The following is a 133,662-nucleotide window of genomic DNA, read 5'->3' as shown; positions in this document are numbered from 1 at the left end:
ATTTTTCCTCTTTCTCTATCACAAATTGGAATCGCAAGTGTTATCAGTTATCGAAGAATCATATTTTACTACCAAGTTTAGTTAATTCTGAATTGATTATATTACTCATGATGAACCTTACTGTGGGTTTTCTCCAGTATAGGTAAGTATTGCCAGGATTCCATTATAAACTTGCATTTAATCTGTTATTACATTTCATCTGCTCATCTCTTATCAGGAGTCTGAATTTATTCAGGCCTTAAGAGAATGCCTAAAAATATTCATAGGCTATACTCTTTTGACCTCTCTCATGAACAGGTTACTACAGATAATGTGAGATACAGTCCCTAGGGCAAGCACTGAATATCTTACAGAAGTTGTAAGACTGGTTCTCCTGGCAAGGATAAATATTTTTATAATTAGACTCAAGCTTGGTTTTATGCTGTGTAAAACTCCAAGTCTTATGATTTCTTTTCAGAGGAGAAATTTATTCAGAACACATATATTTGGAATGTGTTTCCTGACCTTAGAAGAGGTTAGCTTATATGAAGAGTCTGCCATCTTGTATAAACTAACCAAATGAGCCATGGGGAAACTTTAGGTGTTCTCTGAAGGCAGAGAGAAGGAAGTTAAGGGGTACAAAATCTATAAAGCAAGTCATCTAAGTATTTTAGAGAACAATAATGCTTCTGGGAGGAAAAATTGTTTCCGGCTGCTGGGGAATTTTGTAACACAAAAAAAGGCAATTTAAAGGGATTTCCCTGGCAGTCCGTGATGAGGACTCTATGCTTTCACTGCCAAGGGCCACGTTTCAATCCCTGGTTAGGGAACTAAGATCCCACAAGAAGCACAGCACAGTACAAAAAAAAAGGGGGGGGGGGCAATTTATTGATGTGTTTTACAAAGGAAGCTGAGAAGTGTTAAAGAAAAATTAGTCATCTAGTCCTTTCGTTTCATCCAAATAATTCTTAAAACTTTGGTTCTCAAATGACTTGAAAGGTAGATGATAATATGATAGCTTATCTGAGTTCTATAATCTAATGAGAATTGTGAAAGGTTTGAGATTTTCCCCTACTTACAAGCTAAGAGCTTCCTGGAATACCGGCAGAAGACACATGACTCTTAAGACTTTGTTACAGCAGTAGCAGTGGCCAGTGTATTAGCATTTTCTTGCACCTGTACATGCAGTGGGTTGCATTATAAGAGTAATCTCAAGTGTGGGGAGCCCAGATCTTTGAAATGTGCACTAAACTTGTAGCCCTCTGCTCTGGAGGGAGATACTATGTTTTCAAAAACCGCTATACAAATATCCTTGAAAAAAATAGCTTAGAACAAAGACATTGTATAAATTTCCTTTTGCAGCCGTAACAACCATACTTTAGTCACTTAAAGCAACACAGATTTTGCTTAAAGCAGCACAGTTTTCGCTTAAAGCAACACAGATTTTTCTTGGAACTCTGGAGGTCAGAAGTCCAAAATGGATCTTAAAGGGCTAAGCAGAAAGGCTATGTTCCTCTGGAGACTCTAGGGGAGAATTCATTTCTTTCTTTTCCCAGCTTTTAAAGACTGCCCCTGAGAGAGTGGAGGCGGAGCCTGGCATGCTATAGTGCATGGGATCCCAGAGATTTGGATACAACTTAGCAACTGAACAACAACAGACTGCCCACATTCGTTGGCTTGTGGCCAAATCACTCAACCATCTGCTTCCATTATCAATTTCCGGGACTTTCCTGCCTCCCTCTTTCCCTTATAAAGATTTTATGATGTTGCTCCCTCCCAGACAGTAGGATCCTTAATCACATCTACAGAGTCCCTGTGGCATGTAAGGTGACAGATAGGTTCTGGGAATTAAGATATGGACACCTTTGGGGAGCCATGATTCTGCACATCAGAGGTGGTCAGTGCCCGTTATTTATAAGATGTGCAGAATTATGAGAGGCCGTAAAAGAATTTTCTCCCAATAATATCCACTCCTTGTTTCTACAGTTGTTTGTCATTCTGATTAATCTGACCAGCAGAGGCTGGGACCAAATCCATAAAATTTGTTTCATATAACATTTAATAAACTACTATCAATAGACTCAAAGAAGCAGAATGAGGCCAACCTGCAGTATTACTAACCGTGCTCCCCAGGGGTTCAGACCCAATCAGCTGAACAAATCCCACAAACCATCAGAATCTACTTTGGCTGCTTCCTAGATATTGTTTCTGTATTGACTTTTCCCCTTAGCCCAAGGTATTAATCTAGTTAGTTACAGCAGGATGTCTTAGCAGTTGCACATATTTTGCCATGGACTTCAAGGAAGAAATCCAGGGCAATTATTACTGATCATAACAACCCTAAGCAGTGAGCTGAGGCTGGCTTGAATGCCTTCCAGGCTGATGTGATTGTCATCGATCTTCAGCTAAAGTCTGGACAGAATTTTGTCCTACCTCTTCTAATTCAGTGGTTCTCATTGTAAGAATTAACTGCCCACAGGTTGCATACAGATAACAAACAAGTAAGTAAGCCCACTGAGAAACCCCTGCAAATAATCAAGGGCAGCTGCAGTCTAGATAGTTCTCCCAGTAATCTGAGGGCTGTGTGATCTACAGACAGATTTTCTTAAAGGTCTCTTATGACCTCCTTTAAGGTGCAAGCTGCTGTGATTTCAAGAGAAGGCAAGCTAATGCCTAACTTCCACAAAAGAAGTACAGTCCTAGGAGTGCACATGGTGTACCTGGAAAGAAAATGTTGTTGATAATTATTGAAACCCCTTAAATATGATTGGCAGCTGGTTGGTAGGCCTCAGGGTTCCTGGTTCAGTTCGAATAATTGAGTCTAGTCCTTGTTAATGGAGGGACTGCCTATAGGTCAGCAGCCCAAACTGTCCTGTTTATCTATGCCACCTGCCAGTGATTAGTAAGGGCTACAAGAATGGGAGTGGGAAAGATATCTAGAGGTATTGACACATGTTTTACATGGGAGGTGCACAGACCCGGCCATTCCCTGTCATTTTCAGTTGGCTTCTTATTAAAGTTAAGGAGAATGGCAGTTGTGATCAGAGTTATCCTGTGAGGTATGGCGGACCCAGGAGTGAGTTAAATTTAGTGTTTGCTAGTCTAAGGAAAGTTATGACCAACCTAGATAGCATATTCAAAAGCAGAGACATTACTTTGCCAACAAAGATTCTTCTAGTCAAGACTATGGTTTTTCCTGTGGTCATGTATGGATGTGAGAGTTGGACTGTGAAGAAGGCTGAGCGCCGAAGAATTGATGCTTTTGAACTGTGGTGTTGGAGAAGACTCTTGAGAGTCCCTTGGACTGCAAGGAGATCCAACCAGCCCATTCTGAAGGAGATGAGCCCTGGGATTTCTTTGGAAGGAATGATGCTGAAGCTGAAACTCCAGTACTTTGGCCACCTCATGCGAAGAGTTGACTCATTGGAAAAGACTCTGATGCTGGGAGGGATTGGGGGCAGGAGGAGAAGGGGACGACAGAGGATGAGATGGCTGGATGGCATCACTGACTCGATGGACGTGAGTCTCAGTGAACTCCGGGAGTTGGTGATGGACAGGGAGGCCTGGCGTGCTGCGATTCATGGAGTCGCAAAGAGTTGGACACGACTGAGCGACTGATCTGATCTGATCTGAAAGACCCAGGGATCTCTCTAAAAGAAGATCATGAATGCCCCACCTTTTCCTGTGCTTCTCAAGGTCCAAGATGTTCCTTCTCCTAGGGCTAGGGTTGTTTTCCTCCCCCACCAAAAAAATCAGTGTATCCCATTCCAGAAATGGTAACTTCACCTTTTCCCCAGTCACCACCTACTCACACCAAGACTTCCCATCTGGAAGGGAAACAATTTATCTCAGATTGGGACTGGAACCTACGTGCTTGGACTCAAACCCATTCAAATCCCTGCTTGGGACTCAAACCCACATGGCCAGGACCTGAACCCAGCCAAAACCCTGCTTGGGACTCTAACCCACATGGCTGGGACATGAACCCAGCTAAAACCCTGCTTGGGACTTGAACTCATGTGGCTAGGACTCGAACCCAGCCAAAATCCCTGGTCTTTCAACTGAAATAACAGACCTGGTTTCAGGACCTAATGAAAGTTCTTGATGATATTGCAGGAAGAATTCAGTGAGAGACAAAATAACAGGTAAGAAGTGGTTTTATTCAGAGAGAAACATACTCCACAGACAGTGTGAGCCATTGCAGAGGGCAAGTGCAGCTTCAAAATGTGGCATGGTTAGTTTTTATGGGCTGGGTAATCTCATAGGCTAATGAGTGGGAGGATTATTCCATTTGTTTTGGAGAAGAGGTGGAGATTTACAAAAATTGACCCACCACTCACTTTTTGGTCTTTTGATGGTGCCTTGGAACTGTCATAGGGCCTCTGGGTGTGTCATTTAGCTTGCTGATTGAAGATCAAGGTCTAGTCAAAGTTGACCTGTCTGCCATCTTGGAGCCATTGGATTCCAATTGATTTATGTTGTGTCCTTGGGCTATGTCATTCTTTCAAAGGTTGTGCCCTGCCGCCTTCCCTCCTGTTTCAGAAGGATAGGTGCAAAAGACACAGGAACATTTTTCTAAAACATACAGGCACTCCTTATGTCTCCCATTTTGGCCCTTATGGAACATGTTAGGGGACTCAGGGAGCAAATATTCCACTATGTAATCATCATCCTTATAATCTAGGACTATATCCATCCAATAAGAGAATTCAAGGAGCTGAACCAGATTTGAATTCAAATCCCATAGGCTCCGTTTGGCTGGGTTGCCACCAAGAGAGTGTACCAACCCGGAACCAACCCAGCCAGCCAGTAGTTTTCAGTAGGGGAAAGAAAGACATGTCATGCCCACAGTAGACTTCTGAATTTTCAAAGTAGGTTTATAAACTCCTATCCCCTTTGTCCTTATCATTACCTAGGAAGTGGGCAAAAGGAGATGCTTCCTTTCTGGAGACCATTCAGTGACCACAATACTTAGTATTAAAGCATGTGAACTAGGAGGAGGTGAGGGATATAGAAGAAGAGGTCTTTTTGAGTTGATTTTTGAAGTGACCATTCCCACGCTCAACAATACCAGAGGTCTGTGGATAGCAGCATGGAAAGTGCTCTAAATACCTTAGCTAGTAGCCCATTATTGAGTGACCTTTGCAATAACAAGTGTACCTTTGTCAGACTGTAAATGGACCAGAAAGCCAAAAGCATGACACAGATTAGTGTTCAGGGGCCACAGTGGTGTGGTTAGAGTCAGTTGATTGGACTAGACCAATAACACCAAAGCTGAAAAAGGGTCAGGAGCAGCGAGCCATTACCAATAGCCCTGAGACGGGGTCAGAAGTCCAATGTAATCAAATTGCCAGGAGTGGGTGGGGACCACACTCACACAATGTATCCTTACTCCCTGTGAAATGAATGTGTCACTTTTTGTCAGCAGTCCAAGTCTGACATGCAGTGGTAGCCTTTGCATCAGAAACATAGACTCTTCTACTTTGCCCAGTTTATGATGATGGGTGTGGATCATGTCCAGACCATGACGAACACAGGCAGCAATAGTGGCAGTAAAGGCAGTGCAACGCTCTGTCAGCACTTGCCTCCCGTCAGGCTCATCAGGATGGCCCCTACCAGAGATACCTGCATGAGAGACCCAAGTGGTTGGGTCAGCAGCTGTGGTTTGTTTCCACAGTTCACATCCCCAAAGAAGAGTGTATTTAATCTGCCAATCTGTAGTTTTCAAAGTACAGACCAAAGAGCTGGGCTGTTGGCAACAGCCCAAGAGTCAGTACAAATAAAATAACAAGGTTCATCAGGAGGACTGTTGGTAAGAGATAGGAGAGTGGCCTTGAATTCTGCCCACTGAGTGAGGTGACCTTGTGCACTTTTGGTTGTACATATTAACACTGGGGTTGAACAGCTACAAGATCTCCTGTCAGGTCTCACTGTAGTCACACCATCAGCGAGTGAATCAGACCCAGGCATTTAGAGGAAACTGAACTGAGGGTCCCTTTGAACCAGTGGTTTTGTTTAGAGCAGAAAAGCCTGAGGGAGGAGAAGACAAAGAATAACTTTGCTTCTGGGAGATAGCGACTGCTTTCTCATATAAAGCCAAAATGCCATTGGGGCACAAACAGTGGTATGCTTGAACATACCGTTTCCATTGATGAGCAAGACTTACTGAGCCCTTCTTGGTGTCCTTCAGCCCAAGTCAATCCACCCAAGATGGGAGTATTAGTCTGAGTGGAAAGGCCTTTATCAGTCAGGCTTCTGGCTTCAACAAGAGCTCAGTAGCAAGATAATAGCTGCCCTTTCAAAGGAGAGTATGTGGCAGCCCTATTAGGAAGCTATGAGTCAAAACCCCAAGGGGCACCTATAGATGGAAGTTGCCTCGCCTTGTCAGGGTCTCCAGTGGGCAAAATCATCACTCCCATAGACTTGTAGCTGAAATTATGGAACCTCAAGAGTGCTAATGCTTCTCTACATGCAGCTGTTCCCAATCAGAAAAATCTCTTCTGGTACGTAGAGGATGACAAAACACAAGTATGTAACACATTGATTCCTACTGTACATTTAGAATAAAAGTAGCAGCAACTATATGTTGAATTGGCTTGGAGAGCCCAACCCACAAGGTCATGTCAGCTCTTCCCCAGGTGAGCCCTGCTTGAACATCATTAGCTGAATCCAGGAGCCAGTTCCCCTATGGGGCTGGTAGAATGGAGACTAGGACCCCTGTATCCAGCAGAGCCACACAAGTTTGACTTCCTCCCCTCCCCAAAGTTCCCCAGCATACCAGCATAGAGCTCTGGTGCCCCTTGTTGACATGGAAACCTTGGCCCCTCCCCCAACCATCATTCCCTTAGAGTGGCTGCGACTGTTGTGAAGAGGAGGGAGGGAGCACGAGGCAAGGAAGCAGAGAGTGACTGCGTGGAAAACAAGGGGCACTGACTTTGTTTCAAGCAGTGCAGAGGTCAGCAGTGCAGAGGCTGACCTCAGCTTTGGTTTGGTAACCAAACGAAATGTCAATGTTTCAGTCCCTCAAAGCCCTGCACTGGGCAGCAGTGTCAACATTTGCCCACACTTGCGGTCTTAGGCTCTCTGGCAGCCACAGTCATGTTTCTCAGCCTTGCCCGGAGTTTGTGTCCTTCAGTTGACAACCTTTCTGGAGGAGTCCACCTTAAACTGAGCCATCTGTTGCCCCATTATTGAAATAAGATCTCTTAAATATAAATGCTAGTGGGAGTTTCCATTATGTCAGGGATTATTGCAAGAAGTTATCTGTATTTCTTTGGCTCTGTTGCTCAATCTTCAGTGGGTTACTTCACCAGCATTGTAAACCCAATCTGCGGCAGTAAGAGCCTTAATCTAAAGGGTTTGTTTGTAGCTTCCCACAGGAATGAGTCTGCCTCAGGAAAATCTGAGGGGACCAAGTCTTCTTATAGCAGTGTGGATGTGTTTTAAAAAGAAAAACCTGTGAGACCTTTTACTGTCATCTCTGGTTGGATCTAAGATTAGCATGATAGTCTTGAAGGAAGGGCGGAGGTGAAGAATAGTGTAACTGTTGCTGTTCTTAACAAGCATTGTATGCCCACTCCCCAGCCAACCAGAGTTCTAAAACTTAGCCTGGATTCTGCCATAGCAGTTGCAAATTTCCCTCTCCTGTTCAAAGTAGTGCTGGTCTCTGTCACTGTTGTCTGAAAGAGGGTAAAACTGAGTACTAGTTGTTACAACGGGATAAGCCTGAGGCTGATCTAGTATCAACTTTTACTTGCCCTACTTGCAAGCTAACGAGTTAGGCTGCCACAGTTTTGTGGATGTGGACAGAAGACACAAGGCTCCAAGGTCATAGACAAAGGACTTTCTTACTTGCATCAATAGCAGTAGGCAGAGTATCAGCATTGTCATGTACCATTTCCCCAGAGCAGTTCCCACAGGGCAAGGCAAGGAGGACCAGTATCTTCTATACTTGCTATGGGTTGTGTTACACAAGAGGATTCTCTGAGCTTAGAGAACCCAAATCTCTTGTAATAGGCAGTAAACCACCTTTCTCTGGAGGGGAACACTATGTTCCAGGGCTGTAAGCACGCAAGTCCTTTGCTCCAGAAGGAGCCAGACACTATATCTTCCAAGGCTGTTGTTCACTATATAAGCATCACTGGAGAGATCAGATCAGATCAGATCAGTCGCTCAGTCGTGTCCGACTCTTTGCGACCCCATGAATCGCAGCACGCCAGGCCTCCCTGTCCATCACCAATTCCCGGAGTTCACTGAGACTCACGTCCATCGAGTCAGTGATGCCATCCAGCCATCTCATCCTCTGTCGTCCCCTTCTCCTCCTGCCCCCAATCCCTCCCAGCATCAGAGTCTTTTCCAATGAGTCAACTCTTTGCATGAAGTGGCCAAAGTACTGGAGTTTCAGCTTCAGCATCATTCCTTCCAAAGAAATCCCAGGGCTGATCTCCTTCAGAATGGACTGGTTGGATCTCCTTGCAGTCCAAGGGACTCTCAAGAGTCTTCTCCAACACCACAGTTCAAAAGCATCAATTCTTCAGCGCTCAGCCTTCTTCACAGTCCAACTCTCACATCCATACATGACCACAGGAAAAACCATAGCCTTGATTAGACAAACCTTTGTTGGCAAAGTAATGTCTCTGCTTTTGAATATGTTATCTAGGTTGGTCATAACTTTCCTTCCAAGGAGTAAGCGTCTTTTAATTTCATGGCTGCAGTCACCATCTGCAGTGATTTTGGAGCCCAGAAAAATAAAGTCTGACACTGTTTCCACTGTTTCCCCATCTATTTCCCATGAAGTGATGGGACCGGATGCCATGATCTTCGTTTTCTGAATGTTGAGCTTTAAGCCAACTTTTTCACTCTCCTCTTTCACTTTCATCAAGAGGCTTTTTAGTTCCTCTTCACTTTCTGCCATAAGGGTGGTGTCATCTGCATACATATCTGAGGTTATTGAGATTTCTCCCAGCAATCTTGATTCCAGCTTGTGCTTCTTCCAGCCCAGCGTTTCTCATGATGTACTCTGCATATAAGTTAAATAAACAGGGTGACAATATACAGCCTTGAATTGCACTCATCTCACTGGAGAAATGGTCTTCAGTAAAAGTGGTCAGTGCCTCTTCTCACCTAACATGCAGAAATTCGGGAGACCAATGGAGAATTGTCTTCCAACATAGTCTTATAACAATTTATATTTGCCTGAAACTCTGTAGCATTAGAAAGTTTTCGAGACTATTTTTATTCTAGTCCTATCCACCCTTAAAGACATATCTGAGAAGAGACTGTCACACAGAGGTCAAAAAACTTTTTCTATAAAAGACCAGGTGGTAAAGATTATAAAGTTTGCATGCCATGCAATCTCTATTGCAACTACACTGCTGTTAAAGCACTTAGCAGCCATAGACAATAATAAATCAAGTGTTAAAATACAACTTCATTTATAGATGTTGAAATTTAAATTTTATGTGATTTTATAGGTCATGAAATATATCCCCTTTTGATTTTTAACCTTTAAAAATGTAAAAACAGTTATTAATTCTTGGGCTATAGAAAAATAGGTAGAAAAATGAGCCGCAGGACAGAACTGGTCAGGATTCTTTAAAGAATAAGATTCTCATAAATCGGCATGAATTCAGTTAGGAGATGGCAACATTTTTCATTTCTTTCTTTCTGACTCTCTGTTCTCCAAGTCAGGAGAATTTACAGTTACAGAAAAATAAAACCACTTAAGTACCAAGGCTTATAAAACTGCTAATTGTAGGATGTGATGGTTAAATTTCTGTGTCAACTTGACTAGGATACATGGTGCCCGGATCAAACATCATTTCTGGGTGTATCTATGAGGATGTGCCTGGATGAGATTAGCGTTGGAATTAGTAGGCTCAATAAAGTAGACAGTTTTCCCCAATGTGAGTGGGCATCATCCAATCCTTTGAGGGTTTGATTAGAATGAAAGGGTAGAGGAGGGTTGAATTCTCTCTCCCTGCCTGACTGTTCAAACTGAGACATCAGCTCAAACAGTCAGATAGACTGCTCTCAACCAGGACTTACACCACTGGCCCTACAGTTCTCAGAACTCCACTGATGACTTTCCTGGATTCCCACCTGCAGATGATGGACTGTGGAACTTCTTAGCCTCTTTAGTTGCATGAGCTGATTCTCTAGATATATTATATATACATACACACACATACACACACACACTGATTGCTTCTGTGTATCTGATGAACCATGTATTGTATGACTATTTTAATTAGTTATATTAACTGATTAGTATATAAGACCTTATAATATATAGTACATAACATATATAGGTTGTATGAGTTATATTGACTAGTTATATAAGACCGTCCTAATATTCTTCAACAAAGTTAAGGGGAAATACTTTACAAGATAAAGTTTTAGCTTTTTTAGAAGATTAAAGACTCAGTTTCAATTGTGGATAACCAAGGTGTAACCCCTGAAGAGTATTAATATGCATGTCAGCAGATGGTATCATAGCTTGGGTTGGGTAGGGAGGGAGTTGTATGGAATTGGTGACTCAAATGTGGAAAGCAAAACTTCATAGCTTTTAACACCTAAGAAAGGATTTCTTAAAAAAAAAAAAAAAACACAAAAAAGCACAAATCATAAAACACTGACATAGGTTAATTATATTAAAATAAAAAATGTATGTGCATCAAAAACTTCAAAACAAAATGAAAAGACGAGTTGTCTGCTAAAAAATAAATATGGGAAAATTATAACCAATAAAGAAGTAGTATCCAGAAAATATAAAAAATGCCTGTATATGGACAAGAAACAGATACCTAAAAAGAATGGACATCTGACTCAAATGGAAATGCTACCTCATTAGTTTATATGGAAAATACAAATTGAATCTTAAAAACATTGAATTGATATATATATATATATATATATCTGGCTTTCTCATTTTACCTGCTGTGTAATAAAAAAAACATTGACCAAAAAACTGCAAGTTGCACATCATGATCTATAGTTTATCATTTATATCAAGTTTTAAACACGCAAAACAATGTTAAAGTGTAAAAGTGTGCATAGAAACAACAACAGAAGCATCAGGGTAGTAACTACCTCAGGGCTGTAGGGAAAGGAATGACATTGGGGAAGGATATGGGGGAGGTGCTTCCTTTTATCTGCATTGTTTTATTCTTTAAGCACATCGATACACAAATGTTTGTTGCATCTTTCTCTGATCTTTTGTACCTCTGAAATATCTCATTAACTTAGAGAGATGTTTTTAAACCCTTTAAAACAAAGTAGTCTCCTTTCTCTCTGTCTTCCTGAAAGAGTCCTAACCTCCCACCTAGCCTCTTCTCCCTACTCTCTACTCGCCTAATAACGTTAGGAGTCTTTCAGGAAGACAGAACACCAAGCACACAGGTCTTGGCTTTTCCCCTCCTTACAAAAGGTACTGAATCACCTTCCAGTTCCCTGGAAAATACCTGACTCAGAGGGCTGTAGTAGGAAAAGTACATTTTTTTGTCCCAGAGAGCAAACAAAAAATACTGCTAAGAATGTTGGGATGTGTCAAAAGTACACAAACAGATGCACACTCAAAGTACACAAAAGTCAGCTTGAAGAGGCTCCCTATAACTAAGTTGGAGATAATTGGAGAAGAAAATAATGATTACAACTCACTGAATAGAATGCATGCATGCTAAGTCGCTTCAGTTGTGCCTGACTCTCTTCGACCCGGTGGACTGTAGCCCACCAGGCTCTCTGTCCATGGGATTCTCCGGGCAAGAATAATGGAGTTGGTTGCCATTTCCTGCTCCAGGGAATTTGCCCGACCCAGGGATCAAAACTGTGTCTCTTATGTCTCTTGCATTGGCAGGGGGGCTCCTCACCACTAGTGCTACTTAGGAAACCACAAGTCCATAAGACGTAAGTGAATGAATAAATTGAAATTTTGATAAAGATTAGTACATTTACATAAAGTACCTCCCCCCAACAAACATAAATTATTAATTACAGAGGGGACAAGAGTAACTTTATTCTGGGTAAATCTAGAAGACCATCTCAATTCAGCAATCAAAAGAAATGTCTTCAGAAATGGGACAAACCTGTATCATGCATCACTTGATAGGATACACTGAGAGGAACACGGCCCCACTTCTGTGATTTTCCAGTCTAAAATGCATCATTTAAATCCAATCATGAGGAAATATGTAAACCCAAATTGAGAGATATTTTATTAAATAACTGGTCTGTAATACTCAAAGAGGGTCAAAGTTATCAAAATCAAGCAGAGCTATGGAACTGTTCCACACTGGAGACGAGGAAGAAGACAGGCCAACGAAATGCAACCTATGGTTCTGAGATGAGTGCTTTTGCTCTAGAGGATATTGTTTGGTCAGTTTCAGAAACTTAAACGGGGGCTAAGAATTGAATGGTAGTAATATAGCAGTGTTGATTTCGTTATTTTGATGGTTGTATTGTGGTTATATAAGAGACTGTTCTTGTTTTTACAAAACAGACAAAGTATTCTGGACTATCTCAAATGATCATGGGCAAAGAAATTTTTTTGTATGTATAGATTATGTATTAGGTTGTAACTTTTCCCTCCAAATTTTTTTAACCATTAAAATTAGACAAAATTAAATAGTGTGCAGGTGGCTCAGCGGTAAAGAATCCACCTGCAATGCAGGAGACACAGGAGACATAGGTTTGATCCCTGGGTTGGGAAGATCCCCTGGAGTAGGGGACGGCAACCCACTCCAGTATTCTTGCCTGGAGAATCCCATGGACAGAGAGCCTGGCGGGCTACACAGGGTCACAAAGAGTTGGACATGACTAAAACAACGGAGCATGCGTGCACTAGAAGGCAAAATGAGTTTGGTGAGAAGATTGTGCCACAGTAACTTTATTGATAGGTTTTGATAGCATTACTGGGATGATAATCAGGCATAATAACCCTAACTTCAGCAAGATATTTTGACAAAAACCTTAAACAACATCTCTGTAAATAAAATGGGGAAATGTGTGCTGGAAAATAGAAAAGTTAAGTGGGTTCAAAGCTTGTCTAATATTTATACCCCAAAAATGCCTTAAAAAAAATGTCCACCTGAAAGAAAGTTTCTAGCAGCTTGCCACAGGACTGTGGCTCATATTCTCAGTCATGTCTGACTCTTTGCACTTCCATGGACTGTAGTCCACAGGCTCCTCTGTCCGTGGAATTTTGCAGGCAAGAATATTGGAGTGAGTTGCCATTTTCTACTCCGGGGGATCTTCCCGACCCAGGGATTGAATCTGTATCTCTTTTGTCTACTGCATTGGAGGTGGATTCTTTACCACTGAGCCACCTGGGAGTCCACAGGACTTTGTACTTGGTCCTATTCTGTTCAACATTTTTGTCATCATGGGAGACAAGAGTCATCTTTAGCGAATGTACAGAAGATAGTACTTAGGAGACTAGCAAAACAATGAATGACAGAATCATTAAAAATATCTGCAATGACAGGTGAGGAGAGTTTAAAAATATATAATAGATACATGTATAAAAACCTTGAAAACCCTGGAAAAGTTCTACCTGGGTGAGAAAAAAGTTTCAGTGTGAGCATGATAGCTGTTTTCAAATAGATGTTAAGCAGTCATGTGGTCCATGCACAAAATTAAGACCAGTAAGGAGAAATGAAAAGGAGGTGGATTCAGTACATCCTAAAGGAAGAGTCTTTAATAAGTAGAGGAGAAAAAAGTTTCAGTGTGAGCATGATAGCTGTTTCAAATAAATGTTAAGCAGTCATGTGGTCCGTGCATAAAATTAAGACCAGTAAGGAGAAATGAAAAGGAGGCAGATTCAGTACATCCTAAAGGAAGAGTCTTTAATAAGTAGAGGTGCTTAGAGTTCACCACTGAAGAAGGCAATGGCACCCTACTCCAGTACTCTTGCCTGGCAAATCCCATGGATGGAGGAGCCTGGTAGGCTGTAGTCCACGGGTCTCTAAGAGTCGGACACGACTGAGCGACTTCCCTTTCACTTTTCACTTTCATGCGTTGGAGAAGGAAATGGCAACCCACTCCAGTCTTCTTGCCTGGAGAATCCCAAGGACAGGGGAGCCTGGTGGGCTTCTGACTATGGGGTCGCACAGAGTCGGACACGACTGAAGCGACTTAGCAGCAGCAGCAGCAGCAGCAGCAGAGTTGACCAAAATTGACTTGTGAATGTTCGTGTAGAGGGCAAGAGAAAACCTGGTATCACAGATGTTACAGAAGGAGTCCTGCTTTGGCTGGGCTAGGTAACCAGCCAAAGTAATATACTTTTCACTTTAAAATTCAGTGGAGGAAAAAACAGCTAAGAATTTTCAGTACAAATACTGATTTTCAACTTCCAAAGAGGCTGAGTTGTGCCCTAGTGTCTGCGTAGTATCTATTCCTAGTATCTGGAAGTTTTTGTGAATTAAAAAAAAGAAAGACAGTGTAAAAATATATCTAAAGAAACAACGTAATTAGATTTTTATTGTACATACAAGCTGAATTTGATAATTAAATTTTACAGGATAGGTAGATTGAATCTAGACCTATTTTTGTAGGAGTTTAGAGTCTATAAAATATGTAATACCTGGCTGCTTTTGAGGATGCTATGTTTATTTTAAAATTTTATTTTATTGAAGTATAGCTGATTTACAATGTTGTGTTAATTTCTGCTATACACCAAAGTGGTTCAGTTATACATATATAATATATTCTTTTTCACATTCTTTTCCATTGTGGCTTATCGCAGGACACTGAATCCAGTTCCCTGTGCTATGCAGGAGGATCTTGCTGTTTGTCCATCACATATATAACAGTTTGCCTCTGTTCATCCCAAACTCCCAGTCCTTCTCTCCCACCCTTCCACTGGTAACCACAAGTCTGTTCTATTTCTGTTTTGTACCTAAGCTCATTTGTGTTATATTTTAGATTCCACATATATGTGATTCATGTGATATTTGTCTTTCTCTTTTGGACTTACTTCACTTGATATGATAATTTCTAGGTTCATCTATGTTGCTGCAAATGGCATTATTTCATCCTATTGTGTGTGTATATATATCACATTATATACAATGTATTCATATACAATTGTATACAATTAGACAATTCATATACAGTTGTATACAATGTACAGTGTATATGTATTCCATTGTATATATATACCACATCTTTTTTATCCATTCATTTATTGATGGACATTTAGTTTTTTTCCATGTCTTGGCTGTTGTGAATAGTGCTACTATGAATATAATTGTACATGTATCTTTTCAAATTATAGTTTTGTCCAGGTATATGCCCAGGAATGGGATTGCTGGATCATATGGCAACTCTTATTTTTATTTTTTTGAGGAGCCTCCATACTGTTTTCCATAGTGGCTGCACCAATTAACTTTCCCACCAACAGTGTAGGAGGGTTCCCTTTTCTCCACACACTGTCCAGCATTTGTTATCTGCAGATTTTTTTAAATGATGGCCTAGAATGCTATAACTTTAAAATCACCTATACAAACTAGTACAAGGAGGGAGGAAGCATTAGAGAGAGGGAGGGGAAAGGGAAGGAGAGGTAAAGGGAGAGAGGGAGAAAGGGAGGGAAGGAGGGACTGGAGGGAGAGAGGGTATGGAAGGAGAGAGAGAGATGGAGGAGGGGAAGCCTGCTTTGTAGGCTGCTGTGCTGTGCTGTGTGCTTAGTTGCTCAGTCGTGTCCCACTCTTTGCGATCCATGAACTGTAGCCCACCTGCCAGGCTCTTCTGTCCATGGGGATTCTCCAGGCAGGAATACTGTAGTGGGTTGCCATGCCCTCCTCCAGGGAATCTTCCCAACCCAGGGGTCGAACCCAGGTCTCCCGCATTGCAGGTGGATTCCTTACCGTCTGAGCCACCAGGGGAGCCCTTGTAGGCTGCTGGCTATGGGGGAAAAAACTAGTATTTCAAAAGGAGTAGCTTCTCTTCAAAGTAGAAACTGAATCTATTGGATCTAGTGTACTAACTGCACAAGAAAAGAAATGGGTTATAATTGCAGTAAAAAGGAAGAGAATATAGGCTTTGCTGAAAACTAAAAGGTATTCTTTTTGTTTACAGTTGGACTATTACATCTGTTTTACCACTTTATTTTTCAACATTGTCTTTATTCCAGAATACTCCAAAGGATAAATTCCAACCCTTATGAATTATATGACCAATATTTAAAATCTAAGACTTAGAAAGGAGAGACTAAGGCAATGAACAACTAAACAATTATCATCAGGTAAACGGTCAACGCAGACAAAGTGCACAGTCTGCTTTTCTTGGTTCTCATCACAGGTACCTTCTTATTAAACACTTGCTTACTGAAGGGTGCTGCATCTCACCAGTATCTACATCTCACCTTAGAAAAGTTACTGTTTTCCATCTAGTAGAAAGGCTGAATAAATTATACTTCTCACTCTCTGCTTAATATAAGAGCAATAAACTTTTAGGGGGCTTTATTAAACAGTTTGAGGGTACCAAGACAAAGCGAAATGTCCAAATGTCAAAGCTTTGCAAGATAATGCTAAAATGTTGTCCAAAATGGTTGTAACACTTTATACTCCATCAATTCTATAAGAGAATTTTGATTAACTCAAAATTTTACCAACTTTTGGTCTCATTGCTGCTGCTGCTGCTGCTAAGTCGCTAAATTTTTGCTATTTTGGTTACAGGGATATTTTCTCATTGTGGTTTGAATTTAAATGAGACAACCCATTTTCATATTTTTATTGGCCATTTTGGATTTCTCTTTTTGTAAAGAGCCTGATATGGGAGTTTCTGTATGATTTTAACAGTCTGCTGGGTGTGTAATGGTATTTTGTTTTGGTCTCAATGTTTATTTCCTTTATTAATAAAGCTGATCACCTTTATTTATGCTTACCAGCCATTTGGATTTCCTCCTTTGTAAAATGTCTGTTCAAGTTTTTTGCCCATTTTTCAGCTTTGTTCTTTTGTCAGCTATATATTCAAAAAGATTTCCCCCCTCTGTTGCTTGCCTTTTTATTCTTTCATAGAATATGTTCATGAAAAGAGGTTCTTTTAGTTTTAAGATAGTTAATCTTTTCCTTTATAGTTAGTGCTTTTTCAGGAAGATATTCTCTTATGTCATTAGTTCCTAGAGCTGCCACAAGTTACCACAGACCTCATGGCTTAAAACAACAGAAATGTATTCCGCTACCATTCTTGGGGCCAGCAGTCTGAAATTGAGGTATCAGGAATGTCACTTCCTTCTGGAGGCTCTGCCTCTCCTGCTGAGAGTTCTGCTGGCTGCCAGCAACTCTGGGCCTTCCTGGGCTGTAGTTGCATGACCCCAGTCTCGTCTCTAGTCACATGGCCTTCTCTCTTTGTTTCTCCTGTATGTCTTGTTTGTTTGTTTTCTGTTATGAAGATACTCATCATTGGATTTCAGACCCACCTAATCCAGGATAATCTCATCTCAAGAGCTTTATTTTAAAAACATCTACAAAGACTTTTTCAAAGTAAATTTACATTGTGGGGTTTCAGATGAATATATCTTTTGGAGGGCCACTATGCAACTCATGACTGTTATTTCCTAAAAGCTTTAGGGTTTGCTGTTCACAAGTAGCTCTTCAGTCTGTCTGTAATTAATTTTTTGCACGGTATGAGGTAAACATTTTTTGTACAATTGTACCAGGACAACATACTGAAAAGATAGTCCTTTCCCAACTGAGCCATAGTGCCACTCTTCCCCTAAACCAAATATTGATACAAGTGTCCTCTAAATAAACTTTTCATTCTATCAGTTTACCTGTCTGTCTACTTCTGAGGCAGTGTCATTGTTATAGTTATGTAATGTTGTAAGAGTTCTTGGTAGCTGCAAGAACAAATCTTCCAAAATAACTTTTCATCTTCAAGAGTGTCTTGGCTTTTCTTGGCCCTTTCCTTCAGCTGGTCAAGTACCACAGAACAAAGTAAATATTCTGTTGAGGATAACTGAGGTTGCTTTAAATCTATAAGTCCATTTGGAGAGGATTAAAATATTTAAAACATTAGACCTCCTACTCCAGGAACATTGCTTATCTGTCTATTTAGATCATTACTGTCTCTCAGTAAACTTTTATACTTTTCTCGTTAACAATAATATTGCACACCTGTTTTGGGATTAGTGCTATATTATCTTAAATGATATTTTTAAAGTTTTTATGTTATCTTATGCACTATCTTTTAAATTTTAATTATTTAATGGGATGTATAAGAATAAAATACAAATTGTTTTATGTTTGACTAAAGATGACTTTTAGTTGTTTTCTTTGCTTGACTCGATCTTTTTTTAACATGGAATATGTATGGAAGGGCAATGCCAAAGAATGTTCAAACTACCATACAATTGCACTTATTTCACATGCTAGCAGGATTATACTCAAAATCCTAGGCTTCAGCAGTACATGAACCAGATGCAAAATCTGTGTTTAGAAAAGGCAGAGAAACCAGAGATCAAACTGCCAACATTGATTAGATGATGGAGAAAGAAAGAGAGTTCCAGAAAAACATCTACTTCTACTTCATCGACTACACTAAAGCCTTTGACTGTGTGGATCGCAACAAACTGGAAAATTCTTAAAGAGAAAGAATACCAGACCACCCTACCTGTCTCCTGAGAAACTTGTATGTGGGTCAAGAAGCAACAATTAGAACTGGTCATGGAACAACTGATTGGTTCTAAATTGGGAAAGGAGTATGGCAAGGCTGTGATTGTCACCCTGCTTATTTTTCTTTGCAGAGTAAGTACATCATGCAAAATGCTGGGCTGGATGAATCACAAGCTGGAAGCAAGATTTCCAAGAGAAATATCAACAACCTCAGATATGCAGCTGATACCACTCTAATGGCAGAAAATGAAGGGAACTAAAGAATCTCCTGATGAGGGTCAAAAAGGAGAGTAAAAAAGATGTCTTGAAATTCAACATGAAAAAAACCCCTAAGATCATGGCATCCAGCCCATCACTTCATGGCAAATAAAAGGAGAAAAAGTGGAAGCAGTAACAGATTGTATTTTCTTGGGCTCCAAAATCACTGTGGATGGTGATTGTCGCCATGAAATTGAAAGATGCTTGTTCCTTGGAAGGAAAGCTATGACACACCTAGACAGCATGTCAAAAAAGCAGAGACATCAGTTTGCTCACAAAGGTCCATGTAGTCAAAGCTATCTATGGTTTTTCCAGTAGTCATGTACAGATGTGAGAGTTGGACCATAAAGAAGGCTGGGTGCTAAAGAACTGATACTTTCAAATTGTGATGCTGGAGAAGACTCTTGAGAGTCACTTGGAATCAACGAGGTCAAACCAGTCAATCCTAAAGGAAATCAACAATGAGTATTCATTGGAAGGATTGATGCTGAAGCTGAAGCTCCGGTAATTTGGCTACCTGATGCGAAGAGCCAACTCAATGGAAAAGACCCTGATGCTGGGAAAGATTGAAGGCAAAAGAAGGGGGCAGCAGAGGATGAGATAGTTAGATAGCATCATTGACTCAATGGACATGAATTTAAGCAAACTCCAGTAACGGAGGACGGAGAGCCTGGCATGCTGCAGTCTACGGCATCGCAAAGAGTTGGACATGACTTAGTGACTAAACAAAATGTGTGGCAAGAATTTTTAAAATCCATTTTTTGGAGATATAATTACACATTTATAAAGCACACTCTATTTTAAGTGCACAATTCCATGAACCATAATAATGTATTCATCTATGTTACCACTATCACAATCAAGATACAAAGCATTCTAGCGGTCTGAAAATTCCCTTTTATCATTTTCCAGTCAATCCATACCTCCAACCATGGCCCCAGGAAAATACTGATGTCTTGATTGTCATTATAAGATTAATCTTTTCTAGAATTTCGTATAAATTTAATCAGTGTGTATTCTTTTGTGTCTGGTTTGTTTTATTCAGGAAAATTATTTTATAGTTCTTCTGTATTGTACATATTAGTGGTTTCTTTCAGTATTCCATCGTATGGATATACTCCAATTTGTGTTTCCATTCAACTCTTGATAGACTTTTATGTATTGTAGCTTCCGGCCTGTGGCTATTCTGAATAAAGCTGCTATGAACTTATGTACATATCTTTGTGTTGCCAAGTTTTTCTACCTAGGAGTAGATAGAATGGATATGACTGCATCATATATGTTACTATTAGGTGTTTAAGCTTTATTAGGATGATTGTTTACATATTATATCTTACTCTGTTCTTTTAGTTTATCTGTGTCTTTAAAGTGAGAGTTCTTGTAGCTAGAGTGTTTTTTTAAACATGCTATTGCTATTGCTTTTTTCAGTCTAGTCTGACAATCTCTGCCTGTCATTTGGAGTATTTAATATTTGCATTTAATGCACTTATCAATGTTTAGAGTTTTGTGTTTTTTTTGGTTGGTTGGTTTAGGTTTTAAATCTTCCATTTTATATTGTTTTCTGTTTGTTTCATCTGTTCTTTGTTGCTTTTATCCTCTTTTCCTGCCTTCTTTTGGAGTATTTTTTAGTATCTATTTGATCTCCACCTTGGCTTCATATATGTATAATTTTCCCCTCTTTTTGTGGTTGCTATAAGGCATTGTTTTTTCAACCTCAGGGGTGATTTTTGCCCCTCAGGGGACATTTGGGCAATGTCCAAAGATGTTTTTGGTTATTACAATTGGGGTGTGGATGGGGGTAGGGCTGCTATTAGCAGCTAATAATTAGAGACCAAGGATGCTGCTGAAACTCCTACCATGCATGGGATAGTGCCCCTCTCCCCCAATAAGAAATGATTATCCAGTCTCCAAAGTAAGTAGTGCCAAGATTAAGAAACCCTGAATTTTAATTTATCATGGTCTAACTTCAAATATATGCCACTTCATACAGGATGTAGGAACCTTGGGAGTGTTTACTGCATTCTCCTCTCTTGTCCTTTGTGCCAGGCAATGCTGTTCTATGTTATATGTATAATAAGCCCTACAATGCTTTATCAGATTTATACTTAGTGAATTATCTTTTTTAAAAAACCAGAACATGAAGAAAAATATTTTTTTATTTACCCAATATTTCCATTTTGGTGCTGCTCATCATTCCTTTGTGTACCAGGTTTCTATCTGGTGGTATTTTCTTTCTGCAGAGGGGATTTTGTTCACATTACTTTGTAGTGCACACCTGTTGGTGATGAATTACCTGAGCTTTTGTTCCTGTATCTCAACTATCTTTGAATGATGTTTCATTGGTTGTAGAATTCTGGATTGACAGTTTCTTTTCTCCTTTCACATTTCAAAGACATCATGCTATTGTCTTCTGGCTTGTATATTTCTGACAAGAAGTCTGTGTAAATTCTTAACTTTACTCAGCTGTTAAGTAATTTCTTTTACCCTGCAACTACTATTAAGATGTTTCTCTTTTATCTTATTTATCATAGCTTTTTTAACATCCTTGTTGCCATTAACTGCAATTCTGAATCTGCTTCTGTTGACTGATTTTCCACTTAATTATGGGTAACATTTTGCTGCTTCCTAAGCATGACTAGTGATTTTTTATTGGATGTTGGATGTTGTTAATGCTGATTAGTTCACATGAGTTTTGAATTACAACTGTTACTTAGAAGTGAGAAGAAAAAATTTTCATGATCTAATATATATTTATCATTAAATAAACTGACAGGTTTGTAGGACATTTAAAAGAACTGACAGATTATATCCAGCTTTGTTCTCCTTGCTGTAGGTTAAATTTGCTTGAAAATTAGTACAAATACTCCTGCACTTGAATTTCATTTTGCTCTTTTGATCTAGATCAACCACACTTTTCTGTTTTGAGTTGCTGTGACTGCTGGAAATTCAGTACCCGATGTTCTCTCAGATAATCTTGGTGACATTAGTAAAGTGCTTTATTTTTATGTGATAAATATCACTTTTAAAAAGTCAGACTAGAGCTACTTGACAGTTTGTCCCACAAGGTACAATAGGTCAATTTCTGAAAGCAAAAAAAAAAAAAAAAAAGGCAGTTATTACAAGACAGTATTTGTGATAACTTATTTTTGAAATATTTCCTTTATATAATTTTAAATCTTTCTTCTCCTTTGTATATTAGGAATGTCGTTCTTCAGTCGGAGTTCATCTTATTCACAGTGCCCCATCCCACTGACAGCAATTCTAGCTCAAATGAGAGTCCTTTGAAATAGGTTCTACATGAAGTTCATTACTCCAGAGGTGTTACAACAAATGGTGCTATTTGTGACAGTAGTTTACTTCATCCAAGGAAGTGTTATGTGAAGCTGATACATCTGCAGACAGCTGACAGTTTTGTAAATAGTTTATTCTTTAAACTTTGACATGACTTTCAATCATGTGATGATGGTAATTCCAATCATTTAATATAAGTAAATCTCGATAGTCATTGTTTGAATACTAAATGTGCATTCTGTAGTTTCCAGAGTTCTGGGAAGAACAACATTTAACCTTAGAACTTAAAACATGATCTAATAAAACTTTTAATTTAAAGATAAAGAAATCAAGGTGAATTTTACAGGGGAAATTGAAGTTTTGTGAACTTAATGATACTTGAGAATACTTTGAAAACTGCCAATGGAAGTGATTATTTTAATGTAGGTATCATAAAAAACAGTAGTAGTGTAGTGATTATCACATTTTAACATGCATAAACATTTCTCAAGGAAGTTTTTAAAATGTTTAGATATCCAGACCCTAAAGTGTTGGTTCATCATGGTTGGAGTAAAGATCAAAATGACACATTTTACAAGTACCACCGATTAAGTCTAATGTAGCTGATCTGCAAACCAGTTTGAGAAAGATATAATGGAATGGAACTGCATTCAGAATTCTAGTACCTAGCTCCATTATTTGGTCACTGAAAGATCTTCTGTAAGTCACAGTTTATTCTAATTAAAAACTAATAATATTGTTGTTCCACAGATGATAGCAGATCCTTTTCATTCTTCTGGTGAGTCATTTCATAGAGAATATAAACTTATCCATAAGCAACAAACTTGTATTCTGTCTTCTCAGTGGGGAGTCAAGATGAAGGTCCCTAGCCCAGGGTAAAGGGAAGGAAAGCTCTCACCACTCTAGGCAGATATAGTACACTCTGATGGTGGGATATGCTGGAGGAAAGGTAATATTCCATCAACTTAGGGGTAAGGAAGGAGTATCTGAGGAAGTCAAGGAGGGACAGTTTAATCACTGAGTTAGAGCATATTTAATATGTACCAAACTATGTGACTTTATTCAAGTCGCCCAGAAGAGGGCCATAGACTCCTCTATTTCAGGCTAACTGGATGTACTGTATTAAGAACTCATAGTGAGAGCCACTGTATTTATGGGCTTGACCGTGTCTGTGTAGTTGGCCACTCAAACTTTTATGCACCTAAGACAGCATGTTTCCTGAATTCAAACCACTTTTAATTTAAGCATTTTCTTGCTTATTAAATTATTAAAGCATACAGCATTTTGGGGGCTAACATAGTGAGCAAAGCAACAAATTGTTGTTTTTTGGTCGCTAAGTCATGTCCAACTCTTCTGCAACCCCATAGACTGTAGCCTACCATGTTCCTCTGTCCATGGGATTTTTCCAGGCAAGCATACTGGAGTGGGTTGCCATTTCCTTCTCCAAGGGATCTTCCTGACCCAGGGATGGAACCCACATCTCCTGCATTGGCAGGCAGGTTCTTTGTCACTGAGTTACCAGGTAAGCCCAGAGGGAAAGATAGTCTTTGTTAAAAGTGGCATTTGTTTGCACAGAAAGAGGTCCTCCAAAGGGGGAATATTCCAGATATTTATATCAATACACATGATATAACTTTGGGTCTCAATTTCCTCAGCTGTAAATTGAGTAGATTGCATATATTCTTAAGATTTATTCACCCTTTAATATTCTCTGGTTCCACTGGATGCTAGACTATGAACACTTGGCTATGATGGTTTCTTTTTTAAATGACAAAGATTTTAAATTAGCCTCAAAGTTCACTCATTTCTCACTGTGAAAATCTAGAACGTTTCATGGCCTAAAGATTTGCTGGATTCATTCATCATTTATTAAGGTATTTCCATCAAGAATCCACAACATGCCACATGCAAAGTACTGTGCATACAGTATTACCAAAAGACATGATCTTAGCTCTCATAGAACTTACATTCTAGTAACACAATTAAGAACCTATAAATAATTTTAAATAAGTGCCAAAATTTCTTTAGTGAAGATGTAGTAGAGAGTAACTAATAAGTAACTTAGAACAGAATAGTGAAGAAAAGCCCCCTCGAAGGAGATGACATTTGAACTGAGACCTGAAGTATGAGAAGGAGTTATCTATTAAGAATTGAGGAAAGAGTATTGTAAGGAGAGAGAGCGTCAAGTGTGTCTTAGTCTATTTGGGCTGTTACAAGAAAAATATCATAGATTGGGTGACTTAACAACAGAGATTTATTTCTTATAGTACTAGAGACTAAGAAGTCCAAGATTAATGTGCTGGTAGATTCAGCATCTGGTGAAGACTTTCTGGGTCAAAGACGGCCTTCTCACTGTGTCCTACATGGCAGCACAGAGGGGAAGCAAACTCTCTTGTGACTCTTTAAAGGGCACTAATCCTATTCATGAGGGCTCCAACCTTATGACCTAATCACTACCCAAAGGTCCCACCCCCAAATACCATCACACTGGGGATTAGGTTTCAAAATATAAATCTGGCAGGATGGGAGAGACACAAACTTTCGGTCCACGGTAAAGTGCAAAGGCCTGCCTGAAGTACCGAAGAGCTTAGTGTGTTCAGGCATCAAAAAAAAAAAAGAAAAAGAAGCCAGTGTAGCTGAAGCATTATAGTCCAAGAAGATGGGAGTAGATGGAGGGCAGCCCATGCATACAGGATCTTATATGCCACAGAGGTAGGTTTGAATTTTATTTTCCAGGCAATGCACAGTCAATGAATGAATTTATGCAGAGTGACATGGCCTGATTTATATTTTTTTAAAAATTTGCCCTGGTTGTATGTAAATGAATAGTGTGGGTAATGAGCAAAAGCAAGAAGACCAATTAGAAGAATAACCCTAGCCCAACATAGAGATAACAATGACTTGGAACAGGATGTTGGCAATGGAGCTGGAGAGATACGAGCAAACCCGAGATACATTTGGAGGGAAACTTGAGAGGACTTCCTAAGGGATGGAATGACAGAGAGGGAAAGATCCAGTGATGATAGATTTTTGACTTAAGCAGCTGCATGGGGATATTAGTATCATTTATTGAGAGAGGAAAAGTTGGGAGGGGAGGGAATAAGATGAGTTTTGAGATGTCTCTTAAATATCCAAGTGAGGATAAAGCAGTTGGATATGTAATCTATATCAACCTGGGGGAAATCAGGTTTGGAAATATAAATTTGAGAGATTATCAACATATTGCTAGTATTTTAAGCATGGTAATGGGAGGCCTGGCGTGCTGCAATTCATGGGGTTGCAAAGAGTCAGACACGACTGAGCGACTGAACTGAAGTGAATGGATTAACTTGGGGCTTCCCAGGTGACTCAGTGGTAAAGAATCCCCCTGCCAATGCAGGATACACAGGTTCAATCCCTGGGTCAGGAAGATCCCCTGGAGAAGGAAATGGCAACCCGCTCCAGCATTCTTGCCTGGAATATCCCATGGACAGAGGAGCTTGGGGGGCTACAATCCATGTGCTCACAAAAGAGTTGGACACAATTTAATGACTAAACAACAGTGGATGAACTCACCTAGGGTGATAATGTAGAGTGAGAGAGGCAGACAGCCAGAACTAAGTCATGGAGCACTACAATATTTACAGGTCAGAAAGGAAGATCCTACAAAGGAGACCATAGGAGTAGCAAATAAAGTAGGAAGAAAATTAGGAGTTTGATGATGTAGAAGCTGATGTATTAATTTCCTAAGGCTGTCATAACAAGTTGCTACAAATTGGTGGCTTAAAGTAACATACATGTATTCTCTCACAGTTCTGGATGCTAGAAGTCTGAAATCAAAGTGTTGGTGGAGTCATGCTTCCATGGAGGCTCTTGGGAAGAATCCTTCTTTGCCTCTTCCAGCTTCTGGTGTTTTCCTGGCAATCCTTGGTGTTCCTTGGCTTATACCTGGCATCATCCCAATCTCTTGTCTCTATTGCCATGTGGCCTTCTTCCCTATATGTTCATTTCCCTCTGTTTTCTCTCATAAACGTATCAGTCATTGGATTTAGGGCCCACTCTAATCTAGTATGAGTCATCTTAATTTGATCACATCTGCAAAGATCCTTACTCCAAATAAGGCCACATTCACAAGTATTGGGGGTTACGACTTGAAAATATCTTTAGGAAGGACACAAGTCAACCTGCTACAGCATATTGTCAGTTTGTGATCAGCATCTATTCTCAAGCCCTTCTATGCTCAAATATGTTACTCAGAAGATGGAAACTAGAGATCATGTATTCAAGAGGCCCTTGCTTGGGCAGCAAGGTATACAAGGGTTCTGGGTATAATTTAGGTTCCTCCATTGTGAGACTCAGGCTTGCATGGAGGCTTGAAAAGCACAGACTATGTTTCCTACAATTGTGTTTGTTAGTGTATGATTCACATTTGGGCTATGAAACAGATGTAACTTTGGTAGGGATTTCCTGTAGCTTTGTGAGACCTGGGGTAGTAGCTTTCAGAACTGAAGGTATACCACTAGCTCCCTGAAGTCCACTCTTTAATCATTCCAATGATTTTCTAAGTACCCAATTCCTGTATTTCTTTCCATTTGAAATCCTAGAATGGTTTCTGTTTTCTCTGTTGATCTCTGATAAGTAGAAAGTGTTTCAATAAGAAAGGTTATCGGTACTAAAAACCCACTAAGCAGGTAATAAAAGGTAGTTAAAATCCCCATGGAGTTTGTATCCTTTAATTTCAATTTCCATTTGTTCACTGCTAGTACAAAGTACTAGCACTAGTACAAAATACTTTGTACTACAAAGTAGTACCATTTCTCTTTGTATCTTTTTAAGTACGTTTCTTATAGGAAGCATATAGCTGGATTTTGCCTTTTGAAAGAATTAAATATGATCCGTCTTTTCATTGTGGTATTTAGGTCATTTGCATGTGATTGCCTATATTGTTAGGTTTAAGTCTGCCATCTTTTTCTATTTTTTAAAAAACTTTGTCCCATCTGTCCTTTGTTTCCTTTTTTTGCTTTATTTTGGATAAACTGAATATTTTTAGGATTTTATCTCTTGTGTTGATTGTATTAGCCACATCTTTTTTTGTTATTTTATTAGTTGCTTTGGGGATATAGTATTTATCACAGTTTATCTTCAAATGATTTCATATGTTAATATAAAGTATAAGAAACTTATAAAAGTGTATTTCCATTTATCCATTGCTAACTTTTGTCATACTTTTTAATAAGTTCCACAAATTACTTACCAATGTCATTTATAGAGATTTATATAAAAAAGAAAAAAATCAGATATATTTACCCATGGAGTTTATTACTCTATGCTTTTAATTCCTTTATATATATCCATATTTCTATTGGCTATCATTTTCTTTCTGCATAAAAGAACTTCCTTCAGCATTTCTTGCAGTATGTCTTCTAGTGATGAATTGTTTCACCCTTTTTCTCTCTGAAATGTCGTTTTTTCTTCAGTTTTAAAAGTAATTTTTGCTAAGTATAGAATTCTAGATTGACAATTCATTTTGTTCTTTCAGTTAAGATGTAGCTCTACTGTCTTCTTACGTCTTTTGTTTATAATGAGACATCTGCTTTCAACCTCATCTTATTTTCTCTGTAAGCAATGAGTCTTTTTTTTTTTCTGGCTGCTTATAAAATTTTCTGGCACTAGATTAGACTAACTTGAGTATGATGTGCTTTGGTGTAATTTCCTTCATTTTCTTAGGCTTGAGCTTTGTTGAGCTCTTAGATAAGTGAGTTTTAATTTTTTTTAATTTTTGGAAAAATTATACTTATGGTATAAGCTTCAAAAGAGCTTTGGCTTACAAAGGTTAGGAAAAAATTGCTTGGGCAGCAAAGAATAAGAAAGTCACCTCCAAATTCTGAGATCCATGGGATGTGTAAGACGAAATATCTGCTATTCAACAAGATGTCAAGGGTTACCTGTGTTCTTGGGATATCCAAGCTTCAAGTAAGATGAGATTTGTGGTAGAGTGCGGCTTATGTATACTAAACTTATATCACAGTAAGTACTACAGCAGAAAAACAGGCTTGTACCAGCATTTGAAAGATAAAAATCATATTATGCCATAAATCTTCTTGCCCTATGTAGAAGTAGCCCTCTTTTTCAATGTTTCATTTATAAAACTGTCATGAATGTCATTCATGTAGAAATAAAGTGAAAGGTCAGCTAGTCCAAGAATCAACAATTCAAAAAATTCTAAACAACAAAAACCCAGATATTAACTATCTGAATTTAAGAACCTTGCAATTTAACATCATCCTAAATTAGGGAAATGTTTTTTCCATATAGCACAGGTCAAGAAAGTGGTTTAAAAAGTACTATAGCCATAGTGTTACTGCAATTTCAAGACATTCATTGATTGTTTGTAAGTCAGCAGTTGATGACAAAATGGAAATTAAGGCTAAAGCAGTTTTAAGTATTGGAATATTGTTTCTTTTTGAACTGTGATGCTGGAGAAGACTCAGGAGAGTCCCTTGGATAGCAAGATCAAACCAGTCAATCCTAAAGGAAATCAATGTTCATTGGAAGGACTGATGCTGAAGCTGAAACTCCAATATTTTGGCCACCTGATGCAAAGGGCTGATCCACTGGAAAAGACCCTGATGCTGGGAAAGATTGAGGGCATGAGGAGAAGAGGGCAACAGAGGATGAGATGGTTGGATAGCATCACTGACTCTAAGAATTTGAGTAAACTCCAGGAGATAGTGAAGGACAGGGAAGCCTGATGTACTGTAGTCTACAGGGCCACAAAGAGTAAGACTTGACTGAGAGACTGAACAATAACAGGTCCATCCATGTTGCTATAAATAGCATTACTTCATTTTTTATGGAAGAATAATAGTTCATATTGTATATATGTGTGTGTGTGTGTGTACACATCTTTATCCATTCATGTGAATGACACTTAAAAGTTGCTTCCATGTCTTGACTATTATGAATATCAGGGTGCATGTTCCTTTTCACATTAGAGTTTTCACCTTTTCTAAGTATGTCTCTAAGATTGAGATTGTTGGTCTATATAATAGCTCTATTTTTAGTTTTCTTGAGAAATCTCCATATTGTTCTCCATAATGGCCACACCAATTTACATTCCCACCAACAGTATAAGAGGGTTCCCTTTTCTCCATACCTTCTCCAGTATTTATTATTTGTTGACTTTTTTATGGTGGCCCTTTGTCACTGGTGTGAGGTGATACCTCATTGCAGTTTTGATTTTCAATTCTCTAATAATTAGTGATGTTGAACATCTGTTCATGTGCCTGGTGGCCATCTGTATGTCTTCTTTGGGAAAATGTATTTAGGTCTTCTGACCATTTTTGTTTGAGGTAGATGTCCTTTTCATTATAGGGGACTGGAATGCAAAAAAAAAAAAAAGAAGTCAAGAGATACCTGGAGTTACAGGCAAATTTCACCTTGTAATACAAAACAAAGTAGGTCAAAGGCTAAGAGTTTTGCCCAAGAAATGCACTGGTCATAGCAAACACCCTCTTCCATCAACACAATAGAAGACTCTACACATGGACATCACCAGATGGTCAATACCAAAATCAGAGTGATTATATTCTTTGCAGCCAAAGATGGAGAAGCTCTATACAGTCAGCAAAAACAAGACTGGGAGCTGACTGTGGCTCAGATCATGAACTCCTTATTGCCAAATTCAGACTTAAATTGAAGAAAGTAGGGAAAACCACTAGACCATTCAGATGTGACCTAAATCAAATCCCTTACGATTATACAGCAGAAGTGACAAATAGATTCAAAGGATTAGATCTGATAGTGTGCCTGAAGAACTATGGATGCAAGTGTGTGACACTGTACAGGAGACCATCCATCAAGACCATCCCCAAGAAAAAGAAATGCAAAAAGGCAAAATGGCTGTTTGAGGAGGCCTTACAAATACCTGAGAAAAGAAAATGCAAAAGGCAAAGGAGAAAAGGAAAGATATACCCATTTGAACGGACACTTCCAAAGAACAGCAAAGGGAGATAAGAAAGCCTTTCTCAGTGATCAGTGCAAAGAAATAGAGGAAAACAACAGAATGGGAAAGACTAGAGATCTCTTTGAGAAAATCAGAGATACCAAGGGTACATTTCATGCAAAGACGGGCACAATAAAAAACAGAAATGGTATGGACCTAACAGACGCAGGAGATATTAAGACGACATGGCAAGAATACACAGAAGAACTATACAAAAAAGATCTTCATGACCCAGATGATCACGATGGTGTGATCACTCACCTAGAGCCAGACATCCTGGAATGTGAAGTCAAGTGGGCCTTACGAAGCATCACTACCAACAAAGCTAGTGGAGGTGATAGATTCCAGTTGAGCTATTTCAAATCCTAAGAGATGATGTTGTGAATGTGCTGCACTCAATATGCCAGCAAATTTGGAAAACTCAGCAGTGGCCACGCGACTGGAAAAGGTCAGTGTTCATTCCAATCTCAAAGAAAGGCAATGCCAAAGAATGTTCAAACTACCACACAATTGCACTCATCTCACACGCTAGTAAAGTAATGCTCAAATTCTCCAAGCCAGGCTTCAGAAGTACATGAACCGTGAGCTTCCAGATGTTCAAGCTGGATTTAGAAAAAGCAGAGGAGCCAGTAATCAAACTGCCAACATCCGTTGGATCATCAAAAGAGCAAGAGAGTTTCAGAAAAACATCTACTTCACTTTAGTGACTATGCCAAAGCCTTTGACTGTGTGGATCACAATAAACTGTGGAAAATTCTTAAAGAGAAGGGAATACCAGACCATCTGACCTGCCTCCTGAGAAATCTGTACACAGGTCAAAAAGCAACAGTTAGAACTGGACATGGAACAACAGACTGGTTCCAAATCGGGAAAGGAGGATGTCAAGGCTGTATATTGTCACCCTCCTTATTTAACATATGCAGAGTACATTATGAGAAACGCTGGAATGGATGAAGCACAAGCTGGAATCAAGATTGCTGGGAGAAATATCAGTAATGTCAGATATGCAGATTACACCACCCTTAGGGCAGAAAGCGAAGAACTAAAGAGACTCTTGATGAAAATAAAGAGGAGAGTGAAAAAGTTGGCTTAAAGCTCAACATTCAGAAAACTAAGATCATGGCATCTGGTCCCATCACTTCATGGCAAATAGATGGGGAAACAATGGAAACAGTGACAAACTTTATTTTGGGGGGCTCCAAAATCACTGCAGATGGTGATTGAAGTCATGAAATTAAAAGACGCTTGCTCCTTGGAAGAAAAGTTATGACCAACCTAGACAGCATATTAAAAAGCAGAGACATTACTTTGCCAACAAAAGTCCATCTAGTCAAAGCTATGGTTTTTCCAGTAGTCATGTATAGATGTGAGAGTTGGACTATAAAGAAAGCTTGAGCACAGAGGAATTGATGCTTTTGAACTGTGTGTTGGAGAAGACTCTTGAGAGTCCCTTGGACTGCAAGGAGATCCAACCAGTCCATTCTAAAGGAAATCAGTCCTGAATATTCATTGGAAGGACTGATGCTAAAGCTGAAACTCCAATACTTTGGCCACCTGATGCAAAGAACTGACTCATTGGAAAAGACCCTGATGCTGGGAAAGATTGAAAGCGGGAGAAAGGGACGATAGAGGATGAGTTGGTTGGATGGCATCACTGACTCAGTGGACATGAGTTTGAGTAAGCTTCAGGAGTTGGTGATGGACAGGTAAGCCTGGAGTGCTGCAGTCCATGGGGTCACAAAGAGTCGGATACGACTGAGCAACTGAACTGATATGAGCTGTCCATATGTTTTTGAAATTAATCCCTTGTTGGCTGCATCATTCACAAATATTTTCTCCCAGTTCATAGGTTATCTTTTCACTTCCCTACTTTATTTTTTTTGCTGTACAAAAGCTTATGTTTGATTAGGTCTCATTTTTAATTTTTACTTCTATTTCTTTTGACTTGGGAGACTGTAGATACAACTTCTTGATAAAAGATAGAGCACAGACTTCATGGGCAAATGAGAGGAAGGGGCTGCTAAGAATATTTGTGTGTGATCATTACACACACACACACACACACACACACACACACACACTCTTCCCCTGTTTTTGTTCTGCTTTTTAGCCGAATAGTGAACATGACTGGCTGCAGTTCTCAAGTCATTGGAGAATTGACTCACCATAATATCCCATGGTAATATTGTTTGTTATCATATAGGCATAAAAGGCTGATACTATAACATTTAGAAATAAGCAGGAAAAAAACCTGCTATTCTGACCAAACAATATTAACAAAAATCCCTTTTCTCTTACATAAGTCTAGATGTTAAATAGTATAAGTAGCACAATTCTTCATAGAAACCAAAGATGTCTCAATATCAGGCAACTAGACAACATTATGTTTGGTAACATTAGAATCACCGGCTCAAAACGAACCACACTGTTAAAGAAGACTAACCTCAACTATATTTGTTGGCTATTTTTTTCTCCAGCAATACCTGCTTTAATGACAGGCCCTTAAATGAGTTATTTAAAAATGTCAACTTACATACAGGTGGTCAATAAACACATGAGGAGATGCTTCAGTTCAGTTGCTCAGTCGTGTCCGACTCTTTGCAACCTGATGAATCGCAGCTTAACATTGCTCATTATTCAGTTCAGTTCAGTCACTCAGTCGACTCTTTACGACCCCTTGCATCACAGCACGCTAGGCGTCCCTGTCCATCACCAACTCTCGGAGTTTACTCAAACTCATGTCTATCGAGCTGGTGATGCCATCCAGCCATCTCATCCTCTGTCGTCCCCTTCTCCTCCTGCCCCCAATCCCTTCCAGCATCAGAGTCTCTTCCAATGAGTCAACTCTTTGCATGAGGTGGCCAAAGTGTTGGAGTTTAAGCTTTAGCATCAGTCCTTAGAGAAATGCAAATCAAACCTACAGTGAGGCATGACCTCACACCAATCAGAATGGCCATCATCAAAAAATATACAAATAATAAATGCTGGAAAGGATGCAGAGAGAAGGGAAACCTCCTGCACTGTTAGTGGGAATGTAAACTGATATAGCCATTATGGAAAACAGTATGGAGATTCCTTTAAAAACTAGGAATAAATCTACCATATGACCCAGCAATCCCACTACTCAGCACATACACTGAGAAAAACCACAATTCTGAAAGACACATGTACCCCAAAGTTCACTGCAGCAGTATTTACAATAGCCAGGACATGGAAGCAACCTAGATGCCATCAACAGATGAATGGATAAAGAAGTTGTGGTACATTTATACAATGGAATATTACTCAGCCATAAAAAGGAACGAATTTGAGTCAGTGGTAGTGAGGTAGATGAACCTAGAGCCTCTTCAACAGTGAAGTAAGTCAGAAAGAGAAAACAAGTATTGTGTATTAAGCCATATATATGCAGTCAAGAAAAATGTTACTGATGAACTAGTAGAGAAGGGACTTTTGAACACAGTAGGAAAGCTGAGGATGGGACAGATTGAGAAAGTAGCAATGACATATATACACTATCATGCGTAAAATAGCTACTGAGAAGTTGCTAAATAACACAGGGAGCCCAGCCTGGTGCTCTGTGATGACCTAGAGGGATGGGATGGGGGGAGTGGAGGTGGCTCAGGAGGGAAGGGATACATATAATCATGAGTGATTAGTGTTGTAGAGCAGCGTGCATGCTCAGCCCTGTCCGATTCCTTGCAGCCACATGGACTATAGGCCACCAGGCTCATCTGTCCATGGGATATTCCAGGAAAGAAGACTGGAGTGGGTTGCCATTTCCTTTTCCAGGGGATCTTCCTGACCCAGGGATTGAACCCACACTTCCCTAATATCTCAGCTGGTAAGGAATCCACCCGCAATGCAAGAGACCCCGGTTTGATTCCTGGGTAGGAAAGATCCCCTGGAGGAGGGATAGGCTACGCACTCCAGTATTCTTGTGCTTCCCTTGTGGCTCAGCTGGTAAAGAATCCGCCTGCAATGGGGGAGTTCAGTTCAGTTCAGTCGCTCAGTTGTGTCCAGCTCTTTGCAACCCCAAGAATCGCAGCACGCCAGGCCTCCCTGTCCATCACCAACTGCCAGAGTCTACCCAAACCCAAGTCCATTGAGTCGGTGATGCCATCCAACCATCTCATCCTCTGTCATCTCCTTCTCCTCCTGCCCTCAATCTTTCCTAGCATCAGGGTCTTTTCCAATGAGTCAGCTCTTCACATCAGGTGGCCAAAGTACTGGAGTTTCAGCTTCAACATCAGTCCTTCCAATGAACACCCAGGACTGATCTGCTTTAGGATGGACTGGCTGGATCTCCTTGCAGTGCAAGGGACTCTCAAGAGTCTTCTCTAACACCACAGTTCAAAAGCACTGGGGGAGACCTGGGTTCAATCCCTGGGTTGGGAAGATCCCCTGGAGAAGGGAAAGGCTATCGACTCCAGTATTCTGGCCTGGAGTATTCCATGGAGTCCATGGGGTGGGCAAAGAGTCAGACACAACTGAGCAACTTTCACACTTCACACTCCTGCATTAGCAGGCAGATACTGAGCAATTGGGGAAGCCCCACTGTACAGCAGAAACCAACACAAAATTGGAAAGAAATTTTTCACCAATTAAAAACAAATTTTTTTAAAGAACAAATTTTACTAACAAATTGGAAAAAGAAATTTTAAAAAATAGCAACTCTGTATCTGAAATCAACTTTTTGTACTATAAACAGTAATTATAAGTCCATTAAGGAAATAGAAAAAATAGAATTTTTATTTTTCCTTTTCCAGGGATATGATAAACCAGCTTATTTAGACAAACTTTTCTGTTTGAAAAGCTAAAAGGTTGACGGACTTCTTAAAAGCACTGAAGGCCAAACAAAGGAAGAGGTCAGGAAGTCAGTCACTGAAAGAAAATGAGAAAAATAATCCGAAATAAAGTTTGTCAGACTGGGATTTTTAAAAACAGCGTACTATGCTGTTTAGAAAACATCTATTTAAAAACTAATGTGGATATAATACTGGATGAAATACTTTTAAGGCAAAAAAACATATTAGTGACAGTCACTTTGTAAAAATAAAATCACCAAGAATAGAAAGCAATTTTAAATTTGTATGTACCTCAAAAGTAGAACTGACAAACATTTTTAAAAAGTAGACAAATCCACAATCACTGTCAGATTTAAGCATATGTGTCTCAATAACTGATAGAAAAAAGCACAGAGAATAATTAAGGATATAGAAGATTTGAAGAAAGTCAATCTAATTGTACATTGTAGAATACTGCACCCAACAACTGCATAATACATATCCTTTTTGAGCCCACAAATAACATATACTAGTTAGATGATATATTGGTGCATGAAGCATATCTTAACAAATTTCAAAGTACTAAAATCAGATTATGTTTACTTATTCCATATATCATGTGCAGTTGTATGCTAATTGTATCTCAAAGTTATAAAAATTAATTTTATATAAAATGGTATAATCACTACGTATTACGTACAGTGAGGTATCAAGGAGAAAATTATGTCTTCCTTAACCAGTTCAGAGTAGGGAGCATACCACAATTTATACAATAAAATAATTCACATTTTAGTTTTTAATACGCATATCAAAAAACTAATTTTTGAATAGATGTCACTAATAAACTTCTAAAGTTCTGAAATTTTTTGAATGAGAAGTATAACAAGGGAAACATCAAGCTAGGAAAATCATCAAAAGGAAAGGAAATCATCAAGCAAGGAAAAATCATCAAAATTGATTACAATTTTACAAGTTTTGTTGCAGCCTCACAGTCATTTTGATTCACAAAGCCGCCTTCCCTGGTTCAGTTCTATTATAGTGAAGAGTCTTAAATTAAAAAACAAAACCTCCATGTCCAGGAGATGTTGTATATTAACACAATTCAGTTGAACATGTCAAAAAAATAAATGTTATTATAACCTACTTCCATAACAGGAAATTATTTAACACAAATCCAAGCAGTAGTATTTTTTCCTTTTTTTAATTATAAAAAAATGGTATGTTAGATAAAATTTAGGGGGAAAACCCATCCATACTTCTCCATATTCCCCCATCCCAACACAAGCAGTTTTATTTGGGAATTACTACTTTCTAATTTATCCATATACATATATATTTTTTCACATTAGCTATAATGAATGTACAAATTTTTATTTTGTCTTTGTACTTAAACTTTGTTCAAGATATTCAATGTTTTTACAGTTATTCAAATTATACCTTTTTAAAAGGCTACATAGTAATCCCATTGATGTGTTATCATTAATTTATATTAGGCACTGAAACTATGCATCTGGGTTACTCCATGGTTCCCTGTTATACTTACTGTTCTACCTGTATAGATCTTCTAAAGTTTATTCTTCTCTCAAACTGTTTTCTTAGGATAATTTATCCAATATTGGGAAGCAGTGGGTATAAACATTTTTCTGGCTCCTGAAACATATTACTATAGTGCTTTTCCAAAAGGCAGAAATCTAAGTACAAGGTTGCTAGTAGTACATATGGGCATCTACTTCATAAAAACCATACTCGAAGTGTTAACTTTAAGTAAATAACATTTTAAATTCAATTAAAAATTTACCCCAGGACAATCCCTCAGTAATTTACAGACTTTGGAGGATCGTTCACTTTCTGTCTGTTGCTTCAGGAATTATTTCTTCATTGAAGTTTACTAATGTCTGATCACAAAATCATTTTATATTTCTTTTTTAAGCCCTTGAGTTCTGCTTAACCATTCTTAAACTGTTATATGGAAAAGGCAATAACTCCATTAATAGAAACCAGCTTAATTTAGAATTAAACTATGAATCAAACAGTGTTGATAAGGAAACCAAATTACACAATGGCAAATAAATACCTAGAGCTTCCCAAGTGGCTTAGTGGTAAAGAATCTGCCTGCAATGCAAATTTATCTTATAAAATGTAATTATTGAATGTTTTTATATTTTATTGTTACAAAAATAATGTTTATTGTAAAATAGTACAGAAGTATACACTATCACTTGTGATAAATTTAATGATGGAAACACTCCATAACTGATAGCAATCCTGCAAAAATTTTGCCAGAATGTTGTCTTAAAGACAAATTGCCGTGTACTTTATAAAATGTCCCACTCAAAACAACTAAAATGCATTTGTTTGACGTATGTATTGAGTTTCTCTGCTCAAGTGGTAGTTGGTATCCAAGTTGGATGCTACACAATTAGCATCACCTTGGGAGTTTAAGAAATATTTATTTCTGGACCCCACTTTTCACCGATTCTGATGAATTAGTATTGGATGAGGCACAGGTGTTGGTACTTTTTCTTTTATAAATCTCCCAGGTGATTTTAGGGCTTCTCTGGTGGCTCAGTGGTAAAGAATCCACCTGCAATGCAGGAGATGTGGGTTGTATCCTTGGGTTGGGAAGATCCCCTGGAGAAGGAGATGGCAACCCACTCCAGAATTCTTTCCTGGGAAAGCTCATGGACGGAGGAGCCTGGCAGGCTACAGGGTATGGGGATGCAAAAGAGTCAGACACAACTTAGCGACTAAACAACAACAACAACAAAGTAAATACTTAATTGATGAGCTCTGAAGCAAGCCCACTATTCCCCTGCTGCTGCTGCTGCTAAGTCGTGTCTGACTCTGTGCGACCCCACAGACGGCAGCCCACCAGGCTCCTCCGTCCCTGGCATTCTCCAGGCAAGAACACTGGAGTGGGTTGCCATTTCCTTCTCCAATGCATGAAAGTGAAAAGTGAAAGTGAAGTCGCTCAGTCGTGTCCGACTTGTAGCGACCCCATGGACTGCAGCTCACCAGGCTCCTTCGCCCATGGGATTTTCCAGGCAAGAGTACTGGACTGGATTGCCATTGCCTTCTCTGACCATTCCCCTAGTCTCATTCTTTTCTTAACTGGCTCCTTTTGTTTCATGAACATATTGTTGTAAAAGTCTACTCAGTCTTAAATTTAAACTGACCAACCCTCACTCAATTCTGTAGTCCCTTCAAAGCACCTTGGAGCCCCTGTCTTGTAACTGCCAAAAAGTGTTACAGTTTTTTCCCAATGCCTTGCTCTGTGCCACTGAAAAAGCTATTCTGAAGGTCATATTCTTTAGTTGTTAAATTGAATAGTTATCCTCAGTCATAACTTGAGACCTCTATGCAACATTCATTACCACATGTCCCACCCTTCTCACCTGTTTCCTTCCAGTCTGCTCTCAGCAATATTTCTCTTCAAAACCTTCTTCCTTTGGGCGTATCAACTATTTATACAACTTAATTGTAGATGGATCCCAAATCTGTAACTCCAGCCTTCCTTCAAAGGACCAGATCTGTATTTCCAACTTCTTGGACTCTCTACTTTCAGATACTCTGTAGGCAAAGCCAGCTATCAGTGTACCTTACTAATGGCACTCGCACTCTTACTCTCATTTAGGCTTGAGGTCTTGTTTTCACCTCTGATGCCCTTGTTCTTTTCCTCTACCCCAGTTTGTTAGATTCCACCCTGAGAATGTTTTTTATCTCATTTTCTGAATCCCACCGCCACCTCCCTAGATCAGATCCTCTTTACCTCCTGTTTCTACTATTATAAAAGCTTCCTTGATATTTCCAAATTTATTCTTCAATAATTCCTATTACATCATTGCCTTTTCAATCTTCTTAAAGGACAACTTTGATTACATCACTTTGCTGTATATAAACTTTTAATGGTTTCCACATGCCTACCAAATTATGCATAGATTTCTTAATCTAAAATTTCAGATGAAGGGTAGCTATCCCCAAACAACCTTTCTGGCTATCTCATTACTTTCCTATGCTCCAGGGAAAATGAAGACACTCAATTTTCTCAACACACGCCTTGCTATCTTTCTATTCCCTGAACACATACATTGCTTTTCCTTTACCCCACTTTTAAAATTTTCCTTTCTCATCAAACAACCTCTGCCCTTTAAAACTCTTTGGGAAAGCTACCTATTAACCAGTTAAAACATTATTGTTTTAATAAGAATATAAAATACACTGAACAAAGATACTCTCTTACTTCCATATAATTGTTATGCAATCTACTGTATTCTATCTTGAATTTTAGTTATTTATGTGCTATGCTTTTATTCATATTAGACAGAAAATAATTTGAAGGTAAAAATGACATCTTACACAGTTTTTACCCAATACTTTCACTAGCTGTTCTCATTTGATACCAAATTTCATGCTGCAATTTCATGTATATTTAGTATGAGCCAAGGCCATACAGCTATACAGGGGCTTGAACACAGCTGTAGTTCATGAGTGTTGGCTATTACTAACACACTATAGAAAATGTAAAAGATCCCATAGAAGGTATCTAAAATATTTAAAATAATAACATGTATTTTCTTCTGTACCCCAATAACAATTTGAATATATCATTATTTACTGGAATATTTTATGAATATTTCTTCATATTTCTATTTTCTTCCAATTCATTGTGGACATATTTATATCTCTAGTACTTAGCACAGTGCCTAGCACATAATAAGCTATCAATAATTTCACTGAACATTCAGAAAATAGAAAAGAATCTGAGGAATGGTATTTAATTACACAGAATGCCTGATAAATCAAACAGAAGAATTCATTAACCGATCACTGACTGTCTTTTCTATCTCTTACTAGATAAAGCTTTTTCTGTTGATACACTGGCCTGGAAGTAATAGATTATCCATAGGAGTGGATACATAAATCAAGGAAAAAAAATTCAGGGGGAAAAACAAAGTCATGAATGCAGTTCTCCTGAGAATAAATGAAATTTTCTACGTGCCCAGGTGATTTTAAACTATATACACACTAGTTGTCGTCTTTTAGTCGCCAAGTCATGTCCGACTCTTTGCAAATCCATGGATGGTAGCCAGGCTCCTCTGACCATGGAATCCAGGTAAGAATACTGGAGTGGGTTGCCATTTCTTTCTCCAGGGCATCTTCCCAACCCAGAGACTGAACCCACATCTCGTGCTGCAGGCAGATTCTTTACTGTTGAGCCACCAGTGAAGTCTGATATTCACACTAGTAGAAAACGGCTTATTTATTGAAATATGTGCCAGGCACTGTGCTAGATGTTAGATAATGTGCCAAATGGATAGTGTACAGGTAGATAATCAAAAGCAGATGAGAATATGATGGGCGCTGGTAATTCAATTATAATGGAAACTATTCAAGTTCTATTGAATAGCTTGTTTATACAAGTCAACATGAGAAATTTGATTTTATTCATCACTGGGTAGAAAAATATGGTATCATGGATTACCAAATATAATTAATTAATTAGGTTGTGATGGTACCTATTCTTAATCAAAGGTAAATTAGAGGGAAATTATCTTCGAAATCTTTACTACTTTACCAATTAATTATTAAATAAATAATTATTTAACATCTACTTTACCAATTAATTATTAAATAAATAATTATTTAACATCTACTCTGTGTCACATTGAGAACAGTAAGTCACAGTTCTTTGCAAGGTTCATGTAACCTGATGGAAGAAGCCAGACATATAAATAATGATGACATAAAGTATTTTTCCTGAAGACTGTCATGAAGTGGAGTCTTTCTTATAATGCTGGTTTTGGAGGCCAGTACCAGTATTTACATGTTTATCTTTGTTATAAAACAAAAAAACTCTCTATATTTTAATGAATCATATTTGTATTTCACTGACTACACTAAAAAAAAATTCAATCCCATAAACTACTAATTGATTATACCAATGAAAAGTCTATCTTCACTCCCCCCCAATCAACACCCTTCCTATTCTCAGTGTGTCACATTTTGGTCCTCAAGTCAGACTATTCTTTACATAAATATTTCTGCCCAGATTTTGCTTCTTCTGCCTGGGATGCTTCTCAAAAAATTTATAGAAAAGGTATCCACCCTCCAAAAACCATCTCATGCAAGTTTTCTCAATTTCCAAACAATGTGAAATCACACTCTAATATGTATGGTAATTATTTTTGGTAATCATTCCTACCCCCATCTTCTGTTTTGCCTGAACATAGGCCATTTGGCAATATATTGTATGTCCTATTGGAGAAGGCAATGGCACCCCACTCCAGTACTCTTGCCTGGAAAATCCCATGGACAGAGGAGCCTGGTAGGCTGCAGTCCATGGGGTCGCTACGAGTTGGACACAACTGAGCGACTTCACTTTCACTTTTCACTTTCATGCATTGGAGAAGGAAATGGCAACCCACTCCAGTGTTCTTGCCTGGAGAATCCCAGGGACGGGAGAGCCTGGTGGGCTGCTGTCTATGGGGTCGCACAGAGTCGGACACGACTGAAGTGACTTAGCTTAGCTTAGCTTATAAGGTTCAGGATGGACAAAGTGCCAAGCAAATATTCAGTGAAATCCAAGTAACTGATTGTGCTATGAACAAAAACCACACTTTCACATTGTTTCTGAAATTTAAAAAACCAAACATATTAATGGAAGAGTAAATTTTATTGACTGATGAAAAACTAAAGTGATAAGAAGTATGAATAGTATACAATAATCAGTGAGTTTTGCTGGAATTCTATTTTTATTATTTTCACTTTAAGCCAAAAGGACATAAAATTATAGACTGTTAGTGAGCTAATCATTTTAAATTTCAACAAAAACTGCATAGTTCAGCAGTTGCACAGCATTAAATATATACATTTTTGCAAAACCCTGAAAGTTTTCCTTTTGTGTTGACCTCAAAGGCTAATGGAATCACCTACACTGGTCGGATTCAGAGTTTCTTTTCCCTTTTCTGCCACCCTGCAAAGAGAAATAGGGTAAATTATTTAGAAAGTAACATTTTGGAGGGAATTTTCCTTTTAAGAATAAATGAGATCAAAGGCATTTTTGACTATGAAAAGAAAGGAACTTCTTTTTGAGTTTGTTGCAAATTTGAATTATCAGATATCAATGGTTAAAGTAGGTGGTAGAAAACAGCTATCCATTTGAATTAGTCTGGATTTACTATGATTACCAGTATCTTATCTTTTAGAGTTCATCTGCACTGTCCAAGATCTTTTTAAAAAATAAAAATTTTGATCAATGCTAAAATAAACAACTTGCTCCACATGGTCAGCAAATTTGGGGAATTGCTTCTGGTAATTCAATTTCCAATTCAAGTGTTGTATAGTTCTGTTCATGTAAGACAGCATTAGAAATCTGATTTTGTTCATCAATGGCTTGAAAAGATATTACACTTTTCATATTGTTCAGTGACATATAAAAATCTATTTAATTTGCCCCAAATGAAACTCTATCAATGGTACTTAACTTGAGCCAAAGAAAGAAAGGTAGCTTAAAAGACAGAAAGTAATTTTTCATTAATTACTTTTAATGTAACATTTTCTGCCTTACTCTGATTCAAAAAGCAAATATTTATTTTAAAAATATGAAAAGCACAAAGGTACAAAAAAGAGAATTTAATCATCCATAACTATTCTACCCTCCATTTTAACCATAAATAATGCTTTGATGGGGGCTTCCCTGGTGGCTCAGTTGGTAAAGAATCTGCCTGAAGTGGGAGATCTGGGTTTGATCCCTGTGTTGGGAAGAACCCCTGGAGAAGGGAATGGCTACCCACTCTAGTATTCTTGCCTGGAGAATTCCATGGACAGAGGAGCCTGGCAGGCTACAGTCCATGGGCTCACAAAGAATCAGACATGACTGAGTGACTAACATTAATAGTAAAGGTATTTATAATAATTTAATAATTTTTCATTTTTATAAACTATGGCAAAGATACCTAAACTTAATCACTAGAATCACCTAAGTAGTAATATTTTAAAAATTCTGATGCCCAGACTTTGTCCCAACCTATTTATTTATGATAATTAGGAGTGGGCTGAACAATCTGTAATTCAAAAAGTTCCCAAGAGATTCTGATGATCAGCCAAATTTGGGAATGATTTGCCTGTGAAAGTACATTTCTCAGAGTGGTGGTTATATGAGGGGCACAAGGAACCCAGACCCATTTAATAATGTTGGCAGCTTCTCTTGTTCCATCCTTTTTCTGCCTATAACTTCCCTCCCAGAGTTCAAAAACATATCTATACCAACCTTCTTTTAAAAAAAAATCAAATAAACAATTCTATTATTCACTCCTAAACAAATAAAAGTTTTGAAAAGATTTATCCACAGGAAAAAATCTGAAGAGATTATGTAAAACTTGAGATGTATAATGACAGGTATTAAGAACAAGATTTATTTCCTGACAGCAGGGAAATAAAAAATAAAGTTACTAAAAAACTTTCTACAAGGTAGATATTCACTATATATATTTACCAATGTTATACAACTTAAAACTCTAACTTCACTTCTAAACAAGAGTTTTTTAAAAATAATAATAATTCAACAATCCCTTTCAGAGCTTCCCAGACAAAGGGAATCTTCCTTCCTGGACTGATGAGATGTCAAAAGCTGGAGCTAAACAACTTTTATGTTCTCTAGTCCACCAGTAGTGGCTTTCAAACTTTTTTGACCATGACTCCACACTAATTAACTCATTTTATATCATGACATAGACACACATACATATGTATACACAAATATATATGTGTTTGTATATATTCACACATGTACACATATACTGAAAGAAAGCCATGACATTATTTATGGCTTCATCCAGGAAAAAAAACTCAATGCCAGCTTGTAAATGCAGAAGAAACGATAGAATTAGAAAAATCACTCTTTTGCAACTACCAAAATAATAACTGTTATAAATATCATCAATGGATGCTAAAACCATTGAGTAAAAAGAAAAGAATATTCACACGATCTCAAACTATAATATCACATATTATTTATCGATTACAAAGGGGGAAGATATCTTTATCATAAGATATCTAAAAGATATTGCTGTACCCAAGTGGTCAAACTTACAATGTAACGGGATAAACATCATTATGTACCTTCCCTCAATAGGATGCACTGGCACATACACCACATCATCTATGTAGCACCAAAGACCATGTTGAACTACTTTAGATATTACTGTATATACCAATATCTAGAATTAACATTTTCTAATATGTAAACTAGATAACCAGTAATAACAAATTTGGTGAATAAATTATGGCCTAAGAATAAAATAGTACATTTATCCTCATATGTATATACCTATTCTAAATGTATTATTTGTGATGAAAACACTTATAAAAGCATACCTGATATTTGGCTAATTCTGCTTGTAACACTTTCACTTTAGATCTTTCTTGTTCTAATGCAGCATGAAGTGAAGTTACCTATAACCAAATATTCAATTAAAAGAGACTTTTTTGATCAATACTCTTTATTTCTTAACACTTACTCGCAATGATGATTTTTGATTACTAGATTAATGAGCATCAGAAGAGAACCTCTCTCCCCACATACAACTTCAATTAGGCATTTTGCTCAGCTGTATATTGTAAAGATAGGCAGGACCAGTTCACTGTTCTAAGACAAGACCACAGGATAAGGATGGGAAGGGGAGAAAATCAAGTATATGAACATGGTAAATTCTATCTGCCCTTTCTATGTCTATATTCATAGTCCACATCAACTAAAATACAACCTTATCTTCCCCTATTCTTTAGGACACATACACCTCTCTTAGCACAGTAAACAGAGTCTTCATTCATTTGTTACAGCATGGCACAGTGATAATGAAGTATGGTTTAAAACATTTTTTTGCAGTGCTGAAGGGCTGTCTTTTTGTTTAGTCAAGTTTCCTAATTCAGGACAAAAGAATAAATAGTTTTCCTTACCTGTATTGTTAGCTCATTCTTGATACTTTGTGATTCATCAACTTGCAGAAGTATTTCTGCTTTATCTTTCACTGACAAAAAAGGAAAAACAGCAGTATAATCTTTCCAATCACTCAGATACTTTAATAATACTTTCGGTGAACCAAGATAGCAGCGCAGTCAGGCAAAGATTAAATTGTCCTCATACTTAATGACTGTATTCCTGAACCTATATATACCTCTTTATTTCCACTGGTAAATTCTGATCATTATTATCACCACAGCAGTTTTCATTGGAAAATTTACATTTTCTGTGGTGGTAAAATATTAATTGTGCAGATATGATAAAAGATTAATTTTTTCCATCTATACTAAAAGAATAAGGACGGAGTAAATAAAACATTTCACGTAGAGAAAAAAACTTTTAAATACCTAGACTAGTCAAACTTAAAAACAACATACTGTGTTTTTTGTTGTTGTTGTTAAAATTGTCAATTGTGCATACTCTAAGGCCCACAAAAATTATTTCCATCTGACTTTTCATACCATTAAAGTGAAGTGAGTAAAGTTGCTCAGTCGTGTCCAACTCTTTGTGACCCCGTGGACTGTAGGCTACCAGCCTCCTCTGTCCATGGGATTTCCCAGGCAAGAATACTGGAGTGGATTGCCATTTCCTTCTCCAGGGGGATCTTCCTAACCCAAAGATTGAACCCGGGTCTCCCGCATTGCAGGCACTTTAACCTCTGAGCCACCACCCAATTCATACCATTAAAGCACTATCAAATAAATGTAGCTCATATGAGCACAGTCAATCATGTAATATCTATAGTTTCAGAACTATTCACTTGTCTAAAGGTTTTTCCCTCTTTAGGAAAGCAAGAAATCTCTATCACCACAGCTCTTCCAATGTAACACTGTCATTCAAATTTTTCCCAGTTTGATATGCACTAAGGTGAGATGCTGTGTTAAGAAACAAATCACAGTCTCTCAAAACTCAAACTGGGAACATTTACAAATTACACTTTCTACTCCTTCATCCTCAGAATTAAGCATACTCATTGAGAAATAAGTGATTTTTAACAATCATGTCATATATTAACTACAGTTTTTCTGTAATGCTGTTTTGTGTTTCAAAGAGACTGATACATCAGAGAACAACTTGAACATAACATGAACTGTATACTTGTTTTAAGCACAATTCCATGAACACAGAAAACTGCAGCCATGCACACACCTGAAATTAACTACCAGCTATTTCAGTTCACTATGTCAAGAACCACACCTACTTTCCATCATTCCATCACTTAATAGTAACAAACACAAGCTGCAACCCTTCTGAAACCAACTTCTACAGCAAACTTTAGGGTGTCTTCAAAGTAAAGTGCCATATTTATTATAGTATTTATGTGTTTAACCATTTTAACATGAATAAAACTGTTACCTTTTTAATTAAGTTCCCAATTTTTTTCATGTGTCACCAACAAAACCTTTAAATGTTGTATGCTAATTCCATTTTCTCTATAAATTTTGTGGTCTTTAACTGTATGATTTCGTGATTTTTAGGAACACATATTGTATTTTAATAGAACTGACTATATTTACATTTATATTTATATTATAAATGCTAATGTCTGTATACTCTAATATACTGTATTTTTCGTGTAGTAGTTCTATATAAAATTATTCTACTTGGATGACTTACAGTATGGAGTATGGACACCAGTATTACTATGGTAGCCATTTTAGTCTATTTTTGAGAATAAGTTTTTATCAGTTAACCTTCTCATTTTTCACAACTTTTTCCCTAAGGAATATTACTTTATTTTTACATATTTAAAAATCATACATCCAGTATTCAATGATATCCTTAATTTCTTCAATTAGAAATGTATCTTGTAAACATTATTTTATATTCATAACGTTATTCATTAAATGATCCACATGGAGCTCAGTGACATGCATAAATTTAAATTCATCTCAGGATGTTGATAACTGTTCAAATAATGTCATTTCCCATTATTATTTAACTTCTATTTTATCACAGTTAAGCTGTGTAACAGTTAAGTTACATTATAAAAATAGTAAAATTATAAAAAATGTTTGACTCTACTTTAAGACTATTCTATTCAATTCATGGGAAATAGATGGGGAAACAGTGTCAGACTTTATTTTTGGGGGCTCCAAAATCACTGCAGATGGTGACTGCAGCAATGAAATTAAAAGACGCTTACTCCTTGGAAGAAAAGTTATGACCAACCTAGATAGCATATTGAAAAGCAGAGATACTACTTTGCCAACAAAGGTCTGTCTAGTAAAGGCTATGGTTTTTCCAATGGTCATGTATGGATGTGAGAGTTGGACTGTGAAGAAGGCTGAGCGCCGAAGAATTGATGCTTTTGAACTGTGGTGTTGGAGAAGACTCTTGAGAGTCCCTTGGACTGCAAGGAGATCCAACCAGTCCATCCTAAAGGAGATCAGTCCTGGGTGTTCTTTGGAAGGAATGATGCTAAAGCTGAAACTCCAATACTTTAGCCACCTCATGTGAAGGGCTGACTCAATGGAAAAGACTCTGATACTGGGAGGGATTGGGGGCAGAAGGAGAAGGGGACGACAGAGGATGAGATGGCTGGATGGCATCACCGACGCGATGGACGTGAGTTTGAGTGAACTCCAGGAGTTGGTGATGGACAGGGAGGCCTGGTGTGCTGCGATTCATGGGGTCGCAAAGAGTTGGACACGACTGAGCGACTGAACTGAACTGAACTGATTCTATTCAATTGGACAGATTTCTGGTTTTTACTCATATTGTTTTAATAACTGCTATTTAATATAGTTTAAATTTTGGTTGGACAATTCCACTCCCAGTATCTTCATTATCTGAAACAATTTTAGGTACCTTGTTTACCTATCTTTTAAGGTGTGCTTCATAAATTCTTAATTTCTTAAGTGCTATACAGTACTCACAGGAGCTATATTTGGGATTTCATTAACATTTGTAAACAAGGGAAATTGTTATACTTAATTTCATCTATATAAAAGATTTTCTCATCTATTCATGTCTTTATGTCTTATATGGTTCATCATTTTCTTTTACAAATTTAATACACACTTGTTCTTAATGTAAATTTTTCACAGAGCTTTCAAGATCAATGCCATTTGGTATACATATTCAGAAATGCAGCTGATGTGGGGAGTTTCATATAACATCAACTTTACTAATGTTATTATCTCTAGTCATTTTTGATTGAGTTCCTTGGCTTCCTACTGGTGATCTATAGCCAAAAGTTTAGAGTGTCCACAAAAGGATGAAGAGTGGGGGCAGAGAGACAGGGGAGAAGGAAAAGCTGAAATGATGATAGGCCTTCTCTATTAATAAATAGAATCTTAAGAAAATGTTATTCCTGTTTTCCCTCTAAATGTAGTCCAATAATTTATAAGAATTGAAATTTCAAGAGTTTCTTACCTCAATAGTTGTAAACTTGTGTAATACTAAGGTGCTGTAAGAGAGACTTGTAATCATAAAATTATCAAAAACAATCCAGTTTATACCATTTTGGGAAACCTTTTTATTTTGTTGAGTTAATAAATCATACATCTTGGAAAGTTATCTTCAAATATTTTTAAGATTAATTCTAAAAACAGAAATCACTTACTTTCACCTTCCTGAAGCATTTTCAATAACTGTGCATTTCTTGCCTTTACTTCTTTATACTTTGCCTAATAATCAAATAAAAAGATTTAATTTTTTAAAAAGTATATGATGTGATAAATGCCTTACTACCAATTCATGGAGCTATGAATCCTAGACTTGCTCAAAGACATAAATTACTTCTGAAAGAAACAAGATGAAGGAAAACGTATTCAGAAATATTATTTAAATCCCTGGTATAATAATATATATATCAACATTATAGGTGACTGAATAAATAGAGTAGGATAAAAGTGGAGAAAAGAGAATAAAACTAAATTTTTCTGAAGAGTCACTTTTCCTCCTTGAATAAAATCCTTATACAATTCAAATAATTACATGAAAACAAAAATAAAAACGATGCACAGTTCTATACAGTACTATACTAGAACTCTCTGTATCTTTTCTATAACTGCTACTGTTCAATATGTGACTACTAACTACTAGAAACGTAGCCAGTGTTACTGAGAAAATGACTTTTACTTGTTTTTAGTTTTATTAAATTAAAATTTTAATTTATTCAACCTTTACTTATACAAGTTAAAATTTTTATTTTGTTTAAAATTCATGTAGCATATTAATTTTATACCATGTGTAGTGGTTACTGTACAGTACAGTTCTATATTTGATCAGTTAAGGCTTTACTAATCTTTTGTTATTTCATTAAATACTGTTAAAATAATTTTTGGCTGAAATGAGTAATCTACTGAAATATTTTTCAGTTATTTTCAACTTTTAAAAAATGGCTTAATTTCTTTTCAAACTACACAAATGACACAATTATACATTATAAACAATTTAGGAATTGTATTCCCACATTAACATCAGATTCCAGAGAATTTTCCCCCTATAGTACCTTTATTCAACATAAAGCACACACTGAACTATTTATATTTAATAAATTAATACATTAGAGAAAATAATATATTTAATAATTATAGAAATAGAGGAGGTAAAAGAAAATAGATTAATATAAGAAACTTGTCATTTCTTCTCTCAACAGGTACACAGATATATACAGAAGTTACCAGATTCAAAAATCTTCCTTATAAAACAAATTTGATTTTAAATTAAGTCCAGCAGATGACTTTTACTAAATACTATGTCCAGTAAATTGGTGAGGATAAAGCAATAATGTTATTCAGTGATACTGCAGACAATACACTGAATGGAAGAAGCAAGCATAGTGAACATAAAAGGTAGTAGGACTTTTGGACTTTTGAGAAGCTAGGAAATGAAGGAGGGAGATAAGTCCACTGGAAACACCAAAATATGAAGGGGAAAACATATACAATCAATTACAACTATACTCATTATGAATATAGAAATATATCTACTGGGAATATAGAACTGTATCCATTATGAAATTCTCACTCTCAGGGCTTCAATCAACATTAATATCTCATCAAACTGTTTCTTGAGCTCAAGCCTTTGTCCAAGGTTCAGATCAGTGTATACAGGGAGGCATATCTTTAGTTACTTGTCAAGGTCTAAAGCCAGTTCATAAAGGAAAGATTGTAAATGATCAAAATTACCTGTGAAAATTCTTTATACTGCTCATAAAAATAACATAGTTTTGCATATATAATCCTGAACAGGAAATGTATTAATGTCCATGAAAACCTTAAAGTATAAAATCCTGGTACTATGCAATTTATAACAAAGAACACATGGAATATAGTGTCCTCATTAGTACTTTTAACTTCATGAAAAAGAACACAAATACATATATGTTGTGACTCCACAGTGTCCAACACAGATGATCAACATCCTGAACATCTACGCCCACATCCACAGCCATTTCAAACTCAACATGTCTAAATACCATCTGTTAGTTCCCATTTCCCAAACCAGTTAAAAACGTGTTCTTCCTCTTAACATTCAATACCTGTTAATTATGTTACCAGATTTGTCTTCATTCCAGGCCTCAGCTATGTGCATTACCTTCCACTAAACAACTCTCAGGTCACTTTCTTTCTAAAACCTTTACTGCCCTCTCCTTGTCTAAAATGCAAATACCTTCATATTCTCACCTCAACTAACATCTCTAATCTCTCCTACAGCTTCCCATTTCTCTAAATGTCAGCAACAATGCATTTCCTCCCATTCTCTTCCCTTTGTATGCACTGTTCAATGTGGGAAAACTATCTTTTTTTGGGGATGAAATCCTTAGCAATTTTCAATAGCAACAGATTTATTCCTCTTTCTAGAACCCTCTGTCAAATCTGTCACAAATTCTACATTGTACCGCAATTATTTACATGATTTATCTTCTCCATTAGAGTATGACCTTCTTACTAATTCACCTTTGCATTCACTGTGTACGAAAAGGGAGAAGTGGTTGAAGTTCAGGAGGGTTTTTAACAGGGATGATTCTTAAAGGCACAAGTACAAGAGGAAGGGAAATGTAAGAACCTTCAGAGCTGGAACCTGACATATTTTTCTTCATACAGGACCCAGAAAAGCACTTGGCATATTACAGGCATTCAACAAATAATCGTTGAGTGAATCAATATTAGTTCAAAAAAAGAATGCTACTTGAGATGAATAAATTTTTTTTAAAGCCTGAGAAAGGAGAAGAGTAATAGTTCTGTGGTTAAAATAAACTGTATAAATAACATGTGTTGGTGAGGATATGAAGAAACTGGTAACCTTATGCATTGCTGGGGGAAAAGCAACATGGTGCAACTGCTATGGAAAGTCTGATGGTTCCTTAAAAAGTTAAACAGAATTACCACGAGTTGAGACAGTAGCACTGACATTATATACACTATCTTGTGTAAAACAGATATCTAGTGGGAAGCTGTTACTTAGCATAGGGAGCACAGCTTGGTGCTCTGTGATGACCAAGAAGGGTGGAATGGGGGCATGCTCAAGAGGGAGGGTATGTATGTACACATATAGCTGATTCACGTTGTTGTACAGTAGAAACTAACGCAACATTGTAAAGCAATTATAATCCAATTAAAAACATTAAAAATTTTTAAAAAAGTTAAACACAGAATTACCATATGATCCAACAATTCCACTCTTATGTATATACCAAAAGAAAGGAAAGCAAGGACTCAGATACTTGACATCAATGTTCATGGCTACATTATTCACAACAGCCAAAAGGTAGAAACAATATGAGTGTCCATCAACAGATGAATGAAAAAGAGTGGTATAAACACACAGTGAAGTATTATTCACCAATAAAAAGGAATGAAGTTCTGATATATGCTATAACATGGATATACATGTTGAAAACATGGCAAGTGAAGTAAGTCAGACCACAAAAGGACAAATATCATATGATTCCACTTATATGAAGTACCTAGAACAGGCAAAGTCACAGAGATTAGAGGTCAAGGACTGCAGTACAAGGAAAAATAGGGAGTTCAATGGGTACAGAGTTTCTGTTTGGGATGATGAAAACGTTCTGGAAACAGATAGTGGTGATGGTTATACAACACTTAATGCCACTGAATTATACGCTTAAAAATGGTCAAAATGGCAAATTTAATGTTATACCTATTTTACTATGATAAAAATACATTATCATTCAGATTATATATAATCAATGAGCTAGAAACCTAAATAGCAGATATTGTTTCTATCAAACATTAAATATATTTGCATATAATAAAAACAGAAAATGTACAAATTTATAGAATTTTTTAGTTTACAACGCTAAATATATACAAACCTCCCACTGAGCAATCACATTTTTCAGCTTCTGGATTTCAGCATCTTTTCTTTCAAGTTCCAACTTTAATCTTTCAATTCTTCCATCTTTTAGAACTACTTCCTAAATAGGGAAAACACCATTTTAGAAATAAGACAGTTTTGTCATGTCTGATTTACAATATCCTTTACTAAAGGTTTAAGAGGAAAAAATCCCAATTTTAATTCATTTTCTAAAGCAACCTAAACTGTTAACTACATTTCAACTCGTACTCAATTTTACAACTGTAACTGTGGACAGTACAAGCAAATAAGATATTTATGCCTAATCTCAAACTACAAATGTAACCTAGAACAATATGAGAGCTTTGAGATATTTCCATCCTGGAATAAACATACTAAAAGTGGTTTGTGACAAGTTGTTATTAGTTTATCTTAAAAACCTAAAAGAACTGAAAACTTATGAGAAAACTAAAAAACAAATAACAATACAAAACCCCAAATTAGTTTTTTTACTATATCATCAATTAACACATATAAGAAAAAAACATTTTATCCTGACAGCAATAAAAGAAAATCCCAAAGAATAAAATTTAGTAATTTTCAGGATCAATGAATGATAAAATATTGAAAAGGATAGAACAAAGCATGTTTGTAGATGGCAATACTAAATATTAGTTTGTACATTCAACACAATTTCAATAGAGTTTTCTTCTTTGGAACTTAGCAAGATAGTCAAAATTTTATCTGAGAGAACACAGGATAGAAACAAAAGTTAATGCAGTAGAATCTGCCTATCAAGTAATTATATATTATATAGCAAAAATGATTAAAATAGCATGTCATGGTACCTAGGTTGACAAAGCAATGTACCCAAAAGCAAGTCCAGAAAGAGGTTTAAGAATTTATTATAACTAACTATATTTTAAAGTGAGAAAAGACTGAATTACAGAATAATGGTAGGATATGGGACAAATGGCTAACTGGGAAAAATCAAATTAAATCCCTGCCATCTTAATTTAAATGCAAAAAAAAAAAAAAAACCCAAAAGTCATACTTCATAAGAATATATATTGGTTCTCTTTATCTAATGAGTAACATGGCAACATAATTTTATTCCAAAAATACTCACTGATTCTGTAAAAAATAAATAAATTAAAACAAAATGCTCATTGAGCACCTAGCTGCTAGGTGCTGGGTATACAACAGTGAACAGAACTGAAAAGATTCTTGCCCTCATGGGATTTGTCTGGTGGAGAAGGCAGATATTACATTTTGAAACGCTGCAATTAGAAATGGGGTTTAAGCAATGAAGAAAAGAAACAGTAGGAAATAATGTGGGTTATTCCGTAGTGGATCAGAGAAGCTTTCTCTGAGGTCCTGACACTTGTAAGATGAACCTAGAGTGACTGGGTTGGAACTGCCTAAGTAAAAAGTGGAGGGAGGTGAGAGCCTTCCGGGTAGAAAGAAGAGCATGTATTAATACAAAGGCCCTGAGGCAGAAAAGAGCTAGAGTGTTTGAAGGCTAGTAAAGAGGCAAGCATAGCTGAAGCCTAGAGAAAAAGATGACAGTATATGATTTTAGAAAAAAAATTTGGATCAAAATTAGCAATATACATACTATTATAATGGCCCAGGAAACTCATTTCTAGGAATTTATCTAAATAGATAAGCGAGGCCCAGGAATCTTACTTCTAGGAATTCATCTAAATAGGTAAATGAGGGGGGAGTATCTATGAAAGTGTTCACGGAAGATTACAACAAAAAAATGGAAATAAATTTAAATGCCCAACAATAAGGGTGGAAATCACCAAAAATTATGTTTTGTTATTTAGTTGTGAAGTAGTGTCCTACTCTTCTGTGTACCCATGAACTGTACACACCAGGCACCTCTGTCCATGGGATTTCCCAGGTAAGAATACTGGTGTGCATTGTCACTTTCCTCTTCAAGGAATCTTCCTGACTCAGGGATCAAACCCATGTTTTCTGCATTGCAGGTGGATTCTTTACCACTGAGCCACCAGTTTAGTCCAGTCACTCAGTCGTGTCTGACTCTTAGAGATCCCATGAACCACAGCACGCTAGGCCTCCCTGTCCATCACCAACTCCCAGAGTTCACCCAAACCCATGTCCATTGAGTCGGTGATGCCATCCAACCACCTTCTTCTTTGTTGTCCCCTTCTCCTTTTGCCCTCAATCTTTCCCAGCATCAGGGTCTTCTTAAACGAGTCAGCTCTTCACATCAGGTGGCCAAAGTATGGGAGTTTCAGCTTCAACATCAGTCCTTCCAATGAACATCCAGGACTGATCTCCTTTAGGATGGACTGATCTCCTTTAGGATGGACTGGATGGATCTCCTTGCAGTCCAAGGGACTCTCAAGAGTCTTCTCCAACACCACAGTTCAGAAGCATCAATTCTTCGGCGCTCAGCTTTCTTTATAGGCCAACTCTCACATCCATACATGACCACTGGAAAAACCATAGCCTTGACTAGATAGACCTTCGTTGACAAAGTAATGTCTCTGCTTTTCAATATGCTGACTAGGTTGGTCATAATTTTCCTTCCAAGAAGTAAGTGTCTTTTAATTTCATGGTTGCAATCACCATCTGCAGTGATTTTGGAGCCCCCCAAAAATAAAGTCAGCCGCTGTTTCCCTATCTGTTTTGACATGAAGCGATGGGACCGGATGCCATGATCTTCGTTTTCTGAATGTTGAGCTTTAAGCCAACTCTTTCATTCTCCTCTTTCACTTTCATCAAGAGGCTTTTTAGTTCTTCACTTTCTGCCATAAGGGTGGTATCATCTGCATATCTGAGGTTATTGATATTTCTCCCAGCAATCTTGATTCCAGCTTGTGCTTCATCCAGCCCAGTGTTTCTCATATGTACTCTGCATCTAAGTTAAATAAGCAGAGTATGGTGCCTTGACGTACTCCTTTTGTTATTTAGAATCAGTCTGTTGTTCCATGTCCAGTTCTAACTGTTGCTTCCTGACCTGCATACAGATTTCTCAAGAGGCAGGTCAGGTGGTCTGGTATTCCCATCTCTTTCAGAATTTTCCAAAGTTTATTGTGATCCACACAATCAAAGGCTTTGGCATAGTCAATAAAGCAGAAATACATGTTTTTCTGGAACTCTCTTGCTTTTTCAATGATCCAGCAGATGTTGCCAATTTGATCTCTGGTTCCTCTGCCTTTTCTAAAACCAGCTTGAACATCTGGAAGTTCACAGTTCACATACTGCTAAAGCCTGGCTTGGAGAATTTTGAGCATTACTTTGCTAGTGTGTGAGATGAGTGCAATTGTGCAGTAGTTTGAGCATTCTTTGGCATTGCCTTTCTTTGGGATTGGAATGAAAACTGACCTTTTCCAGTCCTGTGGCCTCTGCTGAGTTTTCCAAATTTGCTGGCATATTGAGTGCAGCACTTTCACAGCATCATCTTTTAGGATTGGAAATAGCTCAACTGGAATTCCGTCACCTCCACTAGCTTTGTTCGTAGTGATGTTTTCTAAGGCCCACTTGACTTCACATTCCAGGATGTCTGGCTCTAGGTCAGTGATCACACCATCGTGATTATCTGGGTCGTGAAGATCTTTTTTGTACAGTTCTTCTGTGTATTCTTGCTACCTCTTCTTAATATCTTCTGCTTCTGTTAGGTCCATACCATTTCTGTCCTTTATTGAGCCCATCTTTGCATGAAATGTTCCCTTGGTATCTCTAATTTTCTTGAAGAGATCTCTAGTCTTTCCCATTCTGTTGTTTTCCTCTATTTCTTTGCACTGATCGCTGAGGAAGGCTTTCTTTTCTTGTTATTCTTTGGAACTCTGCATTCAGATGCTTATATCTTTCCTTTTTTCCTTTGCTTTTTGCTTCTCTTTCTCCCCAGACAGCCATTTTGCTTTTTTGCATTTCTTTTCCATGGGGATGGTCTTGATCCCTGTCTCCTGTACAATGTCACAAGCCTCGGTCCATAGTTTATCAGGCACTCTATCTATCAGATCTAGTCCCTTAAATCTATTTCTCACTTCCACTGTATAATCATAAGGGATTTGATTTAGGTCATACCTGAATGCAAGAGGACATCTGATGCAAGGCAGACACACTGAAACCATAATCACAGAAAACTAGTCAATCTAATCACATGGACCATGCCTGGTCTAACTCAGTAAAACTAAGCCATGCCCTGTGGGGCCACCCAAGATGGACAGGTGCGGGGAGCTGCCCGTGAGAACGGGGTCCTTTGTCCGAAGGACACAGCTCTGGGAGCTGCCTCAGTCCTTGAGGGTTTGCTTGCAAACATAGCTCTCTGTCCCGCCACCCCAGAGATTAGGCGCTTATTTACTGCAGGCACCTGGAGTTCTGTGCAAACTTCTCACGCACAGAGAAATGTTATCTGGTGTAAGAAGTAATAACAGGGAGCCATTCCCATGCTCTCAAGATTTCTTGTGACTGTTTGTAAGATGTATAGGCCAACCAAGAAAAAATGTCAACTGTCTTGTCTTTCTCACGCTTTTCTGTATAAATATGAGATGTTGAATAAAGTTGGTGTCAGACTGCGTCCCTTCGTGGTGACGTGTCTGAACCTCTCGACCCCATCTTTGTAGTCTCTTGCTTTAGTTTCTTTCTTAGCCCCGCCGTGCACGTTCTCGGGACCTGATCGACTTTGCCGGCTGGCTCTGGCAGACAGGTCATGGTGGAGAGGTCTAACAGAATGTGGTCCACTGAAGAAGGGAATGGCAAACCACTTCAGTGTTCTTGCCTTGAGAACCCCATGAACAGTATGAAAAGGCAAAATGACAAGATACTGAAAGAGGAATTCCCAGGTTAGCAGGTGCCCAATATGCTACAGGAGATCAGTGGAGAAATAACTCCAGAAAGAATGAAGGGATGGAGCCAAAGCAAAAACAATACCCAGTTGTGGATGTGACTGGTGATAGAAGCAAGGTCTAATGCTGTAAAGAACAATATTGCATAGGAACCTGGAATGTTAGGTCCATGAATCAAGGCAAATTGGAAGTGGTCAAACAGGAGATGGAGAGTGAATGTTGACATTCTAGGAATCAGCAAACTAAAATGGACTGGAATGCGTGAATTTAACTCAGATGACCATTATATCTACTACTGTGGGCAGGAATCCCTTAGAAGAAACGGAGTAGCCATCATGGTCAACAAAAGAGTCCGAAATGCAGTACTTGGATGCAATCTCAAAAACGACAGAATGATCTCTGTTTCCAAGGCAAACCATTCAATATCACAGTAATCCAAGTCTATGCCCCAACCAGTAATGCTGAAGAAGCTGAAGTTGAATGGTTCTATGAAGACCTACAAGACCTTTTAGAACTAACACCCAAAAAAGATGTCCTTTTCATTATAGGGGACTGGAATGCAAAAGTAGGAAGTCAAGAAATACCTGGGGTAACAGGCAAATTTGGCCTTGGAATACGGAATGAAGCAGGGCAAAGGCTAATGGAGTTCTGCCGAAAGAATGCACTGGTCATAGCAAACACCCTCTTTCAACAACACAAGAGAAGACTCTACACATGGACATCACCAAATGGTCAACACCGAAATCAGATTGATTATATTCTTTGCAGCCAAAGATGGAGAAGCTCTATACAGTCAGCAAAAACAAGACCGGGAGCTAACTGTGGCTCAGATCATGAACTCCTTATTGCCAAATTCAGACTTAAATTGAATGAGATTAGGGTCAGTTTTTCTCCTACTGTATCTGCAAACTGGCGATCATAAAGATACCTGTTATCTTCACAGTTAACTGTGAGAATTAGATGAAATAATAAATTTAAGTACTTAATATCTAGCAAATATATATTAAGCCCTCAAATATTTATTTTTGCATTATAAGTTCTTAACTTAGCAGTTATTTCTAGAATTTTTACAACAATTGGCAGTTTTTAAAATAGAAAATCTTACTGTTATAAGGTACACTCATTTTTTATGAAATGTTATATTTCATTAAAATTTAAAATTATCTTCTAAGTAGATTATACTAAAATGAAAATAAAAAGGTGTATAAATCTATGTCCACAAGGGATCTGTAGTCTACAAACAACAAAAATGTGCTGTGTGAAATGTGCCATAAGAAAACCAAAATGCTATAGGGTATAGAGAAAAAAGGAAAGATCATATCCAGGTTTTCTGTGTTTGGGGCTGGAACAGGGAAATGTGAGAAAGCATCAGGGTAGATGACATGTGAAATGAACTTTGAGCAAAGCTGGGAAAGATTTAACATTGTGACAGGAGTGCTCTGGTCTGGCTAGAAGAAAAAACTGGAAAGAGTATGACTAAAGTTATTTAGGCTGAAGCTACACTGTAGAACAATGCTTTCAAACTTGTTTGACAGTGATCCACGTTAAGGAATGTTTTACATCATGACTCAATACATAAACATGTCAGTGTATGTATACATATTTGTATTTATGTATATAAACATATGTATAGTGGAACAAATTTCATAAAATATGAAAAGATGTCATATATGCTGATGACTTTTTTTTGAGAGTGCTGGTAGCAACCTACTAAATTTATTTTAGGACTGGTTAAATGGATTGGGACTCTTCATTTGAAAAGCTTGAGGGCTTTAGTAAATGATTCAACAGACACTGAAGCTTAAGGACATGGTGTGGCAGGATGGAAGTCTTACTCTTTAAAAAGTCATCTATTAACAGTGTATAAGATAAATTACCTAGAATTAGAAGGCAGGAGGCAGGAAGTCTTATTAGGTTACTGAAATAATACCAGTAAGAGATAATGAGATTCTAAATTAGAAAAATGTTAAAGTGGAAGAGAAGATATATCTGAGAACTATTTCAGAGATTAAAAATTCCCAAACTTTGAGAAACAGAAAAGTGAAAAGGGAGATTCACAGTCAGAATATCTGGATAAAATGACAAAAGCCCAAACAGAAATGATGAGGTCAAGTTGAATGCTTGGTTTGGAAAGTAAATGATGACCTCAAGTTTCAGCATAGTGAGGCTAAGGTATTCATAGAACAACAGAGTGAAATACGCTACAAAGGCAGTTAATAAAACAGAGCCCTAAAGACCATTGAGAGGGAAGGCCAGTGAAGCTGTGGGCTTCCCCGGTGGCTCAGATGGTAAAGAGCCCACCTGCAATGCAGGAGACCTGGGTTCGATCCCTGGGTCGGGGAGATCCCCTGGAGAAGGGATTGGCTACCCACTTGAGTATTCTTGCCTGGAGAATCCCATGGACAGAGGAGCCTGATGGGCTACAGTCCATGGTGTCGCAAAGTTGGACACGACTGAAGTGACTCAGCACGCATGCATGTGTGCACACATACACGCGCGCACACAAACACACACAGTGAAGCTGTGGAGAAGTTAGTAACTTCACATCCTGCTGCCAGAAGACAATGTTGATACATATCAAGAGCAATACAGGTGTTTACACGCTTTGATGCAACTATTTTTAAGAATGTATTTACTCCGAGGACAAATTCATAAAAAAAGTAAATAGATGAATACCAGGTGACCAGTTCTAAACAACCTAGATGTTCAATAATACAGTAACAGGGCTTCCCTGGTGGTCCAGTGATTAAGAATCTGCCTGCCAATGCAGGGCACATGCGTTTGATCCCTGGTCTAGGAAGATCTCATATGCCTTGGAACAACTAAACCAGTGTACCATAACTATTGAGCCTGTGCCCTAGGTCCTTGGTACAACTACCAAGCCCAAGTACCTAGAGCCTGTGCCCTGCAGAAGAAAAGCCACCACAATGAGAAGCCTGCACACCATAGGGGTTACAAAGAGTAACCCCTGCTCATTCCAACTAGAGAAAGCCCATGTGCGCAGTAACAAAGACCCAGCAGAGCCAAAATAAATAAAACAATAAACCTTAAAAAAAACTTACAGAAAATAGTTTAAAAAAATACTGAGTAATGAACAATTACAGAATGTTGACTTGACAGAATATAACTACAGTTTAGAAAAGGGGCTACAAAAACTATATTCCTTATTGTTAGTGATTTTTAAAATACCTAAGCATGTAGTGTTTCCCTGGAAAAGTACTATACAAAAATGAAACCAAATGTTAAAGACTGATTGAATTAGCGTGGATGTATTTTTCACCTTTAAAAATTTCTGGTACACTAATACACAGTTTAAAATGATTTTAACATTTGCAAAAAGGTTTTCCCTGAAAAAGGAGTGTGAGGAGGAGAGGATGGAGGTAGATAAAAAGAGAGTATTTTTTAATGGCCTCAATATTCCTTTTTCCCCCACTATACTGAATGACATGACAAAATACTCAACTTTTTTACTTATGAAAAAATTTACATGTGCAAAAGAATATATAAATTGACATGGCAAGTAAAAAGAAAAATAAACCAATATGCAGATTATGTGAACATTACCAATATTTTGGCATCCCCCACATTTCTCTCCCCAATCGTATCCTTTTCCCCCACTGCTGAGAATATCCACTATTATGAATTTGTGTTTGTCACTCTCTTCATTATTAATAGTCTTTTACAACATACAGATGTATCCCTGAGCAATCAGTTAAACTTTCTATTTTTTGAAATTTATATAAACTGCATCAAACTATTACTATTTGGTGACTTATTTCATTAAAGATTATGTTTTTAGTATTCATCCATGTTGTTATGTATTGCTACAATTCATTCATTTCTTCTACTGACTTTGTTGTCACAAACAACTGAGCTTGAATCATTCTTCTTGAAGATGTCTCCAGGGTTTAATCTAAGGCAGAATTTCTAGAACACACAGTCCACCCATCATCTTCAACTGTAAAAGTTAATGCCACATTGTTCTCCAAAATGGCTACACCAAGTGACATTACTACTAGTAATCTCTTCTTGCTCTTCTACATCCTCACCATACTGCCTATTGTCTGATTTCCATCACTAGTCTTCACCTTCCTTCAGTTATTCCTAGGCACTGCAGTGAAATTAATATTACCATGTAGAACTTTGTCTTCTGATCAAAAACTTTAAAAAATTCTTTTCTATCTCCTGACTTAATCTTAAATCAGGCTTTTAAGTCCTCCACAATCCTTCCAAACCCACTGTGTCAAACTTATACTACACTCCTCAATGAATCTTGTCTTAAACTGGTTTATACTTTACTGCCTCCATCCTTTTACTCATGGCATTCCAGCTTCTCCTCCCTCACCTCCGCATGTTCAAATTCTACTGTCCTTTAAATTCCAATTCAAAAATTATTTTCTCCTAAGAAAGCCATCTCTCATCTCTATTCCTATGAATTACCTTTTTTTTGACTTTCCACTTTTCCTACCTTGTACAAAAACAATGATCTATTAAACACATGTTGTGTACAAATGCTCTAATATTTTACACCATAATTGCCAACTTTCATAATAACAGTGCATGAAAGGCAGGTAATTTCATTCCAACGTAACAGAGCTGACAAGCTGCAGTGCTATATTTTGTGTTATTAGACTTGTTTGATTTCAGAGACTATTCTCTTTCTACTACACTGTCACTTTGACTTTAAAATATCATTAATAATTTAACTTATGTGTACCCAATTTTGCTCTATAAAGATCTGAAACACCTAATTACTTGCTCGAGTATATTAATATCATTCTTACAATGATCTGAGATGGCTTAAAGAATAAGATATAAACCACAAAGGGGAAAATCAAAATCAACATAAAAAGAGGAAACAAACGCACTACCTGTAAATGTTAACATGGTTGCTTGCATTGTACACAAAATTTGACAGTCAAGACAACTCAGGAAAACACCAAATTTAATTCAGTGCTAGAAAGGAAGAAGCTCACAAGTACCTGAGGGCAGGCAAGGATGTCCCATACTAAGCTGAAAATAAATTTTCATGTGATAGTGTTTTTATAAAGTGATATTATTTTTATAAAGTGATATTATTGTTGCATTGGAATAAAAAATTCTTAACAGTCTGGTTCCATTTGTGTGTCCTATATAACAACACAGTGTAAGTGTTTAATTTGTTCAATGACTGAATCTATCAGAAGAAACAAAAAACTAACATCCACTGAAGACAGTAAAAGGATGGAAAATGGGCTTTTCAATTTGAAATAGCCACTGGAAGGAATTTATTAAAGTCAGAAAAAAATGAATCAAACCACCATTAAGTAGAAATGAGGATATGGCAAGTTACACAACACTGATTTTCAGAAGAGAATATAAACGGGAAAGAGTATTGTCCAGCAATACCTGGTTAGACAGAAATTAAATTGTAATAGAGAAGGCAGACAGTACTGTGAAAGCAAATGCTGCATACTGACATGAAGGGAATGCCAGAAAATCAAGGAAGTAAGGGAAACCGTTCATGGGGACATGACTCAAATTATTTATTACAAGCTCCAGGCTGAGAAGACAGTTATTGATAGACTAGAGGTCAACAGAAGGTAAAAAACAGATTCATAGTTTAAGAGGAAGTAAAACAGAAGACTGGTGGCTTATGGTGGGAAAAATAAATGCAAACTCAGAGGTCTCTATATGATAGTATCTTTTGGGTTTTTTTCTGTATTTTTCCAAACAGTATTTTAAAATGTCAGTACCATTCTTGGCTTGTGAGCCTTACAAAAATAGACTGCAGACCAACTATAGTTTGTAGCCCCTGGTCTGCAGGACAAAATTCTAACTTCTTATTTTCACATTAAAAGACATTTATAACCTAATTCCAATCTATTTCTCTAATCATGTTATCCCACACTCACTTAAGTCTTTACTTCTTAGATGCATAGTTTTTCAGTTTCCTGAATATTCAGTCTAAATGCTTTTCATTGCTCTGGGCCATTGCTCTTGCAGTTCCCTTAGGTTTTTCTCTGTTTCTCAGTTTATACAGTTATTTGCATTCAAAATCCATTGCAAATGTCACTTCTTTATATACCTTTCCCAATTACCCAAGGAGTGGTCTATTACCTTTTTTATTTAAAAACTTTTTTTTTTAATTGTTCCTCTCTCTCTTAAATTCTTCATCATGCTGAGTGATATTCTCTTTACAGTCTACTTAATATCCCCAACTACCCTGAGTGTCCAAGTCAAGGATGGTCTTAACCATCTTGATATTCCCACACCCCGATACAGATGCCTAACAATACTGAGCACTATAGCACATGCTCAATAAATATTAACCATTAATGAAGTACCTCACACTTTTTAATATAAATATCTATGTGTAATAATGACTAATACACTAAAACTATAGTTTTATACAATCATAATTGAATTCCACTGTTTACATTTTTAAAAAATGAAAAATAATAGCACTTTGATTTTAACAGAATTTTCTATTTTACATGCCTGGTTGTGTTCATGAGCTGTGTAATTATCTGTTCCATTATATTCTGTAAGCTGTTCTCTTCTTTTTTCTCTAGTAAGAATTTTATGAACATCATCCTCCAGTCTATTGAAGAATCCTCCATCGTGTGACAAAATCTGAGAACTCAATTCCTGTCAAAAATGAATTAAGATTCATTATCAATCAATACAAAAGTGCACACATTTAATAAACCTAGTTGGCCACTAGAAGCATGGAAGATGAAAGAAAAATTATAATTAAGAGACAATCAACCATCTGATTCTTCTCTATCTTCAGGTGATAATCAGCAGAAACACATATGCAAATGTCCTTTTCTTTATATTTTTTGAGTTGGGTATTTATTTTTAAATTATTTTTATACATGTACCATACAATTTATCCATTTAATTAATTTGCACAATTATTTTTTTGTTTTGTTTTTCACATTTTCTTTATTTTTTTTTATTTTATTTTTACACTTTACATAATTGTATTAGTTTTGCCAAATATCAAAATGAATCCGCCACAGGCATACACGTGTTCCCCATCCTGAACCCTCCTCCCTCCTCCCTCCCCATACCATCCCTCTGGGTCGTCCCAGTGCACTAGCCCCAAGCATCCAGTATCGTGCATCGAACCTGGACTGGCGACTCGTTTCATACATGATATTTTACATGTTTCAATGCCATTCTCCCAGATGTTCCCACCCTCTCCCTCTCCCACAGAGTCCATAAGACTGTTCTATATATCAGTGTCTCTTTTGCTGTCTGTACACAGGGTTATTGTTACCATCTTTCTAAATTCCATATATATGCGTTAGTATACTATATTGGTGTTTTTCTTTCTGGCTTACTTCACTCTGTATAATAGGCTCCAGTTTCATCCACCTCATTAGAACTGATTCAAATGTTTTCTTTTTAATGGCTGAGTAATACTCCATTGTGTATATGTACCACAGCTTGCTTATCCATTCATCTGCTGATGGACATCTAGGTTGCTTCCATGTCCTGGCTACTATAAACAGTGCTGCGATGAACATTGGGGTACATGTGCCTGTTTCCCTTCTGGTTTCCTCAGTGTGTATGCCCAGCAGTGGGATTGCTGGATCATAAGGCAGTTCTATTTCCAGTTTTTTAAGGAATCTCCACACTGTTCTCCATAGTGGCTGTACTAGTTTGCATTCCCACCAACAGTGTAAGAGGGTTCCCTTTTCTCCACACCCTCTCCAGCATTTATTGCTTGTAGACTTTTGGATCACAGCCATTCTGACTGGCGTGAAATGGTACCTCATTGTGGTTTTGATCTGCATTTCTCTGATAACGAGTGATGTTGAGCATCTTTTCATGTGTTTGTTAGCCATCTGTATGTCTTCTTTGGAGAAATGTCTATTTAGTTCTTTGGCCCATTTTTTGATTGGGTCATTTATTTTTCTGGAGTTGAGCTGTAGGAGTTGCTTGTATATTTTTGAGATTAGTTGTTTGTCAGTTGCTTCATTTGCTATTATTTTCTCCCATTCTGAAGGCTGTCTTTTCACCTTGCTAATAGTTTCCTTTGATGTGCAGAAGCTTTTAAGGTTAATTAGGTCCCATTTATTTATTTTTGCTTTTATTTCCAATATTCTGGGAGGTGGGTCATAGAGGATCCTGCTGTGATGTATGTCAGAGAGTGTTTTGCCTATGTTCTCCTCTAGGAGTTTTATAGTTTCTGGTCTTACGTTTAGATCTTTAATCCATTTTGAGTTTATTTTTGTGTATGGTGTTAGAAAGTGTTCTAGTTTCATTCTTTTACAAGTGGTTGACCAGATTTCCCAGCACCACTTGTTAAAGAGATTGTCTTTAAACCATTGTATATTCTTGCCTCCTTTGTCAAAGATAAGGTGTCCTTATGTGCGTGGATTTATCTCTGGGCTTTCTATTTTGTTCCATTGATCAATATTTCTGTCTTTGTGCCAGTACCATACTGTCTTGATGACTGTGGCTTTGTAGTAGAGCCTGAAGTCAGGTAGGTTGATTCCTCCAGTTCCATTCTTCTTTCTCAAGATCGCTTTGGCTATTCGAGGTTTTTTGTATTTCCATACAAATTGTGAAATTATTTGTTCTAGCTCTGTGAAGGATACTGTTGGTAGCTTGATAGGGATTGCATTGAATCTATAAATTGCTTTGGGTAGTATACTCATTTTCACTATATTGATTCTTCCAATCCATGAACATGGTATATTTCTCCATCTATTAGTGTCCTCTTTGATTTCTTTCACCAGTGTTTTATAGTTTTCTATATATAGGTCTTTAGTTTCTTTAGGTAGATACAGTCCTAAGTATTTTATTCTTTCTGTTGCAATGGTGAATGGAATTGTTTCCTTAATTTCTCTTTCTGTTTTCTCATTATTAGTGTATAGGAATGCAAGGGATTTCTGTGTGTTGATTTTATATCCTGCAACTTTACTATAGTCATTGATTAGTTCTAGTAATATTCTGGTGGAGTCTTTAGGGTTTTCTATGTAGAGGATCATGTCATCTGCAAACACTGAGAGTTTTACTTCTTCTTTTTCAATTTTGATTCCTTTTATTTCTTTTTCTGCTCTGATTGCTCTGGCCAAAACTTCCAAAACTATGTTGAATAGTAATGGTGAAAGTGGGCACCCTTGTCTTGTTCCTGACTTTAGAGGAAATGCTTTCAATTTTTCACCATTGAGGATAATGTTTGCCGTGGGTTTGTCATATATAGCTTTTATTATGTTGAGGTATGTTCCTTCTATTCCTGCTTTCTGGAGAGTTTTTATCATAAATGGATGTTGAATTTTGTCAAAGGCTTTCTCTGTATCTATTGAGATAATCATATGGTTTTTATTTTTCAGTTTGTTAATGTGGTGTATTACATTGATTGATTTGCGGATATTGAAGAATCCTTGCATCCCTGGGATAAAGCCCACTTGGTCATGGTGTATGATCTTTTTAATGTGTTGTTGGATTCTGATTGCTAGAATTTTGTTAAGGATTTTTGCATCTATGTTCATCAGTGATATTGGCCTATAGTTTTCTTTTTTTGTGGGATCTTTGTCAGGTTTTGGTATTAGGGTGATGGTGGCTTCATAGAATGAGTTTGGAAGTTTACCTTCCTCTGCAATTTTCTGGAAGAGTTTGAGCAGGATAGGTGTTAGCTCTTCTCTAAATTTTTGGTAGAATTCAGCTGTGAAGCTGTCTGGACCTGGGCTTTTGTTTGCTGGAAGATTTTTGATTACAGTTTCTATTTCCATGCTTGTGATGGGTCTGTTAAGATTTTCTATTTCTTCCTGGTCGAGTTTTGGAAAGTTGTACTTGCAATTAGTTTTTAATATACTCATAGAGTTGTACAGCCATAACCCATTCAAAAAAGTTTCATCAGCCCAAAAAGAAACCCACAATTTACTAGCATCATCTCCCATTCTCTCCTAATCCCTGCCTCCCTCAATTGTTCTCTAGGCAACACTGGTCTACTTTCTGTCTGTATAGATTTGGCTATTCTGGATATCTGATATAAATGGAATCATACAGTATAAGGTCTTTTGTGACTGACTTCTTTCACTTAGCAAAATGTTTTCAAGGTTCATCCATATCAAGGTTCATCCATATTATAGCATCTATCAGCACTTCATTCCTTACTGCCAAATAATATCCCATTAATGGATACACCATATTTTATTTCTCTATTCATCAGTTGATGGACGTTTGAATTTTTCCTTCTTTTGGCTACTGTGAATATTGCTGCTATAAACATTCATGCAACAAGTTTTTGTGTGGACATGTTTTCAGATCTCTTACATATCCAGGTATGTATCTCGAAGTAGATTTTCTGGGACATATGGTAACTCTGTGTAACCATTTGAAAAACTGCCAAATAGTTTTCCAAAGTGACTGTACTATTTTACAGCCTATCAGTGTACTAGTGTATGAGGGTTCTAATTTCACCACACTCTCACCAACACTTGTTATTATGCATCTCTTTAAATTATAAATACTCCAGTGAGTGTGAAGTATGTGTGAATGAGATTCATTGTGGTTCTGAATTATATTTCTCTGATGGCTAATCGTGCTAAGTATCTTTTCATGTGCTTACTGGACATTTGTATATCTTTTTGGAAAAATGTTTATTCAGATATTTTGCCCAAGTTTTAATTGGGTTACTTTTTATTTCTGAGTTGCAGGAGTTCTTTATATATTCTAAAAACAACATGACTTGAGCATATTTTCTCCCATTCTGTGGCTTGTCTTTTCACATTCTTGATGCGAAAAGTATCCTTGGTATCACAAAAGTTTTACTTTTGACAAAGTCTAATTTATCCAAGAAATCACTGCCTAACTCACCAAGATTTACTTCTACACTTTCTTCTAAGAGCTTTATAATTTTAGCTCTTACATTTAAGTTTCTGAGTTATTTTTTGTGTATGATATGAACAAGGGGTCCAAATTCATTCTTTTGCATGTGGCTACCTAGCATTATTTGTTAAGAAGATTATTTTCCCATTGAACTTGTCCTGACATTCTTGTTCAAAATTAATTCAACATAAATATTAAAGCTTCTTTCTAGACTCAACTTTATTCTGTCAACCTACATGTCTACCCTTATGCCATACCACACTGCCTTAACTACTCTAGCCTTGTATTACTCAGTTTTACAGTATATTTGAAAACAATTTTTACATATATTTTACACATGAATGATAAAGAGATGATTTTATCACAATCTACTCAACTATGTAAAATTACAGATTTTGTATATTCTCCAAGAAAAGTATCATTTCCTTTCCTGTCATAAGACAGACTAAAGAAAATGCTCCTTTCTCTTTTATAGGTTTTCCCTATGTCCCACATTCTTGAGCTTTAATACTCTCTATTTTACCCATTTCAATTATATTTGTGAGCAAATAACCCAACAGTTCTATGACTGTCCATCCTCTTCCTTTCACAATATCTTAGAGTCTGAAAGAAAAAAAACTTATGTATCAGTGCTTAATATATACAAATGATATTTAAAATGCTTGTAGAGCACTTTATATTTCAAAACACTTACAGAAACATCCCTTTATTTGAATCTCATTAACATCATTAAGAAACTGATATAGGAAGAATCATTTCCCCAGAAAATAATCACAGTCACAAGAAGTTTAACTTACCCATTAGTGATTCTCCTGCTAAGTGGTATAGATAGAACTCTAAATCTGCTTCATAAACTCTACTTCCAGTATATTCTGATAACATTTCACTTTAAAGCAATGAATACAACAATGCTTAAAACACGTTGAGCTTCTATGCAGGCTTCCCTAGTGGCTCAGATGGTAAAGCATCTGTCTGCAATGCAGGAGACCCGGGTTTGATCCCTGGGTTGGGAAGATCCCCTGGAGAAGGAAATGGCAGCCCACTCCAGTATCCTGGCCTTTGTTGTTGTTGCTAAGTGGTGTCTAACTTTTTTGTGACCCCAAGGACTTTAGCATGCCAGGCTCCTCTGACCATGGGATTTTTAGGCAAGAATACTGGAGTGAGTTGCCATTTCCTACTCCAGAGGATCTTCCTGACCCAGGGATCGAACTGCCTCTCCCACACTGCAAGCAGTTTCTTTACTGCTGGGCCACTGGGAAAGTCAGGTATAGCATAATGATGGTAACTAATCAGCTTCTGGATTTCACTACTTTAAAGACTGCAGCTCCAGTCTTTTTGTCTTCTATTTTTTGATGGCTACTGATTAAGAAGAGGTGGCAAGAATACACAGAAGAACTGTACAAAAAAGATCTTCACGACCCAGATAATCACAATGGTGTGATCACTGACCTAGAGCCAGACATCCTGGAATGTGAAGTCAAGTGGGCCTTAGAAAGGATCACTACGAACAAAGCTAGCAGAGGTGATGCAATTCCAGTTGAGCTATTTCAAATCCTAAAAGACGATGCTGTGAAAGTGCTGCACTCAATATGCCAGCAAATTTGGAAAACTCAGCAGTGGCCACAGGACTGGAAAAGGTCAGTTTTCATTCCAATCCCAAAGAAAGGCAATGCCAAAGAATGCTCAAACTACCACACAATTGCACTCATCTCACACACTAGTAAAGTAATGCTCAAAATTCTCCAAGCCAGGCTTCAGCAATACGCGAACCGTGAACTTCCAGATGTTCAAGCTGGTTTTAGAAAAGGCAGAGGAACCAGAGATCAAATTGCCAACATCCGCTGGATCATCAAAAAAGCAAGAGAGTTCCAGAAAAACATATTTATTGACTATTCCAAAGACTTTGACTGTGTGGATCACAATAAACTGTGGAAAATTCTGAAAGAGATAGGAATACCAGACCACCTGACCTGCCTCTTGAGAAACCTATATGCAGGTCAGAAAGCAACAGTTAGAACTGGACATGGAACAACAGACTGGTTCCAAATAGGAAAAGGAGTACGTCAAGGCTGTATATTGTCACCCTGCTTATTTAACTTAGATGCAGAGTACATATGAGAAACACTGGGCTGGATGAAGCACAAGCTGGAATCAAGATTGCTGGGAGAAATATCAATAACCTCAAATATGCAGATGACACCACCCTTATGGCAGAAAGTGAAGAGGAACTAAAAAGCCTCTTGATGAAAGTGAAAGAGGAGAGTGAAAGAGTTGGCTTAAAGCTCAACATTCAGAAAACGAAGATCATGGCATCTAGTCCCATCACTTCATGGCAAATAGATGGAAAAACAGTGGAAACAGTGTCAGACTTTATTTTTCTGGGCTCCAAAATCACTGCAGATGGTGACTGCAGCCGTGAAATTAAAAGACGCTTACTCCCTGGAAGGAAAGTTATGACCAACCTAGATAGCATATTAAAAAGCAGAGAGATTACTTTGCCAACAAAGGTCCATCTAGTCAAGGCTATGGTTTTTCCAGTGGTCATGTATGGATGTGAAAGTTGGACTGTGAAGAAGGCTGAGTGCCGAAGAATTGATGCTTTTGAACTGTGGTGTTGGAGAAGACTCTTGAGAGTCCCTTGGACTGCAAGGAGATCCAACCAGTCCATTCTAAAGGAGATCAGTCCTGGGTGTTCTTTGGAAGGACTGATGCTAAAGCTGAAACTCCAATACTTTGGCCACCTCATGTAAACAGTTGACTCATTTGAAAAGACCCTGATGCTGGAAGGGTTTGGGGGCAGGAGGAGAAGAGGACGACAGAGGATGAGATGGCTGGATGGCATCACCGACTCGATGCACATGATTACACTTGATTCACGTGGGTGAACTCTGGGAGCTGGTGATGGACAGTGAGGCCTGGTGTGCTGCGATTCATGGGGTCGCAAAGAGTCGGACACGACTGAGTGACTGAACTGAACTGAACCATTACCAGCACGCCTATCCCAAATTTTGTCCTCGATGTTTTTTCTTTAGTGAGGCATAAACTTTCTTTTCAGCCTAAGGACAGAAGTTCTCAAAAGACACCTTGATAGGAAACTATAGAAATGAAACAAAAATAAATAAACCACATACCACCCCACCTCCCACAACATGCACACCTCAAAAGAAAAAAGACAAAAATGCAGCAAGTGTAAGAACACACATTCTTTAATAAGTCTAGCCAATTCAATGTCAATTTTCTGTCCAAATAATCAAAATTAGAAGTTTTCATTTAATTTTATAAGCCCCCAATTATTAAACACTAACAGTAAGTCAGAAGAGAAAAAGACTGGCAAACACAAAATATGAAAACATCTATTCAAGCCACTAAAGATAACTGAGTTATGTATGTATGAGAAACATGAAAAATAAGAGAATAACCGGCTTTAAGTTCAAAACCTCTGGAAAAGTTATTTTTGATTAGAAACTCCATGATTTACCTCAGAATATGCAAATTTAAAAGTCGTATTGTCAAAGTTACTCCTCCCCAACAAAGACTTATGTACAGGCTGGAATCCAGAAATGAAGGTTAAAAGCATAAACACTGGTAATTTCCACTAAATGTTTAGAATAGTTTCAGAATGATATAATACAAGGATTTAGAAGAAAATGAGAGTGTTACATTTTGGTTTGTTTGTGATATATATAAGGTAAAGTAATTTCCTCCCTTTGGGGTCCTTCTCTTTCTCTTGAGGAATCAGCTAAAACTTAATTCTTTTGGTTAAAAGTTTTAGATGGAATCAAAAATACAAGGGGACATCAGAACCTTTAATATATATATACACATATAACACATCCCTGTATCTATATGCATATGTATATATACATATGTCTTCTGTCATCCACACTTACGATTGCCGCACAGCCCACAAGGAACCTCAGGCAGCTGCCCTCAGTGCTACCAGATAACTCCAGTGATTCACCCACTGCAGCAGAGTAAGTGTTCTCTTCCCCGCAACATTTTCTTGGCAGAGTCAATTTCAATTTAACTAAAATTTTGAGCACCTATTATGTGTCAAGAATATAATTAAAAAGACAGTATGTTATTTGTGCAAGTATAGCTATATAGATCATTGGAACAAAATTGAGAGACAGGACAGAAACCTTCACATTTATGGTTAATTAATTTTTTATGAAAACGTTAAGGCACTTCATTAAAGAAATAAAATTTTTTTAAACAAATGGTTCTGGGAAAACTGGATACAGACTTGCAAAAACTGAATGTGAACTGTTCACATTACACATAAAAATTAACTCAAAATTAGATAATGGAGAAGATTCTGTCAAGATGGCAGAGTAGGAAGCACCAGAAACCTGAGTCCTCACATAGACAATAATTGCACTGGCAGAATCTGTCTGATTTTGAAACAACTATTTTGGAACTCTGAAGTCTGCTGAAGGCTTGCAAATTTCAGGGGAACACTTGGGTGGTATACTGCAGTAAAGTTTAGTCAATTTTATATCTCAGGACAGTAGCAACTACCCATCCACCACCCTTAAGTGATGTGGCAGAGAGCTGTGTGCATATTCCTGGAGTAGCTTGGACACAACTTATGGGAGCCAGCGTGGGCAGAAAGGAACTTCTCCAAATAATGGGGATCTATGCTCTGGTCACTGGTTATTGTTTCTCATCACAGAGATGCAGACCAAGAGACAGACAGATAGGCAGCCACTGCTGCTGTACTTCCCCCTCATTGTTGTAAGACCCTCCCCCTCCAGCTGAAGTGACTTCCAGTGGATTTAAAAGGCTAGTCCTCTCCCCACACCCACTTCATTTTTTGCTTTTCCATTTTTGAGAACCAGACATTAAAAAACAGGCCACTAAAAAACAACTGCCTATAAGGGGAAAATTAGAAAGTGACTACAAATGCCTAAGGAAAGGCTCACTACCTAAGACACTAAGTTTACATGTTATGTTGTTCTGTGAAACAGACAGCTGATAACGATCAAAAAAACACCAAAACAGTAATAAGAAAACACCAATCCCCGGAAGGGGGAGAATCTGATTTCCAGAGTTACCACATTACTACACTCAAATGTTAGACTCAGTACTAGATTCATATTCCACAAAAAAATCACAAGGCATAAAAGAAACAGGAATGTATAAACCACTGAAAGGGAAAAAAAATCAATAGAAACTGTTCCTGGAAAAGACTTATTTATGGCAGTTATGTTTGACAAAGACTTTAAAACAATGTGTGAACAAAATGGAAATATAAATAGAGATTAAAAAACCTAAAAGATACCAAAAAGAAATTCTGGAGCTAAGAAAGTACAATAACTGAAACAACACATTCTTTAAGACTGAAAGGCAGAGATGTGCATGCAGAAGAAAGAATCAATAAACTTAAAGATAGGAAAACAGAAATTATCTAGGCTGAGAAACAGAAGGAAAAACATTAAAGAAATGCAAACAGAGCCTAAGGAACCTGTGGGACACCATCAAGCAGGACAACAGACACATTGCAGGAGTCTTAGGAGGAGAAAAGAAAGAGGAAGTGACAGACTATATGAGGAAATAGTAACTAAAAACTTCCCAAATCTGATGAAAGATATGACTATAAACGTCCAAGAGGCTTAAAGAATTCCAGGTAAGATGGATTCAAGAAAGACTTACAGCAAGCCACATTATAACAAATTTTCAAAAGACAATGACAAAGAGAAAATCATAAAAGCAGCAAGAGGAAGCAAGTCATCATATACAAGGATCCTCAATAAAATCATGAGCAGAAACTTGAAGGCCAGAAGATGGTGGGCTGAAATATTAAAAATACTAAAGAATAAAAAAAACTTTCAACCAAGAATCTTTTAAGTGGCAAAACTCTCCTTTAAAAGTGAGTGAAAAATCAAGACATTCCCAGAAAAACAAAATCCAAAGGAGTTAGTGACCACCAGAACTGCCATTAGTGCTCAAGATAGTGCTGGGAAGGTATAAAGAACATTAGACAGTAACTCAAAGCCACATGGGGAAACAAACATTACAATAAATGGGTAATTATAAAAGCCAGTATTACTGTAACAATGGTATGTGACTATACTTTTTGTTTTCTACATGATTTAAGAGACTAACATGTTTAAAAAAACAAAACCAAACAAACAAAAAAAACTACGAAGAAAACTAGAACCTATCAGAAAAGATTTTCTACAACTAAAGACAAAAAAGAAAAAAACAATGAGATGAGTGGAAGGGGTGGACTTATGATATAGTCAAATCCCAAACTCCCCAGGTGCGTGACCCACAAATTGGAGAGTAATTATATTTCAGAGGTTCTCCCAAAGGAATGAAAGTTCTGAGCCCCAAGTCAGACCCCTTAACCCACAGGTGCAGATGAGCCCCCAGAGCATTTGGCTTTGAAGGTTAGTGGGGCTTACCTAATTGAAGGAGCCCCACAGGACTGGGGGAAATAGAGATCTCACTCTTAAAGAATGAACACAAAACCCTACACACACCAAGGCCAAGGGAAAAAGCAGTAATTTGATAGAAACCTGAACTGTATCTATCTGCTCATCTCAGAGTTTCCTGCAAAGGTGAGGGGTGGTTGCGGTTCACCCTGGGAACACACACTGGTGACAGACATACTGGGAAAAATTCAGTGATGTGAATATTGCTGATGTGGTAGCTGACATCTGTGCTCACTAGCTCCAAGACCTGGCCTGTAGGCTACAGTGCTGCGAAGCTTCATGCCAAACAACTGAGTGGGGACACAGTCTCCTGTGCCCAGGCCCTCAGGAAAAAAAAAAAAAAGTGGGGAGTGGGGAAAAAGCCTTTTGAACTCAAGTGGAAAAAAACTTAGATTTTTGGTGCCATCTTTGTGTAAAAGTTAACTTGTAAATAAATTATTTTAGTTGACTTGAAAGTAAGAGCTTACAAATTAAATCTAAATATACAAAAAACCGGCCAAGATAAATTTTAGGATCCATGATCTGGGAAATATTCAGTACTGAATTGATATCTGTTACTGAAGGTGGCTTAAGCTTGTTGGTTTGATTAATATAGATATGTCTAGGCTTATCAATGTTAATATTCCTGTTGTACCTAGGTTTGTGTGTGTGATAGCTGTTCAGTCACATCAGACTCTCTGTGACTCCATGGACTGTAGCCCACCAGGCTCCTCTGTGCATGGAATTCTCCAGGCAAGAATAATGGAGTGGCTTGCTGTTCCCTTCTCCAGGGGATCTTCCCAATCCAGGGGTCAAACCCGGGTCTCCTGCATTGCAGGCAGGTTCTTTACCATCTGAGTCACCAGGAAAGCCCTGTACCTAGGTTTACTAGAGGTCAAATAAGATCTTGTTCTGTTACAAATTTGCTGATAAGAAAACTAACTCAATGTGGAAAAAGTTTTAAGGAAACAAAATACAAATGAGATAAAGAGCTTTAGGTGAACTTTCAGAAATGATTATATTTTAGGATCTCTCCAGATATTCAACAACTTGAAAGTTAAAACTGTGCTAAAATAAATTAGGTGGTAAATTTAGTTGAGTAAATGAACTTTAAAAGTAAGCTGGTATAAAACTTAAATTTGGCTTTTCTGTTAAAAAAGAGACAAGTTTTCTGAAGATGTTAAATTGCCTTTGATAACTGATTTTCAAGTTTCTTTACCTCTTAAATGATCTATTCTACATTTGTCCTTGAAGTATTTAATTGTTACTTTGGCTAAGAAACTACTGTTTCACAGTGACTTATGGTCCTGAGTATCCTAAATCCCTTTGATATTTATTGACAAAACTTCTTAAATCAAATTCTAATGAAGCACTTTTGACCACTAGCTAACTTTGGGATGCTTTAGGAGGCTTCTCAAACATCCTAGAGAGAGACACTGAACTAATAAGGTTCATTTGGTATGCTGAATTGCATGGGAGGTATTGTTGAATAAGTAATAAATCTCCTTAGGTTATACAGTATGATAAATGTTACTAATATAGATATCCCAGAAATTAAATGGAGTGCCTAAAATTCTGATAAATGTTATCAGTTCTCTTAAAGTGTTGTCACAGCCATAACCAAGTTCCTCTGTTAACTGCACTGTAATCAGATTTTAAAAGTGCCTTTTTAAGTCTTTTACCATTATAGACAGTTATGGTTTTATTCTGATGCTTTTGTAAAAATGCTTCCTCTTCAAGAAGATTTATAGAAAGGACTTTTGGATAAATACAAGTTTCTTATTTTCAGACCATAATGCTGAACTAGGTAAGAAATGAAAGGATTCTAATGAGAAGCCTGATGGCTTTACCAAGATTAACAAAAGGACTGAAAGAACTGGTGAATATGCTTATAACTTACATGGTTTCTATCTGAAAAACTACTGGTTTGAACCTGTGATTTCCAGGTGTAAGGAAAACCTTTCCCCTCAAACTAATGACTAATTATTTACAGTAATTTGATAAATTATACTTTTGTAAGCAAAGCTGAAACATTTACTTTTTCTATCTGATCCCTCCAAAGATTGGAAACTCTCAGGTTTCCAGTAGCTTTATCAGACAATTTAGGAAGGCTATCTCACTAACAGATAACAGAAATCTCAAGAAATTTTGGAGACCTTAACAAGGGAGGAATTCATGTAGATCTGTTAGGTGAAATCTGTGATAAGCTTTTGGCATGACTCTCCTAGCCCTGAGAGGTTTTTTTAAAAGTTCAGTCCAAAACTCTTCATAAAAGTTTCAGCAAAGCTAAAAAGTCTAAGATCAATTATGGTTATATAGATTGTCAGGCCAAGTTTATTGTAACCAGAGTTATTCTGCAAAGAAACTAGTCTTAATTTGGTTATATTTGGTAAAAATGAGGGTAATTTTGGGAAGAAAAGATGTTTCAATGAATATTAAATGCTGGTTTGTTAATAGAAAAGTGAAAGTCGCTCAGTCGTGTCCAACTCTTTGCAGCCCATGGAATTCTCCAGGCCAAAACACTGGAGTGGGTAGCCTTTCCCTCCTCCAGGGGATCTTCCCAACCCAGGGATTGATCCCAGGTCTCCCACACTGCAGACAGATTCTTTACCAGCTGAGCCATAAGGGAAGCCCAAGAGTACTGGAGTGTGTAGCCTATCCCTTCTTCAGCGCATCTTCCTGACCCAGGAATCGAACCGGAGTCTCCTGCATTGCAGGCAGATGATTCTTTACCAAATGAGCTATCAGGGAAGACCTTGTTAATGGAGGTCTATATCTACAAAACTCATTTCCTGAATAGTTCTTTGCTGTTATGTTGCTACTGCTAAGTCACTTCAGTCGTGTCCGACTCTGTGCGACCCCACAGACGGCAGCCCACCACGCTCCCCCGTCCCTGGGATTCTCCAGGCAAGAACACTGGAGTGGGTTGCCATTTCCTTCTCCAATGCGTGAAAGTGAAAAGTGAAAGTGAAGTCGCTCAGTCGTGTCCGACCCTCAGTGACCCCATGGACTGCAGCCTTCCAGGCTCATCCATCCATGGGATTTTCCAGGCAAGAGTACTGGAGTGGGGTGCCATTGCCTTCTCCGCTGTTATGTTATGTTAATGTAAAATTTAACTGAATTTTAAGGACACTAAGTTTCTTGAGGCTTCCCTCACAGCTCCCAATATGGTCAAATTTATAACTATGATGGGGCCCTGTCAACTACAAATTGGCACTTGTCAAAGGCATTTGCCATCTGCCTCTGCAGAGTCTGAACCCTGTGCTGCTGTAGCTGTTGACCTCTGACATGCCCTGAGAAGAATTCAGGGTGGAACTCTGTGCTCCAGGGAAACTGGTGGAGTAGGGTTTTAGACAGATATTTTCAGGAACTGATTTCATGATCCTAATCCTTGCATCTCCTCATATCTAGAAAAGCACTAAATTCCTTCAAGATGACATCAGCTCCTTGTGACTAGCAGAAAATCTTTTGTAAAATAAGTACCTGATTGCACTGAACTCCCTCTTCACCACAATCTTATATGTTGACCTTCCTCCACTTCCTCTTTGAAGCAATTTCTCAGAGCTATCTGAGGTGCTGTCTCCCAGACTACAGTCCTCATTTTCCCTGGAAGAAAACTTAACTCACAACTCTCATATTGTGCATCTTTTTTCGTCAACAGAAGGAAACGAAGATTAGCACAAAGTAGAGAAAAGAAAAATAGAGGAAAAAAAATAAATGAAAGCAAGAGTTGGTTCTTCAAAAAAATTCTTTAAATTGACATATCTTCAGTTAGATGGGTTTAGAAAGAAAAGAGAGAAGACTCAAATTATTAAAATCAGAAATAAAAATGGGGACATTACTACTCATTACACAGAAATGATTATGAGAGAGCATTATGAACACATATATGTGAAATAAACTGGATAACCTAGATGAAGTGGAAAAATTCCTAGACACACAAAACCTTTAAAGACTAAATCACCAATAATAGAAAACTGTAACAGACCTATAACTATTACAGTAAAGAGCCTGAATCAGTAATCAAAAATCTCCCAGCAAAGAAAAGCCCTGGACAAGATGGTGTCACTGGTGAATTCCACCATTTAAAGAACTAAATCAGGGGTGGGATGGGGGGAGAGGAGGGAGGATCAAGAGAAAGGGGATATATATACATATATAAAATGATGACTGATTCACACTGTTGTATAGCAGAAACCAACACAACACTGTAAGGCAATTTTCTACCAATTAAAAAAGAAAAATAAAAACAAGAACTAAATCAATCCTTCTCAAAATTTTTCCAAAACTCTGAAGAGAAGATAACACTTCCTAAATCATTTCATGAGGCCAGCATAACCTTGATATTGAAATTAGATAAAGACACTACATGAAAAGAAAATTACAGACTAATATCCCTTATGAAACATCAAACAAAAATCCTCAACAAAATACCAAGAAACAGGATTCAGCACTATCCTGTATACTGCTTGAATACAAGAATACAAGTCAACCCACAGAATGCAGGAAAATGTCTTCAAATCATGTATCTGATAAGTGATTAATATCCAGAATATACAGAGAACTTCTAAAACTCAGTAACAACAACCAAACAACTAAATTTTAAAAATGGACACTGTTGGTGGGAATGCAAACAAGTACAGCCACTATGGAGAACAGTGTGGAGATTCCTTAAAAAACTGGAAATAGAACTGCCATACGACCCAGCAATCCCACTGCTGGGTATACACACCAAGGAAACCAGAACTGAAAGACACACGTGTACCCCAATGTTCATCAAAGCACTGTTTATAATAGCCAGGACATGGAAACAACCTAGATGTCCATCAGCAGATGAATGGATAAGAAAGCTGTGGTACATATACACAATGGAATATTACTCAGCCATTAAAAAGAATACATTTGAATCAGTCCTAATGAGGTGGATGAAACTGGAGCCGATTATACAGAGTGAAGCCAGAAAGAAAAATACCAATACAGTATACTAACGCATATATATGGAATTTAGAAAGATGGTAATGATAACCCTGTGTGCGAGACAGCAAAAGAGACACAGATGTATAGAAGTCTTTTAGACTCTGTGGGAAAGGGAGCAGGGATGATTTGGGAGAATGGCATTGAAACACGTATAATATTATATAAGAAACAAATCGCCAGTCCAGGTTCGATGCAGGATACAGGAAGCTTGGGGCTGGTGCACTGGGATGACCCAGAGGGATGGTATGGGGAGGGAGATGGGTGGGGGGTTCAGGATTGGGAACACATGTACACCCATGGTGGATTCATGTTGATGTATGGCAAAACCAATACAATATTTTAAAGTAATTAGCCTCTAATTAAAATAAATAAATTTAATTTAAAAAATAAAATAAAAATGGATAAACAACTACAACAGACAGTTCCCCAAAGAAGATAAATGAATGGCCAATAAGCACATGAAAAGATCCTCAACATCACTTCATTAGGGAAGTGCAAATCAAAATTACAATGAGATACTACCTCAGACCCATTAGGATGGGTACTGCCAGAAAAAATAAAACAAGGGTTTGCAATGAAGTGGAGAAACTGGAACCCTTGCACACTGTTGGTGGTATCGCTACTGTATAAAAGCAGTAAGTATCTCAAAAAATTAAAAAGATAATTACCATATGATCCAGAAATTCTACTTCAGGGCATATTCCCAAAGGAACCGAAGGCAGAGTATCAAAGAGTTATTTGTACACCCATGTTCACAGCAGCATTATTCCCAACAGCTAAAACATGGAAGCAACCCAAGTGACCAGCACCAAATGAATAAACAAAATGTGGTATATTCATCAACTGGACTATTAACCTTAAAAACAAAGGAAATTCTGCAATATGCTATAACACAGATGAAAACTTGAGGATATTACAATAAGTAAAATAAGTCAGTCACAATAAGACAAATATTTATGTATGATTCCACTTCTATTGGCTACATACAGTAGTCAAAGTCAGAAAGTAGAATGGTAGCTGCCAGTGCTAGCGAGGGAAAATGAGGAGTTATTGTTTAATAGGTACAGATTTTAAGTTTTAAGATGAATAGAGCTATGGGGACGAATGGTGGTGACGGGCACACAACAACGTGAACATAATACCACTAAACTGTATACTTTAAAATGGCTAAAATAGTAAATTTTATGTGTATTTTACTATAATGAAAAAAATGGATCATAGACTTTCAATGAGAATTAAAACCATAAAATAATTCATTGTGGCCTTGGGTTAGGTAAAGAGTTATTAAATGAACACCAAAAGCATGACTTATAAAAGAAAAATCAATAAACTAGACTGCAATATTCTTTGTTTTTCAAAAGAACGTTAAGAACCTAAGAAGGCAAGTCATGGTCTATGAGAGAACATTTGCAAGTCATATATTTAATAAAGGTTCTGTAACAAGAATATCTAAAGGAACTTTAGAAAACAATAATAAGACAACACACTTTAAAATGGGCAGAAGATATGAATAAATATTTCCTCAAATAAGATGCAAGAATAGCCGATAAGTAAATAAAAAGATGTTCAAAATCACTAGTCATTAGGGAAATGCAAGTTAAAATGAGACAGCCACTCATATAGCCACTGGCTATAATCAAAACAAGAGACAATATCAAGTGTTGGCAGGGAGGTGGAGAAACTGGGACCCTCATACATTGCTGGTGGGAATGATAAACAGTACAGTTACTTTGGAAAACAGCTTGACAAGACACTTAAATAAAAGTCAAACATAAATTTCCATACAACCCAGCAATTTCACTCCTAAGTATACACCTAAGAGAAATGAAAACACCTCCACACAAAGACATGCATCAGATGTTCATAGCAAATGTCCATCAACTAGGGAATAAACAACATGTATGCAATGGAAAGTGATGAAAGTGCAAGTGGAGAGTGAAAAAGTTGGCTTAAAGCTCAACATTCAGAAAATGAAGATCATGGCATCCGGTCCCATCACTTCATGGGAAATAGATGGGGAAACAGTGGAAACAGTGTCAGACTTTATTTTTGGGGGCTCCAAAATCACTGCAGATGGTGACTGCAGCCATGAAATTAAGACACTTACTCCTTGGAAGCAAAGTTATGTCCAACCTAGATAGCACATTCAAAAGCAGAGACATTACTTTGCCAACAAAGGTCTGTCTAGTCAGGGCTATGGTTTTTCCTGTGGTCATGTATGGATGTGAGAGTTGGACTGTGAAGAAGGCTGAGTGCCGAAGAATTGATGCTTTTGAACTGTGGTGTTGGAGAAGACTCTTGAGAGTCCCTTGGACTGCAAGGAGATCCAACCAGTCCATTCTGAAGGAGATCAGCCTTGGGATTTCTTTGGAGGGAATGATGCTAAAGCTGAAACTCCAGTACTTTGGCCACCTCATGCGAAGAGTTGACTCATTGGAAAAGACTGTGATGCTGGGAGGGATTGGGGGCAGGAGGAGAAGGGGATGACAGAAGATGAGATAGCTGGATGGCATCACTGACTCGATGGACGTGAGTCTGAGTGAACTCTGGGAGTTGGTGATGGACAGGGAGGCCTGGCGTGCTGCGATTCATGGGGTCGCAAAGAGTCGGACACGACTGAGCGACTGAACTGAATTGATGCAATGGAATGCTACTCAACAATAAAGTAAGATGAATTATTGACACATGCTGTAACATAGAAAAACCTCAAAAACATTATGCTAGGGACTTCCCTGGCAGTTCAGTGTTTTAAGACTTTAGGTTTCCAATACAGAGGATGTGAGATGAATCCCTAATTGGGGAATTAAGATCCCACATGCCATGTGGCACAGCCAAGCAAACAAACAAAATAAACATGCTAAGTGAAAAAAGTCAGATGTAAAAGAATACATGAGTCCATTCACAATGTGTGTGTGTGTGTGTGTGTGTGTGTGTGTGTAGCATGCACACGCATGCACATACTCAGTTGTGTCTGACTCTTTTTGCAACCCCATGGACTGTAGCAGGCTCCTCTGTCCATGGGATTTCCCAGGCAAGAATACTGAAGCGGGCTGCCATTTCCTTCTCCAGGGGATCTTTCCAACTCAGGCATCGAACCCACATCTCTTGTGTCTCCTGCACTAGCTGGCAGATTATTTACCACTAGCGCCACCTAGGAAGCCATTTACATTAGATTACCAGAAAATGCAAATCTATAGGAACACAAAGCAGATCAGAACTTGCCAGGGGCTGAAGATGGACTTGAGATTGACTACAGATGGATATAAGGGAACTTTGGGGGATGACAGAAATGTCTTAAACTATGGTTGTGGTTGCATAGTTCTTTAAATTTATTATAAATTATTGGATTATATCCTTACAATAGGTGAATGTTACACTATGTAAATTATAACTGAATAAAAAAGCTTTTTTTAAAAAAGGACATCCATGATTCCACTATTTTACTTAAAAACTAGACTACTACCTATACTATGGTGCCCTCTACAAGAGAAACAAATTTAGTGTTGATCATTTTCATCTTTTACTATTATTTTATAGATGCATCAGAAAACAATATATTTTCATTTTGCTTGTTTTACTTTTTATTATGAAAAATTTCACCTGTATACTCTACAACTACTTTAACAATCATTATAATTTCGTAACAATTTATCCCATCCCCTTTTTCACTTAACTATTTTATAGTATTAACATGACATTTCATCTCAAACTTCACATGGAGTTAGCTACAAAAAAATAAATTTTATAATTTAACTATAACATCATCACACCTAACAAAAACACTATAATACCTACTCATATTTAAATTTCCTCAATTGTACAAAACTGTCTTTTACTGATCATTTCTCACATCTCCTTTAATCCAGAACATCCCCTCTCCACACTCCACCTTTCCTTCTCCATAACACTTTGCTGAAGAGACCAGGCCAACTGTCCTACAAAGTGTCCATCTTCTAGATTTGCCTCATTGATTCCATTAGGTATGATATAACTTGTGCTTCTAATCCCTATTTATCCTGTAAAATGGAAGTCAGACCTTAGTGAAAGTTGCTCAGTTGTGTCCGACTCTTTGCGACCCCATAAACTATACAGTCCATGGATTGTCCTTCCATGAAAGTCCTTCTCCAGCGGATCTTCCCAACGCAGGAATCGAATCAGGGTCTCCAGCATTGCAGGCGGATTCTTTACCAACTGAGCTATCAGGGAAGCCCGAAAGACCTTAAGACTTTATCTACATGTAGCTTAAACATTTTTGGCAAGAGTATTCAGTTTTGCTTGATTTTGTTTTAAAAAATTGGTATCACTTTGATATGCTTCTAAGATTTTTTCACTTAACATTCTCTTTTGTAGTCATCCATTTTGTTCCCTAACATTCCCTTTTGGATTCATCTATTCTGTTGCCTGGATTTATACACTAATTTTCACTACTGCATAAACCATTGTGTGATTATAATTAAAATTTATCCATTCCACTGAAGATTTACATTTAGATTTTTCGTTTTTAGCTCGGCTGTTACACATTTATAAACAGTCAAGCACACAGTTTACAGGATACATGGGGAAGTTTCTCTAGGCACATACATCTACATGAGAACTGACAGGTCTCATATAGATAGGCCCCAAAAGGGGCCTATTACAGTTTTCTGTAAATAAAATTTTATTGGAACACATCCATGCTCATTTAATGTATTGCCTATGGCTGCTTTTATATTACCGTGGCACAGTTCAGTACTTGTGAAAGAGATTTTGATATGTCCCAAAGCCTAAAATATTTGCTGCCTATTCCTTTACAGAAGCTTACTGACTCCTGGGTTATAATGTATTTCCAAGAACACCAAACTTATGCAAAATATTTGTACTAATTTACATTTCCACCAATGTAAACCAATCCATAACTCCTTTGACTTATAACCTCTGAATTTCCAAACTTCATAATTTTTGCCTATGTATTGAGTGGGGGAAAAAAGTTCTCAGTGTGGTCATCATTTGCATTTCTCCCAATAGTAGCAAAGTTGGACATTTTTTCATGTTTTTTGCTATTAATATTCCCGTTTTGTAAAATGTTTGATGTCTCATCTATTTAAAAAATTTTTTATCCTATGAGCCAGTAAAAAAATAAGACAACAATCTCTTTTTAACCATGTGATAGTTCTTTACATATGTGGACACTAATTGACTATCAGTTCTATGTATTGAAAATAGCTTCTCTCAATTTGTACCTTGTCTTTTAAAATTCTGTTTAGTATTTCTGTGGAAAACAGGTTACTTGTTTTGAACAGCATCCAATTTATCAACCTTTCATTTTATAGTGTTTTTGATAAGTTTTTCCCTATCCCCCGGTGAGAAATATATTCTCCTGTATTTTATAGTCCTAAGGGTGGTATAATTTCTTTCATATATAACTATTTAATCTATGTGGAATAGATTTTAATGTATGATGGAAGGTAGAGATCCAATTTGATTTTCTTAATATGACTAACAACTGCCCCTCACTCTTTCATATACAAGACATTTTGATGTGATGACCACATTGCAGTATTAGCACAGGAATAAATGGACCAGTGGATGAGAATACAGGTATACCCTGTTTTATTATGCTCTGCTTTACTGTGCTTCACAGTTACTGAGTTTTTTACAAACTGAGGGTTTACAGCAATCCTATGTTGTCATATGATTAGCATTTTCTATCAATAAAGTATTTTAACTACTATATGAACATTTTAAAGAACATAAAGCTATTGTACAATTAACAGACTACAGTATATTGTAAACATAACATATGCACTGGGAAACTAAAAATTTGTGTGACGCACTCTACTGCTGTATTTGCTTTACTGCGGTGGTCTAGAACTGAATTTAGGGTATCTGAAATATCTCCTAGGATATTCCTGTAGTTTTCACTGTGCACCAGTTTTCAGTGTTCACCTCCTTGGTTAAATTTATTTCTAGGTATTTTATTTTTCTGATACAATTGCAAATGGGATTGTTTTCCTAATTGTTCTTTCTGATAGTTCACTGTTAGTACACAGAAATGAGAGAGATTTCTGTATACTGGTTTTGTACCCTGCAAAGTTCACTTATTAGTTATAATAATAGTTTTTTGGTAAGTCTTTATAGTTTTCTATGTTAGAACTGACCTTTGAACAATAAAGAATCTGAACCACATGGGTCCACGTATATACAGATTTTTTCAATAGTAGATACTATAGTACTGCACTAGCTATGGTTGGCTGAATCCGTGAATGCAAAACTTCAAACACAGAGGAACCTCTAATACAGAGGAAGTGGCTATACACATAGCCAACTATAAATTACACATGGATTTTTGACTACATGGAAGGTTGGCACCCCTGACCCCTGCACTAGTCAAGAGTCAACTGCAAATAGAGTCATCTGTAAACAGTGACAGTTTTACTAATTCCTTTCCGATTTGGATGCCTTATATTTCTTCTTGACTAATTAAATGCCCTGATCAGGATTTCCAATACTATGTTGACAAACTGTAACAGATTACCTCTTCATAAGGAGTGTACTATTCCTTATTCTTGGGGGCTTCCTAGGTGGCACCAGTGGTAAAGAACCTGCCTGCCAAGAGACACAGGTTCAATTCCTAGGTCAGGAAGATCCCCTGGAGGAGGGCATGGCAACCCACTCCAGTATTCTTGCTTAGAGAATCCCATGGAGAGAAGAGCCTAGGGGGTTACAGTCCATATGGTCGCAGAGTCAGACATGATTGAAGTGAATTAGCACACACATTCATATTCTACATCCTCAGCAACACTTCAAATCATCAGATTCTGATTTCTGCCAACACAGAAGGTAAATACTATTCTCACTGTGGTTTTCATTTGCATGTCCCTGATTAGGAAAGAAGCTGGACATCTTTTTGTATGTTTTAAGCACATGTAAATATGCTCTTTCATGAGTACTTGCTTTTCCATCCATTCTTCAATTGAGTTCTTTGGAAAAAATCTTCTCCTACTGTGAAGACCATTATTTCATTCTTCTAATATACTTCAATGGGAAAAAGTCCTTGATTCAATGTATACGTTTAAAGTTAGTGCATTGTGTCAAAGACAGAAATATAGATCAATGGAACAAAATAGAAAGCCCAGAGATAAATCCACACACCTACGGACACCTTATCTTTGACAAAGGAGGCAAGAATATACAATGGATTAAAGACAATCTCTTTAACAAGTGGTGCTGGGAAAACTGGTCAACCAATTGTAAAAGAATGAAACTAGACCACTTTCTAACACCATACACAAAAATAAACTCAAAATGGATTAAAGATCTAAACGTAAGACCAGAAACTATAAAACTCCTAGAGGAGAACATAGGCAAAACACTCTCCAACATACATCACAGCAGGATCCTCTACGACCCACCTCCCAGAATATTGGAAATAAAAGCAAAAATAAACAAATGGGACCTAATTAAACTTAAAAGCTTCTGCACAACAAAGGAAACTATAAGCAAGGTGAAAAGACAGCCTTCAGAATGGGAGAAAATAATAGCAAATGAAGCAACTGACAAACAACTAATCTCAAAAATATACAAGCAACTCCTATAGCTCAATTCCAGAAAAATAAATGACCCAATCAAAAAATGGGCCAAAGAACTAAATAGACATTTCTCCAAAGAAGACATACAGATGGCTAACAAACACATGAAAAGATGCTCAACATCACTCATTATCAGAGAAATGCAAATCAAAACCACTATGAGGTACCATTTCACACCACTCAGAATGGCTGTGATCCAAAAGTCTACAAGCAATAGATGCTGGAGAGGGTGTGGAGAAAAGGGAACCCTCTTACACTGTTGGTGGGAATGCAAACTAGTACAGCCACTATGGAGAACAGTGTGGAGATTCCTTAAAAAACTGGAAATAGAACTGCCTTATGATCCAGCAATCCCACTGCTGGGCATACACACTGAGGAAACCAGAAGGGAAAGAGACACGTGTACCCCAATGTTCATCGCAGCACCGTTTATAATAGCCAGGACACGGAAGCAACCTAGATGTCCATCAGCAGATGAATGGATAAGCAAGCTGTGGTACATATACACAATGGAGTATTACTCAGCCATTAAAAAGAAAACATTTGAATCAGTTCTAATGAGGTGGATGAAACTGGAGCCTATTATACAGAGTGAAGTAAGCCAGAAAGAAAAACACCAATACAGTATGCTAATGCATATATATGGAATTTAGAAAGATGGTAACAATAACCCTGTATATGAGACAGCAAAAGAGACACTGATGTATAGAACAGTCTTTTGGACTCTGTGGGAGAGGGAGAGGGTGAGATGATTTGGGAGAATGGCACTGAAATATGTATAATATCATATATGAAATGAGTCGCCAGTCCAGGTTCGATGCACGATACTGGATGCTTGGGGCTGGTGCACTGGGACAACCCAGAGGGATGGTATGGGGAGGGAGGAGGGAGGAGGGAGGAGGGTTCAGGATGGGGAACACGTGTATGCCTGTGGCGGATTCATTTCGATATATGGCAGAACCAATACAATATTGTATAGTTTAAAAATAAAATAAAATAAAGTTAGTGCATTGTGTGTTTTTCTTACCCTAAAATAATGAACATATTATTCCTGCATTTGCACCTGAATTATTTGGAACATTGCCTTTGACTTTTAGGCCTCTGATCCACTGTGGATGAATTTTTGTGTATGATGTGAAGTAATGTTGCGTTTCAAGTCAAAAGAACTATGGTTTTTCAGGTAGTCATGTATGGATGTGAGAACTGGACTATAAAGAAAGCTGAGCACTTGAAGAATTGATGCTTTTGAATTGTGGTGTTGGAGAAGACTCTTGAGAGTCCCTTGGACTGCAAGGAGATCCAACCAGTCCATCCTAAAGGAAATCAGTCCTGAATATTCATTGGAAGGACTGACTCTGAAGCTGAAACTCCAATACTTGGCCACCTGATGCAAAGAACTGACTGATTTGAAAAGAGCCTGATGCTGGGAAAGACTGAAGGCAGGAGGAGAAGGGGACGACAGAGGATGAGATAGTTGGATGGCATCACCAACTCAGTGGACATGAGTTTGAGTATACTCTGGGCATTGGTGATGGACAGGGAAGCCTGGCATTCTGCAGGCCACGGGGTTGCAAAAAGTCCAACAGGACTGAGCAACTTAACTAAACTGATGTGAAGTAATAATTCCGTCTTTTTTACCCATATATTTAGTTGGTCTCCAAATCCCCACTTATTCTAAAAAGTAAATCCTTTTTCCAGTAATATTCACATCACTTTGCTACAATCAAGGGACATACATGGCTGTTCTGTTCATGGGCCATTTTGTTCTAAAGGTCTATTTGTCTATCACTACTAATAAGTCGCTTCAGTCGTGTCTGACTCTGTGCGATCCCATAGACTGCAGCCACCAGGCTCCCCCGTCCCTGGGATTCTCCAGGCAAGAACACTGGAGTGGGTTGCCATTTCCTTCTCCAATGCATGAAAGTGAAAAGTGAAAGTGAAGTCGCTCAGTAGTGTCTGACACTCAGTGACCCCGTGGACTGCAGCCTTCCAGGCTCCTCTGTCCATGGGATTTTCCAGGCAAGAGTACTTGAGTGGACTGCCATTGCCTTCTCCGTGTCTATCACTAGGAAATGGCAACCCATTCCAGTGTTCTTGCCTGGAAAATCCCAGGGATGGGGGAGCCTGGTGGGCTACCGTCTGTGGGGTCGCACAGAGTCAGACATGACTGAAGCAACTTAGCAACAGCAGCATGCCAAATCCAGGCTTCCCTGGTGGATCAGATGGTAAAGCATCTGCCTGCAGTGCGGGAGACCTAGGTTCAATCCCTGGGTTGGAAGATCCCCTAGAGAAGGAAATGGCAACCCACTCCAGTACTCTTGCCTGGAAAATTCCATGGACTGAGAAGCTCCTCAGAGTCTGGTAGGCCACAGTCCATGGGGTCGCAAAGAGTTGGACACGACTGAGCGACTTTACTTACTTACTTTACTATGCCAAATCCTTACTGTATTAGTTAAAAAAAAATCTTGGATATCTGATTTTTAAAATCTGCCTATCTTTGTCTTCCTCAAGAGCATTTTGGCTATTTTTGGTTCTTTGCACTTGCACATTAATTTTAGAAGTGATTTCATTTTTAGTTTAACAACTAACCTGTGATTTTGATTAAGATTACACTGATTTTACAAATTTGAGGAAAAGTGACCCCTTTATAGTAAGTCAGCCAATCCATGAACACGGGTGTCTCCATTTAAGTCTTTACTATCTTTCAATAAAGTTATATAATTTTCCCAATATAGGTTTTATACATAATTTATTAGATTTATAAGAACTATTACAACTTATTATTTTAAAAAAACATTTTGCTTTTAATTACACTTCCTGATGTTGTTGGCATAGAGGAATACAAATAAAAATTGAAAATGTTTCTTCATTTAAAGTTTAGTTCAAAAGTGCATTGTACTAAAGGCAGTGATCAAGAGGCAGTAATACAAGAGGCACTGAGCAAGACCATCCCTAAGAAAATGAAATGCAAAAGGCAAAATGTTGTCTGAGGCCTTTCAAATAGCTGAGAAAAGAAGAGAAGCTAAACCCAAGGAGAAAAGGAAAAATATTCCCATTTGAAAGTACAGTTCAAAGAAGAGCAAGGAGAGATAAGAAAGCCTTCCTCAGTGATCAATGCAAAGAAATAGAGGACAACAATAGAATGGGAAAGACTACAGATCTCTTCAAGAAAATTAGAGATACCAAGGGAACATTTCATGCAACAATGTGTACAAAAAAGGACAGAAATGGCATGGATCTAACAGAAACAGAAGATATTAAGAAGAGGTAGCAAGAATACACAGAAGAACTATATAAAAAAGATCTTCATGACCCAGATAACCACGATGGTGTAATCACTCACCTAGAGCCAGACATTCTGGAATGCAAAGTCAAGTGAGCCTTAGGAAGAAGCATTACAACGAACAAAGCTAGTGGAGGTGATGGCATTTCACCTGAGTTTTTTCAAATCCTAGAAGATGATGCTGTCAAAGTGCTGCATTCAATATGCCAGCAAATTTGGAAAACTCAGCAGTGGCCACAGGACCACAGGAAAAGGTCAGTGTTCATTCCAATCCCAAAGAAAGGCAATGCCAAAGAATGTTCAAACTACTGCACAATTGCACTTATCTCACACACTAGCAAAGTAATGCTCAAAATTCTCCAAGCCAGGCTTCAACAGTATGTGAACCAAGAACTTCCAGATGTTCAAGCTGGATTTAGAAAAGGCAGAGGAACCAGAGATCAAATTGCCAACATCTGATGGATCATCAAAAAAGCAAGACAGTTCCATAAAAACATCTACTTCTGCTTTATTGATTACACCAAAGCCTTTGACTGTGTGGATCATAACAAACTGTGGAAAATTCTGAAAGAGATGGGAACACGAGACCACCTGACCTTCCACGTGAGAAATCTGTATGCAGGTCAAGAAGCAACAGTTAGAACTGCACATGGAACAACAGACTGGTTCCAAATAGGAAAGGAGTATGTCAAGGCTGTATATTGTCACCCTCTTTATTTAACTTATATGCAGAGTACATCATGTGAAATGCCAGGCTGGATGAAGCACAAGCTGGAATCAAGACTGCCGGGAGGAATATCAATAACCTCAGATATGCAGATGACACCACCCTTATGACAGAAAGCAAAGAAGAACTAAAGAGCCTCTTGATGAAAGTCAAAGAGGAGAGTGAAAAAGTTGGCTTAAAACTCCACACTCAGAAAATTAAGATCATGGCATCCGGTCCCATCACTTCATAGCAAACAGATGGGGAAACAATGGAAACAGTGACAGACTTTATTTTTTGGACTCCAAAATCACTGCAGATGGTGATGCAGCCAGGAAATTAAAAGATGCCTGCTCCTTGGAAGAAAGGCTATGACCAACCTAGACAGTATATTAAAAAGCAGAGACATTACTTTGCCAACAAGGCCCGTCTAGTTAAGGCTATGGTTTTTCCTGTGGTCATGTATGGATGTGAGAGTTGGACTGGGAAGAAGGCTGAGCGCCAAAGAATTGATGGTTTTCAACTGTGGTGTTGGAGAAGACTCTTGAGAGTCCCTTGGACTGCAAGGAGATCCAACCAGTCCATTCTGAAGGAGATCAGCCCTGGGATTTCTTTCGAGGGAATGATGCTAAAGCTGAAACTCCAGTACTTTGGCCACCTCATGCGAAGAGTTGACTCACTGGGAAAGATTCTGATGCTGGGAGGGATTGGGGGCAGGAGGAGAAGGGGATGACAGAGGATGAGATGGCTGGATAGTATCACTGACTCGATGGACGTGAGTCTGAGTGAACTCCGGGAGTTGGTGATGGACAGGGAAGCCTGGCGTGCTGCTATTCATGGGGTCGCAAAGAGTCGGACACGACTGAGTGACTGAACTGAACTGAATGTTTATAGTGCCTGTAAATAATACCTTGATAAAGCTATTCTTTAAAATATCATAGCAGCCTCATTCATAACTGTCAAAAAATGGAAACAAACCAAATGTTCACCAACAGGGGAATGAATAAACTCATTGTGACATGTTTACACCACAGAACATAATTCAACAATGGAAAGGAAAAGAACCAGTGATACACAACAACATGGATGAATCCTCAAACATGTTGAGACCACAGAATAACATACTGTATGCTTTATTGTAAATAAAGAGGCAAGACTCATCTATGACAGTAGAAACCACAAAATTGGTTGCCTGTAGGAAGCAGGGTAGGGCACGAGGAATGACAGGGATGGTACAGAAAGGAATTTTTTGATGTAATGAAAATGTTCTTTATCTTGATAGAAATGTAGGTCATATAACTTTACATATGTGTCAAAGCTGCATACTTAAGACTGGTGCATTCTACTGTGTGAAAATTATACTTCAATTAAAAACAAATCTAGTTTCCCACTGAGTACCTGTTTTCTATCTGAAGAACGTATCATTTATAAACTGACAAATACAAATGCACTTGTTGACAATTCGTTTCATATTTCTAAGGGCTCCAAGCCACATTTTAGAAGAACAGCCTCCTGGCTGTAAAGTTTTAAGATACCTTACTATACAGTAATATGCAAACCTCAAAATGCTCCATCTGTATGTTATTTCTCTTTTCCACACTTGAGTGCTCTGAATTTATTCCAAGAAGAAATCTAAATAATGGTGTTCTTTCTATAAGCATAATATTAAAAATTACATTATATATGGGATAAGCCTATCTTTTCTCTCCTAGAATAGACCCTGACAGACTCAAGTTTTGAATCTGACTTGAAATAATTATTTGTTAAACCTTTACTATGCAATTAGCACTATGCTACATATTAGCTACTCTTTTGGAACTCACAATTTACTGAGAAAGATAAAAACTATCACACGATATAATAATAAATGAAATAATTAAGCACTGTTCTGAACATGTCAGAGATGAAAAATACCTGTAAAGCATGACGCCACTTTTTCCTCTTTTATTAATGGCAAACATAATTAACTGATAGTGGTACTTTTCTTGCTGAGCAACGATGCAGTCTCAGAATTCTTCTTAATATTGAGCTCCATGAAGACCCTAACAATGTGCTTGAACTGGCAGAGCAATTAAAACAGGTTTCTCTGCTACAGTGTGATAAAAATACACAGAAGAAGCAGTCCAAAAAGGCTAGAGAAAGTTTTAGTAAGAAGGCAGAACATTCATTCATCAATCAACATTCATGTGTCCATGGGGTCACAAAGAGTCAAGACAAGACTGAGCATATGCATGTGCAGGCAAGCACACACACATACACACAGTATGAAAGGAGTTAGTGCACGCACATGTGCACACACACACACACACACACACTATGAAAGGAGTTAGGACTACCAGAGAAATTAAAGCAGTAAGATATGGTCCCAGATTTCCAAAAAATCAAATTTTAGTCAAGAAGCAAAACAGTGATAAAACAGGATGTTGAGTGCTATCAAGTATACACAGGATGTTTGGGCATCTAAATAAGACCACGATGAGGTAACTTTTCCAGGGAAAAAACTGACTCTTTGGCCAAGTTTCTAAAGCATAGTTAGCCAAATAAAGATGGAGGCGTGTGACATCACCAAGATGGTGACATATGTTGTTCCTGATTTCACACTCTTATAAGAACTAACAACTATTCATAGACAAGACACCACTGAGAAAGATGGAAGGAAAGAATACATGGGAGGCAAGGTAGTATGAGAAAGTATAGCACGTTCCAAAAAACTCTAAATACACTTGCACAGCTTGACACAGTCAATCTTGAAACATGAGGAGGATTTTAATATGTAGTAAGGGAGTGACAATAGTTGAGATACCACTGATTTTATAAATTCTACCATTTAATTATTATTATATGCATGTATTCCTTTAGTAAAAAGTTAAATAACAGCTCTAAATAAATAATGAATCAAGGAAATAATTATTAATAGCTACTAGCCTTAACCCTCAGAGAAGGCAATGGCACCCCACTCCAGTACTCTTGCCTGGAAAATCCCATGGACAGAGGAGCCTGGTAGGCTGCAGTCCACGGGGTCGCTAAGAGTCAGACACGACTGAGCGACTTCACTTTCACTTTCCACTCTCATGCATTGGAGAAGGAAATGGCAACCCGCTCCAGTGTTCTTGCCTGGAGAATCCCAGGGATGGGGGAGCCTGGTGGGCTGCCGTCTATGGGGTCGCACAGAGTCGGACACGACTGAAGCGACTTAGTAGCGGCAGCAGCAGCAGCTGCAGCCTTAACCCTAACTTTATATTGGCTCACAACACTTGAACTCACTCATCAATTTTTAAAATTATCTTTTAAATGTGGAGAAGTCTTAGATTTACAGTAAAGTTTCAGATAATAGAGAATTTCCATACATATCTCTCACCCAGTGTCCCTTGTTGATAACTTCTTACATTATTGTGGTACACTTGTTACAACTAAGGAACCATTATTGGCATATTACTATAATTAGACTTCACACTTTATCTGGATTTCCCTAGAACTAGTTTTCTCTAATGTTCTTTTTCTGTTTCAAGATCCCATCCAGGATACATTACATTTAGTTATCCTGTCTCCTTAGCCTTCTCTGAGCATGACATTTTCTCACACTTTGTTTTTGATGACCTTTATATTTTCAAGTCATATAGGTACAATGGTCAGTTATTATGTTGCATGGTCCTGGATATTCATTTGTTTGATTTTTCTCAAAACTAGACATGTGTTTTAGGGGAAAAAAACACAGAGGATTAGGCCATTCTCATCACATCAAGGATACATACTACCAACATGATTTAACACTAATATTAACATTTATCACCTGGCAAGGCTGTGTCTGCCAGGTTTCTCCAGTGTAGTTACTTTGCCTCCCTTTCTATAGTCTACCTTTGGAAGCAAGTTATTAAATACATCCCACACTCAAGGGAAGTGGAGAGAGTTAAACAAAAGCAGATGTTTTCCTGCAATACTCTTGCATTTTCTATGATCCAATGGATGTTGGCAATTTGGTCTCTGGTTCCTCTGCATTTTCTAAAACCAACTTGAAGATCTGGAAGTTCTCGGTTCACGTACTGTTGAAGCCTGGCTTGGAGAATTTTGAGCATTACTTTGCTAGTGTGTGAGATGAGTGCAATTGTGCAGTAGTTTGAACATTCTTTGACACTGCCTTTCTTTGGGACTGGAATGAACACTGACCTTTTCCTGTGGTCCTGTGGCCACTGCTGGGTTTTCCGAATTTGCTGGCATATTGAATGCAGCACTTTCATAGCATCATCTTTTAGGATTTGAGATAGTTCAGCTGGAATTCCATCACCTCCATTAGCTTTGTTCGTTGTGATGCTTCCTAAGGCCCACTTGACTTTACATTCCAGAATGTCTGGCTCTAGCTGAGTGATCACACCATCGTGGTTATCTGGGTCATGAAGATCTTTTTTGTATAGTTCTTCTGTGTATTCTTGCTACCTCTTCTTAATATCTTCTGTTTCTGTTAGGTCCATGCCATTTCTGTCCTTTATTGTGCCCATCGTTGCATGAAATGTTCCCTTGGTATCTCCAATTTTTTTGAAGAGATCTCTTAGTCTTTCCCATTCTTCTGCTGTCCTCTTACTTCTTTGCACTGATCACTGAGGAAGGCTTTCTTATCTCTCCTTGCTCTTCTTTGGAACTGTACATTCAAATGGGAATATCTTTCCTTTTCTCCTTGGGTTTAGCTTCTCTTCTTTTCTCAGCTATTTGAAAGGCCTCCTCAGACAACGATTTTGCCTTTTTGCATTTCTTTTTCTCAGGGATGGTCTTGATCACTGCCTTCTGTTCAATGTCACGAACTTCCATCCATAGTTCTTCAGGCACTCTATGAAATCTAATCCCTTGAATCTATTTGTCACTTTCACTTTATATTCATAATGGATTTGATTTGGGTCATACCTGAATGGTCTAGTGGTTTTCTCTACTTTTTCTTCAATTTAAGAATTTCCCTATTTTCTTCAATTTCTTCCGTTTAAGTATCCAAGTCCCCATAAAATTAGTAATACATTCAATAGTAGCAGAATGTAACTTTGGTATATTTTTAATACATATCATAGAATAATGTGATACATATTTTTGTGACCAATTTCTTAAAATATTTATGTAGGAAATAAATTATAATTAGACTGCATTTACAAATGTTTACAACATTTTAATCAAGATTACTCACAGTGAATTTTATTACATATCAAATTATTTTAAAATAGATAAATACAGCCCTAAAACTATAATGAAACACAAAACATATGTTATGTCACATGTTTGTTTAAATAAAACTTGGGTTAAATATATTAAATAAATCATGTCAGTCTTTTTTTTTTCCTTTCATGTCAGTGAAGAAAAAAAAAGTAAGCATAAATAGCTCTTAAAAATTATCTTTCCCTCCACTAACAGTTGCCAGTACTATCTGAAGAATATGTGTATCTGCTTTATCATTTGCATAAAACTACCCTCCCAATAAATCAATGGATTAAAAAAAAATGAAATCAGTCCAAAAGTACACATCTTCCACTTTCAAACACATAATTAATGTGTGTGTTAGTCACTCAGTCATGTTGACCCTTTCTGATCCCATGGACTGTAGCCCACTGTTCATGGAATTCTCCAAGCAGGAATTCTGGAGTGGGTAGCCATTCCCTTCTTCAGGGTATCTTCTAATATATAATATTCAGTCTATATTTGCAGGCATTTAAATTTTAATCTAAAAACAGTGATAGTGGCTTGTGCTGCTACTGCTGCTGCTAAGTCGCTTCAGTCGTGTCCGACTCTGTGTGACCCCATAGATGGCAGCCTACCAGGCTCCCCATCCCTGGGATTCTCCAGGCAAGAACACTGGAGTGGGTTGCCATTTCCTTCTCCAATGCATGAAAGTGAAAAGTGAAAGTGAAGTCGCGCAGTCATGTCCAACTCTTCGAGACCCCATGGACTGCAGCCTACCAGGCTCCTCTGTCCATGGGATTCTCCAGGAAGAGTACTGGAGTGGGGTGCGATTGCTTTGTCCGATAGTGGCTTGTAAATAACTTTAAAAGAATTTCAATCATCTGTTTTAACAATAAATGAGTTTTGTGTTTGTGTGCACAGCTGAGGACTATATTACTAATATAGTTACAGAGTTATATAGATGTCGTTTTCTTAGAAAGGATTTCATTTCCCTGACCTGTCAAGAAAACATCTGCAACAACAAAAATAGTCAAAACTCTGCATGTATTCTACAGTGAAATCAAGGAACACCTGACTATTAAAAAAATCAATTAATGGAATTACTAACAAGAAAATATACAGGACACAAAATAATGAAACCTTAGATTATTACCTAAAGAAGCCAAAGAACTCTTAACATTTTATTAGTACCTTCCTCAATATTACAAGGTATTTTATAAAAGTATCTGCCAATGCTAAAAGGTTTATAGAGACTGTATTAGTCTTAACAGAAAAAAGTAACCAATAACACTAGAAAAGTATGTGTAGGTTGCACTACCCTCTAATGGCAAATGATAAGAGAAATATATGACCAGGTTAATCTTATCCACAGGTATAAACAGTAAAATCACAGCTTACCTCACAATCTCTATAATTCCAAAATATCCTGAGTCATGGTTTCACCATTTTTTTTAATAAAGTTTGAAGTATTATACTACTTTTCCCTAAAATTTTAAGCTTACATGTGGTAACATTCAAACAGTAATTAGGTTGCTAAAGTCAAATGATACTGTATTTCATGCAAATAGTATTTTTATTCTACTGTACTGTACTTTATATCATTTAAATTGCAAGCAAAGGATTGAGTTTAGTTATTCATGACAAACGTGAGCTATCCTTTAAATGGCTATATCTCAAAAAAAACTTATAAACACTAAAGTACTACTCTTAAAACCAACAAATGTCTTCTAGAATAAAGATGGTTACAACAACACTTACCTCAGTCTTTTTACTAATGTGATCTGTAAACAAACAAAAAAAAATGGTGAGACTTCGTTGAAGGACATTAACATGTAAAATATTTCAATATGTACAAAATATTTAAACTAAGTTATTGAAAAGAATTTCAAAATTCTAAGAGTTACACCAGGCTTCTCTGGTGGCTCAGCAGTAAAGAATCTGCCTACATCCCTGAATCAAGAAGATCCCCTTGAGAAGGAGATGGCAACTCACTCCAATATTCTTGCCTAGGAAATTCCATGGACAGAGAAGCCTGGTGGGCTACAAAAGAGTTGGATATAACTCAGCAACTGAACAACAACAATAAGAGTTACAGAAGTCATTTGGGGGTTGTCTGGGACTCACATCAGATTTATTTTTCTAGGGATAAGATGTTAAAATTTACCATATAATTACTAATTTGCTCAGCTTAAGGACTCATATCCCACTAAATGCCACCCATACCAAGGGGTATTATTAAATTCTAAACATTTGAATGTCATATATTTTAGATTTGTTGTTTCACATAATTTTTTTGGAGGGGGGAGCACTTGAAGGGAGGTAAACATGTCTAAAATCAAATCACAGGGTACTGTTAGTGTAAAGATTGTACAGACCACTGCCTTTGTGGGATAAAAGGTAGAATAGTAATTTGTGTCCTGTAAAACTATTAGCTAGGTTTCTTAAAATTTAAAACTACATATTATAGTGGTATGATAATATTGTGAAAAAAATCCTAAAAATTAATGTACATTTATGTTGACATAGCTATATCGAAATTAAACAATTAAACCACTGACTTAGTAACAACACAGTATTTCTGGGAAATGATTACAAGGAAGACACTGGGAATCCACATAGACAAAAGGTTGAAACTAATAGGTAGCAAGTGTTTTTATTTAAACTGGAGATGATCAAGGTATCTAATATTTAACAATGCTTCCCAGGCACAGTAGAAACTTTCCATTCTCAAGGACTAAAAATAATTTAACAGCATAGTTTCTTATGAGAAATCTATTTGCAAACCTAAAAGCTGGGTCCAATTCTCTAAAGTATCCACTGATCAGAATAGAGTCCATAAACCCAGTAAATGTTAAAATCGTGTTTGAGGTCAAACTACCAAATCCTGATAGGCTACTCAGTCATTCTTCTTGCATGTTCTACTTGGTATTCAACGTGAAGCCAGAAACCCAGGCAAGAACCATGATTGTGTTTATCATGTTTTGAAATAGCTGTGCAGCCTGCCTTTAACAATAGCATACTAATGTCATTCTCAACTCGTCTAATAAATTTACATAATATTTCAACATATGATAAATAAATTAAAGTTTTAAAAAACATTCTTTTCATATCTTTGCCTAGTTTATAATGACATAACTCTTATATAAAATCATTCTTACTAAAATTGGAAATTTAACATGTATCTGTTGTTTTAACCCCAAAACAAAGTGACTTAATCAGAAAAGTCAGCTATAGGAAAAACTTTCCTCATCCTTAAATGTATACAATGCAATCCTCTAAATTTATTCCTAACTTCACAGACTAGAAGGATATCCAACCTAAAGGAGATCAGTCCTGGGTATTCACTGGAGGGACTGATGTTGAAGCTGAAACTCCAATACTTTGGCCACCTCATGCGAAGAGCTGACTCATTTGAAAAGACCCTGATGCTGGCAAAGATTGAGGGCAGAAGGAGAAGGGGATGACAAGAGGATCAGATGGTTGGATGGCATCATTGACTCGATGGACATGGGTTTGGGTGTATTCCGGGAGTTGGTGATGCACAGGGAGGCCTGGTGTGCTGCGGTTCATGGGGTTGCAAAGAGTTGGACACGACTGAGTGACTGAACTGAACTCACAGACAGGCTTGTTTCTAAAAACAGTAAAGTTTTTTTTTAATATATTACTGTTATGGTCTTACTAATCCTCATTGACGGTTTCCCTGGTGGCTTAGATGGTAAAGAATCTGCCTCTAATGCAGGAGATCTGGGTTCGATCCCCAGGTTGGGAAGATCCCTTGGAGAAGGGAACAGCAACCCACTCCAGTATTCTCTGCCTGCAGAATTCCATGGACAGAGGAGCCTGGTGGGCTACAGTCCACGGGGTGACCAATGCATTAAGTTTAAATTCATACGAGTTAAACTGACTTCAAGATCAATGAACAAACAGCTGTTCATTTGGTCAGCAACTACTCTTATTTTCCTTTGAATATAATTCCCTGCAATACAGTTGGACCTTGCTGTTTATCTGTTCAGCAACTGTTTTGACTGGTATAAGCATGGCTTGTTGTTATTTAGTTGTTAAGTCGTGTCTAACTCTTTTGCAACCCCATGGACTGTAGCTTACCAGGCTCTTCTGTCCATGGGATTCTCTAGGCAAGATTACAGGAGTGGGTTACCATTTCCTTCTCCAGGGGATCTTTCCAACCCAGGGATCAAACCCATGTTTCCTATGTCTCCTGCACTGGCAGGCAGATTCTCTTCCACTGCGCCACCTGGGAAGCCCCCTATTTCTGGTCTAGTGTAAGTCAAATTACTTTATGTGTAAGGACAATAACATGTTTCAAGATGACTCAAAACTACAAATATCAATTTTTATTTTCAGTGAATTGTAGAAAAGGGGCAAATTCAGAAATACAGAAAGATAAATTCTTACTGAAATTTTATGAGATTTTAATGACTGCGTTTAAATCACTTTAACCCCCAAATAGTTTATTTCCAAGCAGGTTTACATGTTTTACATTCTAAGTAACATATTAATGAAACAATCTTATTTTAAAAATTAGAAAGGTACTTAAACTTAAGTATACAAAGACTCAGAATAGTTTCTCTGGCTTAATAGATTTTGTACATATATTACCTTCAGACTGAAACTCTTTTAGTGATATTGTGAGAGGTTTGTCTTTTCCCTGATGAGTCTTTCTTTTGTCTTTTTTATTCATAACCTTTGACTGAGTCGATGCATTTTCAGCATTTTCATATTCCTAAAAAAAATTACCAACAATAATTAAGCTTGGTTTACACTAGTAAAATCAATTCACCAATATGGAATATGTTTCTTAAAGTTATATTTTTAAAGATAAGAGGCAAATAAAAAAATCAAAACAGAGGCTAGCCAAACTGTATAAAAAGTTACCTGTTTACAGATATACTTAATCTTTTGACTATTACACACTAAAATAAAAATTAAAAGCTATACCTTGATCTATTGAGTTGCTCATCCTCTTCATTTCAGGACCAAAGTTAACACAATAATCTAGGGTCAATTTCCTTTTGCAAGCAAACTGAAATCTGGCTTCTGCTAGTCTCTGACACTAAAATTAAAGTCAGCCTCCTGGTGGCTCAGATGGTAAAGAATCTGCCTGCAATGCGGGAGACTCAGGTTTGATCTCTGGATTGGGAAGATTCCCTGGAGAAGGGAATGGCAATCCACTCCAGTATTCTTGCCTGGAGAATTCTATGGACAGAGGCTACAGTCCACGGGGTGGCAGAGTCAGACACAACTGACCAACTCACACTTTCAGTTTTCTTTTTCAAAGCCAAAGACTTTTTTTTTTAAGCATCTCTTGGTTTTTTCAATACACTTCTGACTATGCTTATTTCTCCTTCACTGGTTTCTCTTTTCCCAACTATGTTCTTTAAAATGCAGGTGCTGCAACAAAGGAAACTACTAGCAAGGTGAAAAGACAGCCTTCAGAATGGGAGAAAATAATAGCAAATGAAGCAACTGACAACTAATCTCAAAAATATACAAGCAACTCCTACAGCTCAACTCCAGAAAAATAAATGACCCAATCAAAAAATGGGCCAAAGAACTAAATAGACATTTCTCCAAAGAAGACATACAGATGGCTAACAAACACATGAAAAGATGCTCAACATCACTCATTATCAGAGAAATGCAAATCAAAACCACTATGAGGTACCATTTCCCGCCAGTCAGAATGGCTGTGATCCAAAAGTCTATAAGCAATAAATGCTGGAGAGGGTGTGGAGAAAAGGGAACCCTCTTACACTGTTGGTGGGAATGCAAACTAGTACAGCCACTATGGAGAACAGTGTGGAGATTCCTTAAAAAACTGGAAATAGAACTGCCTTATGATCCAGCAATCCCACTGCTGGGCATACACACTGAGGAAACCAGAAGGGAAAGAGACACGTGTCCCCCAGTGTTCATCACAGCACTGTTTATAATAGCCAGGACATGGAAGCAACCTAGATGTCCATCAGCAGACGAATGGATAAGAAAGCTATGGTACATATACACAATGGAGTATTACTCAGCCATTAAAAAGAAAACATTTGAATCAGTTCTAATGAGGTGGATGAAACTGGAGCCTATTATACAGAGTGAAGTAAGCCAGAAAGAAAAACACCAATATAGTATACTAACGCATATATATGGAATTTAGAAAGATGGTAACAATAACCCTGTATATGAGACAGCAAAGAGACACTGATATATAGAACAGCCTTATGGACTCTGTGGGAGACAGAGAGGGTGGGAAGATTTGGGAGAATGGCATTGAAACATGTAAAATATCATGTATGAAACGAGTCGCCAGTCCAGGTTCGATGCACAATGCTGGATGCTTGGGGCTAGTGCACTGGGACGACCCAGAGGGAGGGTATGGGGAGGGAGGAGGGAGGAGGGTTCAGGATGGGGAACACATGTATACCTGTGGTGGATTCATTTCATTATTTGGCAAAACCAATACAATATTGTAAAGTTTAAAAATAAAATAAAATTTTGAAAAATAAAATAAAATGCAGGTGCTGTTCACCATTATTCCATCCTTAACCTATCTTCATATCCTTTATACCTGTTGTTCCTCAAAATTTAAAGCTCTACCTGATGACTTGTGTACGTACAGACAACTCACATGGAATGTTCAATAAACATCTGCAAACTAAGCGTGTTGAACTCCTAGTGAGTACCTTATTTAGTATCACCATCATTACACTGTCTAGGCTAGAAACCTCAGTGATCTTTGCCTATTCTTCCTTTATATTTTATATGCAAATTAGTTACTAGGTCTTGTTGAGTTTATCTCCTAAAAAGCTCTTAAATCTATTCTCATTTATTCATCCCCAGCAGGGGAGTTCAGTTCAGTTCAGTTGCTCAGTCATGTCTGACTCATTACAACTCCATGGACTTCATACTTTGTCATTTCCCTTGCCTTCTTTAACTTGACATTACAATACTCTCTAGTTTTAGCCCCACCACTCATCTTCTACACTGTTATAGCATGAGTTTCTAAAATGAAAACCTGAAATCTAAAAGTTACAAATATTCAACAGCTCTCTCCCAACAAGTGTATGAAAGTCAATCTCCTAAGTCTGCACACAATATTTATAGTCTATTCTGGAGGCAGTATCTCCAGCAACTCTAGGTACTAAATTACAGTTTTTCAAAATGCTACTCTTTCACATGTATACATACAAGACATAAACTCACCTCTCCTTTCTTGAGAATGCCTTTCTCTTGCCTACGGATGAACTTTTAATACATCAAGTAAGACTCCTCTTTAAGAACCTTTTCCTAAGATATCCTGCCATCCTAAGATATCCTGTCACAACATGGATAGACCTTGATAACATTATGCTCAGTGAAATAAGTTAGAGAAAGAGAAGTACTGAATGATATCACTTATATAAGGAATCTTTTTTAAAAGAAAAAAGTCAAACCTATTAAAAAAGAGTAAAAGTAGTTACCAGGGGATGGTAAGATGAGACCAACGCTGTTTAAGTATACAAACTTATAATGAGTAATAAATAAACCACAGAGATCCAATGCACAGTATAATGAATAAAAATCAATAATACTAAATACTATAACACTATCATATGATAAATATCACTTCACTGGCAATCATACTACAATATACAAATATATCAAACTAACACACTATACATCTTATATTTACATACTGTTAACACTTCAGATTTATCAAACAAAAAAAGAATCCCTTCCTGAAATCCACCCCCATCAAAAGCACAGAAAATTCTATCTTACTGAATGCCCACTGCAATGAAAACATAACTATACACTACAATTATATGTGTGTCTCTCACTTCACTCCTTCTACTAAATTCAATAGCTTGGACCATGTCTCTATCTTTGTACTGCATGCCTAGCAATTTTTGACTATTCAAAAAAATATTTGGTGAGTGAGTGACAGGATAGAAAATGCCATCCCACACTTTAGCTATTATGAAAACCTTTAGGCTAAAACAATCATATTTATTTTTTCGGAATATTGACTGAATATCTACATCACTGTAATTACATCAAACTAGCCATTGCATGGGGCTTCCCTCGTGGCTCAGCAGTAAAGAATGTGCCAGCAATGCAGGAGACCCGGGTTTGATCCCTGGGTCAGGAAGATCCCCTGGAGGAAGGTATGGCAACCCACTCCAGTATTCTTTCCTAGAGAATCTCATGGACAGAGAAGCCTGTCCACAGGCTGTAGTCCATAGGGCAGCACAGAGTTGGACACAACTGAAGTAACTAAGTAGCAGCAGCAGCAGTCATCACCTAGAAAAGGAGTTTGACCATCTCTGAGAATCATTATAGTCTGATAAAACCTGCGCTTTTAGGTACCAGGCCTATTGCTAAGTCGCTTCAGTCGTGTCCAACTCTGTGTGACCCCATAGACGGCAGCCCACCAGGCTCCCCTGTCCCTGGGATTCTCCAGGCAAGAACACTGGAGTGGGTTGCCATTTGCTTCTCCAATGCATGAAAGTGAAAGGGGAAAGTGAAGTCGCTCAGTTGTGTCTGAACCTCAGCGACCCCATGGACTGCAGCCTACCAGGCTCCTCCGTCAATGGGATTTTCCAGGCAAGAGTACTGGAGTGAGGTGCCATTGCTTCTCCGACCAGGCCTATGACTGCATCAAAAACCTGGCTGGGAGCATATTTTACCAATATCATCTACTCTACTCCTCCTCTATAGGTATGGCTATTGCTTTTAGCTTTAGAATGTAGATATATATTTAACAACAAATCGTCACTGTATGGTAATACTCTATTTGATAAATTTTATCTTCGAACCGAGCAAGTCAGGAGGATTTTTCCAGTGTAATCTGAAAGGTCATTTAAATGATTAAATCATAGTAAAGCTAGCTGAATCCACTTTTGTAATTGCCAGCTTTGTGTCTAAATGAACAAATAACAGTAAGGATTACAGTTATCCTTGATTATTCCAGATAATACAAATAGGGACATGAAAAATGAAACTAACACATACAGTGTACCAAGTCCAGTCTAATAGCAACTTTCATCCTCTTCCCTTGAGCTACAAATAAATGGCAAAATCATCTACTGTAAATGTTCACTCCTCTACACCCTTCATGTTGAGTGAAGGAGTTAGTGTACAGTGATATAGTCTAAAGGCCCGTAAGCCCAAAGGCCCGTAAGCCCAAAGGCCATTTGTGATCAACCACTAAGTAACCACAAGTTGAGTAAATTTTACAGACCAAAAAAAAATTACCAATGTATGCAAAAGACTAAAATGTTAAACAATATGGAGATAATATAAATGCTCAATTTAAATATATAAAATAGAAACAAATGCTACTTTTTTATAGTTATAAGCTATATAATGCATTTCAACACATAGCCCTATATCAAAGCTTAGTGATAAATGCTAAATTCACAAGGTCGAATTATCAGAAACGTCCTCTCATTTACTTTAACTACAATGTATCTTCAGTAGAGGGTGTTTTAATGGATGCCCCTGTACACAGAGTTACTCAAATTTTTAAATCTTAACTATTTTCTATGTTCATTTAAAATAAGATAAAATAAATCATCTGCTATTCATTTCCTCTCTCCCTTTCATCGTGGGTGGAGAAATTTCTTAACTAAACATTCCAAATCACCAGACAAAGCTTAGTCCACATGTTTGTGGTATCTCTCAAAACTTGAGAATCTCATAAAAACTTTATGTTAATACTTTGATACAAGGATGGATTTTTACGACAGAGTTTAAAGGAGAACTTTTATACAAAATTTAGGAAGGCTGGTTCAAACTTTCGATGACTTAAAATATCTACATCAATAAATGTGTAAATACCTTTTTGTGTTCTTCATATTCTAATTTACTCAGCAACAATGCCTTCTCAAGATCTGCTTCAAACATTTCAGATGTCAGCTAAAAGTAAAAAGTTTCACAATAAACAGATATAGCATTATATGACACCAGCGAAATAACCATGATAATATATACAGAATAAGAAAAAAAATACTTTAAAAAACAGTTGGGTTCTCCAAAGTTATCTATCCATACCAAAGTAGAGAACTCCATGTTTTATAGATGATACCAAAGCAAAAACTTACAATTTTGATATTTTTACTTCCTCGTTGTCAATTATCTGTTGTGTAACACAATCTTTTTACTCTAATAAAAAAAATCTTACAAAGAAATTGACACTATAACAGATGTCAAAGATGGTATCTAGTTTTGGAGGCACAAAATATAATGTTACTAAAAACAAATAAGAATACTAAAAACTCAATAAGCATTATAAAACATACCATGTCCTTAATATAGCCTAATTTGCAGGTACAGAACCTTTAAATAAGGTGACCAATTGTTTTGGCATATGCCTTATGTTACAGTAAAATTACAGTGCATCTTTTTATTGTTTTCTTTTTATTCCTTTTGTATGACTGGTCTACCTTTAAAGTCATCTAATACTACTGTAGTAAAATGATTCTTTGTGATCTGTATCTTTTGGTTCCTCTCCCTCACCACTCAGTCTCACCTTAACCTCTGACAATTCAGCTCCTGCCACCTCCAATCAAATTAGTCTTTAAGACTTACTTTTCCTATTTCCTAACTGCCCAACAGAATTGGTACCGTATCTGATTGAGACTTTGGGTTGTCTACCTTTGGAGGTAAGGTATGTCTGCAGCTAAATATAGGATAGTTGCAATAGGACAACAGTAAACTATCCTGGATTTGTTTACATGTATGTGTCAACTTATTCATACCATATAAAAACATACCTTCAATGGGCATTGCTTTTAATCTGTCCACAATACCTTCCTTTATTCCTCTGAATAACAACACTTCAATCCAGTGTCCTAGGATTCTGGCAAGACAGTCACCACCTGATTCTTTACACCACTCGCTAGCATATCCACAAACACCCCAGCTGCCATTGCAACCACCAACAGGAAGGGAGCAAAGGACCCAGCTATTTTTTGTTCTCTTGGGAATTAAATTTTGAGAACAAACACAAAGTAAGTAGGGTTCAATCAGCTGATTATAGCCTCTAAAAGTGAGTATACTAGCTCTACTAGTTCATGCCTAAGAGCACCCCAGAATTTCTTAGTTTTCCTCATTCCCAAGGTCTCATTGTTTAGTTTTTAATTCAAATCTGTTAATTAGTATCATTTACCAAATTATTTTTTGCCCAAGTTACTCAGAATTGTTTCTGCTGCTTAACAATTTTAAAAAACTGAACTAAAACAGAAATAAGTTTCTAAAAGCAGTAATCTGTTTCAAAGGGATACCTTGAAAATTAGAAAAATGTTAACACTGGACATCAGGACCTGATAAATCATTTATTTCTAATCAATGTTATCCCTTTGAAAGTATCTCATCCAACCCTATACTGAGATAATAAAAAGAGGGGAAAAACTAGGTTTATCACAAAAAAATTAATCTAACTCAGAGAAAAATACAATTAGAACTGAAATTGTAAATAAGGGCATACAGAAATTCTCGTTAATTCCCAAGTGAATTGTACATACTTTTTCTAAGGAATAACTGAAAGAACTGAAGAATTACTTCAATCCAAATGAATAATGATCAGGAAAAAGTAATCTTTCTTAAAGGTTAACTTTTTATACTTTATTATATAAATGTGTATTTAAAGTTAAAAGGTAAAAACAAATTGGATTCATGTTGTTGTTGTAGTTGTCCAGTCACTAAGCCATGTCCAACTCATTGTGACCCCATGAATTGCAGGATGCCAGGCTTCCTTGTTCTTCACCATCTCCCAGAGTTTGTTCAAACTCATATTCATTGAGTTGGTGATGCCATCCAACTATCTAATTCTGTTGCCCTCTTCTGCCTTCAGTCTTTCCCAGCATCAGAGTCTTTTCCAATGCAGTTGGCTCTTCACATCAGCGGCCAAATTATTGGAGTTTCATCAGCTTCAGTATCAGTCCTTCAGTGACTATTCAGGGTTGATTACCTTTAAGATTGACTGGTTTGATCTCTGTGCTGTCCTAGGGATTCTCAAAAGCGTCTTCTACAGAACTACAGTTCGAAAGCATCAAATCTTAGGCACTCGGCCTTCTTTATGATCCAACTCTCACACCCTTACGTGACTACTAGAAAACCATAGCTTTGATTATGCAGACCTTTGTTGGCAAAGTGATATCTCTGCTTTTTAATACGCTGTCTAGGTTTGTCTAGGCTTTTCTTCCAAGGAGCAAGTATAGTTTCATTCCATGGCTGCAGTCACCATCGGCAGTGATTTTGGACCTCAAGAAAATAAAACCTGTCACTGTTTCCATTTTTCCCCCTTCTATTTGTCATGAAGTGATGGGACTGTATGCTATGATCTTAGTTTTTTGAATGTTGAGTTTCAAGCCAGATTTTTCACTCTCCTCTTTCACCTTCATCAAGAGGCTCTTTAGTTCCTCTTCACTTTCTGCCATTAGAGCGGTATCATCTGCATTATCTGAAGTTGCTTATTTTTCTCCCAGCAATCTTACTTCCATGTTAATGACATGGATTCATGTTAGTATCACACAAAAAAAGGAAATTTATATCAATCTTTCCACCAAAACACAAAGCAAACAGAGTACAAAATATTTCAATATAATTAGAGCATAGCAAAGTAACCCCATAGAAAAAGTAACAAAACTACTTAAATTTATTCTGAGCAAAGTTGTTTCAATTTACCACCATGCTATTAACCCATATTAATGACATTTAAAATTTACAGAAAAGGCATTTAAGATTATTTCCAATATGTCACATATTCTGACTAATATTCCAAAAACAAATCCCTGGGCAAGAGAAGAGGTGATGAAGGTGGGAGTCTTGCAAGATGTCATTATTCTTTTTCATATTATCTCATATAACTTAAGTATATAGGTAGCTGATTCTAAGAGCATGATAAAAATGAATGAAGTGGACCTTTTAAAAGTAAAAAATATGGCTCTCCCCAACATTTGATTCTAAACATAGCAGTTTAGAGCTTACATTTACCTTTTAATTATTAACAAAAACTAGTATACAAGGAAATACAATTAGGATAAAATGATTTAAATTTCAGTTTAGCTTTATTAAAACTACAAAAAACTTATAAAACGTCACTATATGATCAATCAGTTTATAAGGATTCATAGAGAACCTTCTATGTGCTTTGCCTGTAGGCCTTAAAGAAGAAGCATAAATTTGGCTTTTGCCCTCAAAGCATTTCTACCCCAGTTGGGAACAGAAAACTTATGCACATGACACAGAGAGAACAGAATGAGACATTAAAAGTGCTACAAAAGTTGAGGGGAAAAAGGTAAACAAGAACAAAGAAGCATACACAAAAGAAACTATTAAGTTGGTCCTTAAAGGATAGATATCATTTGGATAGGTAGAAAAGGAATGAAAGTATTTTAGGAGGAAAGAGTCATATGAACAAAAGTATGATATTAAGAACAGACACATCATGGGATACATGATAAAAGATGAGTTCTATGAAATACAAGAGGAATGTGAAAAACACAGGCTTTGAGAGATCACACAGGTGGATGATTTAAATTTCTCTTCTACCCATGCTAGCTGTGACATGGGGCAAGTTACGTTCTTCTGTGAATTTCAAGTTTGCTGCTGCTGCTAAGTCGCTTCAGTAGTGTCCAACTCTGTACAACCCCATAGACGGCAGCCCACCAGGCTCCCCCGTCCCTGGGATTCTCCAGGCAAGAACACTGGAGTGGGTTGCCATTTCCTTCTCCAACGCATGAAAGTGAAAAGTGAAAGTGAAGTCATTTAGTCAAGTCCGACTCCTAGCGACCCCATGGACTGCAGCCTACCAGGCTCCTCCGTCCATGGGATTTTCCAGGCAAGAGTACTGGAGTGGGCTGCCATTGTCTTCTCCAGAATCTCAAGTATATTTATACATAAAAAGAGAACTTAAATACCTACCTTGCAGGGTACTTTTAAAAATTTAAAGCTATAATATATGTAAAGTACCTAGTACAGTGCCTACCTTGCACAAGAGTTGCACACAGTAAATAAGAATTCCTCTTCTCTATGCTGGAGAACAGGAGAAAATAAGACTGCTTAGGTAGGTAAAATTGGGTTCCAGACACTCCCTAAAAACTAGGGATTCAGGATAGATCAAAGAGGAACACTGATAAAAGTGATTTTAAAGAAATAAACTGGCATATTAGGAGAATGAGAACTTAGAATCAACGGGTCTGGCTAAACTACTGCAGTCCCAGCATACAGAAACCTGGACCTGACCATAGCAATGCAGGAAACAAAGAACACCATTTCTCAGCAAAGAATGACCAAGTTTTAGAACACTGATTAAATATGAAGAATGGAAGAAGGATGAATCAAAAATAAGATTTTTGATTCCATATAACAGGGAGAAAGGCAGCACAAAGCTACAATATCAAGAAAAACAAAACATGATTCCAAATTCCCTAAAGTTGTCTAAATTAGAGAATTAATCACAAGACTGCTATAAATGTAGTTTTCAATGTAATTAATTATCAGTACATGTAAAGGTAGAACTGAGAGGGGAAAAAAGTTTGGGCCTGAAAGACAGATACTGGATAAGAAAATGCAAATAAAACCATGTTTCTTAAAAAGTACCTTATATGTAAGTTTGCAAGTTGAGAGCTGCTCATCATTTTCTTTGTACCCATGGGAAGAGGATGAAAGGAAGAAAAAGAGGAAATGACCCTAAAATGCCTACAGGATTGGAGAAGATACTTACATGTGTCCAAGATGGAGTACTTCAGACTCCCTTCCTCTAGGTTTCCTTCATGCCTCCTATCCCTGCTGCTGCTAAGTCACTTCAGTCGTGTCCAACTCTGTGTGACCCCATAGACGGCAGCCACCAGGCTCCCCCATCCCTGGGATTCTCCAGGCAAGAACACTGGAGTGGGCTGCCATTTCCTTCTCCAATGCAGGAAAGTGAAAAGTGAAAGTGAAGTCACTCAGTCGTGTCCAACTCTTAGCGACCCCATGGACTGCAGCCTACCAGGCTCCTCCATGCATGGGATTTTCCAGGCAAGAGTACTGGAGTGGGATGCCATTGCCTTCTCCGGCCTCCTATCCCTATCCAGTAGTAAAACATTTTTTTTGTATTTAAATAAACCTATAGGCTCAAGGGTTTATGATCAGTTAAGGAGTATGAAAAATTGATGAAAAATGAGGACAGTAAATATTTTAGGACATTTTAAAAAATTTGCAAATCAAAGTACCGTAAATATTTTACCCACTTTAAATCCAAGCAAAACAAATCCCAAATGAAGAGTTAATAGTTAATTTCCAATTCTCATAGGCATCATGGGAACAGGGTTATTGCAGAACACGGGACATAATTCTGAGAACATTTAACACTTGCAACCAAGTGTTTAGCTCTGCTCCTCTAACTCAATGATTTTCAAAGTGTAGAAAGCAGAATTATTTCCCAGAAAACTTCAAATAATCTTATTTAACATTATGATTTTTAAAGTTGGCAAAACCAATACAATATTGTAATTAACCTCCAATTAAAATAAATTTATATTAAAAAAAAGTTGTCAATATTCTGCAAAAACTATGTGTTCATATTAATGATCATGTTCCATTCAAGTCAGCTAACACACTTTCATATCTTCTGAGTGCTGTTTACATTTACTAAGTTGAATGCTTTAATTATATATCAAAGTAGTAAAAATAGTTCACTGATTCATGGAAGGATTAAAAGTAGCAATGAAAGTAGTAAATAATACAACTTATAAAAAAATAGCATTAATTTTAAAAATGGACAGGACTCTAATACAGTGAATACAGAATATAAATCTGTGTGTCAGGACAAAAGTGGTATCATATAAGCAGCTAAAAAGGAGAATAACAGAAAATTAAAATACCAAAATTAAGAGCCTCTTGATGAAGGTGAAAGAGGAGAATGAAAAAGCTGGCTTTAAACTTAACGTTCAAAAAACTAAGACCATGGCATCCAGTCCCATCACTTCAAGGCAAACAGATAGGGAAAACACAGAAACAGTGACAGATTTTATTTTCTTGAGCTCCAAAATCACTGCGGATGGTGACTGCAGCCACGAAATGAAAAGACATTTGCTCCTTGGAAGAAATGCTATGACAAACCTAGACAGCATATTAAAAAGGAGAGACATCACTTTGCCGACAAAGGTCCATAAAGTCAAAGCTATGGTTTTTCTAGTAGTCACGTATGGATGTGAGAGTTGAATCATAAAGAAGGCTGAGCACCAAAGAATTGATGCTTTTGAACTGTGGTGCTGGAGAAGACTCTTGAGAGTCCCTTGGACAGCACAGAGATCAAACCAGTCAATCCTAAAGGAAATCAACCCTGAATATTCACTGGAAGGACAGATGCTGAAGCTGAAGCTCCAATACTTTGGCCACTGATGTGAAAGGCCAACTCACTGGAAAAGACCCTGATGCTGAGAAAGGCTGATGGCAGAAGGAGAAGAGGGCAACAGAGGATGAGATGGTTGGATGAACATGAGTTTGTGCAAACTCTGGGAGATAGTGAAAGACAGGGAAGCCTGGCATGTTGAAGTCCACAGGGTTGCAAAGAGTCAGACACAACTTAGCGACTGAACAAGACGACACCAAATACTTGACATTTCAATTTACTGAACCATCAGTCTATTTGTTCCTAGTTTTCTGCTATGAAATATGGTCAGACCAGTGACCTGAAGACATAGTTTTTGTTTCACTTTCAAAGTGCAATAACCTGTGTGAGTTTTTCCAAAACAAGTACCAAGTAATGCTTTGGAGAACAAAAGTGATGAATTTTGTTGCTAAAGTAAAAAAAAAAAACAAAAACAAACAAACAAACACAAAGAGCACTCTTTATAGTGAAATCAAGTGCAAGTCAAACTATCACCAAGAGACTTATTATACCAGCCACAAGGTTAATGAGAAATATCACTCTCACAAACAAAAAACAGAACAAGCTATTGGCAAAACACCTTTATCAGGTGGACTAGAGGATAGAATGTGAGAAAACAATTAACTATGCACATGCCAGCAGACATTTCACTTCAGAGTTGGACAAAACCAGTGATATGTGGGGTCTGAGTCAATACAACAGGAGAAAGAAATACACAGAATCTGATCTATTTTTCATTCAACATCCATTAGAAGAGATTTTTCTATTATTTTTGAGCCATGATGTAAAATTTTAAAAGGGTAACACTGGAATCAGTACTGTGTACGCTAAGTCACTTCAGTCGTGTCAGACTGCGGGGCTCTATGGACTATAGTCCATAACGTTAACTGCCACCTCGACTTTCATAAAATGTTCTAGCTCCTTGATTTTTATTAAAACAAAAAATAGGTGCTGTCTAAAATAAATTTCTGTTCCCTGTAACAAATCTTTTTCAAAGTGCACTTTCACTTTGGACATTAAGTACAATGTTCTCCTTTTATGTGGCAGAAACTTTTCTTCTGTTGACATGAGATTAACTAAGATTCAGTGCTTGCTCCTAAGTAGATGTAATGGATGCTTCTTTACTGTCTATCTTGTTGCTGTTTAACGCAGCTCTCAGATTGTATGCTGAGGCTTAGTTGATGTAAATTTATGTTATTACTTTGACGATTTAGGAGTAGGAAACTGTCTTGGTATTACTCTTCTATATTTAAAATAAATGGTCATGTAACAGACAAGATTTCTATATCCAGCTTTTCAATCGGCTCAGTTTGAATGTCATTCTTTTGGCAGTGGATATCCAGTTTCTCCAAAACCATTTGTTGTAAAGACATACATGGAGTTTCTCACAGTGCTGTTGCCCTGTGTGAAGAAGAATACCGACCACAACTGCACGCCTTCTGCCTACTACAGTCAGTCTGGTCCCTATTTTTAAAATCTATTATTCCACACAGTAAAATAGATTGCAAGTGGTATACTATCTATCAGTTTCAGAGCTTGCCTTATCTCTTCTTTACTTATCAGTGTAATTATCCCAGGAACTACGCTACTTCCCAGGACTTTGATTATTTTCCTACAAGTCAGACTTCCAAATAAGGTACCAGGTTTTCCTAAGTGACCCATCAATAGTATATCTAGTAGAAATTCCTCAAAGTTCCTCAGCCTTGGATGACATTTTTAGATAGGGTTAGGGCCAAGTTAACTATTTCTTTCTCCTAATTACCTGGTCATTTTGGCAGTAATCAATAGGGTCAGGAAGAAAGGCAATAAATATCTGTTCTTAAGTTCCCATATTACATGGAATTTATTTTGATGCAGAACTGAGCAGTTTTCCTTTATTAATTTTCCAGTGCCCCTTGGGCCACTGGGAGAAATTCTCTCCGGTGAAGACACTGGGAAATTCTATTACTGTCTAAACAAGTGTATCATTAATAATACTTCTAAACCAGAATAAAATGTCATAATGAATGCTGCAAAAGGAAAACAAGAATCAAATAATCCCCCTAAAATAAGATGATTTATCCAGTTAACCAGTACCCTGAAATATCATTTTTGCACAGCTCCAGTGTAATAACAAATGCTTGTAATGATGAGCCTGAGGCACTACAAATTTCTATAGAAAATGTTATAATTAACATAGCTTATGTTAAGAGCATGGTTTAGTATAATTCTTTTAAAACTGAAACTCAAGCACAACAGGTATAGCCACTCCATTAAGCCAAACATCTGCTAAAATAATATTTATTTCCAACAGATCAAATGACAGTTTAACAGATAAGAAAATAACTATTCATTTTTCATACATACAGCATCTTCTAGAGTACATTCCAAATTTAGTATGTCATTTTCCTGAATACCACAAACACAAAAAGAAGCTGATTGGTTTTATTAAATTATCTCTTTGATTTAGTTATAATGACATTTCTTTAATAGAGGCATAAAAGAAGAAAACATTGCATAAATAGGTTTAAAAAAAGAAATGTCACAAACTTTTACAAGACTGAAAAGGAAAAGTTTCCCCTCAAAGTCTTTCTTCTTTAAACAAACTGTCACTGACTATTTCTAGTTAGTATTGGTCTTACAAATATGATTTTCTTTACTTTAAATAATTTAATCCTGTTTTTCTACCTTCCCTATCTCTACCTCATTTGTAAAAAGGCAGATGAAGTAAAAACTCAGAAAATAACTGTTTGAAACTAACAAACTAACAAAAATAATAAATGTGTCTATCTGCTTTCCTAGTTACAAAAACCAGAACCTCTTATTAAAAGTAGCATACACGTGTGAGTTAATCCAATATAAAATGCTCCTCAGAACAGTAGTGTCATGGTTGGATGCACTGCTATATAAAAAATGCAAAAATTCACTGAAATCTAAAGCAAAACAACTTAATTTACTTAGCTGACCTGCTCATCTCTTTGTCTCCACTCTTGCCAATTTTCTTCTCGTGAATCCTTCTGTACTGGGTTTGGTAATGAAAGCTCATGTTGAGCATTACTAATAGCATGGGAGGATTTCTGTGGAATTTTCTTAAAAGCAAGATTCCTGAGCTATGGAAAAAAACAAAAAAAAAATATTAAATTCAGTTTACCAATACTGGGATACTAATGATTTTTTTGGAAGTTAAGAAATCAATATTTTTATACTTCTAAATACTCATTATGCTAACTCACAAAGTCACTATGTGAACTTTTGTAATCTTTGTAGAATTTCACCAGCTTGAGAAAATTTTGGTGGATTTCTAGATGAAATGATTAGTAAGTAAAAATGGATTATACTCTATTATACCACCATTTGAACCAATTTAATGATCCTGGTTTACTAAAGGGTTTATAGGAATAGAGAACAGGATAACAAGTATGCTTTTAAAATACAAAACAATAAGGTTCAATAAGATTAAACTTTAATGGCTTATAAATTTAAAAGTTTAAATAGTGAGAGAAGATAGCTTGAGGAACTCTAGCAACTACTTTGCTAGTCATGAAAAATACAGAGCCTACAACTAGCAATATATGGTTAGGAAAATACTTTAATTGGTTACAACAGTACAGTGGGGAAAGAGGACAAATCTTAGAGGTCTGTCTTAGGTGATACAGATTGCTCTACATTAGTAAGTTTGAGGAACTTTAAAATATGATGACAAGAGACAGAGCAGTTCAAACATTCATGCCCCATGATTATCTCATTATAGATGTCTGCTGTTTACATTTAATGTAGAATAATGAGCTTCTAATGCAGCAGACATTAGTGTCTACCCTAACAATGTTTGCAAGGTAAAAAGTTCGAGTGAGAACAGATGCTAATTTTGTTCCTCTTATATTGTAAAGACTGTAGCAGTTTCCCCTGTATCTCTAAAAGGGGGAAAAAAAAAGTGATCTAATAGCTTTAAAGATTTCTTCAATAAAAGCAATGGATAAGTTTTTCAAAAAATACAGGGCCTAGCCCACAAAGTAACATAATGAATTAAAACTGTACTGGTCAAGCCACTCCCAACAGTAAGAATAATCTGAGACACAGAGGTTGAAACAGGGAGAAAAGTACTGAGAGGCTATTATGGATTAAATTGTATTGCCTCAAAAAATATGTTGTAGGCCTAACTCTTGCTGTCTGTGAATATGACCTCATTTAGAAAAAGGATCTTTGCAAATATAATCAAGTTAAGGTTAAACTGAATTAGGCTGGGCCCTAGTGAATGAAAGGTATAGACAAAGATATACGAAGCCAAGAACACTGAGGACTGACAGCTACCATAAGAAGCTAGGAAGAGGAGAGAGGAAAGGAAGGATTCTACTCAGAAAGAGCCTGGTCCTGTTAACACCAGGGTTAGAACTTTCAGCCTCTACAACTGTTAAGTGAATACATTTCTGTTGGTTTAAGTCACCCAGCTTGTGGTATTTTGTTACAGAAGTCCTAAGAAACCAATAAAGAGGCTTTAAATCAAGGATCAACAATTTAACACAGACTATTCTGCAGGAGGGAGTGATGAGATGCAAATACTGCTTTAAGTAGGTGGTTTCTGCTGTGGGAAAGCAGAGTAGAGGAGATGCTGTTAAGAGATGAAGCCATGGCAGGTTCAGTGCTGATTACAGAAAATCGACTGATAGAACTATCGCTACGCAAGTGGGAAGGGAGGATCCTCAGGCTCATTCTCAGTAATGCAATGTAAACCCCACTATTATCTTATTTTCTGTTGGCCCAAATCATCTTTAATTCCAAAAAGAAAATGGTAGGCAATCAAAAGTTCTCTAACCGGACTTCTGAAAGGTTTTATAGTGAGAAAAATGTCTTTTAAAAAAGTGACCCTGTGTGGCAAAATTTTAAAGAGGTACTCAGAAAGCAATGGTGATGGAAATTAACAAATTGAAAAGGCTTTTTCACAGTCTTGGGATATTATAAAATGAATATAGAGAGGAAAAAAACACTTTTACTACTTCTCTTATTCAGTGATAGAGAAAGGTCCTTATATACCTTCGGCTCTATTAAAAGACAAACACAGGCTAGAGTTGTTTTTCAGTATTTCTTTTTTTTCTTTTTCTTTTTAATATAAATTTATTTATTTTAATTGGAGGTTAATTACTTTACAATATTGTACTGGTTTTGCCATACATCAACATGAATCCGCCACAGGTACACACGTATTCCCCATCCTGAACCCTCCTCCCTCCCAGTATTTCTTTTAAAAATAAATGGGCATATTACATGTTGGTCATATAACTCATGCTAGGAGTATTTAGGGGAGAAGGATCTGTCTTGTACTTACTACCCTTAAGAAACAGATGACAAATGCATAAAAATGTATGCATTTCAAGGCTAGTCATAGGATTATTATCTATAATAATAAAAAAAAAATGGGAAACCTAAATGTTTATCACAATAGTCTGATTAAGTAAACTATGACAAAGCCACATACTTTTAAATAATGTGGACACATTTAAAATAATGTTGATTTTTATTTTCCATGTGAGATTTACTCACATGGAAAACTGCTCATGCTAATTTTTAAATTGCCAGTTATAAAAGTCTATTATATAATCTAATTTCATTTAAGTTAAATATGAATGTAGATATATATGTGTGCATGTCTATATATTCAAAAAACATATGTATGTGTACAGAAAACACATACCAAAATATTAATTTGTTATATCTCTAGTTAAAGTCACTAGAGAATAAATATTTTTATTTTATATTCACAGTTGATGTTTTTTAAAATATTTTTTATTTTATATTCAGAAATGATCTTTGTTTCATTTTAAGACTTCCTGTGTTTTTCAGGAACTTTTTGGAATGAGCACATAAGCTTCCATAGACCAGGAAAAGAAAGGCATTCAATATGTTCATTACATTAGACTTCAAATACACACAAATTCATATATTTATATATATATTATAGTCATCATTACCAAGTACATATGGACCAGGAACTGTGGATACATGGATCAACAAGATAGTAACTGTCCTCATGCTTACAATCTACTGGGAAAGCAGATGTGAAATAATTATAATTGCTACCTCATTTGCTTCACTCTGCTGCTGTTCCTTCTTTTTTCTTCTTTTCTCTCTTTTTTTCTCATTTGTAGTTGATTTATTTGTTTGAGACTTTCCAGTATTTCGACCTTTGCCTTTTCCAGGCTCAGAATCAGAACCACTGCCACTATCCACTTGCAACAAGGCAAAACGAGAGGCAGTAGTGGGGACGGAACTAAGTACAGCTGAGGCCATTGTAAAGATTTTTCTTTCAAAATATTTCTGTCAAGAATAATTCCTGTGGGAAGGGAGAAAGGAGGCAGATGAGTAAACACAGTAAAATCTGTTTTAGATATCAGAACAAACAGAAATACACACACACTTCTCCTGACACTGGATTTAGTAACATTTGCATTCATACCCACAGTCCTACGGGCAATAACATACTTTTTAAACTTAAGTAAACTACATAAAATGTATAATATAAAACAAAAAATCATATACTGAGATTTCACAATTATTACAAGGCTGCTGCTGCTAAGTCACTTCAGTCGTGTCCGACTATCCATACAGTTTCCAAAATTAGTGACTTTCCTCTTTCTTTTAAATACGCCACCATATATCTATGAAGTACATCCTAAGTCTGCCATAATTCGTACATATATTTATGGAGAACATCCTAAATCAATACAGTTTATTAATACAATGAAAAAGTACATATATCATTTTTCACTGCGCTAGAGACCACTGGTCCTGCTGCTCCTGCTGCTGCTGCTAAGTCGCTTCAGTCGTGTCCGACTCTGTGCAACCCCATAGACGGCAGCCCACCAGGCTCCTCCATCCCTGGGATTCTCCAGGCAAGAACACTGGAGTGGGTTGCCATTTCCTTCTCCAATACATGAAGGTGAGAAGTGAAAGTGAAGTTGCTCAGTCGTGTCCAACCCTGAGCGATCCCATGGACTGCAGCCCACCAGGCTCCTCCGTCCATGGGATTCTCCAGGCAAGAATACTGGAGTGGGCTGCCATTGCCTTCTCCCACCACTGGTCCTACTACATGCTTACCCTCAACTTTGAAGACAGGGAAAAAGGAGTAGGAAAGGAACAACATTCTTATCATATACAAATTCTGCCTTAAGTTTGATTCTAGAGTGACAGCAAAATAGAGAACTTACCTTCGAGAAGGAAATGGCAACCCACTCCAGTATCTTGCATGGGAAATCCCATGGACAGAGGAGCCTGGCAGGCTATAGTCCACGGGGTCACAAGAGTCGGTCAGACACAACTAAGCAATTAAACCAACGTCACCACCACACACGCAAAACCTGAAAATATTCATAACCAACAGAACCACACATCAAGAATTACTGAAGGAGGTTCTTTAAGTTACAGGGAAAATCATCCCAGACAGAAATGTGGCTCTTCACAATAGACAGAATAATACTGGAAATAGTAACTACATTGGTTAAGTTCATAAAATTTTCTTCTATATAAATGTCCCTAAAGCATGACTACAGAGAAGGCGATGGCACCCCACTCCAGTACTCTTGCCTGGAAAATCCCATAGATGGAGGAACCTGGTAGGCTGCAGTCCATGGGGTCGAGAAGAGTTGGACACGACTGAGCGACTTCACTTTCACTTTTCACTTTCATGCACTGGAGAAGGAAATGGCAACCCACTCCAGTGTTCTTGCCTGGAGAATCCCAGGGATGGCGGAGCCTGATGGGCTGCCGTCTATGGGGTTGCACAGAGTTGGACACGACTGAAGCAACTTAGCAGCAGCAGCAGCAGCAGCAGCAAAGTATGACTATTACAACAAAAATTATTATATATATATAAATTATATATGTAAAATTTATACTATGTAATATATAAATTATATATAATATAAAAACATTATAACAAAAAATACCATATATTGTGTTTTTATAATTATACATGTAAAAATAAAATGTGTTATCTCAATAGTATAAAAAAGAGAACTTAAATTCTCTCAACCAAAGCAAACTGTTCAAAATCACCTTCTACCATCTTTTTAGTTAACTAATCTCAGTGCACCCTCTTTCAGTTTTTTTTTCTTTGATTGTAGCTAATTCACGGAGAAGGCAATGGCAATCTACTCCAGTACTCTTGCCTGGAAAATCCCATGGATGGAGGGGCCTGGTGGGATGCAGTCCATGGGGTCGCTAGGAGTCGGATACGAATGAGTGACTTCACTTTCACTTCTCACTTTCATGCACTGGAGAAGGAAATGGCAACCCACTCCAGTGTTATTGCCTGGAGAATCCCAGGGACAGGGAGCCTGGTGGGCTGCCGTCTATGGGGTCACACAGGGTTGGACATGACTAAAGTGACTTAGCAGCAGCAGCAGCTAATTCACAATGCTGTGCTAGTTTCAAGTGTACAGGGAAATGATTCAGTTATTTATATACATGTATATATTTTTACTCAATTATTTATGCTTCTGAACTGTGGTGTTGGAGAAGACTCTTGAGAGTCCCTTGGACTGCAAGGAGATCCAACCAGTCCATTCTGAAGGAGATCAGCCCTGGGATTTCTTTGGAAGGAATGATGCTAAAGCTGAAACTCCAGTACTTTGGCCACCTCATGCGAAGGGTTGACTCACTGGAAAAGACTCTGATGCTGGGAGGGATTGGGGGGCAGGAGGAGAAGGGGACGACAGAGGATGAGATGGCTGGGTGGCATCACTGACTCGATGGACGTGAATCTGAGTGAACTCCGGGATCTGGTGATGGACAGGGAGGCCTGGCATGCCGTGATTCATGGGGTCGCAAAGAGTTGGACACGACTGAGAGACTGAACTGAACTGATATATATATATATTATTTATGGGGCTTCCTGGTGGCTCAGTGCTAAAGAATCCACCTGCCAACGCAGGAGATGCTGGTCCAATCCCCATGTCAGGAAGATCCCCTGGAGAAGGAAATGGCAACCCACTCCAGTTTTCTTGCCTGGGAAATATTGTAAACAGTGCTCAATGTTCACAGAAGCACTATTAACAATAGCCAAGACATGGAAACAACCTAAATGTCCATCAACAGATGAATGGATAAAGAAGATGTATGTGTGTGTATAGACTTGTGTAATCCAAATCATCTGTTTGTGATATACAAACACAATGGAATAATACTCGTCCATAAAAGAGAATGAAATAATGCCATTTGTAACAACATGGACCTACATATGAACACATTAAGTGAAATAAATATGACAAAGACAAGTATCAAATAATATCACTTATATGTGAAACTAAAAATATAAAATACAAATGAATTTATTTACAAAACAAAAATAGACTCATAGACATAGAAAATGAACCCATACTTAACACAGGTGATAGACAGAAGGGGTGAGAGGAAGATTAGTTTGGGATTAACATATTCACACTATGATATATAAAACAGGTAAATACCAAGCACCTACTGTATAGCAGAGGGAACTATATTCAATCTGTAAACAATGCTGCTATGAAGACTGGGTGCCTTCATGGATTACAGCTTTGTCACAGCGTAGTGGCTTGCATAACTCAATGAAGCTATGAGCCATGCTGTGCAGGGTACCCAAGATGGAAGGGTCATAGTGAAAAGTTCTGACAACATGTGGTCCACTAGAGGAGGATATGGCAAATCATTACTGATTCAAGAAGCCCATGAACAGTATGAAAAGGCAAAAATACATGACACCAGAAGATGAGCCCCCCAGGCCAGAAGGTGTCCAATACATTACTGGGGAAGAGTGGAGGGCAACTACTAACAGCTCCAGAAAGAATGAAGCGGCTGGGTCAAAAAGGAAACAATGCTCAGTTGTGGATGTATCTGGTGATGAAAGTAAAGTCTGACATGGTAAAGAACAACACTGCATAGGAACCTGGAATGTTAGGTCCATGAATCAAGGTAAATTGGACATGGTCAAGCAGGAGATGGCAAGAGTGAACATCGACATCTTAGGAAATCAGTGAACTAAAATGGACGGGAATGGGCAAATTTAATTCAGATAACCACTACATCTACTACTGTGGGCAAGAATCCCTTGGAAGAAGGGATCATCAACAAAAGAATCTGAAATGCAGTACTTGGGTGTAACCTTATAAATGACAGAGTGATCTCAAATCATTTCCAAGGCAAACCACACATATTCACACTCTGATATATAAAACAGGTAAACAACAAGCACCTACTGTATAGCAGAGGGAACTATATTCAATCTGTAAACAATGCTGCTATGAAAACAGCAAATGGCAACCCACTCCAGTGTTCTTGCCTGGAGAATCCCAGGGACGGGGGAGCCTGGTGGGCTGCCATCTCTGGGGTCACAGAGAGTCAGACACGACTGAAGTGATTTAGCAGGATAGCTTCATTGAGTTATGCAAGCCACTACGCCATGACAAAGCTGTAATCCATGAAGGCACCCAGTCTTCATAGCAGCATTGTTTACAGATTGACTATAGTTCCCTCTGCTATACAGCAGGTGCTTGTTGTTTACCTGTTTTATATATCATAGTGTGAATATGTTCATCCCAAACCAATTTAATCTTCCCCTCACCCGTTCTATCAACATCACAGTAATCCAAGTCTATGCCCCAACCACTGATGCCAAAGAAGTTGAAGCTGACCAGTTCTATGAACACCTATAAGATCTTCTAGAATTAACACCAAGAAAGATGAAATATGTCCTTTTCATCATTGGGATCAGAAGGCAAAAGTAGGAAGTCAACAGATACCAGGAATAACAGTCAAGTTTGGTCTTGGAGTACAAAATGAAGCAGGGCAAAGGCTAACAGGGTTTTGTTAAGAGAAGACGCTGGTCACAGCAACCCCCCTTTTCCAACCCAAAGGATGTCTCTTCACATGGACACCATCAGATAGTTAATAATGAAAAGAGACTGATTACGTTTTCTTTGCAGCCAAAGATGGAGAAGCTCTATACAGTCAGTGAAAACAAGACTTGGAGCTGGCTGTGGCTCAGATCAAATTTCAGGCTTAAAATGAAGCAAGGAGGGAAAACCACCAGGCCATTCAGGTATGACCTAAATCAAATCCCTTATAACAATATAATGGAGGTGATGAATAGATTTAAGGGATTAGATCTGGTAGAGACAGTGACTGAAGAACAATGGACAGAGGTTCAGTAGGCAGTGATCAAAATAATCCCAAACAAAAAGAAATGCAAGAAGGCAGGGTGGTTGTCTCAGGAGGCCTTACAAATCACTGAGGAAAGAAGAGAAGCAAAAAGCAAGGGAGGAAGGGGAAGATATCCAAATGAAGGCAGAGTTACAGAGAACAGCAAGGAAAGGTAAGAAGGCCTTCCTAAGTGAACAATGCAAAGTAACAGAGGAAAACAATACAAGGGAAAGACTAGAGATATCAAGAAAATTCCTTCTTTCTCTTCAAGAAAGCGGAATATATCAAGGGAATATTTCATGCCAAGATGGCCACAATAAAGGACAGAAATGGTATGGACTTAACAGAAGCAGAAGATATTACGAAGAAGTGGCAAGAATACACAGAAGAACTATACAAAAAAGATCGTCATGAGCCAGATAACCACAACGGTGTGACCCACTCACCCAGAGCCCGACATTTTGGAGTGTGAAGTCAAGTGGGCCCTAGAAAGCATCACTACGAACAAAGCTAGCGGAGGTGATGGAATTCCACCTGAGCTTTTTCAAATCCTAAAAGATGATGCTGTCAAAATGCTGTACTCAATATGCCAGCAAATTTGGAAAATTCAGCAGTGGCCACAGGACTGGAAAAGGTCAGTTTTCATTCCAATCCCAAAGAAAGGCAATGCCAAAGAATGTTCAAACTACCACACAACTGCACTCATTTCACATGCTAGCAAAGTAATGCTCAAAATTCTCCAAGCCAGACTTCAACGGTACATGAACTGAGAACTTCTAGATGTTCAAGCTGGTTTTAGAGAAGGCAGAGGAACCAGATATCAAATTGCCAACATCCTACAGATCATAGAAAATACAAGAGAATTCCAGGAAAACATCTGCTTTTGCTTCACTGACTACACTAAAACCTTTAACTGTGTGGATCACAACAAACTGTGGAAAATTCTTTAAGAGATGAGGATACAAGACTACCTTACCTGACTCCTGAGAAACCTATATACACATCAAGAAGAAATAGTTAGAACCAGTCATGGAAAAAGTGACTGGTTCCAAATTGGGAAAGGAGTACGACAAGGCTGTATGTTGTCATTCTGCTTATTTAATTTATATGTGAAGTACATCATCCAATATGACAGACTGGATGAATCAGAAGCTGGAATCAAGACTGCGGGGAGAAATATCAACAAACTCAGATACGCAGATGATACCACTCTAATGGAAGAAAACGAAGAGGAATTAAAGAGCCTCCTTATGAGGGTGAAAGAGGAGAGTGAAAAAGGTGACTTGAAGCTCTACATTCAAAAAACTAAGATCATGGAATCCAGTTCCATCACTTCATAGCAAACAGAAGCAGAAAAACTGGAAGTAGTGACAGATTTTATTTTCTTGGGCTCCCAATCACTGTGGACAGTGACTGAGGCCATGAAATTAAAAGATGCTTGCTCCTTGGAAGGAAAGCTATGACAAATCTACACAATGTATTAAAAAAACAGACAACACTTTGCTAACAAAGGACTATCTAGTCAAAGATATGGTTTTTCCAGTAGTCATGTATGGATGTGAGAGTTGGACCATAAAGAAGGTTGAGCACCAAAGAACTGATACGTTTGAATTGTGGTGCTGGAGAAGACTCTTGAGAGTCACTTGGACAGCAAGGAGATCAAACCAGTCAATCCTAAAGGATGCCAACCCTGAATATTCCTTTGAAGGACTCCTGCTGAAGCTGAAACTCCAATACTTTGGCCACCTGATGTGAAGAGCTGACTCACTGGATAGACCCTGATGCTGGGAAAGACTGAAGGCAAAAGGGGAAGGGGGTAGCAGAGGATGATATGGTTAGATAGCACCAATGGACATGAGTTAGCATCAATGGACTGACCCAATGGACACGAGTTTGAGCAAACTCTGCGAGACAGTGGAAGACAAAGGAGCCTGGCTTGCTGCAGTCCATGGGGTTGCAAACAATCAGACATGACTCAGCAACTGAACACAACAACAAATTAACACTGGGGTACACATAGCTTTTTGAATTAAAGTTTTCTCTGGATAAATGCCCAGGAGTGGGATTGCTGGATCATATAGTAGTAACTCTGTTTTTAGTTTTTTAAGGAGCCTCCGTACTATTCTCCACAGTGGCTGCACCAATTCATATTCCCACCAACAGCATAAAAGTGTTCTTTTCTCCACACCTTCTCCAGTATTTATTATTTGTAGATTTTTTTTAGATGACAGTCATTCTGACTGGTGTGAGATGATACCTCATTGCAGTTTTGATCTGCATTTCCCTAATAACTGCTGCTGCTGCTGCTAAGTCACTTCAGTCGTGTCCGACTCTGTGTGACCCCATAGACGGCAGCCTATGTTCTTCACTGGAGTGGGTTGCCATTTCCTTCTCCAATGCATGAAAGTGAAAAGTGAAAGTGAAGTCGCTCAGTCGTGTCCGACCCTGAGCGACCCCATGGACTGCAGCCTACCAGGCTCCTCTGCCCATGGGATTTTCCAGGCAAGAGTACTGGAGTGGGGTGCCATTGCCTTCTCCGCCCTAATAACTAGGCATATTGAACATCTTTTCATGTGCCTGTAGGCCATCTGTATGTTGTCTTTGAAGAAATGTCCATTTAGGTCTTCTGCCTATTTTCTGATTGGGTTGCCTTTTTGATATCAAGCTGTATGAGCTCTTTATATATTTTAGAAATTAATCCCTTATTGGTATCTTTCAGCTTTTAAAGAAATTTTTAAACTTATGATATCAAAGGTCCTCTAATAAAAGAATATATATATATAATTGAATCATTTTATTTACACTAGAAACTAACACAACACTGTAAATCAACTATACAATAAAAATTTTTTTAAAAAGGTCCTCTAGTAATATCTAACCCAAATCCTTTGGCTTTACAGATGAGACAACTGGTACTTAGACTGGTTAAGCCACCCTGCAAGTTACTGTCGAAGTCAGGACCAGAAATTAGATTTGCTTACACTCTGAAGTTTCTAAGAAGCCTTGTAACTACTAGAAGACTTAAGTACTCTCAGTTCAACAGAAACAGATTTTCTTAATTGTGAAATTCATAAATGTTTTACTTTGAAATGTATTGAATATATAACTGAATAAAATATTAAGTTTAAAAAACTAAAGGAACACTCTAAGTAACCAGCACAGAGATTAATGAAATGTTAACCCCCTATGGGCCTCCCCAATAGCATCCCCCTAACACCCAACCTGTTCAAAGATAAGTTATTATCCTGATTTGTGTGTTACTTATTCCTTTTTCTTTATAGTTTTATCACGTCTGCCTTGAGCCACAGTGCTCACACCTAAACGAGCTACTCTTATTTCCACAATATCCTACTGCTTACCCGGGACACCCTACTTATTCATTGCAGAAGGAGACTGTTTAAAAGTGTGAATACCAGGAGGTAAGGATCATTAAGGTACATTTTGAAAGCTAACCACACACTATGGTTATCATGTTTTCACCCCCCAGGAGGAAACAAAAATGAGAAGCATATATTCAATGTTCTATCTTAACCTAACAATCCAGAAAATTATTTAGAAATTTTTCAGTTTTTTGTTAAACAATGAGGGAAAATCAAAAGAAGAGCTGATATTTGAAGATGCCATCTAATAGTTACGAAATCAAAGTATTTGTATTATAAGATCATGTTAATACCTATTGTTCCTATGCCCAGAAATAAATGAATTAAGATAAAATACCACAGCATACAGAGATGACATTACACCAATAAAATTAAGACATATTTTTAGGCTTAACTCTTTCCCACAAACTTGAGAATTAAGGCTTTGTAAGTTATTAAAAGGGAGAAAATACTAAAAAATGCAAAGAAATTTTCAGACTCAAAAATATTATAGAAAACATTAATTCTGCTTCCACTTCAACATGCCATGTTAAAATCCTGCTAAGTTTTAGTAGTTCTGACCACTTTAGGTACACTAATCCTACACAGTTGTTCTATAACTACTGTATTTAATTTTAACTCTTGCAACTATAAACTGCATATGATAGCTGTTCAAAAATATTCACTGCCCCTCCCTGAAAAAGAATTATGTATCACTCTCATGTTGAATGCAGACATGGCCAATGTGACTTACCAGTGAAATGTAAGCTTTAAAAGCCGAGCGTGGTGAGCCATGTTTTTTCTCTGCTTCTGTTACTGCAGAAGCATATGCTTAGATGAAGTCTCCATCAGTCAAGTCTGATGGAGTCTGAAACTACAATGAAAAAAATCTCCTTACTAACCTGTAATGGATATGTAGCTTGAGTAGGAAAGCAACTTTGCTTCTTTAAGCTGGTGAGGTTTTCAGGTTGTCACTGCAATATTATCTAACTTTATCATCACTAATAGCTTACACAAATACACTTCCTCTCCAATTTAGGACTGATACAAAAACTGAATTTCATTATCTGGACTGTCCTGCATGAGTGAAATGTTCACAGACATTCTAAACATCTCTTACAAGCTCACAGAAATTGTTTTTCTTTGAAATGAAAAGAAAACAGTTTTTGGCCTTCAGAATTTGCAGTTGAGCCACTGAAAAGAGTCAAAGACCTAAAGATTTTATCTAACATACTACATGAGGAGAACACCAATCTACCTGAAACCCAAGAATCACAGTAGTGACCATGTCTTAAATAGTGGACATATGTGACAAGCAACAAATGTTTCCTGAATGAATGAGAAGAAATAATAAAAGTGAAAAGAAAGCATTAGAATACATTGTGTTAACTGAAAAAAGAATCAGTGTTAAACACTCAAAATAACTTTTTCTGATGAGGCAGCTACCTATGCTACACCTTAGCAACCCAAGTGCTTAACTAATGAAAGGTAGATGGAAAGGGGGAAATGTTCACCTGCAATGATCCCTTGTTTGGTCAGGGGCTACAGATGGGAGAAGAGAAGAGTGGTGGCCACCTATATCACTTTAGTAAAACTAAAGGCAAAAAATAGCTCTACTTAGCAGCTGAAGGAGTAAAGAGATGGGACAACTGGAAGGCTGATCAACTGTATCATAAGTTCTACTTTAAAAAAAAGTGATAAACAGACAACACATCAACTCCCTCATTAGTCATGAGAGGAATCTATGTATCAAAAATGCATATACCATACGCTAACCAATACTTCACAAGTGGGAAGAGGGGTGAAATGTAAACTTTAAATGAACGAAGGGAATAAAAATAATCCCCAGTTTGTAAACATGTTAGTTGTTTACATACCAAAAAGAATGAGATGCATGGGGCTACCCATGATGCCTATCTTCCTTTCTATAGTTTTCATTATTTTCCCAAATAGTCTATAATAATTTTCTATAAGAAAAAAAAAATCTCATCTTGAAAAGGAAAAATGGCTATCTATACCCAAATTCAAAAAGGAAAACATAATATAATCAATGCAATATTGATTTTTCTGCCCTGTGTCAAAACTTAGAAAGGGCAACTACAGGTCAGAATTAACAATGACATGCCTCAGGTCCCTTATGTTAGTGACTGAGAAGACAAATGACAGAAAGCAATTGTTAAAGACTGTGTTGCATGTCTTTAAGAGAACACTGCCTTCATTAACAAATTTTTCCGAATTTACAAAAAAAAAAAAAAATCATGTCATATAATTCAGGAATTCATTTGAAACTACTTTTTAAAAATCTTAAAGAGAAAAAGAGACAAATAAGCAGACCACAAAAACATCAGACTTTTAAAGATACTATTTCAGGGAAAGGGCTTCTTGTGAGCATAGGGTTAGAGGTCTTGTGTCCCACACGTCTGCATCTCCATCTATAGTCATATCAAAGAGATACTTAGGTAAACAGATGCAAACGGAGCTCTTCGCCCTCCCCCATCTTCCCGTTCTTTCTCTATTACATAGTCTTTAAAATCCAGGTATTCAAATGCTCATTTATATACATACACTTAAATAACATGGAGATAATTAAGATACACAAAACAAAAATATAGTAGACATCCACTAAGTTACCTACATTGGTCAGTCTATGAATGTAATGGCTAGTGTTCTATGTTAAACAGTTACACATTACTAAAATACTACACAAATCAGTTTTTTTGGTCCAGAAATGTAATATCATTTTCTGTTTATCCCTCTTCCTGTTGAGTTTTCTTTTAAAAATAATGTAAAGGCTAATTTAAGTAGTTGAAGGAAGACAAAAGTTCACAAGATAACTTAAAAACAAATGCACAATAAATTTACAAATATAAATATGCAGGCAACTCATCACATGAAGTGCAATGTTTTATACTTTCTTAATGAACACCATTAGTAAAAACTATTTATTCCTCTATACTTGAAATTGCAGTAATATCAAATTACAGGAAAGTCTCCACTTTATACTCAGTACTAAAAAAAAAAACTTATTATTAATATTAGAACATATGTTAGATTTTCAAAAGCAACTGTCCTTCCTCAGACATTGTACCCCACCAAAACAATTATTTAGGACTTCTTTGGTGTCAGAGTAGATAAGAATCTGTCTGCCAACGCAGGACACACGGGTTCAATCCCTGGTCTGGGAAGATTCCGCGTGCCACACAGCAGCTAAGCCTGCGCACCACAGCTGCTGAGCTGGAGCACCTGGAGCCCGTGCTCCCTGACACAAGAAGCCACCACAATGAGAAGCCTGTGCATTGCAACTAGGGAGTAGCCCCGGCTCACCACAACCAGAGAAAGCCTGTGCACAACAGTGAAGACCCAGCAGAGCCAAAAATAAACAAACAACAACAAAAAAACTACTTAAAACTTCCTGACCACACATTTAATTTTACTTGTTTATAGCTTTTGCTATGCCTTTTGCCTAAAATGCCCTATATCTCTTTCACTTACAACCTGTATTGGGTTAGCCACAAAGTTTTTTTGTGTGTGTGGTTTTTCCATAAGATCTTACAGAAAAACCTAAAGGATTTGGCCTACCCAGTATTTGTTCCCCAAAATCTTGCTCAGGTGCTAGCATCTCTAAAATGCTTCTTCTAACCTGCCTGTTTAATCGTTTCCTCCTCTGCAATATTTCTGTACTCTATATTTACTTTTATTACTGGACAGATTTAATTAAAATTATGTTTATTGTGCCCAGCTCTTTATAATCCTGATTTCAATATCCTGAAAGGCAAGGGCCTCTTTTTTCCATCCCCAACAAAAATCACAGGACCTGGCACACAAAAGATACGTTTATTGAATTTGTTTTTTTAAAAAATATTTACATTCCCCAAGTATACAGCTATCTACACATTCAAAGACCTGCTCTAAAATAGAATGCAGCAAAATGCAAAGTGCACTAGAGATAATCCTCAATTCCCAAAATGCAAATGTGAGTTAATAGTGGTTATTAGCAGTTCAAAGTTGCTTCATTGTTAAGTGGCATTCTACTAACTCATCATCACCACAACTAATTTCGTTTAAAAGGTATATTTATTTAGGAAACAGAACTGGTTTTAAAGCGTTAATTTAAAAGAACTAGAATACACCAGGAGCTTAAGTAAATACGTTTTTTAAATGAATAGCCTAAACTGCAAGAAGCAGGTTTTATAAATGGTTTTATAAATGGCTGAGCCTCTTGGGTTCCCCTACCAAAGTTCTGAGAAAAAGTGCCACTATGATATCATTCTTCTCGACTATGATCATTCTAGGGTCAAGAAAGATGGTAGCAGTAGCCATCCTTCAGTCCAGGGAACCATAATTAGGGCACTTCAAAACTGATATATGTTTAAGCTCCTCTATCAAGAAAGATATCCCTTTTTACAAAAACGATAGTGATCTTCCACTAACATAACCAACCAGTAAGCCTGGTGAAAAACGAAATGCATACAGTGTGGTCTCACTGAAAAGTAGCTTAGATTTTAAAAAACAAAAGCCATAAAATGAAATGGCACTGAGTATGAGTGACTTAATATCTGGTGAAAATTTTGTATTGTATTTTTTTCATGTTCTGTTCCTCAAATAACGCCAACTACACAATATCTTTCACTTTGGCGTCTTATAAACTAAGGTTCACAACCAGTAAGTGCCAGGAACATACCCAAACTTTGCTCTCAACGAACTTAATACAAACATTTTTTTTTCCTTCATAGTTCAATACTGTCTCCCGTCTCTAACCTGCAGCATCTAATTTCTGTGGATTGAAAAAGCTAAGCAAAAAGTACAAGCAGGTACCGACTGAGGAACTAAAGAATTCTCCCATGAATAAAGCACACGTATTTTCATTAGTCCCAATGATCTCTTCCTGCTCAACTTCTGAATTCTTCACTCTTTATAGAGTGAAGCCACCTGATTGATGTCTTATAGCTAAGTTTGTTGTTACCAATTATGACATCATCTTCCGTTAATCAGGATCTGACTAATGTGAGCTTATGTGTTATAAACTTGTTGAGAAAAAAAAAATCTGTATTATTTTTAATTGCCACGAAGTTTAATATTCTTATAGCTGGCAAGTCAAATTTATTAAACCGACGATTCAGGTTACACTTACAAGCACGTTTACTATGTAAAGAAGCAGACAATAATGAAAAGTGTAGAGAACATTTCAGTGGCTGTCCAGTAGAGGAAAGACTATTTTTCTCATTAGTGCTTCTAATGAAAGCCATAGCACTTACTCAATTGGAGACTCCAGGTAAAGTTAAAAATGAAAAATCTAAAAGAAGTTGGAGAGAAAACACAATTTAATAAGCCATTTACTGTTCAATATCGACCAAGATCCCTAAGTGTTAGAAATGACAAAATTTCTGGAAGACTGCTTATTACAAACAATAACTGCAAAAAAAAAAAAAAATTCAAAACCCTTCTCTTTTTTCAATAGCTAGCGGGAGAAGGAGGAGCACTTTATTCAATAAGTAATTTACTATACCTCATGCATGAACGAAAGCCAAATTTCACCCATAGGCTGTTAACCGATGCTCCCAAAGTTACTCGCGCAAAGTACAAACGAGAAAGAAACAGGGCTGGGAGAGACCGAACTCTGGCAAAGAAGCGGTTTCAAAACCTGCAACGGAGAAAAACAGCGAGTCGGGTCGTTGCTCCAGAAATTTCCGAGCGCCTGGCTTCCCGGGAGGGAGAGCGATGCCCGCGGCGGGGAGGGGGCGGCGGCACCTGTCACTCGGCGGGCCCGCGACCGCGGTCGCCCCCTGGCCGGGCCCCCGCGGGGTCTCGGGAGGCGCAGGCACCGCCGGTGCGCCCGGGCCTGGGGTCGGCGCGGGTCTCTCTCCGCCGCCCCCGAGCTGGGCGCCGAGGGCCTTCCTGAGGAGCGGCCCTCCCGCGCACTCTGCCCAGTGGCTCCGGCCAGCGGGGCCCGTCGCCTCAGGCCGAGTCCCCAACGGCCGAGCCGGGACGCCCGGAGCGGCGCGGCCGGGCCGCCACCACTGCCTCAGGGGCGCCGAAGCTGACCCCCCACGAGGCGGCCCGCCCTCCGCGTACTCACCGGGCCTCTCCGGCCGCCGGCTCGGTCCTCCTCTCCCTCCTCCCCCCGCCGCCGCCGCTCCGCGGCTCCCGGGGCGGCCGCACTAGGCGTTGGGACTGCGCTGGGTCAAGTGTCGGGGGCAGGGGCGGGCTCGCACGGGGCAGGGGTCGCGCGGCGGCCCCGCGAGCGGGCGCCGAGCACTAACGGGCCCCGGGGAGTCGCGCCGGGCGGACGGCAGCGGGGAGCGCGGCTGCGGGCCGCGGAGAGGGGCGGAGAGAGCGCGGCCGTGAGCCGAGGGCGGGAGGGAAGTCCCGGCTGAGGGGGCGGCGTGAGAGCCGCGGGGCGGAGCGGGGGAGGGGCCTGGCGCGCCCGCCGCCGCGCGCTGGGGTTTGTTTATTTTCTCGGTTGGTTGCGGCGCTAGCGCGTGGGTAGAGGTTCGCCGGTGACGTGAGCGCCCAGAGTTGGGGGAAAGGACCAGAACCACCTGCTGGAGAAGGGGAGCTACGGGGGCCGTGCAGGGTCCAAACGTCTCACGTAGGCGGCGGCGCAGCGGTCTTCTGGGTTACCGGGAAGGGGAGAGCTTTCCCGGAGTGAGTGGGAGGGGGGAGGTCTCCCGAGAGAATAGGACTCCAGGCCATACCCCCGCAGGTCGGAGGCTTCACCTGCATCGCGGAGAACAGAGAGCCCTGCCGTGGAAGGAGGCCTGGGGAACATGGGGGCCCGAATTCCCAGCCGTTCGGGGGCCCGACCTCCGGTCGGTTAAGTGGGGATGGT

General features: G+C 37.8%; 1 protein-coding gene across 3 annotated transcripts; it reads right to left on the bottom strand.

The window, feature by feature from the left end:
- Positions 1-41,534: 41,534 nt before the first annotated feature.
- Positions 41,535-133,281, bottom strand: GKAP1 (G kinase anchoring protein 1). 3 transcript variants are annotated; one of them, XM_070375417.1, is made up of 14 exons: positions 132,910-133,281; positions 132,340-132,474; positions 127,588-127,707; positions 118,381-118,633; positions 115,275-115,418; positions 105,792-105,869; positions 100,575-100,698; positions 97,716-97,738; positions 63,497-63,650; positions 52,217-52,314; positions 48,494-48,557; positions 44,862-44,932; positions 44,280-44,357; positions 41,535-41,877 (listed from the first exon to the last, which is right to left on the bottom strand). In XM_070375417.1, exons 4-14 carry the CDS (start codon positions 118,588-118,590, stop codon positions 41,830-41,832), a joined length of 1,092 nt encoding a protein of 363 aa, XP_070231518.1. In that variant the 5' UTR covers positions 118,591-118,633; positions 127,588-127,707; positions 132,340-132,474; positions 132,910-133,281; the 3' UTR covers positions 41,535-41,829. The 3 variants fall into 3 exon arrangements, with proteins under 3 accessions (XP_070231518.1, XP_070231517.1, XP_070231519.1); XM_070375416.1 differs by lacking the exon at positions 127,588-127,707 and having other exon boundaries at positions 41,536-41,877; positions 132,910-133,276; XM_070375418.1 differs by lacking the exons at positions 44,280-44,357; positions 127,588-127,707 and having other exon boundaries at positions 41,536-41,877; positions 132,910-133,278.
- Positions 133,282-133,662: the final 381 nt, after the last annotated feature.

This window comes from Bos mutus, chromosome 8 (assembly GCF_027580195.1).
Source record: "Bos mutus isolate GX-2022 chromosome 8, NWIPB_WYAK_1.1, whole genome shotgun sequence".
Taxonomy (NCBI): Eukaryota; Metazoa; Chordata; class Mammalia; order Artiodactyla; family Bovidae; genus Bos; species Bos mutus.
This window is presented reverse-complemented; position numbering and strand designations above follow the sequence as displayed.

What these genes read in the sequence shown, in the direction of transcription:
- GKAP1 (XM_070375417.1), bottom strand. Translation starts at nt 118,590, where the DNA reads ATGGCCTCAGCTGTACTTAGTTCCGTCCCCACTACTGCCTCTCGTTTT. An exon ending in AGCAGAGTGAAGCAAATGAG is followed by an intron (nt 115,419 to 118,380) that starts GTAGCAATTATA and finishes TTTTTTCCATAG; the next exon opens with CTCAGGAATCTTGCTTTTAA. An exon ending in GGAGACAAAGAGATGAGCAG is followed by an intron (nt 105,870 to 115,274) that starts GTCAGCTAAGTA and finishes TTTTACTTTTAG; the next exon opens with CTGACATCTGAAATGTTTGA.